Raw genomic sequence first — 102,357 nt, forward strand, 5'->3', positions numbered from 1 at the left:
CTGCAGGACGAGCCGGCTGGGGCAGCTCATCTCACTTGGGATCCCAGGAGAGTACCCATGTGAGGAGGGGGACATGGCAGAAGCTTTCCACCTCCTTCACCATAGCGCCTGCCCTGTGCTTCTTACTTCAGAGGGACCCTGCTGAAGCCCACGGATTTCTAGGAAATAAACATATGGAAAACGTAGGCACATCGCCAGCTTAGCTTATGGGCAGAAATGAAAGAAATGGAAAGGATGACTCCCTTGCTTTCCTCCAGGAGAGGGAAGCTGGCTGCAGCACGCGGGCTGGCTGTGCTTCCCTTTCCTTGCCACTTTATGTAAAGCAGAAGCAAAGGAGAAACAACTTGGCCAGTTGCATGGATTCATAGGACAAAACCAAGCACAGTGATGATTTTAGCTGTCTGCCTTGTACTTAGTCTGTGTAAGACAGAAAAAAGGACAAATGTCTGAATTCTCCTCTCTTCTCTAGAATATCTCCTTTCATTCCAGGCTAGAGCAGAAATGGCCAGTTTGGAAAGACTTATTTTTTTTAGAAGGAACTTTTTTACCATAACCTCTTCATACCAGTTTTTGTTTAAGAACAGCATGGAGACCTTGAACATTTTGTGTTTTTTCATGTAAAATGAGACCTTATATTTTCATGTCTCTGCTTGCATGTGACATGCCTGTTTCATGCAGCATGTGTGTATACAAATAATATCCTTTTTTTGGTGACTTAATGTCCTTGAACAGGTTTTAATTATGATCAACTTTGTTGAATTAGGTTTTGAGTGGAATGCTAATAAACTAGTTAAAATGCAGAAGCCTTGCTTCTGGAAAATATTCCATGTTCATGAAATGGATCAGAATTCATAGTCTGCTGCAAGAGAATTTCTGTTAATCTTCTTAAAGGCAGCAGATAAGATTTCAGAATCAGATTAAATATTTGTGTGCCACATTAGGAGACCTCCTCTGTTCTGTCTGACAATCAATAAATCCTCTTCCATCTTGCAGCTCCTCCAGTCTGCGTTTACCTCTTTCATGTTGTGCGTGAAGGACCTTTTATAGACTGTTAATGCACATTTATTTGGAAGTTGAAAATTACATCAGAGGTTTGACCTTCCCTTATGTTTGTCTTTGTTTTGTTTCTTTTAGCTGAGAGTAGGAAGAAACAGGCACTTCCAGCTCCCTTGGGTTCAGGAGGAGCAGCGAGGGCAGCATGTGGACCTTGCCCCACTGAGCTGTTGGGCCATCAGGAGTGTCTTGTGATTAAATCTCACACTGAGGGTGCTGTGTGCTCCCCCTACCCAGCCGCCCAGCCCCTCGGCTCGGTCTCAGCGTGAATTTCCCATTATGTAGATGTGGGAGGCGAGCTGACAGCTTGCTCGCAGACAGAATGCAGGATGCTAGATGGGAAGAGAGAGTCTAAAAAACATCTGCTCTAAGCTGGTACTGAAGATGTGTGCATAATTTATTAGTATTTTTAGAAAACAAGAGTAATTAAGGAAATAAATATTTGTCATACATACAACATATCGTGTTGTTTAATATCAAATGATGTCATTGTTCAGTGATGCTTTGCCTATTACCTCTGTACGCAGCAGAGGGCACTATGTGGTGCTTAGCTTTTAAAGCACAGCAAAATTCTGCATTTTTTAAAATTCATTACTCATAGAGGTGCTTGAGAGTAGTTCTTGTCTGTCTCAGTTGCTGTCTAGTACTTTTTTGTGTGCCTTTGTAAGGTACTTTCTGTTGTGTCTTCATAAAATGCAAAGAGATGGCCTATCCAAGGGCAGTCTGAGAGTTGTTTTACATGTTTTGAAAAAAACCTCAAATGTTAGACTAATTTTCTTATTTCATCTGCTGTCACTATGACTTCTCATAATTTTCCAGACACAATAGTGGTGAAACTGAGGAAAACCAAGACAGATCCTTCATCCTGCAATGATAATGCAGGTGAACTCCTAGAAAAACAGGGTTAGAGCTTGAAGAACTCACCAACCTAGAGCAACCACTGCAAGATTGGAGACTGAAGTATTTTGGTGATTCCTACAGGCAGGATATTGTGCACAATGCCATAACCACTTTTCAACAGAAAAATAAACTAAAATAATTTTTCTGGAAGCTGTCTGATATAAAAAGTGTGTGGGATGGTTCATTACAAATTTCATAAACCTTCACTAAAAAGTAGATTATATCACTGCCATATCTTGAGTACATTCAACCTGTCTGGTTCAAAAATAAAATAAGGCAAGAGTTCATTATATTTAAATGCAACACATCAGGGATGAAAACATTCTTCATGGTAAGAGAAGTGAACTGTTTCTTCTCTGAAGAGTGAGCACATTGTGGTCAGCCCTTGTCATGCATGATTGTGTGTGCAACCTTGGTTATTAATGCCGGTATTCAATAATGCCAATGCTGAATTCTTTCTATGTCGAGAGCCATGCTATCCTCAAAAAATAAAACTGTTTGAGAGCATAAGACCTATGGGGAGAGGCTGAGGGAGCTGGGGTTGTTTAGTCTAGAGAAGAGGAGGCTTAGAGGTGACCTCATCACTCTCTATAACTACCTGAAGGGAAGTTATAGCCAGGTGGGGATTGGTCTCTTCTCCCAGGCAGTCAGCAATAGGACAAGGGGGCATGGGCTTAAACTCTGCCAGGGGAAATTTAGGCTGGATATTAGAAAGAAATTCTTTACAGAGAGAGTGGTCAGGCATTGGAATGGCCTGCCCAGGGAGGTGGTGGACTCGCCGTCCCTGGAGGTTTTTAAACTGAGATTGGACATGGCACTTAGTGCCATGATCTAATAAACGGACTAGAGTTGGACCAAGGGTTGGACTCGATGATCTCTGAGGTCTTTTCCAACCCAGTTGATTCTGTGATTCTGTGATTCTGTGTGCTCAGTAGCCACTATTCCATCAAAACAGGCAAGGTCATTAGTGTCTTATAAATCTTTGCAAGTATATAAAGATTACAAAATCATAAGATGCAATGACGTGATGCTTCAGCTTCTAGCCATAATCCATCATATGATGCACTTTAAAGTTGTTGTTTATCCAGGTACTGCTTGTCATGGCCAAAATAATTTTGGGGGGGAAATAAAAGCGAAGTGAGCTGGGGTTCAAAAGAAAGAGGAGGAGATTCTTCATGCCAGAGGAAGTAATCTGCAGGACTTCTGGCTGGACAGTGCTGTAGGTGCCAGAAGTTTCTTTAGGCTGAGGGGAGACTGAGCAAGCCTTTGGCAGAGAGGTCTCACAGAGAGTACATGATAGAAGAATCACAGCAAATCCCTTGAGCTGAAAGTGGGGGAAGACAGAGAGAGTATTAGGGGGAGGTACGAATGCTGCCTTCATTCTTCCCTGGCTGTGCACTGCTGGCCTTTTTAGGAGGCTGAATATTGGGCTAGATGTGTATTTGAGACTGCTGGAGCCTTTCTTCTATTTTAATGGTCTTATAATTCAGATTTAAAAGAAAGAAGCTGTTGAAAGCAGTTCTTGTGCGAATAAATCATAAATGTAAAGCAGTTCAGGTGTCTAACAAACTGCATTCATTGCTTGGCTATCAGAATATAAATCATAGTTATAAACCCACACCCATGGAAGATTTCTGCTGTATTTATTCAGATGGTTTTCAAGCCTGACTTAAAAATGTGTTTCTCTAAGTGTTTTCAAATGCTACCTTCTCATTTTTTTTGTTGAATAGCTTACTAAAATGGCATGAACTGAATAACTGTGATACCAATATTTCCACCCCCCCCACCTCCTGTATTCTGTTGGTTCCACTAATAAATGTGCAATTTGCAGGATGTTAGAATGGTAAGTTGAATAATTGCTTTCTTTAACGTCTTGTCCCAAGAGTCAAAGTATTTGGGCAGGTTACAAATGCCATCTGCTATTAAAATAACCAAAATATAGAATTTTGGACTAAATTAATGTGTGTTTGTTGTAGGAGTCCTATGGCCACAGCAGTCACTCCACTCTTGCCTTCTAGCAGAAAGGCAGCCAGTCCTGGCAGGGAATCATGGCTGCATGTCCCACACTCCCTGCATCTCCATCCAGCAGAGTACTGCTGGCGTCAAGGGCACGGCTTGGCGTCTTTAAAGCGAGTCTTTCACTTAGTCGAGTATAATCTTCCTATCCCAGCACTGGCAGGTTTCACTGAGCAGGTGAAGCCCACCTCACCGTGGCTGCGGCTCTTGCAGCACTTTGCGCAGGAAGAGGAGATGCACCAGGCTGCTGCTGTGACCTTCTCCAGCCTGAGCAGGGCTTGTCTTCCCCCCTTGGCTGGGGAAAGCCAGGAGCAGAGCAGGGTGTGGAAGTGCCAGGGGCTACCAAGGTGCTGTGGATGTCCGGAGCATGTGGGTGCTGGGTTCTGGCAGAGGGTGCGTGCTGTGGTTTTGGCAGCCTCTGGAGGAACAGCTTTTCCCTTGGCGGGGTTTTGCTGTGGCTGGCTGGGCTGCCCGGGCTTGGAAGAGTGCTCAGAAGTGCACACTCCAAGGTTTGATCTACATTGCTTTAATCATCCCAAACATGCCAGTCCTGTCCACATGCAAATACTCAGTAAGAGTCAAACTGTGTCATCCTTTTGCATTTCATTTAACAGTTTCATATTTTGATTCATTTGGCAACTGCTGCATCTTAGGAGCATCAGAAACAACTTCCTCACGTGGAGTTGGCCCTTTTGCTTTTTTTGTGTATATGGTTTCAGATAAGCATCAGTATTTCAAATCCTTCTGCTTTCCCCTTCTTTCTAGCTCTGAGCAGCAAGTGGCGGTGGTGGGACTGGCGGAATGGTCTGGAGGCACACAGGATGCCCGCTGGGAATGGGGCTGAGGTGGGGCAGAGTTTTCAGATGTAAGCTGATCGCAGCATAAGCCTGGGGCTTGCGGGGTTTCCTCTTACAGGTGAAAGGTTTTGGTGTGGTAATGAGCCCCGTGCGCATTCTCTGTTCCTCTTCCTGCCTTAAATCACTGCTACGTGAAAAGCATGTTCCTTTTTTTCTGTGCCTTTCTTCCCCACGTCGAACAAAATTGTTTTATTGTAAGAACGGGGAAAAAAAAAATCTTTAAAGTCATTTGTTAAGGGGACATTGTACAGATAGTTTAATATTAGAAAACAAATGGAAGATTTGCATCTTTGTGTCTCAAAAGCTACCCTGTCCTTCTGTCTGTGCCTGTCACTTTAGAGAAAGCTGACACATAGCCCACAGATAATCTGTGCATGATGAGCATCTTTTGATCTCTTGTTAGGATGCAGGGTTGGCACTAGAAGATGCAAGTGGTGTTTCTAACTCTGCTTTCTGTGTGGTGCTTGGGACGCTCTGGAGAGCAAGTGGCGCACAAGGGTGTTCGCCGTCAGGACTCTCGGTTGGAGCCAGCTGGGAACTGATTTTCTCCTGTTTTTGTTATTTTTTTCTGGGATGCTGAAGCCCATTGAGAGCCAAGAGCATTTCCAATTGTGGGACTTCGGACTTCTGTGAAAAATAAATTTTAAAACACCATACTTTTCACTATGAAAGATGAGAAAAGTGAAATCGCTGGACAGCTTTTAAAAACAGACAGTACTATATTGTGTGCCTCTGTCTAACTAGTTGTCATATCTCCCAGAGTGCTGGGAGGCTATTTCAGTTACTTGTATTCCAAGCTACAAAAATGCTGTAAGTAATATATTCTCTAATTAACAGTTCACACCGTCATGTGGTTAATAAACCCCACTGACATGACAATCCAACTACTTGGAATTATTCATTTTTTTTTCTTTTCATTTTAAAATGTGTATGTGAATAGGGAAAAGATGGCAAGTGACTTCACATATTTAGAAATAAGGGGTTTTTTCCTGGTCTGGATTGAAGTTTTCATTGTATTTGCGTTACTGTATGAAATTTAGTGTGCTTTCCTCATAGTAGAATGAATAAAGATGCCATGAAAAATAAAAAAGTTGTTTGTAGAGTTTATGTTGCTGTACAGATGTCAGTATCGTGCATATTTATGCCTGTTAATTTTTTTTTGAAATTAGAGTTTCTTCTAGTTAAACTTCATGCTCACACATTTTTTTTTTTTTTTTAACAAGCAGTGCAAGCAAATTTAGTTAGAAAACTAAGAGCAACATTGTGGGAGATCAAAAGTACATTTTGACTTTGTTTTTTCTTCACCACATATATAAACGGAAAATGTAGGATTGTATTAGTGCTCTTAGACCACCTCAGACTATTGTATGCTGGAGGGAGGGAGTCAAATGCTGCAGTTAAGCAGATGGTGTTCATGAGTCTGTCTGTGTAACACTTCCTACGCCACCGAGTGGGTGGGAGGATGGGGTAAGCTCCTCTACACCAGCACAAAGGCTCAGATGCTGCACCAGATACAGCACCGGGCTGTCTTGCACCAGATGTTGATGGGCCAGATGTGAGCGTTCCTGCTCAGAGCCCCGCTTTCCCACTCTGTACCCGCTTCCTTCTTTCGGGCTTCAGTCTCTGGATTGCTGCTGTGGGATCTGCTGCATTCACGGTCCCGCTGAAGCCCTCGGGACTGCTGGGGTACTTGTTGCAAGAGGAGTTATCTGGGAGCTCAGTAGTTTATTAAGAGACGCTCCCCTGTCCATCTCCTTGGTAATACACCTTTGAATGTGAAGAGGATCTGATCTGTGCTGCCATCCTGCGTGGATCTTTTCACACAGCAGTCTGTGAGGGCACAGATAATAGTGTCCCGCATCACATTCACATCCTGGTAATTCAAAGAATCTACCAAAAAATGTCTTGCTCTACTTTCAGAACTCTTGCCAGTACATAAAATTACACTGACTGCTTTTAATCCTTTACTCACTTTAGTTGCAGTACAAGAATACAGTGAAACTTTTGCTAGTGGGAAATAATGTAACAGCGCTTTATTCAGAAAACATGGGCTAGGAGGTGGTTGGCAGTCACCTTTGCAATTGTAAGGCTGGTTGTTATTATAACTGTAGCTGCGGGCAGCAGCATTACAGTGGCTGCAGACAGAAAACACGTTCCGGTGATTTTCAGAGGGTTAGATGGTCACACAGTGACCTTTCTTTCCTGATTTTCAGCAGCTAATTTGTCAGCTAAAATATTTTAATTATTTTCCCAACACTGTATTTGTACATAATTGGATTTTATGTTGCTCACAAAGGCTGCATTCTTTTTCTATGCCCATAATGAGAACAATTAAAGAGAAGATAATGAGAACAATCCTAAAGAGGGGGTGAGATGATCTAAGAAGAATCTGTATTTTCAAGGACAGTTCATATGACAGGGCTCGCTGACACATAAACAGTGCATTTTTCTTCACAACCATATGACGGTGGTTTTATCACACAGGGTTAGCGCGGGGGTTGCATCAACAGCGGGTAGCGAACAGGCAGAGGTAGGGGTTCTTAGATAAAATCAAGTGTATCGCCAGTAATTATGAGCTTCTGTCCCTGCTCTGGAGGACCTGAGCTGCTTCTGCCTGTCCCCAAGCCAGTATGCAGGGCAGCCATGACTCTCTGATCCCCTTTTAACCCCTTTTGAGCTGTGGTGTTAGAAATACAAGTCACTAAACTTGTGTCCCTAGGAAGGGTCAGCTGTGACTTTTGTCATGGTAGGAGAACACACGGTAACTTGAGGGTATACACTTGATCCCTTGATGCTGTGTGTAGGTAGCAGTATGTACTGTGTATATAATATATACATCATATATAATATATCTGCCACTAACATAAGGAAAGTTTCTTTTTTTTTTGCAAATATATGAGTAAATAAACAAGTTCAGCCCACATAAGTCATCAGACCGACAGTGATAACTCACTGGCCATCTGCTTCTCTCTGCGACATTGTTTTCTTTGCCTGCTTTTCGGATATAAAAATGTACCAGAGAGAGCTTCAGCTTGCCATCTTCAGATAACTCAGTTGTCACAGTCATCCTTGGGAGTGATGGGTGATTGTGTTTAGTTTCTGACCATGAAAATCATGATATCCAAGAAAAAGTTGACTTCCAAAAAGGCCAGGCGAAGAGTGAACTCATACATGAATTACGAACATGATTTATCCAGTTTGTCAGAATAATTATTTTGTTATCGGAGTTATTTATTTTTCATCTAAAACAAATAATTATCCTTTTTGGTAAACGTGGAACCCTAGCTTGTTCAGGGATAGGTTCAAACATGGGGAAACATAATTAAGCTTCTTTAGGAGTATTCAGTACCTGATAACCTGCCTCTATCACCTGGGAGATGTTCTTGCTTGTAGTACCTGTAGTAATTTGTATTTACATTGTGCATATGTCTCTATAACTGACTCAAAACCTACATATGCTGTTTTGGAAAGCACTTGTGCAGTTCTTTCCATTAAAGGTGTGTAGTGTCAACTTTTTTTTTCTTTGAGAGCTGCAAAGATAGTCCAAACATTTTCTGAATTTGTTCTTGGTTTTGACCATTGAATTTTCTCAGAATTGGTAAGCTCAGATCTCTTTTCTTAAACATATGAGTTAGAAGGTTTGAATTTCTTACCTTATTGTTCCAGGGGTGGTGGAATATTGTTATTAGAAGATGGTTATGGTAAAATTTGTGTTTCCAGTCATGTTTTCTCTTGGTCTTTTTGTTCTGAAATCACCAAGCCTTGCACTGATTTTTAAGGTATAGGGAGAATGCAGTTTTCTGAAGTGGCACAGCTAAATAGAAATCTGTTCAGACACCCTCCAAATCAAGATCTTTCCACTTTTGAAGTAGCCTGCTCAACATCTCAGTTTGCTAAATGAGGAATCTGTGTTATTGTAGCTGTGTGCTCAGAGATCGGTGTTCTTGTTCTTTTTCTTTTTTTTCTTTAAATAGGGAAAATATAAATGTGTTGGAAACTTCTCTAACTGGTTACACTGAAACAAGAAGTAGAACCACATATTTAAATGAGTTGTTGATAGCATACAGTTATGAAAAAAATCATACTTTTATAATATTAGCGGTATATGTCTGATTAAAATTGACAAGAAGTCTTTCTCACCAGAGATATGTGATTTAAAAAAACCCATATTCCTATTGAATCATAAACATTCTTTTGCAACTAATGCGTGGTTGGTTACTTTAGTTGAGGACAGAGAGTACTAGTAGTTTTGTTTCATACTGAAGTTTTTTTCTTTTTCTTTTAGACAAACCAGGCTGCCTGCTTGCAGATGATATCACTAACAGTGTGAGTCAGGGCAAGCCTGAGCCGCATCTGTGAATCATTGCTTCTGACTCCTAGGAAGTTCTGTGGACCTGATCCCCTCTAACAATAAACTGTCTTCGTACCAGGTTCCTCTAGGGACACTTTTTTAGCTGCACTCTTAGCTGAAGCCTCGCTGCAGGTTACAGCTACCTGTAGTTTGTTCTTACTTACAGGGGTAAGGAGTCCAACAGACAGGCAGAGATCACTGTGTATCTGGTGTTGATCCCTGACACAAAGAGTGAGGATTGAATCAAGCAGCATTTTTGCGTGCCAGGCCCATGCCTAGCAGTGCCTGTTCTCCAGCGCATTTCAAAGCCTTTGTACCACTTCACCTGCCCAAATCAGGGCAGAGCCTCTGTTTCAGGAGCCCCCTGTCTTCTTTCAGGCTGGGGAGAGCCTGTACTGCCCGTGCAACTGAATTACTAAGGCATGTTCTTCTGTGTGCTAGTTTGGCATGTTATAAAAGGTATCTGTGATCTGTAATCATAGTTTCTGTGCTTGTTTAATCATTGCAGAACAATAATTCTGCTTACCCTCCTTTGCCTTTCATCCTCCCCCATCCCACCTTGCCAAAAGCATGTGATGTTCCTGAGCTTGCTATAACCTTTCAGTCCTTTTCTGTAGCTGGAACATTTCTGTGAACAGGCTTTCCCTCCTGTCAAGCTATGCAGGTAATGTATCTGGAAGAAGAGAATAGCAACTTGTCAAACATGCATGTAGTCACAGTAATGGCAGTTTCTGTGGGCTGGGCTACACTAATTTGTAAATAACACAACATTAAACAGTTTAAACAACTTCAAACTGCACAGCCTGGTTCTTCAGGATCACCACTGATTTAACCATGTATTTGCTGCTGGCTGAAGCGCTTGCTTCCATTAAATTGCTTCATCTAATTAAAGAGGTTTTTAACTCTTGGTACTCTTCATGAGACTAAAGTCTGAAGGCTCCTCAGACAACGGACATCACTGTGGCAACTGGTTATGTTCCTCCTCAACTACACAATCTGTAAATCTGGAGATGTTTTTGTGGATACCTGGTGGAGCATCTAGCCAGAAACTAGTATGGACTGGGCTTATGGGACAAGCAAACCGAACACAAGTTTTTCAAAATGAACATAAAACTCATTTTCTGTTGAGCTTCAGATACTCAAATAAGGAAGGAGAAGCATCGAGTGTTCAGGGTGGGGCAGAGGCCAATAATAAAACTCCTGCCACCCTGTTTACCTTCAGGGGAATGTGAGTGGACAGGAAAACTTGACCACCTACCAGCAGTTCTGAACCACAGAGCTCATTGCTTCCAGCTGAGGCCTGTGTCAGTAGCAGAGCACCCTTGTGTTTGTGGGCTCCCCGACCCTGCCAGCAGCTCACTCAAAGTTCAAGCTGACAGTACTTCTTGGCAAAGCTGGTATGCTAAAATGACTGGTTTTCTTTTTTACCTACCCTGAAAATCCCATCCTCCCACATAATTACCTGTATTTGTTGAGAAAAATTGCAGTGGAGAAAAGGCTTGTTAGTCTATGGGATAAGAGGGGATAAAACAGGTCTCACAATCCTCGTTCCTTTTGTATGCGCTGGAAGGCTCTTGGCAGAAAGATAGCTGGATTTCCAGTGCAGCAGGGAGCCACACTGGCTTCTGTTGAAATAACTGGGCAGATGATACAGGAGGTTATGCAATAAAACCTGTATGTTACTTTAAAGTGGCTGGTTTTTTCATCATTGCTGTAGGACCATTTATTAGGTAAATAATTAGTCTTTGCAGATAAGAAGTAAGATACGCTATACATTGGAGAGATTTATGAGAGCTAAAAGGTAACAGATGCATATATTGGCAGCTGTTTACAGTCTAATTTGTGTGTTTCTTTTAATTCCTGAATTTTATTTCAAAAGCTTCAGACAATGCAGAATTAGAATATGGTGGCTGAAAGCAAAGCAACTTGGAAATGTATTTGAAAAGCCTGCATACGATATCCATTCTTTTCATAAGGAATATTTCCTTTATGACCTCCTCCTGCTTTGTATTTAACATTTCAAAGAACTTTGGGGGACTGTCTGTAGGCTGTGTCTTCATGAAGCCAGTAGCCAAGGATTTAAAGTATTGTGATTGCTGGCCTGAAGCTGAAAACTGCAGGCAGTTTTAATCTCAGGGTGTAGGGGGGTGGCTGTTTAAACCCAACCTTTTGTGTTCAGATTAGGAGTGCAGAAGGATAGACTTAAGGGGTGTTAGTGAGAGTTTTTTCATTGGCAGCTCAGTAATAGCATCAGGCTTTGGAAATACTTTTTTCCAATTCTTTGTTATTTCAGTAATTACTATGTGGTGGGTAGAAATCCATAGGGTTTGTGGGTTTTTTAAGCACCATGGTAATGACACAGGGATGTGGGCAATAAAAAGAAGTAGTTGTTTTTATAACTTTTTACTCCTCGGATGACTGAGGGCACTTAAATGCCTTCTTGGATAGCCTATCATTGTTTCAGTCCTCGATGTCTGTGTTTATTTTGTCTTGGTTCCATCAGCTGGGATAAGAGTGAGATCCATCTTTGGAGAGGAAGGAAGAAATAATCGATTCGATACTAGCATTATGCTCTGACAAATCTGAAATCTGCCAGGTCTGAAGGCAGATTGCCTGATCTACCCTACACCGGTTGGGAGACGGAAGGGTTACCAAACATCTCCCCCATCAAGGAAAACATCAAAGGCAAGTTGCTGAGCACTTGCCTATGGAGTTAGAACCTAAGAAATGTTAGTCCTGAATATTTGTTGATTCCTGGAATAGCAAGGGGTAAAGAGCACTATAAATTTTTATCTATGGAAACACAGTGACTCCTTGCAAGAGTTTCTGAGATGAGCACCATACCTAATATGATTTACCACAGTTGGCTTGTGAAGGTATTGAGTTCAGCTCAATAGTGATCAGTATTAATGAAGACTTTCTAGCTCTTCATTTTGTACATGATTCTTTCAAATAGAATTCTAATTCTAGGAACTTTCACTTTCATGTAAATTGTCTCACTTAAGATGTTTGCTTCTTTTGAAAAAGATCTTTTTAGATTTCCAGAAATATTAAGTATAAGTGGTTCTCTATGCCTTAGAAAAAAAATCACTATAATGTGAAAAGCATTTTGAAAAAAAACTTATCCTATGCCAGTGCCATTCACTTGCTTTAAAGGATGTAAGTGAGGAGCATGATTTTTCAGATCTAGAGAGGAGATTGTTTTATTTTTCTAATTTGATTTTAGTTTTCTTAATTTCACTATTTCAATGGGGCTATTGCAGTTATATTCCTTTGTAATAAGGGATGTTTTTCCTTCATTACATCTACATGTTTCACTTGTTCTCAGCTTTGACTCTGGTAGGAAAGTTGTGGGTTGAAAAATTCACACCAGAGACTGCTCTTATATCCAGTGTGACACTCAAGTGCTATGTTAGAAGTATTTTGCTAAGGTGAGGCTTTGGGTGCTGCTCCCTTCTGCTTAGCTCAACAGAGGAGTTAAAGATCTCACAGTGACCTTCAGAAAATCTGGGAGGTAACAGCCCTCTGCTGGATTTAAGGCCCTCTTTGTATTTAAAAACAAATTAAATAATAGCAAAGCAACTGACAGTCACCCAGTAATATAGAAGGATATATAGAAAAAAGTAGTAGAGCTCCCTGTGGTTGATACATTTACTTTATCAGATTGCACCAGATGTCACTTAGTAAGACAAAATTATTTTGGACTAGTCCCCAGCTGAAGAATTTAACTTTCTTACGAAGTGATAGGAAAAGTTTGAGACCCAGTGCTATACAATGTTTTTTCTTGTTCTTCTACTAGAATGCAAAAATCTCTGCACTCAGGAGAAATGCTCAGAACTGCTTCTACAGAGACGCAAGTGCAAGTGGTGTCTGCATAAACCTTAATCTGACCAGGGCAATGGGAAATTGTCTCTGGGTGCACACAGGTGGGTAATGTCAGAGCTTCCAAAGACAAGCGGAGGGTGGCAACAAGCTGCATTAACCAGGAGGAGGCAGGGTAGCTGTTCTAGGAGTGGTGGAGTCTTTGTTCTGACGGGTGCTGCTGCGGCATCAGAAGAGAGCAGAGAAGCTGTGGGGTCGCGCTGGAAACCAATGGCTAAAGAGCACTCCCTTCATGGGAACAGACTGACCCTGCGACACTGCAGGCTGGCCCAGAGAACAGGGACTCTGATGGTTTTGCATTGATTTTCCAGGAGCCTTTCGGTCAGGCGTGTCAGTCACTTAATTTCTGTCCACGTTTATGACTCGTTTTTTCCTGCCCAAATACTAGTATATGCCAAGGAGACAGCCTCTGAATCTGAGACTATAATAAAATATCCAAGAAGTTATTGGATTACTTTTCTGTGAGGTGATGAATTGGCACTTTTTCAGTCTTGGGTTTGTCTCTCTCTTGCATTCTCTTCAAACTTATGGGTGGGAACCATGCATTTTCACTATTTTGAAAGCCTGTTTAATATAGGGCAGAGCTGAATGCACATATGGAAGTAAATTCATGACGAGAGATTGTTTACAAAGGGTGGAGTAGCCTATTTTCAGGCCTCCCAACTTTTCTAAGGTTTTTAAGATCCCTGCCTGTTATACATGCTATATATATATACATCTATAAAATATACTCACTATATTGCACAGCTGTATAAGCAAGAATTTGGAGAGGGAGCTTAGTATTGGGTTGTTCAGCAAATGCTCCGTGGAGTTCTAGCAGCTGCTGGGATTTAGTTCCCTTGGTATGCTGCTTTGGTTGTTAGGACTGCCCATCAAATATGTTCATTGTCCCATTTGCAAACATGCCTGCTGTGCTTTGTTCAGTTTTGTGTATGGTGAGTAATTCTCCTAGACAAGGATTTAGAATTTAAAACTAATATACTGATAAATAGCAGCCATGCAACATGCAAAACAGTACCCACCTGCCATAGCCAAGGGCTTTCTTTTCTTTCTCAAGGGATTTTCACTCTGAAGGTACCTACCTGACATGCAGAATCTGCTGCATGGTTGTGTTGCTGTACCCAAGAGCTTCACCAGAGCCTGCTCATGTTTGGTGCCGTCTTTCCAATGTCCTGAGGTGTTACATGAGTATAAAGCAGAAATAGAGGCTCTATGGAAGAGTGAGAAGAGACTGAGGTGTGTGAATTAGTTTTTAAAAACACAGTCTGTAATGGATTTTACTGCTGGTGGGATCTGCACTGGCTACTTACTTCCGCTCTCTATTTTTTCAACTCTCAAAGCAGAAGGATAGGGTGTCTTTCTAACTTACAGTACAGCTGCCCCCCATATATCAGTACGTTACTTAAATACCAGGGTACTAATGATATGTGACACCAGCGGAAAACAAGAAGGTTGAGGCCAACATTTTTGGCACATCTTTAACTACTATATCCATTGGAAGAACAGCCAGTGAATGAACTAAGCTACTGTAACTCCACTTCTCCAAGTTTTTGAATTCTATTATATGTGAGAGGTTTAATAAATGCTTGACTGTGTGAAAATTTGTGTAGGAGTCATAGCTTGCCTTCCTCTCCAGTTTGTTTTGTATAGTGAGGAGTTACAAGCCCAGCTTCCATCCGTTTTAACTAATCACTTTGAGTCAGGGTTAACAGGAGAGGAAAACCATCAAGGTGAAGGCTGTGTCCTACGGCCTGTGTGTGCGCCCTTTGGTACGCTGGTACGTTTTCAGGCAGTCTTGGGTACCCAGATTTAAAACCCTTCTGCATCAATTGTCTTCTGTGCAGAGGAAGCACAAGTGCAATCAGAAGGTCTGGCATGGAAGAAAAAAAACAACAGGGGAGTCTTTCTTCTCATAACGGAGGCAGGTTTTTCTTAAAAGTCATGCAAGTTAAAATAAATACCACAGCGCATAATCCAGCACATAGAAAAATGAATCGGTGAGCTACAGCATGTGTGCAGCAGCAGTACTGCATTCCTGTCATCACACATTCCCAAAGCATAACAGTGAGAGAAATATGATCTGAAACTGGTTTAAGAGGTGCAGTAATTAAGCCAGGATTACTACCATGGCATAACACAACCTGATAGCGTTCTGGAGTTAGACTGAAGACTTGCTTGTGATAAGCTCTGAAATGTATTCCTTTTTTACACTGGGAAGTTTTTTCACTTACACCTTTGCCCTTGGGATTTTTTCTTTCAATTTTTGGTGGATTTTCTCAAATGCTCCCTCCGAGGAAAGAGGGCTGTCTGAGCAAGCCCAGTTTTTCCCTTGCCAATAAATCCATCAAGAGAGGCTGCCTTATTTTGTGATCTGGACCACAAGCATAGATCACAAGTCCTTGGCTCCTCTTGCATATTTGAGTAACAACAAGTACTAGTGAGAGGTGACAAATTAATAGTGTTAGTGTCAGAAGACTCAGGGCTGCTGTGAAAAAGGATGTGCTGCATCATGAGTTTTCTGGTTTGTTCTTGCTAGTGTACCTGATTATAAAGACCTGGAAGGTAAACTAGTGCTTCCTACAGCCAAGGACCATTGCAGCCTGTTGCCAGACCTCCTTAACCAGTAAGGGATTGCAAAAAAACATATATTTTAGAGTCTGAGTCCTGCACATTTGTTAATACAAAGGCATAGGAATTCGCTCATGAAAATGGTGAGTTTATGCAGTGGACAATTTTCTCCCTTCACAGATCTATTAATATTAGAAACGCAGGTAATGTATTTTCTTAGGAAGGCCCTGCATCTAATAAAACCATATATTGCCAAGGCCTGTGATGTTATACGTGAGTTTGGTGTTTTTCCCAAGTTCTTAATTAAATTTTTTCCACCTCTTCTTGCACTCAGTTTTCCTTCTGCAGCCTCTGCTTTATTGCTTTTCAACTGCTTGTACTACAGGCTTTTTTTACTTCTTTATTTTCCATTTATTCCTTTCTGCTCTCTCACTTTCATAGGCCCTGCATTTCCTTCCCAGCATCTTGCAGCATCCTATCTCCATCTTTCAAAAAGTTGCAGACTTTGATGTTTTTTTTTCATAGGCTACAAGAATGGCCCTCTGCTCCCCACTTTACCCACCTGCTGGTGACTATGGCCTTTGTTCGGGCAAAACCTCCCATGTGTCCCAGTAATACCAACGCTATTTGTCGTCTTCGATTCTAAAGCTGGGGACCAGGAAAGGACCCTTACCATAGAGTGAAGCCACAAGGCTTTGTGCCAAGCACTCGGCATCTTGACAGTGTTGGCTGGTTCTTCTTGTGGTGTTGGATGCCTGTTAGACACCAACTCGGCTCACAGTAATAAACAAAAGCTGTTTGAATTTCCTCCTGCGAGGCAGCGAGGTGACTGTGTGCAACAGGCAAGGTAGTGACAGGGTAAGGAAGAAGCCAGGCATTGAACACAGATCTTGAGAGACGATGGTTTTAGAGGTGTAGCTTGTCTTGGTGAAGAGGGGGATTGCTTTTCTCCTTGCGTGTCCTATTATTTTGCCATTTTTATTTCGGTGTTTGGCTTACATGCTTATTTCATTTGAAAACCTCACGCAGTCCGTCCCCAAGCCAGGCAAGCTGAGGCGGTAACACCAGCCCACCCTGCTACTGAAGCCTGCTGCTCTCCTCCAGAGACACTTGTTTGTCATGGGGAGGGAAAACGTAGCCCTGGCTGAAACTTGAAATACCACATTACATGAGAGCAATTACTGTATATGCACAGGGGCACAAGTACGCATGCACACACACATGCAGGGAAAAAAATAGACAGATCACATACATATATATAAAAATATATATATTTAAAACCAGACACCATATTGTATCTTGCTATGTAATTATTCTTTTTCAACTGAGGAAAAATAAACCTATGAAATGGAAGCCAGGACCCTTGAGTTTTAACAGTGTATTTGCAACTGATTTCCCATGCTCTTCTGGGACAGTTATGTCCTTTTCTTTTTGTCATTTTCCATCAAGAAAATGGTGATGGACCTGCTTAACAACTAATAAGTGAGCATTTATGGAGATCAAATGCAACAAATATCCACAGTAATATTTGTTTTTTTCACTTTTTAAAATATAACACAGAGGTTTTCAGAAGCTAACATTTTGAAATGCTTCTCCAAAAGCCTTCAGGCTGCCTATGAACTTGGACTGAAGTAAGGTTGTGATTAAAAGCTTGAACACATAAGAATCCTTTGCAATGTCTTAAAATGTACCTAAGCCTCTTTTTATAAAACTCATAATTAAATCAGTGCCTTTGAAATGTCTACAGATATGTTGCCAATTCCTGATAAAGACCTGTTGGGCCAAGAGGGAGGCAGAATGGCTATTTTTGGTTTAGTTCAGACTTTTTTTCCAAGTTTTGTACAGTCTCTTCATCCAAATCTCACCTCTCCCTCTAGTAATTCAAGAAAGAGATGGTGTCTGTCGGACTTTAAATACCAAGTGATAAAAAAAAATGCTTATATGATCCTGAACAAAAAGCTTCTGAATCAATGCTTTCTCTTAGCTTAAAAAAAACAGCTGGAGATTAATTAAAAAAAAAAAAAAGGCAAAAGAACTTTGAAACCTTTTTCTTCTTCATCACTGATAACAAGTGATCAGATTCTAATCAGTTCAGTTCCTGCTTGGAAGAAGTATTTTCCCTTATTCCTAGCAAGCTCCATCGGACTATTTTCACACTTCTGTTTAGAATTAGGCAAAACTTTACTAGTGTGTCACAGGCAGGCAAAAAATATTTGTAAGTTAAAGCAGAATTCCCCAGTGGTTTTAGGTAAAGAAAAATGGTCCTCCCCACCCCTGTTGGAACTGTCAGATTAAATAGCCTATTTTAGTTTATTTCAAACCATGCCTCTAAGTGTGCTGTACTATTGTTCACCAATCAGGACAGCCATTTGTACCTGAGAATTCTTCTTTCTCTACCCTGTTCTAACATTGCTATATGAATCCAGACATTTATTTTCCTTTATTTGAAAAAAAAAAAAAAAAAAAGCTAAGAATAAAATAGTGTTCTGTGTTTGTTTGTTTGGGGTTTTTTGTTTGTTTTGTTTTTTTAATAGCCCTCAATTTTAGCTTTCAGTTCATATGAAGAAAATTATTTTATTTCAGTTTGGCTACCAAAGCAAAAAATCAATTACACTCACAGTTCTAGCTCGTTTTCCAAAGAAAACAGCCAAAACTTAAACTTGGTCTTTAATTATGTATTTGATTCATCCCAGTAACAATACTTGACTTCAAACAATGCAAGAGCAGGAGGAAACTTGCTCTGAATTCCTCTCTTCAAAGGGAAAAACTCTTTCAGATACCATGTCAGACAACTTTCAGCTTAAACAAAAAGAGATAACTGTGAGAAGACTAAATGCAAGGAGTTTTAGCTGACCACAGGAATAACATCTCATTACTGAGAGGAGGTCCCCAAAATTGCTTTTAAACAAATATTCCCACATTTGGGAAGGGAAAACTGACTTTTCTAGATGGATTGCTTATTTGTCTTCCGCTTCCTGCCCATTTTAACATGAAAAAAACTTCTCATAGTTATAGGAGTGAATTATTATTCACTCAAAATTATCACATAATGAAATTCAACTTATTACTTGTGCTCAAAACTATAAACCAGTGTGACTCCTACAATCAGTAAGTAGAAGATACCATGTATTAATCATATGTACTGTATTACTCTCATGACAATTCCTGCAAGTGTACAATTAAGTCGATTAAAACTACTTGAAAGCCTTCTGCGCGCTGTCACCGCTTCATTAGTGCACAGCAAATTGCTCGAAAAGAATTAGGATATTTGCGCTTTATCTGACAGTTGCAGAGCTATCCCCTGGTTTTTGGTTTGATATCTATTAGACTAGCTCTGAAACTAGACTCAAATATTTTTAGTTTGGAATAATTATGCAGAAAGCCAGTGTAAGGATCACCGTGGTCTTGTTTGTTCCCCCCTTCACCCCCCGTTCCACTTTGTTGTGTCTTTCTACTTCTTGACCTCATTTTTCCTCCTCATTGCTTATTCCTATTTGTCTCTTGTCTCAGATTATGCCTCTTGTTCTCATGTCTTTTTTAATGGAACAGATTGATATCTAGGGCTGTGTCTAGACTAGGAGAAAGGCTGAGTTTAGTTCAGCCGTAGGTTGAAGTTAGCTGGCCAGCTATATTCAGCCACTTCTTGACAACTGGAAATGCTCGGCCATGGTTCATTTATCTTTCAGATGATGGAATGAGAGTTTGTGCTCTTGGCTAGAATTTAATTTTCTTTTATATCTGGTAAAACAGCTACGTTTTTTAGGTACGACTTAGGTAGTGCTAACCAATCTATCCCAACCTCAGCCTTTGATGAGAAAAGCTGAACGATTCTAGAAGTTCTTCTTACAGTTTTTCTGGTCTGAGGGTGAAAACATGCTCTATTATAAGCTTTGCGTAGGTTGATGAGTAAATTGCTATATGAGTAAGTTGCACGATGGAAAACATCTTACATTTTTATTAGTGGAGCTCTAGGCCATTGCTTTTGCTCATGTAACTTTTTCCCTTTGCTACTGGAACACAAAGTATCAATAGAAACGAGTTCTTCCTGATAGCTGTTCAGACTGTTGGAAGGAGATGAGGCTGAATGAGAAAAGACCCCATAGTATTTAATTTTCAACATTCTTGCTGGGTTTCATTCACGTAATTTCTAACTGTGTGAAAGGGATGGCTGCAAATGAAACCCTGAATGATTCTTTGGTGTATGTTGTGCCCGCAGTAGCAGAGGTAGGTGAGATGAGGTGTGCACCGAAGTGATTTACCCAAAGCTGCACAGCAAGGCAGCAAAGGGAAAATGTTGCAAGGTCCATTGGCTTTTGGTGTTCAATACATTCACCGATGGTCAAAAACTCTCACTGACAAAATTACAGTTTTCTGATTTTCCAGGCTATTAGAAATATGGCACAACCCACTGTAAGAAAGGTTAAATAATTAGAAAAAGTGTAAATATAAGTAATTTATCAGCAACATTTTCAAATCCCTGCATTGCAGTGGCAGCTTGGCCCCGTTCACGATGGCGCCCTGGGCACAGACACCACTGGGGTGAGAGGGTGGGCGACCTCCTTCCTGCTGGCACAGCGAGTGGGCCGAGTGTCCTGGAGACCCTCACTGGGCGCGTTGGCGTGACAGGCTGGGCCCTCCTGGGGAGAGCCCGAAGCGGCAGCTCTTCAGGAGTCAAGGGGCAAAGAAGGCACCACTGAGAGACAGCGTGTGGGTGAACCCCGCCGGCTCCGTGCAGGAGCGCCCCGGGGTACAAATCTCCTCCGGCCCTTTCCTTCGCTGTACCCATTGCCCCGGGGCAGGAGCGGGTCCCGAGGCGGCCGGCAGCGCAGGCCCGGCGGGCGCTGCCGCTATGGCGGCCTTGCCCCTCTCCTCCTTCCCGCCGCTCGGGGCGGTGCGCGCCGCTGCCCCCTCCCATTGGCTGCCGCGGGCGGCGCCCGGAGCCGGGCGGTGCGGGGTGTCTGTGTCTGTGTGTCCGGCGCTCCGCTCCGTCCCCCCGGCACGGCCCCGGCGCTCCCCCGCGAGAGCCGCCGGCGGAAGGAAGGACGGAAAGGAGGCGGAGTGGGTGCGGACGGGAGGGGGCCGGGCCCCCGCGGTGCGCGGGGCTTTGTACGCGGGTGCCTGCGAGCTGGTCCGAGCCCCGGCCGGCGCCGCACAGGGCAGCGCGGAGCCCGGCGGGATCCGCAGGCCGCGCCGGGACTAGCATGAGCCCAGGCGGCGCCCGGCGCTCCAGCAGCAGCTGGGCAGAGGGGCGGTGCGGCCAGCGGCCTCCCGGCGGCCTCATTCCCCGCGCCGGCCGCCCCTAGCTCCGAGCCGGCAGCGGTCGAGCCCCGGGGACAGGCGGGCGGGAGTCGGGGTCCGCCATGGCGAGGGCTGCCGGGAGCCGCAGGCCGCTGCCGGCCGCCCGGGCGCCGCGGGCCTGAGGGGGGCGGCGGGAGGGCCGCAGCTGCTTCGGCCGGTCCCGCGGCCGGGAGAGGCGCCTGCGGGCCCTCCCTCCTTCTCCTCCCCTCCTCATCTGCCTCCTCCCCCTCCCGCTGCTCCTCCCGCCGCGTCGGGAGCTGCCGCTGCCTCCCCAGCGCCGGGCGCGCCGCGGTCGGGGTCGCAGCCGGCGGCCGCGGGGTTTTCCTCGTTTGTTTGGGCCTTTTGTGTGGCGGCTCACAGTTGGCTAAGCACGGCCGGGCTCAATCGGGCCATTGTTCGGAACCCCCGAGCTCCCACGCTGCACATCTCTCGTCCCCATTCCCCTCCTCCGCCACCCCCCCTTTCCCTTTTTTTGCCTGAGAAGCCACATAAGGTGCCTTTCCTCCACGCGAATCTGGGAGCCGTAAGCCGGACCGATTGCAAATGAAGTGTAATGCATTGTGGGACGTGTGTAAAATTGGATCATTCGAGGGGAAAAAAAAAAAAAAAGGAAGGGACCTGCGGCTGGCGCCCTAGAAGAGGTAGCGGCGAGATGCGCGCAGGTTGAGCCCCGGCGGTACCTGCGCTAGGCTGATGCCAGGCAGCGCGCATCCAGCGAGCCGCAAGGCCTGACCCATGCTGCGGCGGGAGGATTAGGCTCGGGCATCCTCAGGATGAAGAAGACGCGGAGTACGACCTTGCGGCGGGCCTGGCCTAGCTCCGACTTCTCCGACCGGGCCTCAGACCGCATGAGGTCCCGCAGCGAGAAGGACTACCGGCTGCACAAACACTTCCCACCGGCTTTTATTTCCCAGGCGTCACGGGGATACATGACATCAGGTTTGTAACATAATTTGTGGGTGCGAGAGAGCTTTATTGCAAGGCTGTTACGGGATGGCTGTGTGGCTCTGGGAAGGCTGTGCCGGTGGGTACGGAGGGGAGCCTGTGACCAGGAGCGCAAGTTGTTATGAATAATGCAAAAAAAAAAAAAAAAATAGCATACATCCACCATTTTGTACCTCTGCAAGATTCACAGCAGGGCCCTCACAATATGGTGTTTAAAATCTATTAGTCGAGTGAAATAAAAGCACGAGAGGAACGTTTGCATCTCTGTGTCGTGGAAGGGCAGATAAAATGACTGGCTGCACGGAGCATGGAGCCCTTTGCTCCTTTTGTGCGTAAAAGCATGTGCCGAATATTTACTGCCACCCCAGACATGCCCCTTTTAATGCAGTTCATTCTAGTTAACACATTGGGTTTTCATGTTTTTCCATTTTTGTAAGGAAAAGGATCACCTGTGATTACAAATGCTCTCGCTTTGTTACAGGCTCTCCGTGTTTCAGCTGCATGTTTCTGCAATGGCAAAGCATGCTTTGGTGAAAATGAGTGTAAACACATTTGCATTCCTGATTTGAGGTGTAGAAAGAAACTAGACCTGGGAGGGGGGGGGAACACACACATGCATGTATATTTGTCTGTCACTTGCTTTTAAGGGAGGCCATAGGGAAATAATGGACACTGCACCAACATGTTTGTGCACGGGAAAGAGCGCAAACAAAACAAAAAACAGCGCAGGGAAAGGCAGGCATTGGGGAGAGGCTTGGCCTATGACGGAGTGCTGGTGTGATTTCGGAAAGCCTCGGTACTGTTAATGGAAGCTGCTCAATCCTGAAATGCATCTTCATGGCCTTGGAATTCAGACATTTCATAAACACCCGAAAGAAGACTTGCGAAAATGCTGATGGGGAGGGGGCCGGGGGGCAGAAAATCCTGGAAACCTCCTTTGTTGTTCTGCTGCCTGCTTATTGTGATGATTTGACATAACGTTTCATTACTAGGATGGCAAATTCCAATTTATCATGAAGGCATGTTTTCCCTCTGAGGCTTAATTTAGGTTGAGTAGGTAGACTCCTTTAAAAGAGAAAAAGAGGGAGAAAATGAAGGTATTTATTATACATTACTGAAAACGTTTCCAGCCCTGTGTCGTCCCCCCCCCCTCCCCATTTCTACTGCAAAGGTTGAGCCAAAGATTGTGGTTTTCAGTTGTGTGCTTACTTTCCTATCTCTGGCCTTAATAAACATATCCCTTCAGTCAGGATTGGTTTCTCATGTTTTAAAAATGTCTTGTGACTGTTCTTTCTCTAACGCTTGAGTGCGAGGGAAATGACATGCATTTTATTGAAAAATCTGCCTGTATAAGAATATTGTGCTGTTTTGGCAATAGCTGCTCTGATTTTTCCCTTTTCTGGGAAGCCACATATTGAGAGGAAATGACAAGGATAATTTATGCTCGAACAGCTGAAGAAGAGGAGAATGGTGGTGGTGGTGGAGGAGTTGTTTGGTTTTGTTGGTGCTGCAGGACCTGAAAGCAGCTGGAAAGCCAAATCTGTCTGTACTGAGAAGATTTTTGTTGTTCTGCATGAACATCCTGATATTCCCACTGTAAAATAAGCTCTGTCAGTTCTGTTGAAGTTGGTACTTTATGGCCTTTCTTTCAGTGTGGAAGCCCGTATTTAAAAGAGTAGGAGCTCACGTGAATGTTTTGTGCCAACTGGTGTGGGTTTTTTTGCTTGTTTTTAATTCTTCAGGGAAGCAGTCTGGCTCTGTAAAAGCTTTGTCTTGGCAAGACTGGTACAATCCAACCAGGCACCCAAACACCAGTGGTCTGTAGAATCAGATGTATCACCCTGCATTTTGGGCAGATACCTGTGTCATCCATGGATGGGTGGGGGGCAATAGATTTGTAATCTGCCATAGATTTTTTAAAAATAATCTCCAGACCTCCAGAATACTGTGGTTATGAATACACAGTGCATTGATTTCAACTGCAATAAGTGAGGATGAAGGGCAAATGTCACATTTAGTTTGAGTAATTTGCTTAAGTTGTTGGAGGGAGAATACACTGAAAATTAAAATCAGCAAGTGTTTTTGTTTTGTTAGCAGGCTTTTAGCTGGAAACGCAATTGTTCTCTCTTGATGGATAGTTTCCACATTCATTTATTTTTAAAGGATCCTTGTCCACTGCCTTTCCAAATATTAGTTTTGGGAGAAATAGCTACTGTATTAAACACTTCTCACTATTTGAAGGAAACTCTCTTCCTCCCAGGAAATCTATAGGAAGTCTTCTGGCATGAAAGTTGTGGGGATCAGGAGTACAAATACATTCTTTGTCACGCAGAATGCTGTAGAGAAGAAAGTGTCCTGAAACACATGGGCTTTTCAGAGGGCTGCATTCTGTTTATCCAACCATTTAACCTCATCACCATTAGCATTGTTGTGGTTCTCTTTTAATTAAATGCTGCTTTGTTTGGGGTGAGGGTGGAGGGTGGGAAAGAAACCTTGGGGTTTTGCCTCAATTACTCTCCTTAGGGAAATATGAAAAAGCAGACAGTCAAACACCCTTCAGTAAGATGCTAAAAGGCTTGAAACTTTAATATTTGAGCATAGCTGAATGGGATCTGGAGAATCGTATATACGTACGTTTCTTTCAGCAAACAGAAATACTGAGGAATGGTGTTGCAGTGAATGCCGTGATGGGAAAATACAGTCTCTAAGCAGAACCCTGTTTATAATGGAAACCTCTAGCAAACCTTATGCTAGAGTGGTGAAGCACACACGATTTTTAAGCAGCCTTTTCAGTAAAACTGTGTAAGGAGTAGTTTGAAATTTGCTTGATTAGAAGCAGCATCGGTGGCTGGAAGTCGCATTTTCAATACTTGGGAACAAACTGCCCATAATTGTAGAAAATTGATGCAGATGTAATTCACCCGAAATTTAAAGGTTTTTTGACAGATGATGGGAGATGGGAGTAAGGAAAAAAATAAAGCAGGGAATTTAGAAAATCACACATTTTTACTGCTGAATAATCTCTTGATACATGCTATTAAATCGGCTGTACTCCAGGGTTTCTTTAGGCCTCCTAGCAACCACTAGGTTCAAAGGCCATGCAAGGAGTTCATTGTTCATGCGGAATATTAATTTCCCAGTGGAGGACTGACTTGGAGAAAAAACACTGAAAAAGAAAACTACAACAATGTAGAGCTTTGACCTTGCATGAAAAGAGATGTTGAAAAGTTCGAATCCAATAAAATTCATACATGTTACTGAAAAAGGGGAAATAAACTTGAAGTTTTTGATAGATTGCTGCTTAATTGAAGGCAAAATAAAGCAATAGTATGAAACGGTCAAGCAGAATAAAACTTACTGAAACTTAGGAGAGCTCCAAAATGTCACACTAAATAATATGTATAGCTTTTGAAATGTTGGAAGCTTCTTGCTTTTTTCCTTTTTTCCCTCCTAAATAACAAAGGCATATCCTGGATTTTGTTTTAGTGGAGAGAGGAACTGCACCCTGTGGTTGACCCAGGTGTTAAATGTTACCAGAACTAAGTAGTGTTCTGGAAAGAAATATTTTTTTTTTGCAGGCTTTCTTGAGCTATTTTAGTTGAAGATCTTGGTGTTGGAGGTAATGTGCCAATTTGAAATGGGGGTAGGGTAGGGTAACAGTCTAGCACACACAGCATAAAGGAATGTCTGAAGAGCTTTCTACAATGGTAAAAAACTAATTCCAGAGCATGCTTATTTGAAGGTTACTTTCTGAAAAGTTTGCAATTACTTTATTGCTCTTTGCTATAAAATTTCCTTGTAGAGGTTTCAGTGCTCCAAAGTTGAATGGTAAAGTTCACTCTCGGTGTTGCCCTACTGTTACTGGAGTTCAATTACCAAGTTGAAGGATAAGAGAGAGAAGTATCTAGCACTGCTATCCAACTGATGGTATCTGTGTGCAAATTCAAATTTTTAGGAAGGAAAGATATCCTTCTTCTCTCTTTCAAGGATGTTTGATGGAAGGTCTAGGACTGCCTCTTCAGCCTCCTTGAATGGTAAGAAGGATCTTGGGAGTCATTTGAGCAAATTTGAGAGTCCTGAATATTTTACTATTTTTTTAAAATTATTTTTTAAGCTTGAACCTCTAAGTCTAATAAAGATTAATATTTGGAGATAACCATGCATGATCTGAAGAACGCAGTTTAACGTAATTGAGAAATGTCAGATACATGGAAAGCCTTGAAGGTGGTTCAGTTCTCTTGTCCCTTAGTTCAGTAATCTAAAGGAATGTGTTCTAGCTTGAAAGTAGCTGTTTTGTAATTAATATTTAATGGAATAATCAGTATTGCATCACCTCCTTTTTCTCTCGGTGTGGTATTAAGAAACACCTTCCAGTTCATCTGTTTATCAGTAACGTGATCTCTTTGCCTTCCTGAATTGTGAGTAGTTTCAGATTGTCTTAGACCAGAGCCATTAATGGGACAGTAAAAACTGAGAGTGTAGGTGTTGGTGCAGGGCTGGCTTGGCCCCTGCTCGGTCTGATTTGCTTCAGCCTGTGCTGACCTGGTGCACCCCAAGCAGGTCACTCCATTCCATTCCTTCAGGGGCTCTGCTTGCTCTATGGCCTGGGAAGTTGCTCCTGGGCTTGCTGTGCCTTCCAGTCCCTTTTGGCCTCTGGGGCATCCACGCACCTTGGCAGAGAAATAGCATAGCAGCTTTCAATGCATCCTATTCTGGGGAGAGAGTCTAAATGTGCTCTGTCTTCAGACCACAAACTTGGTCCAACTTTGTGGAACAGTCATGTTTGCACCATTGATAGCTCATTTTGATTTCCCCGTGGTTTCTTGCCTAAAAGAATATCAAAGACAGTCTTCTCTCTTCTTCCTCTGTAGAACCCCGGTTTTCACTCCTGCAGTTACCTGTGCAGTATTAATTCCAATGCTGGCATACAGCTCTGCCCATACCTGTCTGTACACCACTGTCTGCACACCTGGTGCTTTCCTACCAAATACCATGATGTTTTCTGCACATCTGTAACTCTTCTAAACCAAGCTGTGGACAGTGTTGTGCATAGTAGTTATGCATTCAGCTGACCAAACTGGGTTTGAGCATCTGTTGTTCTTTGATCCAGAGCAGCTTTTTTTCTGAAGTAAAATCAAAGAGGGATGAATATAAGAACGAAGCAGAAGTTTGTGTGTCTCTTACCTGGACCTGTCTGAGTTTATGTCTCGCTTAAAAGCACTCATTCCTACAGGGCTAATCTTCAGGTTATTTTTCCTGCCCAGCCTCTGTCGCTGGTTGCGTTTAAAGTTCTCATGTTCTCTCTGCTGGTTCGCCGGGCTCCTTGACCGGGTCGGGGTACACAGGGGTGCTGCAGGATCAGAGCACCAAAGGGTGTCATCTCGTTGGCGTTTGCACGAGCTGTCAGTCTGAGTCTGAATACATTTCTAGGTGTGTTTTGCAGTAGTCCTGCTTGTGACTGAAGTAATTTGTTATATGCGTGCTAGACATCATAATAGCCTGCTGAAGATAGAAGCAGCTCCTCTTTCAAGAACAGACAAGGCTTCAGAACACAGTACTAATTCATCACAAATAGCTCCCAGTCTTTCACAGGTGTAGAAGTTACACTCTGTCTTTGTTGGCAACATTTGATAAACCTGAAGGGTGTTGAGTATCTTACTGTTTTGGAATTGAATAGCAGCCACATCTTTGCAAAATGCATTACTTGTTGGAGGAAGCTGAAATGTGAGGACTTTAGATCACCTTGGTTTAGCCCAGTGACCTGTTCAGTTGTAAGAAACAATAAGCCTTCATTTGTTTGTTGAGAGTTAATCCCAGAGTAAACCACCATCTTTGTAATGTTCTTTGCACATTTTAAAGAGGTATAAGTACAATTACGTATGAAGTCATATAAGTAGGTATGAAGACTTCCACACCGTGGAAGTCTTCCAAAAATTGGGGGTTTCTTCTCAGTGTTGTGGGGAGCTTCTTTAGTGTGATTCTGTGTCATAAGCAGTAGCACGTTGTAGAATGTCTATGTGAACAGCGTTAAAACCAAATCCACATCCTGTCACCTAAACTCTGGGCCCTGATTCAAATAAAGCAGTGTTGGAAAAAAATTCAGATACAACTCCTCTTGGCTCCTCCTGAAAGTGCTCTTATCTGGTTGGAAGAGGCCAGACAGTATTAAAGCCGTGATCAAAAATTGTCAGCTAATTCAGAACTTGTGTAAGAATTGCTAAGTCATACAATAATAATTGTAGGCTTTTTTTCCTAGAAAAGCATGATACATTACATTATTTTAAACAATAAAGCTACCATTAAATTGTCAAAACTGGCTATTGGATGTTTTTGGTGGAGTTGATGTAAACCTGAGCCTAGAAATAATGGTTTCCCTTCGTAAGAAGTATCTAATGAATACTTCATGCAATTCCATCTAACTATTGGGTTTAATTTGCACCAGAAAAAGGAAAAGAACCATTCAAACTGATACCTGAATGTCTGAACTTAACCAGAACACTCAGTTATAGATCTTTTTTTTCTAAGTAGATTAAATATGAGAGCAGGAAGCAGAAACGAGGGTTAAAACTTCTCTAAAAGTCTCAGGAAACTGTGTGCCTTCTGTACTTCTCCTTGTAATAAATTTTGGTACCAAGACCAATGGCAACCAGAGTAGTCCTAGGGAAAATGCTTGAATATCGAAGCTGCAAGACTCTCCCAAACCAGCATTCGTTGCTCCCAAGTAACTGCCTGTAGCTATGAGGGGGGGTATGAAAGTTGTTTATAGCTACTGGTTGTTTTTTTTCCAGCACATTTATCGAGTTGGCTGCTCTACTGATGCTGTTTTGTATCTCACTTTTGGATGAGATATAGATGCTAGAATTATCTTGCTCAAATAGATTTGGAGGGGGAGGGAGGTGGGCAAAAAAAAAGAGAAAAAGAAAAGAGCAAGACCTGGCTTTACAGGAAGTGTATTTTGGCGTGCAGCATGATGGAGTGGGTAGAGCAATCTAGTTTAAACAGAATCCTGGGCTCTATTGGCAGCTCCTACCCGGTCTGCAAAAGGTAACCAAAACAAGAAAGCTTTATTTTCAACAGGCTTGAATTCATTATAAAAAGGATAGCAAGTTTCCCTTTTCCTTCCTCCAAAGAGGAATCACTGGGTTTGAAAGTCAAGAGTTGAGGGTAGTGTTCCCAGTTGTGTCAGTGGTCGTCTTTGTTTTCCTGGGCACTTTAACTGTTTCCGCAGTTTTCCACACTTAGATTCTAATCTGTTCAGTAGGAGAACTGTCTCCTTTATTTTGTACTGTAATATTGCCAATCACAAAAAAAAGGTCCTTTCTCAACCCAGGCATTGAAGTGGTAATGGTGGGTAAGAATGAAGATGCACAAATAGGTATATTTTGTGTGAACAGAGCAGTCCTCGTTCTACAAGTGAAATCCTGTGTTCAGATGAACCTATGGATGCCACAGTGCTCCTAAGAATTTTCCATTTTGCCTTCCTCCAAGCTGAAAAAGAAAGCCTGTTTATAATAGCAGCAGTAAATGATGTGGAATGATTGTTATTCAGTACTGTTATCACTTCTACCTTGTCAACCAACTCCTCACAACCCAAAGATAGTTCTGTTTTTCATCGAGTTGTATGTGATGTGATTCCTGTAATTTTTGAAGTATGGGAGTGGCTCTTATTACTTCAGTGGGAAATGCTACCTGCAGGAGACAGCTACAAATGCACAATGTTTCAGAAATTTCAAGGTGTGGTGTTGAAAAACCAGATCTCAATGGGTTTATTTGATCTGATAGGGTGAGAAAGCAGAAGACAGAAGAGGAGAATGAACCATTTATTTGAGGAACTGCTTTTAATGTGTGGACCTGTATGTGGACCTGTGATTCTTGAGGGTAGGGTTGGCCTATGTATTGCACGTGGATTTCCAGTATTGTGAAAAAGAATGAATGAGAAGTTGTTCATATTTATACCAGGTCTTTTGATTTAATTAAAGTAATGAGAGTCAGAAGAGTCATCTTGCAAATCTTTCATTTTGTATCTGTCTTCCAGAGTTACTCCTGACTTTTGTTTCTCTGTGATGCATGAGAGGCATGGGCTAGGCAGTACATTGCATGCTTTAGCTTTCAGCTGAAATGATTAAGCAGTAGCTGTTTCTGTTTAGCAGTCTTTCTTTACAAAATTAGTCTAGATAACCTAGATGAATGGTAGCCCTCTCTCTTCCTTATGCCTTAGTGACCAGGGCTTTTCTTTTGAGAAGTGTATTTAACATTAGAGTAGGACAGGCTCCTGGACACTCATTGCCATCTTCCCACACATGATGGAGAGTGCAACTGCAGTTCGGCTGGGATGCTGGAACAGAAGCAATACGAGAATCTTTTATTGAGTTTGGGTACTGTCCTCAGTGTGGTGTGCATGTCCATGAAGCATCTCAAACACCTGTTCTCGAAGTGCCTATACTGAGTAGAAATTTGCATTTAGTGATCTCAAAACACCTTTTCCAGCTACTATTTTCTTTCCCAGCTCTACTGTTAAATCAAAAATGAATGGCCCTCTGTAGTGAATCTGACCTCAACATTTTGAGGCCTAAAGACTATAATAGACAATTCAGAAATTCTTACTTAATGTGGCCTGGAAAAGGCAAAGTTCAATAAGAAGGCTGAGTTCATCATAACACAGGAAGCTGTGCTGGGAGAACCTAGATTATATAAACTAGTTTTCTTGCCCATTCATGTTCTTTTAATTTCCTCCATAATTTCCGATGAATTTCCTGTTGGTGACCTGTAACCTAGTTTGAGAAGATAAACTTCTGACCATGTGTGATAACATTTTAAATGCCATAAATTGGACCGTTTATCTTACAAGCCAGTAAAGATGACGTACTAAATTTCACTGCCGTACTTAACTTTGCCTCTTAAATTTTCACAGCGTTTTAGAGCAAAGTACCAGTCTTCATTTTCATAGGGTGTTCTAAATTCTGCTCTCACGAGAATTTACATTCTTGGATCATACAGTGACCTTGTTTTACTACATGTAAGCCTTAAACTGAATATTTTTTTTTTAAAGTGGGTGAAATGTGAAGAGTTTTTACAAGGTTTTCTTAAGATTTGTGTGCTTTTAGGTGTAAGTACTGCATGGCTGGCTGGGTGAGAAGAGGGAACAAAAACTTCAGAGGAAAAGGCTTGTTGTTTTTAAAGTTGAAACAGCTGCAACCCTCACATGTGAACTGAGCATATCTGCAGCTCACCTCTCTTGAGAGATGGAGAGCAGGTACCACTGGCCGTGGAAGGTTCACCCACGGTCCAAGTGGTCCCTCAGCCCCTGGTGAGAACTGCAGGGCAGGTTTACTGATGCAGAAACAGGATCACAGGCGGGAGCAACACTGCTCTACACTGTTTTTCCATGCACTGACTCCCCTCCCTTTGCACTAGTCCAGTCCAAAATAATAAACCAAAGAAATACGTATTTGGAGAATATTTAGGGGTTTGTAAAACATTGCTACATTTTTAGTCTCTGCTTGCATGTGGATGGATGTAGTTACTTTCTTGCTCTTTAGATACCAGTGTTTTACAGTTGCATGTGTTAGGTTGGTTTGTGATGGAAATTACCAAAAATCTTAGGGAAATTATGGGGAGTGGTATATTTGTATACATTTAGTCAATAGAATCATTGTATGGAAATACTGTGAAATGAGGGCTTAGTGAAAAATAATTTGGAGTTCTGTACGGGGACATGTGTCCTTCTAAAGGCATTGAATTTCAGGAGTGAAATCTTGAACTAATATTTGCATGGAATTTCTGCATAAGAATGGATCTGCTTGGAGTATTTTCACAGAACACAGAAGTAAAAAATTATTTTCTGCATTTTTTTCCAGCCAGCTATAGCAAAGTCTGTTTCTGAACAACTTCTTAGACTTTCTCTTGAGAGAGATATAGCCATCACTAAATGAAACGCTTTGCAGGTGGTGTTTTTATTTTGTGTTTTTTTTTAATGTGTTTGTTTGGTGTTTTTTGTAGGTGGTTTTTTTTTTTTGCTTTGTCCTTTTTTTGTTTTGGTTTTGTTTTTGGTTTTTGTTTTTTTTCTCCCCCCAAAATCATGAGGCATTTTCCTTTGAGTCAATCTTAGGTTTAGTCTGTATAATTATTGTAACTGCAGAAATATTCTTCAGTAATCATGAGTGTAAAATTAAGGCAGCTTTTGGAAACGTCATTTCAAAACCCACATTCTTAACTACCTCTTTTTCACAAGAGGGTGAAATAGCTATGTAAGGTGTTATTTATTTTAGAGCCATGTGCAATAACTTTTCATCAGATATGTGGTGTGCTGTATTGCCCTGTGCAGTACAGTAAAGCATAGTTTATGTAAGTTTATTAAATTTTATATGTTGCAAACTTGTGCTCTGCGTGTGTGTGTGCTCGTGGTTATACATGAGAATGTGCGCTTAGTCCTCAAGGGTCTAATTCTGTCCTTTAGTGGGAAAAGTGAACAGATTTTTTGTTGACTGTTCAAGTGGGAAACCGTCAGGCCCAGCAACTGTGCTTCCTTGAATGATGCGCATACCTGTCTCTCTTGCACATATTCTTTGCCTACATTGGCAAATTGGAAAGGCTGAGGAAGGCATAGCTGTAGTAACTGCTGAGTAATGCTCCCTTTTAATTGAAGTCTGCCTTTGAATAAGGCCATAGGTTGGACAGCTAGAGAAACTGGGGCAGGCTTACCAGAAACAGGGGTGGGTGCGATGGCAGCAAACAAAAAGAGGATTTGTGGGCTGAGCTGCTGTTCTGCCAGAGCAGACTTGTGTTCTTGTATCTTGGCTACAAGAAGGACACTTCCCCTGCTCACCCTTAGGTTTCAATTCAAGTAATTTAACTCGCTGGATTTAAATCAGGGCTGTCACCCTTCTACTTGATAATCCTGAGCTCATTTCAAAGGCTAATAATTGATAAAACTTTTTTCTACCTACCAGATGATAATCTCATACAGTTTTCATCCCAGTGCTGGTTGTTCCAAATAGAGCAACAGGCACACAGCAATACAGTGCACTCAGCTTTTCATGGTTCACTTTTCCACATCTTCAATAAATGTACTAAAGTAAAATGAAGTTTTTCACTTCAGCTTGCATTTAGAGTTAAATAATAAAAACGGTAAGTTAAAGGAGTTTGGGGAAAATAGCTTTACCTGCTTATGTCATTGTAATTTATTCACTAGATAATGGGGTGGTTGAATAGGATGATATATTTCAGGCAATGCTAACATATACAAAGTAATATTGACTGTTGGATTTTACTCATGGGTTGGTGTCAAACCAAGCTCTGTCAGTACTAGGTGTGGTAAAATTGTCCGGCAGTGCAGCTGCCCTTGAGAATTGTCATTTATCTCTCGTAGCAAAGTAGCTTCAAACCCAACTTTTTCGATCAGAGTATTTGACCTGGGTTGCGCGCATTATCCGTAGTAAACTTGAATCTCATGGGTCTCAGGCTGTCCTCTTTTGCAGTATTTCTCAGTAATGAGGAATATACACACATGTGAAGAAGGTTTCGAGGTTTTTGGTATTTTTGGTGGTGGAAGAGCAGGGATCAGCTGCTGTTAGGTCAGGAGGCAACATCGATCCCTTCTCTCCAAATACAACACACACATTACAGATTCCTGTGACTGGGATATGAATGGTCTTCATGTCTTCACATGTTCTCTGTTTACCTAAGATAGGTTGTAAGGTCATGAAAGAGGCATTTGTTAATTATTTCTGTGATTCCACTTACTCTTTCTTAGAGTTAGTTTTATTCCTTTAGTTCCTCCCTTTTCTTTCCTTCTGAATCCTGGGCATCATGAGCCCTCTCATCTTGAAGGTGACGCATGCCTAGATGAAAGGCTTGCATTAAGCAGGAGTTTCTTGTTATGTCAACTCTTGACATTCCAAAAATGTCAATTCCTGATTCATGTTGCAAGCAGGATCTGGTGTCAAGACATTGTTTCTAAGTCTTCCACTTATTAATCAGCCAGAACTACTGTTTGAAGACAGAGTTGACCTGCAGAAGATACTGCAGAAGTGGATTCTGGTGTTTCATGTCTCCAAGGTATCCTCTTTCCTTATTCTGAAGGTGTTGCCTGGCTCACAAGAAGTATCTCGGGTGACATATCGGATGTCTCAGTGCAAGCACTGTTTTTTGCAGGAGCTAAATGTTCAGCATTTCTGAAGGCTGGTAAATTGGGCTGTGCACATTTCAAAATCCACATATCTGGATTTGCATCTGGGCCTGAACTGCCCCCACCCACGTGCTCAGCAAACTGGCTGCCTTTGGAAACGGTGACAGAGCGTGGAGCTGAATACCTGTCTAGTCGCCATCACCTCTCTGCAGAGCTGCTTCAAGCATCCATCAAGCTTATATCCCTAAACCATCAATTCATAGACCAACATCACAGAAATGTGTGTTCTGAAATAGATCTCGGGCGTGTTGTGTAAATGTGAATGGAGATGACTGCGTGTGGTGGTTCTCCCAGTGACGCTCTGCGTGTGCGCCGCATGTGGTCCAGCCCTCCCAAAGGACGCTGTAGGCACATTTGGTGACACTCATGGGAATAATCTCTTTGCTGTGTATGTGCAGAATAACTTTACTGTGCCTTCTGAGTGGTGTAATATATTTATATAGGTGTTATATATATTTACCTTATGTTCTTTTCAAAACTGCTCTCTTTGATTTCCACCCTTCTGCTGAAGATTTTTTATTCTATTTATTAATATAGCATCAGAGCACATCCATTTCATATATTCTGTTTGGGGAGACTATATTTTATATCAACATGAGCGTATTTTGTTTATGGTTTGTGTACATCCACGAGTGTTTAATTTAGATCTGCATGCTGTTAGTAATGGTAATTGATGTTGCAGATGTCTTTCCTAGTAAGACTAAAATATAAAAGTTGGAAAAAACAATGCAAATTGTATAAAACATAGGATACAAACCAGTAAGAACTGAGAGAAAAATGATGAAATTTTAGAAATAGACCAGTTTAAAAAAATTTAGGAATTCACTCTCAGCAGTCTCTGAATTTGTCACTTCATGTTTCATCTGCTGAAGTGTTGTTAACTACTGTTGTAGCTCTGAGATTCTCACAGGAGATGACTTATTTATTTATTTATTTATTTCCAATCCAGTCCATGGTCTAATCTAACCATCTAGTGGGTGCTTAATCAGAGTAACTCCAAAGTAGATTATTTTACCGTCTGAAGCTATTATTACATAGTAAAAAAAAATTTAACCTTTTAAATAGTAGTGCACAATAAGAACATATTGAATGTTACTTACAGGATCTAAAGCCTTTATTTTGTGAATGCTTGAAAAATGTGTGTACTTTTAAGCTGTATTACCTAATCTAGAAGCAACAACAAAGGTCAAATGTTAAATGTTTAATTTGGTTTCTCTAATTGCAGGATTATTGAAAATGACCTGATAGTCCATGGGGTCAGATTCTTCTTAGGATGTCAGTGCAATTCTATTGGCTTTTAAAATGAGTTGTTACTGGTTTATTGTAGCGTGAGAGCAAAACCAATGCTATAGCTGGCAGAAGTAGAATAACTTCTTGACAGAGGGCCAGGCAAAAAAATTGGACTTCCCTTGATGACAGTCAGGGAAGACCAAGGATCATTTGCAGTATGAAATTCAGCAGTCTTTAGTCTTCTGTTCATTTGTGGTGTTGCTTTATTCCTAATTGTTTGATATAAAAGGGTGTATTCGCACTCACATTGAGTAACACTGTGCCTTTGCAGTAGCGTCATTGAAAGAACAGCGTTACTGCTGCGACAGTGGTGAGCTCACTCTGGTCTTGCATGTAGATGTAGGCTCGTGGTCCCCTGCTTGCACAAGGGGCAAAAGGTGTCCTAGAGCTCTTGGTGCTCGGGTGGGAGCAAAGAGAGAAGACCCCGAGGCACTTACATCAAAAGCATGTAGTTGAGGGACAGGGAAGAACTGGAATGTAAAGAGGTTGTTGCCAAGTATTGCTTGCAGGTAATCCTAAAATCAGGACAAGGTGCCAGATTTTGTGGTAAGATGTCATGCCTTGCTGAAATGCGCTGCAGTGTGACAACACAGACTTTATCTTTCTGTCCTGTGATCCTGAGCTGCACCTTGGTGTCACTACAACATGACAGTCCCTCCCCTTGATTTTACCGGTACTTTGGAGGGCAGAGGGTTGGACCAGAACCTGACATTTAAGTGAAGCAGGAGGTAAACTCACGTGTTCAAGGGGAGATTTCTCTGAGTGGAGGCTGTGGGGCTGCCCTCAGTAGTTATTCACAAATAGCTGTCAAAGGGAAGAAAGGCAGGAAGTTTTTGTGAGCTGTGCTTGCCCATCGCTTTATTTCATAGAGCTTCTCTCCTTTTTGGGTGCTCTGATGTCTACTTGTATGGCTGAGCTTCGGCTTCAGTCTTTCCTCAGTAGACCTTGTGCTGGGTCATCAAAACTTGTGGGGACATAAGACCTTTGAGCCTGCTCCACTTCTGTCAAATTTGCTCGATGCAGTCCAAGAGTTACGATGTAGGGGATCTGGTAGTGCTGGGCTGAGAGAGACATGAAACCAGACAAAAAAAAAAGTCTATAAAGCAGGTCTCCAGGAAATATATGGGGGCCCTTACCTCAGAATATTTAATTCACTTAATGGTTAGTTTATGGAAAAAATGCTGTTCAGTAAACCTTAAGCATTTTCTTAAAAGCAAAAGGTTTGTGTTGTTAATCCCAGTTTCAGAGCTCTTCACAAACTTTTTCTTTTAGCATTTCTGCCCTGGTTCTTCAGCAGTGAAAAGGAATAAGCCAGGTGACTGCTGGAAACCTGTAGGCTATGCTTTCTGTTTCAAAGCATAACAACTGCCCCTTTGGTACTATGAGGTAAGATAATTTATTTAATTCAGCATCAAGGGGAACTCTGGATGTGTAAATATGAAAAGAATGGGCCACAAATAAAGCCGAAACATTCAGCAGCGTTTCACAATTCTGAAACAAAATATATGAAGTGCAGGGTTAGCAAATGTTTATGTAAAACATGCTACGGTATTACTTTGAACAATTACACCTCTGTTATCTCAGGCACTTATCTCTAGCTAAAGCCAAGTGGCTTGCAGGTTTAAATTGCTCAGTATTTTTGAAGTCAGTGTGGTAATGAAATATGGTAAGCAGCTGGGTTTTATGTGTGAGCACTTAAGGTATTTTTTTTGGCCTGACTACTTTTATCTTTGAAGACACAAAAATAATGTAGTCAGAAGGAAAGGGCCAAAGTCTAATGAGTTTAATTGCAAAGAGCCGATCTTTGTAGCTGCATTTAAACCTTCTTTTTAGCGTTTTTATCTCAACTTCACCATTTTTGGAAGTCTTTTGTATAGAAATATTTTTAGTATACGAGCATAAATCCTACAACCCCCTCTTGTCACATTTTTCAGAGCTGCAAAGGGCTCTGATGACAGTGGGGTTGCTGTTCCTGTGGTCAGGGGCAGGGTGGAGGGACACTCGGAGCCCTTGCACAAGGAGATGGTGGCCTACCACCAAGCCTGTCTGACCAAGCGTTTGTGAATGGATGGGAATAGCATAAGCTGATTTGTTGGATGTCTCATGGCTCCTGCTGTGTTGTATACTTGTAAAAGTTGCCTGAAACCAGCTCAGAGCAGCAGTGGGAATATATCAAGGCATGGCTTGTCTTTAGAGATCTAGAAATAGTAGTTATGCTCAGATCTTTCTTGGTGCATGTGGGTTCATTGTATTAGTTTTGTTCTGTGAAGAGCAAAAGGCATAACTTGTGTTCAGATAAGAAGTTAATGTTTGCTGTATAGTTTAAAATGGCAGCTATTTTAATCTTTTGGTGTGTGAACCACAGAAATTGGGATCTTATGTTGCTTGTCCTCAGTTTTGTGATTATAGAAGACAATATCATCTCTTGTTTGCTGTGATGTCTCCATTGTGATTTCAGCTGTAGTCTACATGGAGGAATAGCATTAGGGAAAAAAATTCATATTGGATTTATAGCTTTTCTTAGGATAGTTCAGTAGACAATACCAGCCAGCTCTTTGTGCAACCTTAGCAAATGCAGGAGAGCAAACCTCAGAAATACTGTGGTCTGGCTTTGGAAGTCAAAGGTGGGATGTGCTTTCTGGTGGTTCTCAAAGCACTGGCAGTACAGAACATGTGGAGGTGTGTTTTTCATGGTTTTAATGGTAAGCACACATGGCTTTAAGTGGTTTCTTCTTCATTTCAAATCTAGCTCACCTGAAGTTCCTATGCTTCTCATCTTGACTACGCGAAAGTTGACTTCTTTTCCCTTCCCTTACTTGTCACTTTCTTCACTCTTTGCTTTCACTCCCCACATTATACAGTTGGGAATAAGCAGAAAGTTCAGAGTCAGAGTTCCTAAATTTTACTCCGTATTGGGACCAGTGAGGCCAAAGAAGCAGGTACTGCTTTGTATCCAAGCAGACAGGGAACTGGGCAGCTTGGTAGTATTTAAGTGCTGGTTTGTAGCTTCTTAATACCGCCTTCCACGTGTAGCAGTACTTTGCCAGCTTCCATGTTGTCATTTTTTTTACTACCCTTCTAGCCTTACCTCTCCAGGAATTTGTCAAGTCAAACTCAGATCCAGAATGACATTTTAGAGATGTTGATCATGCCCCTGGCTCTTGAGAAACAGCTTAGCCTCAGTGTTAAAGGGGTGTTGTGTCTGTCTGGAAGAAGCTGAGTTGTGGTGCTTATAGGAGCAACCAGACAAGTGAGAGTGGAGAAATAGCTCAGGAACCCTGAAGCTGAAAGTACTGATGTGTCAAGGAACTTATAAACTGTTTTTTTTCAGGATTTATCCCCCCCCCCCTTTTTTTTTTTCCTCAAAATGTCACTGACAAACCTTCCTCACACCGAGGAAATAAGTTATATTTCAAAGATTGTGTTACCAAGAGACTGCATTTTTATTTGTTTCCTCTGTTGATATATTCACGTATCCTCTAAAGCACCTTCAAACATCTCAGGACTGCTGGTGTCCTGACAGTGAATGGCTGTATTCTGTTTCCAAAATAAAGCTTTTACTTCTTTCTGTGCACTTTGCCAGCAACTTTCAGATAGTTTTCTGTGACGTTTGTAGGAAGTTTGACCTGCAAAATGTCAGCAAGTGTGAGGAGAGTTGCAGAAAACCAGATTAAGCCACTCACTGAGCTATCAGCACATGTGCTTTACTTCTAGTTCTCTCAGATGAGATCTCGTCCGTGCAGCAGAGAGACATTTTTGCTCCTTGGTTTTACCCTGAGACCCTACCCTTTCACCCTCACCTTTTCTGGGCCCTCTGTCCCCAGCCAATCACCCTACTTTCAGTAAATGTCCCTTCCCACAACTTTGCTTTCTGCTCTACCATGTAGGCAGAGCTTGAAGTACGAGCCTTTGAAGGTTTTAAGAAGCAAGACCAGTTTTGTTTTTACAAGGGAACCAAAACAGAGCTCTGACTAATCAATGTAAGCAAGGTATCAGGATGTATTGGATTTTGGGATACAAGCAATTGCTCTTCAAGTTACTACAAATATTAAAATATTGTAATTGGAGAGAGAATATCTATGACTTTTTATTACTAAGTGACATATGTATATATGTGCTGTCTCTATATGGATATATTTACCTGTGCCCAAAAGGAGTGGTACTCCACTCACTCCTAGTCAGGATGTTTTACTGGGATCTGCAGTCAGGCCAAGCTTAATGCAAATCAGAGTATCTTATCAGTAAGGATGCAACAAGAAGTTGTAGCAAATTGGATATATTTTGAGTTTCTCTTGCTACTTTTTTATTAAAAAACAGCTTAATTTCAAGATAAAAACCAAATGTTGTGCACTTATCATTGGCATGGCTTGTTTTGTTATTTGTGGGTGAGTTGTTCTGGTGGTTTGGGATTTTTTGTTTCTTTTTTCTGATCTAAAATGTTAAGGTTTGGGGGAGAGACAAGGTAATCGTGTTTATTTTTTGTATGAGATATATGATATTCTGGCTTCCAAGATGACAATGTTATGCTGAAGTAACAGTTTAAAACCATTTAGAGGCAAATGCATGTTTGTTGTGTAAAAGTCACTAGCTTACTACTTTAGTAAAATGATCTTGAATTTGTTGACTAACTTTACATAGCAGGTAGCAAAGAAACTTCATCCCAGAAACATAAATTCAGGTGCTAAATGATCTTGGATGCCACCTCCCCTCCGTTCTTAAGCCATTCATTAAAAATAAAAAGGAAAAGAAAAAAGAAACTAAGAGTTGAGGCTGGAATACTTTGACCTTCAATCTAGTTATTCTTCTGTGCAAATAATTTTTTTCTTAAATATCACGTGGCTCACTTATGTTGCACTTATGTTCCAGTGGTAAGAGTACTTGTCCCAGTTCAGAGCATTCAGGGTTTTAAAGCAGTTTAGTCAGACTTTTCTATTTGAACTAAAATAAATAGGTATATGACAAGTGGAAGAACATATCATCACTCCGCTGCCTCAAAATTCTTTTGAGGTCAAGAATTTGAAAACAAGAACCTATAGTGTGGCTTGTGAACACAATAGGAACAGCTGGTGCTCAGCACTTTTGAAAATGAGGTCACTTTATTCTTGGTTGAAATGTGCAAAATGGGTCATCTGAGCATAGGCTTAAGACAAAGGCTAAGCATGTGGCCATTTATAACCAGGTTGTCCACATTACCAGAACTAGTTGGTTAAAAGGATTCAGTTAAACAAGGAAACATTGGGATAAGTCTGCCTTTTTCCCAACTTTTGGAAGCATAGCTCCCACTAGGAAAAGAAATTGCTGACATATGTTTTCAAAGATCTGCTCATCCTAAAGATGACATCATCCATATATTCCACAGTCACCCCTCCCTCCTGTGCCTTTCTGCTCGTCCTTCACATAACCTACTTTAGGAAACACTGCTCTATTGTACAGTCCTTGGGAACGCTGCCTCTCCACCAGTCTCAGCCCCGGGACTTCCCTGGTCCTGTTGACAAAACAAAAGAGAAAATCCCAACCATGCACAAACCCCATAGCATTGTCAGCAAAATCTATAGATGCATTAGGAAACATAACAAGAACTCTACTTAGATTTGACCGTTGAGTTTTCATTATACATATTCTGTTCAAAATATACATAAGTTGATAGCATTAAGGCCCAGATTCTGCACTTTTGCTTAATTTGACTGCTCTTGCTAACACATCCAAGGTGATGGTATGAGTCACAGGATACTGCTGTATAAGATTTTGCAAATTTGTGACCTGATACTGATCACTGTTGACCCTTGCATGACATGCATCAGAAGTTTAGCATGAGAACTTTTCAATAGGAGTGTGCAGGTATTGGATTCCAGACTGCTTCCAGTGATCCCAATAGCCTGTACAAATTGGCATCTGACTGAACACCTGGAGGGTCAAGATCAGAGGAAAATTCAGATTGGAAGGGATCTCAGGTGATTATATTCCAGCCTCTTCCTCGTGAATACAAGCCATTCCTCTCAAGTGGAATTGAATATTTGTACACAAACAATACTTTTAAAATAAAAGTAAATTCTGTTAATTTAGTTGGGGAATAGTACATGCAGATTACACTGCCCATAAGCAAATGATTGAAGCCCATGCTAAAATAAACTGCACCCCTAATTCAAGAACTACCCATTTTTGTCGTTAATGGTCTTATTTAGAAGCATGTTTTGTTAATCTAAGCCTGTTTCATGCCATTTCTTGGTTTCTTTGCAAAAATACTAGTTTTGTTGATGACACAATACTTCTGTTCTCATTTTTTGTGCAATTTTGTGCCCAGTTGATGGAATAACCCAAGAAAGTATGTAGTGACATTATCAAGAATAAACAAAGCAGAAGGAAAGAAACCTGTTCATTTTGCCTCTTGATGTGAACCTGTGCCAGAGTTAGCCAGGGCTCTATCTCATAATTAGGACCAGATTTCAGGTGGGCCCACAAGAAAGAGTCTCATTATTTTATTATTTTTGTAAATGTAATTTACTGAGGCAGGCTTGGTGATTGCCTTCATACAAGTGAGGTAATTTGCCTGTCTAAACCAAATGTACATTTTGGGTAGTTTTTAACAGGGGCTGTCAAAAAGAGCACCAAGGAAGAAGACTAAGTGGTGACAGCAGCACTGCAATGAATTCCAGATTGGGACAGCAGAATTTAAGGAGGCAGCTCCGTGATTGGCAAAGCGCAGCTCGGCTGAGCTGGGATATTGGCACATAGTTGCAGAACAGAGTGTTGCTCATACAATGTCTTTGTTGTAAGGTTGGTTTTGAAAAGAGTTTCACTTCTGTCGAAGAAAGTTTCATTGAACTACATATATGATGTAATAAGTATTCAGTGGCAACTAAGTAGTTAATATGAAGATGCATAATGGGCTTTTTTGGTTTTCTTTTTCTGTTTACCACAAGGTCTTGGACATCTTTCAACAGTCAGAAATACTATCTTATGATACCATGTGGCTTTGCTACTTTCATTTTCACTGGTAGAGGAAAACACTTAAATATTGAAGCAAAAGGTTCCCACAGTGTCTTTCTGTTTCCAAGGTTTGCCTTGGGTGAATTGCTGCACTGAAGAGTGATTAATCACTAGCTGGGAGATGGAACAAGGGTGGCTGGCATCACACACAGAAGCAAAATTGTCTGTGGATGCCCAGATGAATGGGCTGTGTCTGAAGGAGCTGTGGTGGTGTCTGTCTTGTTTTCATGTCATGAATTTTGTCTCCCTTTTGACTTCATCCCAAGTTCTAGTAGATAGTTTTCAGGTCACAGGGGAGACTGCTCCAACTTCTGCAATCACTGTAATTGATTCTTGCTTTGCAGAAAAGGTATTTAAAGGTTAACAGCAATATTTACTAGTCATTCAGCAGTGCATTTTGTATTTAATTTCATCCTCAGTTGAAACTGTTGCTGCACTAATAAATACAACAGTTTGTAAGTTATTTCTCTAGGATTTCACATGTAGTTATTTCCATCCTTGCAGGAGTTGCATACTAAATAAGCTGTGTATGGTGTGGGTTCCATTTAGAAATGAACCATCCCTGCAGTCTCTTTTACATGACCATGTTTTTCTTTCTTTCCCAGAGCTGAAAGGTTTGTGCATGTGCTGTATGGATAAAACTATTCCTGTGCCATATAATAATGCAGCAGTGATTTTGAAACTCTGTATTGCATTATACATTTTCCCTTGAAGTGGGTAGTTTTCTTTTCAACTTTCTGCACAGCCAAGACTTGAAAGCAACCCTCCATCAAAGGGTAAATATCAGTGCAGGTAGGCTACAAGCCAGTTCTAGGTGTGTTTTAAATATAGTCATTGAGAACATTCAGACTGCACGTGTCCCCTTAATGTGGAGCAAGAGGGACAGAGGGGCAGCTCTTTAAGCCCCTGATCTGCCTGGAGGAAAACTGTCCTCAGTGTGGAGACTGGAAAGCAATCTTCAGGGATACCTTCGGAGGACAGTGCACAAGCCCAAAGTAGGGTGACTATTGGGGAAAAAAATGAGGTATATTTCTGGATAAGACTCCTGCATGCTGTGGAGCTTGAGGGAAAAGGTTGGAATCAAACCCTACTGAGCCCGCAGGGCAGGGCAAGGGGGAGAAGCCCAAAGGATATTCAAAGTTGTCTTCACCAGGTTTGACATTCTCCTGTAGGCAGCAACGAGAGGAGACCAGAGCATAACCTTGTGTGCTACCTGTCTGTGCTGCAACAAGAAAAGCACCCTGGATTGTATATTTTAAACATAAATCAAACAGCTCCCTGCCCACCAGCTCTGCCCAAGTCAAAATGAAGGCACTTTGTTTCCTTACGTACCTACGGCAGTTGCTGCGTAACAGCTCCCGTGTCTTCCCCTCTGAAATGCAATATTGCAGCTTGCCATACTTGGCGTTGGATGATGTGCCTAACCCCTTGATTTAAACAACGATCAGGGTGTAATTAGCTTTGTCAGCAATATTCTGGTGTGAGCTGTTACAAGAAATGGTACTGAACATCTTACCTGTGCTAAAGTCTTTCTCAGCTGCTCTGACCCTCCCGCCCAACACTTCTGTTGTCTGTAGAAGAAAAGTTTATTCAACAAGTAATGTATGCTTTTATGTGTGTGTATATATAACTAATACATAGACATACTTGATTCTGCACTTTTTAAAAACTTTTCTGTGCTTTTTTTGTTCTGTACCATTTAGCTTATTTCAGCGTGGCATTCTGTGGTACTGAATAGTGTCTGCATCTGTTTTAGATTTTTGTAGTGTTTTTACATTTTTAGGTGAAAGCTGCTGAGGGCCTATATAGATTATTTGTCATGCATATGAGCATGTTATGCAGGCTTACTTTATTCTGTCTCCATGAGTCTTGCTTTGAGTGTTTTCTGTCTTTCATCTGCTTTTTGTGCTATGGGTTAAATCACCTACTTGATGCTTTTGTTTTGGTTCTGCGGACAGATGACTCCCAAACTCTGAGACCTTCTGTGATTTCCCTGTGAACATTGTCATTATTAATACCATGACATGTTTTTACAAGCACTTACTGTGCTTCATCTCTCTGAGCAAAATTCAGTTTAAATACTCTTGGAGATCAAGTACAATGTTTTGTTGATATTGCTACAATGGATTTTCATTCTTATTTCACTGAATCGATACGTTTTTGCCCAATGATAATACTGAGGTCTTCAAATATTGTGTCAGATACTTTTGTTTCAGTAATTTTTGAGAGTGTTTTGGCCAACAAACGGGAGCCCTTGCTGTTTTGAATATTAATAACTTTGCACATAACTCATAGTTATCTGTCACATTGTGAAAATGCTTGTTGGTAGATTCTGAGGAGAAATGGTGTGAAGGACCTAAGGAGACAATTTCTTAGAACCCGTAATGATGGTGAAATTTTGGTTTAGCCTGACCTCTACTGGGTGAGTCTTGGACTTGACCCTTCTTCTCTGTGCCCGTCCAACCCAGCACTGCTCTCCCTTTCTGTTGACAATGACTTGCCCATGACCTGAAATTCAGGTCTTGGCTCTGCAAGCACAGAGACTTCACCAAAGTTCACATGCCTGGTGTGCAGCTGAAGAGAAGATGCTGGTTTATTCTTATTGTACTTATTTATTTGTATTGCAGTTGCGCTTAAGGTGTACCCATTGTGCTGGGCACAGAAAAGAAAGGATTGCAAATACCTTGAAGCCTTAAGATCTAAACAATGTACTCAGAGAAGATGCAAAATATATGCAGTGTAAAATATTACTCTACATTTTATACTTGCAGTAAATTTTGTCATTGAAATAATAATGCAGCAAAGAAGAATCCAGATTATTAAGTATAGTTTGCATGAGAGACCTCACTTTGGAATTTGGGGAGTGTAGAATAAATCATCTTGTGGGAGCTTTTATTCTCTTTTTTTTTTTGCAGCAGCAGCAGCAGAGCCATCCTTGTAGTTATGGGCAAAACAGCTGAGTTTAAAACCACCTCCATAAATGACACATAAACTGAATTGACTTTTGTTTAAAAAATTATCAACAAGGAAAAAGAGAAGGTGTGATTCCTAACTATATGTCATTCAACCATTATCTGATGATGAGAACCTGTGTGTGTGAGAGGGTGTATATATATAAATGGAGAAAACTGGGAACATAAACAGAGCCCCTCTATTCTGAAATGCATAGTCCTGTCAGCAGTAAGGATGTAGTATATTTTTTTAGCATTTAGGTCACCTCTCTCTGGTGGTTTGGTGCTAAAGTCTGTTCTCCCAAGTTAATGGGAAAGCAAAAGGCAAAAATTGGGAATTGCCTTGCCTGCCTCCAAATCACTGTGGCTACCAGAATACCCAGAATTTTCTTAACCACAATGGCTGATGAAGTTCTCCGTGACGCCTGCAAGGCTAGACTCAGTAATGTTTGCCTGGAGGACGCTCAAGACGTGGCTGGGTTACAGACCTGCTACCTGTCATCACCGAGTCTGGGAAAAGGGAAAAAATGGAAATGTGGGGTACCATATTCTCACATGTCAGCTCGACTGTGAGCAGCGCTGTAAGGGAAATGGTGTGCATATGCTGTTGTGGCACATGTTCAATATGGATCACTGTGCTAGGTGATGGGGACGTAAGTGATACTTGGTTTATGGGCTTTTAAGGAACTTTGAGAACTCATTAAAAGCCGTGACTGTAACTTGCTGATCTTTTTTTCTTTTCTGAGCGCTGACACCCATAGACTGTGAAACCAGCCCAGTTTGTTAACAAGCAAAAGAACTGGAAAAAAACCCAAACCTTAATAAAACTTTAAAGGTCATTCTAGCTGCTTGTACTCAGCTGTATTGTGCTTTAAATATGTAAAATAAAGGATGTCCTAGTGCATGGCAAAACAGGGCTTCTCATTTCTAACTAAGCTTATTCTCCTTATGTGGGGGGTACGGGCCTTGGTATGAGAAGGATACAGTTCATGGTAGTAAAGTGTAATACCTAGTTATGTATTCACAGGAGATGTTATTTGTTGCCTGTGTAACTGAATGTATAGCAAGAAATGGAAGAGATTGGTAACCCATGGAGGCAACCACTGGAAAATTACTACTACCTAGGGTCTCGTAAACTGTCTTGAGCTGCTGCTTAATGAAGAGTTCTCAGGTGATACATGCCTAGATTGGGAGAGATTATGGGTGGATATTAACAGGATGTTGAGCTAATCACTGACACAGAGCTGGTTCGCCTTCTTTCTTTACTTTGAACCTTAATTATATCCTGAGAATGGAGAGTGAACCAAGAAAGAAAAAAAAGAATCTCAAAACAACAACAACAAAACCTAACTCAGGAGTTCTTGGGAATCAATTTTGGACTAGCAGGTCATGGGGATGAAGTGGGGGAGCTGCTGCCTGGAAGGTATTCCAATTTCTGCTGTCACCTGGATAGAAATCCTTCGGAGGCTGTGTGTTCTACCCTACTTCCAGTCCTGCTGTCCCCCAGGCCTGCAGTCCAGCCCTGCAGTCAAACAGATGTTTGAAAAATTTGTTCGGGATGTTCAGCCAGTTTAGTGGTGTGGGCCAGCCATGGGCTTCTACCATGGTTTTCATGCGTCACCCCCAAAGAGCCATCCTTTCATTTCCCATGGTCAAGTCAAGAGCTTGTTAGTTTTGTCTGTTTGTTCTGGGTAGCTGATGTCACCATCATGCTGATGTTTGCTTATAAGTTCCCCTGATCATAATTTGTCCAGTTTTTCTTTGGATGAAAAGCATTTTCCAGACACCTTCCCCTTCAAATGCCAGGGCTTCATAAAAGACGGTGTCAGAATCTGGTGGGAACCTCCTCAGTATAGGTATCTCTCACTTTCTTTTTTTTAATCTTCTGGCTTAAATTTTTAAAAATTACATCAATTTCCCTAATGCTGTAGGTGTTTTTTCTCTCAGGAATTTAAAAACTGCCAGTTTATCTTTTTTTCTTCATAAATCTTTAGATCTCTGCCCCCCTCTTTCTTCATCTTCCGTCTGGAAGAGTATTTCCCCTTTCTTATTATCTCCTGTGTGCTCTTTTGCTCCCCCCAGTTTGCCATCAGCCCTCCCCCCATCCTTTCAGGCAGGATCTAGTACACTTCTAATCACACACACTTTTTATCCTCTTGTGGAATTGTAAGCAAAGCCTTTCTGATCTCTGTGTGTGTTCTGGAGCAGAACATGCCAGGATCAGGATGGTGAGGCTGAGAGCAAAATCACTGAAGCAATGAATGAGAGTTGTCTTGAAAGCAAAAAGTTAACTTTGCAATTCACTATCTTCTTATGAAAGCTATGAAGTTCTTTGTATGTTTAAAGTAGAAGTTAATTTGAAGAGAGAAGGTACTAGGATGAGAGTTTTAAGTGCATTGTTCGAGCATATTTAAGTCTTTTGGAGTCTGGCATTTGTCATATCAAAACCTTTAACATGTCTTTTGGGGGTTTATTTTGGTTGGTGGTTTCTTTGCTTTTTCAAAGGGATGCTGGAGGAGTAGTCAGAGAATCGGGATAATGGCTTTAACAAACGGAAATCGTTTGTGTGAATAACTCCACAAGCAGCTCCTCATTCAAGCATAATTAGAAACACATTTTAAATCACTTTCACCCATACAGTTTTGTGTGCACTCTTGGATTTGTAATAGAAGGTACAAAAATAACACCAAAGAAGAAGGATTATCTTCTGAAGAGTCTGTATGGCTTCATCCATGGTATTTCTGAAAGATCATAATTTATTTCCCACCCTCCAGCATGGTCAGAATCTACTTGCATCTTTGTGGCAGCTCCCTACAAGGTATGAGATCCAGTTAGATAAAGTAGAAGTTCAGGATGAATTTTCTACTTAAAATCCTTTCTGCCTCTTAAAGTTTGGCTGTGTCTTAGTTTCCTGCACTTTCAAAAAGTTGGTACAACTTTTTAATGGACATTTTATTTTTTTCAACTAATAGCTGGTTAATGGATTGCCGTGACTGTTACAAGAATGATGCATCCAGTACAACAGAGGCATGGGGACATTCCCAGTGGTATGTCTACCTCATTTTGTGAGACACTATCCATCATTAAATTTCCATTTAAAACAGTTGGTGTTAGGTGCTGATCTTTGTGGGAGGCAATAGGAATGTCATAGGACTTTCTCATTTACATCTTGGTAATAGATAGTTAATATTAAATGATGCTATTAAGGATCTGGGCTCCAATAAGAGATAGTAGCAAGACTTACAAATAGTCTATATTTCTGACCACAGAGCTCAGCTAGAAGATCATAGAGATGACAGACAAATCCCTGAATGTTGTGTCCAGGTTTCAAGAACCTGTCCACCAGTTAGAACCTCTTTTCACAATGCTTTTTTTATTATTGCTGTTTCGTATGTTCACCAGCAGTAAGAAAATGCCAACTTTTCATGGGCTTTGAGTGTTGAGCTTTAAGGGAAAACCGAAGTAGATCTTTAAAGTAGTCTTGGAGTTTTTGCTATGCAGCAGCCATAACTTGTTTTTCTGGAGTATTTTTTAATGCGTTAGAAATTGGTGACACAGAATGTTTTCTTAGTATGATTCGTTCACTTGTAGAAAGGTTACACTTTCTCATCCCTTGAACATCAAAGTAGGAACAAACTGAGGGGTAGCAGTCCTTTCCTACAGAAATGCTTGGTTAGGCACTCCAGATCTTATTCCCAGGAGCAAATTGTCTGCTCCCAAGACTCCTGCCTCACTCACTCAAGTTGCTTCATCTGCAGCCTTTTACCAGGTCCCAGCCTGACCAGAAAAACCCTGCTAGCTCCATATTCTTCCAGTGGGATCATGCTCTTCCAGCAGCAAGCCCAGGCTGCTAAGCTTGACAGTGTCCTGAGCTGATAAGCAACTCACAAGGTGGGGAGGATGAAATCATGCTCTAGACAACATCGCTGTTCTGGTTCCTTTGCTTGGGGCCTCTCTCTATCATTTGAGAATCAAGATTTGAAATTAAAAATAAACATTTCCAAAGCAGTCCTGCTGCCCTGCAGGGTTTTGTCTTAATGCTTACTCCTTTGTAGCCTGTCTTCTAGGTATTCTGCTTTTCCAGCTAGCACTGTTCCCACAGCTGCCTTCTGGTAGGGGCCTGAATCTGAAAACACATGCACTTGGGGCTTTAGAGTCCCATCTCTCGCTACTGCTGCAGATGGCTGCTAAACCTTTTCACAAATGGCTCTAGATCCATTTTAAAACTAGATGGTGTCCCTACTGTAAGAAGGCTGTGCTGATACCACACTGCTGTCATGGATGGCAATCTTGGTCTCCTGTCTGAATTTTCTATTTTCTGAAACAATGCTGTTTTCTGGGTGACGCATGGTGAGCATCTCCCCTAGTGCTGGCTGTCTTGGTTCCTTACTGTCTGTTCTGCCCAAAAACATAGCTTGGCATAAAGAGTGGTAAACTTCTGTCGTGCAAAATGAGGTGTTTTTTAAGGTTTACATTTTAGATTAGAAGAAGAATTATTGTGACAGTCATTACATTAGATGCTGACTAAGTCTTTGGAAATAAGCTGTTATGTAGTTTATCAGCTGTTTCCTTTTGGTTTCTTTTCAGTTTGTTTTCTCTGTCTCAGACTTAAAATATACCTGCTTTCTTTTTGAAACACTTCTTCAAGCCCTTTTTATTTTTTTTTAATGCATTAAGTGCTTAATGCCCTCAATCTGCATGAAAATGTTTTGTATATAACTCTAAAAGCTCCCTTAGGACTGTAGTTTTTTTTAAAATGGAACAATTTAAACATTTTCCACACAAATGGGCACTTGGGGCAAATGTCATTATGAAGACTGTAAGAATATTTGTTAGATATTTTAACCTTTTTTTTTTTTTTAAGACCTGCCTCCCCAGTCACAGTGGAAATTACAAGTCAAATAGAGTCAGCATGATTTCTGTTACTGGCAGAGAAGGAAAGAGTTTGTAAGGCTGGGAAGTTAATAAGAAACAATAGACGGTCTTCTCTGCTTCAGTCAACATGGTGCAGGTGTTGAGGCTGATGTAATGGTGTTGCTGCTTTCCTACTCTGAGTTGTACATACATATTTATAAACACATGCAAATCAATCAAGTATTGCATTTGCAAGATAAATTAACAAAACAGGGACTGAGATGCAGAACAAGGCAAAAATGCTTCAAGTTCAAATCCTGCTCAGACTGAATGAAACTTTTCATTTGAAACTAATGTGTTAAGATTCTCCAGTTTCACATGAGGAAATATATTATACTGGATATTCTTGTAAGGACATGTATTGAAACTCACGTTTTAAGACTTGAGGCTTACATATGGCTGACTAGTAGACAGAAGCTCAATTTTTGTGGAGGTTTTGAATTCTGAGGAAATTGTTTTCTGATTCGAAACAGAGCTCCAAAGTAGTCAGATTTCATGTGGGAGAAAATCCTGAACCCGGTATTTTTAGATCAGGTGAAATACTTAATTCCAGCAAGATCAGACTGTTTTGTTTCAAATTTGATTCATTAAATGTTTTAAATATTATTCTACCTAATGCAGCCTTTCAGAATAAACTGATTTGAAGAGAAAGAAACATTTCATGCAGGAATGCAGTAACAGGAAGTTCTGATATTTGTCAAAATATTTCTCCCTCTCTCTAAAATTAATATTTTATATTAACTATATGGTTTTCTGATACAGTTTAATCAATGGAATTATATTCTACAATTGGTAGGATGTCATTCATGTGAAGCCATTCTTTCTGAGTGAGTGTCATCTGTGTTTTGAGGAGATACTCCAGCAGTGGGTGGAGAAATGCAGGGCTCTGCCCGTCTCCTGCATGTCGTTTTCCACTGGAATGGTTGGTATCTCATGTCTGATAGACCATATTCCTTGGGAAACTCAGTTATCGCTGGTGATAGTTTATTAACAGATCCTTGGTACTACTGATGAAAATGGGTACGTGCTGTCTCTGTTAGAACAGCACTATTTTTAAACACATTCTTGGAATGTGCGCTTGCCACTTATATCCTTGTTTATTGCAGCAATGTGTCCTTACTTTGTTCAAGTCTTGATGGTGTATTGGATATGACAAACTCTGCTTGCTTTTGCAAAACTTGCCCTTTGTTGGTAAAACCAGTGCTGGTAGACCTGAACCCAGATGCCACTAAAACACACACAATTTAGTAAGCCTTTTTAAAGCCCTTTGAAAATTCCATCTGTCACGTGGACTTGGTGTCAGGGTGCTGACTGTGCCAGTCATTTTTGTGGTGAGTGGCCATATTACAATGCAGTTTAATGATAACTGAGCAGTTCTTACATACAACGAGTGGCCCCCAGAGCAGGAGGACCTGCTTCTCCATACCTGCATTGCCTGTGGGCTACTGCCTCCTACTTTGCTCTGAGATGTGGCCTCCTCTGTCCTAACAGTGCACCCAGTCAGGATTTGACATAAAATATTCATGTTGGGTTTGTTTGTTTGTTTGTTTTTGCAGGACTAGCCTTCTGCTGAGTTATCTCCCTAAACTAATTTATGGTCAACCGTCAGTGCTGCCTGTCCTGGGATGCACGAGGAGAGTGATGGTTAGCCTTCAGATTGGTTAGCTCTGTTGTGCAATTAGGCATCAATGAATGCTTTGGCAAATGACTTCCAGTTCCCTGTGAACAAAAGGGAAATACCACAAAATATCACCAGCATGGTGATGGATTCTTCATGGCATCTGAAGTAGCAGTGGTGACATGCAGTCAACAGCATTTTCAGTATTAGTCCAGAGGGATCTAGCTGAAAGGAGTTGATAGCAATGGCTAACAACAGTTTTCTGCTGTAGGTCAGGCTGGGATGGTCTTCTTGGGGCTTACCCAAATGCATCCTTTGGCAGTGTGGCTGAAGAAGGGCTGGGTGCAGTGAGCTGATTTTGAGCACACAGTTCAGCTTTGTTTTCTCCAGAGCTGTTGAAGAGCGTTAGGTTCTGGTTTCCCTACCAGCTTAGATGTTTTGCCTGTTAAAAGCACCTGATTTTCTTGCAAGGTTTTAAGCACAAACAAGACAATATAATTTCTAATGTATGTGTCTGACATGAGTGTTTTAAGGGCAATATAGGTATGCATGGTTCTTTTTAGTTGCCTGTTAAACCCTATCTCTCTGTTACAAATGGAAGATTTCTGGCATGGGGGAGACCATTTTGCATAAACTGTTCAGTAAGGTTTTCCAGATGCTTGGATTAAAAAAGAAAGTCTAAAATGGCCAAACATATGTCTAGGATATGCTGAGTACTAGGGACTGTATGCATGACTTCATTTTGTATAGACAGGCCAGAGCTAACTCTAACCTAGTCAGCTCTGTTAACATAAACGGTGTAATTGCTGCACCACAGTGTTCAACACAGACTGCAAAAACTATTTGAATGGTCAGGGAGTTACCCCACATGGGATGCATAAAGCTGGCCCAGGCACATTTTCATCAGTTACAGTCACAGCACTGAAAGCACCACAAATATGTCATCCTGACTGCCCCTTACTTTTGAATGAAAGCTGTTTCCCTGGTGCTTTTGAGGGAATCCTGATGATTAGCCCACAGGAATTAGGTGTGCTGAACCTGTCCTGGAGCTTCTCCTGGTGGCTAGAAGAATCCAGGTGCACTATTACCAGAGTTATTACTGGTCAGTGCAGGCCTCAAATTTGGTTCTTCCTGTAACTAATTTGCTTGATGAACATCTGTCAGTTCAGTTCTGGTCCACATTTTTGAGCCTGCATCTGAGAGAGGTGGGAAGTTGGAACAAAAGGAGTGCCTAGCCTAGTTTTATCTTTGCCATAATTCTTCTTTGTTAGCAGTGAAGGAGAAAAGAGCAAAAACATCCTGCAAGCTTCCAGCAAAAATCCAGAATTTTAGTATTTTGTCAAATCCTTTATGTGGAGGTAACAGATCATTCCAAGCTTCCAGTTAACAGAAACTACATGGAGAAAGTTAAGGAATCCATTGGTTTCAGATACTGCAGAAATATACGAGCAGCAGATTTTTCCTTATTTTCTTTAAATACAAACAAGAGATGCCAATAGAAATTATGGCTTTTGATTGTAGTCTTATCATCCTTAAGCTAGTAATCATGGCACATCTTCTATGGATTGTGCAATGTGGTTGAGCAGTTGCTAGTTTAGCTGTAAGCTATTGTCAGTCATCTTGTCCTCCCTGGTTGTTTGCCAGGTTCCTCCTCCTGTACTTGAGGAAAAAGGGAATCATTAATGTTAATAACTGAAGGTATATGGTTGGTCCCAAAGCCAAATACTAAAACTGATAAAATCATTATAAGCCTGTTTTGTTGTTTTTTTTTCCTCCAAAGGAACCTTTTAAATAGAAGTAATTGATACATATGTAAAACTGAAGATCACAAGGAGGAAGTGATCTCATGCTTCCATGGCCTCATAGATTGTATCTGAAGCATGTTGGCTCTGTCTGAACTAGGCTGTGGACTCCTTGGGGCAGGGCTGGTGTTCTTCCAGATCTTGTGAAATGCCAGACACTGCTGATGTTGCCTGGTAAAGAGCCACTTCCTTATACCCCACTTGCATAGGAAGTGATGGGTTTCAGTGACATTAGTGAAAGAAACACAATTGCCAGCATTTAAAGGTCTCAAAGGTTAATGGCAAATGGGGGAGACAAACCAATACTATGAGAAGTCAATGTATTGGCAAGAAAATGCTTTGGACACAATATGGTGGTATGCCTCTTTAAAAACCTTTGCATGGTCCTGTCTTGTAGCTTCTATGCTGAGCTTTGGCCTGTTTTTTCCTGTATGCCAGAGGTTGCATAACCATAGGAATTGCCTCCTGTTGCTTTTTTATACTGCCTGGCATAGGGAAGTAGGATTTATAGAGGGGCTTGGGGTTTTTTTGTCACTCTTTTGGCTATTTATTTAGCATGAAAGGGCTATGCCAGTGCTCTTGTGGATTTCTTGTGGATTTCCAGTGTGTAGTTGCAGAGCGGGGGAGATCTAGCACTTGTGCTGCCATGCAGCAGTTCTCAGTCTTGCTCAGAGTGGTGGCAGTCACCTTTCAAAATTGCTGTTACTCTGCCACGTTACCTTATCTTTTTTTCCATTGCTCAAGCACAAAGTTTCTAGCTCCAGTAATGGATTGCGTGTCAAAGTCTGGAATAAAAGCATTTGTGCAGCTTCTTTAAGTAATTCAAACGATGAGTGAGCTCATAAAGGGAAGAACATTGAAATTCAGGCTGAATCAGTGGTTAATTGGCTGCTAGTCTGATCTCGGCTTCCCTTGTGCCTGAGCACAGGAGGAGGATGAGGTCATGGTGCTGAATTCTTGACCGCAGCATGCTGCAGACCTCCCGTGTCTTACCGGGGCTTGCATCAGCTGCATCTCAAACACCCAGTTACTGTGACACAAATACTGCTTTAGCTTTCTCCTAAACATCTATAAGCTTGGTGTGGTTAGGCTGTATGTGTCTCTGATGCCTGTGAATCTTGAGACACACCAGCCCTAAAAGCCAAGATGCTCACTAACACTTGCGAAAAACACTTTCGGCCCAAGTTCAGAGCAAAATTCGTCCTCAGGATCCACAGCAAGGCACCTTCGTTACCCCCTGATTTGCCTTGGCAAACTAATTCTCCTGCTTGCTTTTGATGCTGCCTTTTTAAGCTCTGTGATTTGATGTACAGCTTTTGTTTTCAGCATGTATTCTGGCCACTGTTTTTACAAAGCTTGTTTGCATCTTAGAAACTCCAGCATCTATTCAAGGTAGAGGTAGCAGGTCTTTTTACCCTTCTTGTGCAAAAACATTTCCTTTATGTTTGTCTTTTCAGATGATAAGTTCTTTTTAAAAAGATGGAAAATTGGCCTAAGTGTCTGTACAAGTGTAGATTCTACCTCAGTAGCAGCCAGAGAGGAGTATTTTGCTATGGTCATTCGTTTTACATTCGTAAACTTTAAAAACAAAACAACAAAAACCCTGGATCAATTATGAAGCCAGGTTGAGTTAAAAAGTTGCATGCAATACTTGAAGCATGTAGCCTTTTGAAGAAGGGGGTGGATTTCCTTGCGGTGACAGCTCAGATTTACTTCTGGCATCAGCAGCACACATCCTGTGGTGCCACCACCCTCGGGGAGGCAGGGGGGGTTTTGTGCCTCTACCGCTTTTGGAGTACCAGGGCCCTGCTGCACCCTCGCTTGAGGTGGGAAGGATTCTTGTGAGGACAGTGCTGACACAGGAGTTGGAAATCTGCTTTACCACCATGTAAAATCCCCAGCCTCACACAAAAGCACAAAGAAACCCCACAACCCCAAACCCAAAGAAACCAATCAACAAAATCTTATTTTTGTTTCTGAGCTCCCCTGGGCTGGGACCCGGGCAGCTCTGAGGCTGCAGCAGCACAAAGAGGTGCGTGTCCTGTGCGACAAATGGCGCCCAAATGGCGGCGGTTTGGGCAGCCTTCGCTGGAAGGAAAATGCTGCCCCTGTTTGTGGTTGAAAAGGTGACAATGCATAGTGCAAAGCTGTGGGTAAGGGTAACGTCGCATCTCCGAACTAGGCGGATATCGCCTTTCTCCGCTGCTCTGGGCGCCCTGAGCCGCCGCCGGCTTCCCTGGCGCTGCGGGCGGGGGATGTGGTGCTGGGCCCCGCACGTTGCCGCCACGCGCTGCCATGGCGACGGGCGGCCGTGCCCCCGCGCGGGGCATGCCGGGACGGGGCGGGGCGGCCGCGCCTCAGCGCCGCCGGGAGGGGCCGCTGCTGAGGTACGGCCGGTGAGGGGCCGCGCCGCCGGGCCGGGGGCAGCGCTTCTTCCCCGCTTGAGTCGGTCACCCGCTTTGCTGCACAATGAAACCTCCGCCAGCAGCGCGGGGCGGTGGCGGCCGCGCTGCGCGCTCCGCCGGCCGGCGCACAGGGGTCGGTCGGTGCGGCGGGCGGGCCGGTGGTGCCGCTCCTCACCCGGGTGTAAGGGCGGACGGGGCCTTGCCTTTGTATTCGGGGTTAGCGCGGGGGTGTCGGCGGCTGAAGGCGCGTTGTGCTGTAGCAGGCTGCCGGGAAATCGCCGTTCTAGTGCAGGCCGTGTGCTTTCCGTGCAGGTGCAGACACGGGCGGGCAGACCCGGCCGTGGCGGGAATGACTATTAGCTGAATTCAGCCCCTGTTTACGGGCCTAGAAAGCTGTGGAGTTTAGTGGAAAAACTAGTAAATCTGGTGTCTCTGAGCACTCCTTTCGGGATTCTTTATTGCTGTGCTGGAGGGCAAAGAAACAAATATGTTTTTAAATAGATTATGAAATTTCAAAGCATATGTAAAACACTGTGAAACATCAGGATGTCTGTGTTATTTTTTCTTAAAGCTTTTAACAGTCATCCAGCTGCAAAACAGAGATCTAAATTTTCCAGACCCGTGGCAGAGACTACTTGGTCAGCTTCTGCAAGGTTGTCCAATGTTTTCTTCCAGTCCTAGAATGGACACTGGTATTAGTGCCTTTGCTCATAATGCTGGAAGCCTTTTTCCAGCTGCGGAAAGCTGCAAGTATGCCCTTACTCAAAATTTTCGTGAAGTGGCAGGATGGCTCTCACACTGTACAAATGCTTTATGGTTGCATCACAGCTCAGGTTGCAAATTACAAAGCAGGATGGTTTAGGATTTTTTAGGTCTTAATCTTAAAATCTGGGCCAGTCCCTGACAGATAAATTATGCATGCATAATACACCTGATGTGTTGGACCTGCTGCACACGCAGGATGAGTCTATATGCATGCAGAAGCTAGTTTCCAGACATCAGGCAGCCTAAGGTGCCAGGCATCTGGAAAAGTGGGCAATTACTTCAAAAATATGGGAAAAGTGTTTTCATGTGCAAGCATGCATGTGGCCTAGGATTTCTGTGAGTACTGCAGTAAGTCTGTTCTTGTCTGCTATCATTCTTCTTTTCATTCCCCCTTCCTCTGTTGGGCTTATAACTCCCTTTAAAAGCTGAAACCAAATTCAGTTTGTGCTCTGGATAGTTGCATGGAAGCCTTGGTGGTTCCATGAGGAGTGAGAAAGTGTTCATCAGGTGATTGGATTTGTGCTACTTTTTATTTGCTCCGTGGTGAGGAAGTGGGGAAATAAAGATTTTGGAATGGTTTCAAACAGGTTCTGGAGTTCTGTATTTTACAAAACTTTTAAACACTGGGGAGTAAACGAGATAGTGTTGAAAAAAACAAACCACTAGAAGTGGAATGAAATTATTTGTACAAGCATTTTGTTCTAACAGTAATGTTTGCAGTACAGCTTCCTATGACTGCAAGTATATTTTGCAGGGAAGGTTCTTCTAAATAATCACCGTTTCTTGCATTTTGAACAAGTATTTAAAGCACCGTAACTTACGAGTATGTTTTTCACTATTTCTAAGGAACACAGCCTCCTAGTTCGGAATCATTTTTGTAAATCCTTGTCTGAGCAATAAGGTGGGCTAAGGCAAGATGTTTTCAGACTTCCTTTTCTGTTTTTTTTTTTGTCAATTTCTGGAACTTATTGCCAGCTTTGCACATCTGTGAATAAACTAAGGAGCAGACAATTTGAAGAGAGTGCTCTCACTGCTGCCTGCACTTGCAAAATCAAATGACTGAGGAGTCAAAAGATATGGAAGTTGTTTCAGGCTTCATCTCCCATGTAATAGCTCAGGAGGCAGCCTGCAGTTCACCCTGTTACTTGGGAGCTGTCAAAGAAAGCAATATCTTATTTTACAGTGTTATTGAAAAAGGGGTGCATGCCAGACAAAGACAATTTCCAACCCATTTATTTTCAGCTTTCTTCTGATTCCCATTTTTTAAAGTAAAACCCATCTTCCTGACAGACCAGCTTCTTAGTTCCCTTAATCCTGCAGCAAAGTGATAATCCTTTATTTGTGACCTCATAGGCTGTTGCTATGGAGAGCACTGTGAGATCACAAAGCCAGCACTGTGACTTCACTGTTGGTGGAGGCCGTGGCTGAAGGAGATCTTGCTTTTGGGAGGCCTGGGGGAGAGTTGATGTACTTCTGATGTTCTGCAAGTGCTTCCTAAGCAGCAGGATCTGGCAAGCAGGCTTGCATAATGTCTGTCTGCGTAGGTGATGAATGATACAGTCAGAGGCTGTGTGTGAGGGGAAAATTTGTGGTGATTATGTTTGGCAAGGTTACTCCTGCCCTTGAAAGAAGTTATGTTATCAGGAGGAAAATGTCAGTGGGAAGTTACATGAGGCTTTCACATCCTCAGTCTCCAAAGATACGAGCAAATTACTCTCAATATCAGAATTATTTTCTCTAAAACCTCACTCTGTATCTCTCTTTTCTTTTTCTTCATCTTAATATAATTTTGTCAGACCCAAAACTTTTCTTGGAAACACTAATTACATAAAAACTTCATCAAATAAAGTTTGTCAAAAGCAAGACAAAAGTCACATAAATCACATTCAAACCTTTATGCCCTAAATAAGATGTTTAGGCTCTCATTTATAAATGTAAATATGAAGGAGATGCATGACTTTAGGCATTGTGTACAAGACACTCAGATATTCCCAAGTAGCTTACATGCCTGAATTCTTTTAGTGTTCAAGTCTGAGCTTTTACTCCAGTTTCCAGAAATGAGTACCTAAAATTAGGCTCCTGAGTAACTGTCCTGATTTTTAGAAGTACTGAGTGTACAGCAGCACTCAATAGAGATGACATGAAGAAGGGAAGTGCAAATCTACATCAGTTTTGAAACTCAAGCTGTGACTATTAGAAACAACATATGGCAAATAGGAACCATATTTGGCTCATTTAATATCTCTGCCTTTGACCATAACAGGAAGTTTTTAGAGAAGTAGTACTTGCAACTTTAAATGTCAATTTTTATCTATTCTTCAAGTGTAAAGCTACTGGAATCCAGGAAAAATATTAGTAAAAGAAAAGAGTAATTCCTTTGTTTTAACATTCACTTTTTGAATATGTTAGGGAGCATGTGATTGAATAACAGGAAGACACATTCTCGCCTCTAAGAAAATTAGTGTTTTCTTTTTAGTATTGATCATTCTGTTTTTCATTTTCACTATCACATCACACATTAAAAAGTTCCTGCAGAGGAATTTAGCAGGATTATTCATGTAAAACTGCCCCCATTGATAAAATTTTTGGAAGCTGTATAAGGCAAATCAGGTTAAAAAATAGGTTCTTATTCCAAAATAAATGAGGATTTGCATAGATATCATTACACCAAGATAACTCTGGCAGTAAATTAATCTTTTAGACCAAAACTGTGAGGCCAGTTTCCATCTTGTGACTGTTACACAGGTGGTCCCCAAATTGTATTTAGAGGGTATATCAAACTAGATGCTGTCAAACAAATCTAGGGTGCATTAACTCAATTAAATGTAGTGCCAGAATTAAAATAAAATACCACAATTAAATGAGAAAAATCACAAGCCTCAAGTGTGGAGGCCTTGCAGACCTCACATGGTATGCAGGATGCACTTTGTGAAGTCCCACATTTTCCAGTTCTTGTGGATTACACCTTCTTTCTATGAAACTACGTGTGTTTGTGTTTTGAAGAGCTTCTCATAAAGCAGCAGAACACTTCTAAAGACAGCGTTGGTGATGACATGCTTAACTGCGTTCACATGTTGTGTTTCAAACTGCCCAAACCATTAGTGTGCTCCCTCAGTGGAGTGGTGTTGCATGTGTGCTTTATTAGCATGCACACTACTAATTCATTCTCAACTCTATTTACTGTCCTGTAAGCTCCCATCTTTCCTGTAGTTTTGATGTGTCATCATAAAAACTGAGGAGCAGCCCTTTGGAGAGGGGCTTTCTTTTTATTTGTTCTGCCTGTTGCAAGCCCTGGGAGGTCTCGTTCAAAGCCACTGGAGGATGCAGGTGCGCTTGGCCAGAGCTGGGTGTTGTGGCTCATGCCTGAGCTGCTGGGGATGCTCCCTTTGCTGCGTTGTTGGTCCTTGGGCTTAGGGTTTGGGCTACAAAGCAAGATATATTTCTTCTTTCAGGCTTTTAATTTAGAATTTGAACGGAGGCTTTTCATTGAATCCTTTGTGTGGCATGGGGTGAAGGTCAGCCTAGAAAATAAAACAAAGGCAAGCACCAAGTAGGTGCAGAGCACATGCGGGTCGGCCTTCACAAAGCAACTGTCCTTTTGTTGACATCTTTCTTCACTCATACACGCAGCCGTACCCACTTTGCTTATTCCAGCAATCCTGTAGTCTACAGCTGGAAGTGCTAATTTTATTTCATACCATTTGGTTATTATTTCTGCTTCCGTTTAGCCCTGCTAAGCATTTGGGTTCTTTTAACAAGTGTTCTTTCATCGTTAACATCACATATGCTGCATTGCCTGCTTTAGGAATCAAACAAAAATCATCTCTTTCCTCACATTTCCTTTTAACCTTTCCTGTGTTTTTTCTTACTTATATTGTTTCTTGTATTCCTCTCCAGTCTCCTGCTGCTGCTAATTCCATCTTTATAGCCTAGGTTTTTCTTTGGTAGGTTTTACATCAGCTCTTTAAGACTTAACATTTGTAGCTACCAAACAGGCAGGATGAACAGCAGAGGTGTCAAAAATGCTTTTAGGACTACTTAATCTGCTGTAGGTGTTTCCAAGGGCTGGTCTGCACAGCAGTTCCAGCCTCCCAAAGGGGGTGGCCAGGTGAGGAGAGAGGCATGCCCCATCCCTTTCACCATGTGCAATGCAGTGTGTACTGATCATCAGAAATGCTATTGAAGCAGAGAGCTTTCTCAAGCTCTGGCTCTGAGAGAGACACTTTTTACCCTTCTAAATAGGAGTTGTGTGCCCTTGGGCCCTTCAGGTCTGGGTGAGTGGAAGTACTGCCTATGGGGGGCAGCTCATTGAAAGAATATAGCAGCAACTGTAAGCCCATTTTTTTAATGGTACAGAATAAGCAATGGCAACTTAATGACAATATAAAGAATGAGTTGTTGTTTTGGTTTGGTTTTTTTTTTTCCTGTTCTAATATGCACTAAGAAAATATTATCTTGCTGTGGCGTAAAATGTGGTTGTTCAGAGGTTGGATTTATATATCCCTTATGCTTTGATCTCAGAATTTTGTTATATGTGATTTTCTTTCTGTGTCCAGTGGTTACTTGCCAGATATATTCAAGAAATTTTCCCACATCTCTTCTTCTGCCAGCCCTTTGGTTTAGCTCAGTGTAAGTTGAGATCATCATCAGCTCCTGAGATCATCTCAGGAATCTAGTCTTGATATCCCAGTTTAGGTCTCTCTGTACTAAATAAGAGGGGAAAGACACAACTATTTTTATGTGCTCTCATCTTTCAGAAAACTGGGTCATAGCGGCACTTGGGGAGCACAAGAACGTTTACGTGCTCTAGTGCTTTTTAAATGCTTGGTGAAAGTCCAAGAGAGAAGTCTTGTTGAGCTCAGTTTAGAATCCAGGGAGAAAAAAGTTTAGAATCCAGGGAGAAAAAAGAGCAGCCAGTTCTGGTCCTTGGAAAGGGTTAACAATGTTCTGCATAGCAGGGATCAATACCAAATGTTTGGGTTTTAATAGCCCTATTAGAAGTCTGAAGGATGGAATGGATAATGAAGTGGTAACCCTATCTGTCAGATCACAGTTGTTCAGGTCCATTAAGACTGCTGAGGAGGACTTCAAAAGTCGCTAGCACAGCTGAGCAATTCCGCAAAATAGTGACATCAGCAACATAGTGTAATGCATTGCAGTGAACACTGAAAAAATCATGCTCAAATATGTTAGATTTCATACTTTTTTAGGAGTGTGGTCTGTATATTGCTGGAGTCAGTGGCAAACATATTAGATGGGGGGAGTTGACAATTAAAAGTCTAAACATAAGACTGTGTAAATAAGGAGATATGTACAAGTCACGCAAGAGAGCTCTTGCTGTGGAACTGATAGTTTCATCCTTGTTTTGGATACCACATTTGTTTTTACAATTTATGCACAAGGAGATTTTCACATTTCTGAAATTTCACTTGAAAAGAGCACAAGGTAGGGAGGTGTTACTGTTGTAATAGTAGTAAAATGCCTGGTGTAGGTTTTTGTTTACTGCTTCCTGTAATAAAACAAGTGCTCAATAAAATAAAGAAGCAAAAACCAGGTGAAATGGACAGGAGGAAACATTTAATCCAGTGAGTAGTTTAGTTGCAGGAACACCTTGTTCCAGGTACTGTCATTTATTTGGGAAAGTAGTTTTTGATTGCTGATAGTCGTACTAATTGGGAGAAAAAAATGAAAATCTGCTAGTCCTTGAGGATCTCAAATGAACTGTTTCTGTCTGGAATAAGGGCATTTCCCTTTAAGATGCAGTACACACTAGTGGCAACACGTGCAGTTGGTTTTCTAATGCTGCTTCTGAAATGCTTGGCTATCATGAGAGAGGCAGCAGATTTGGTGACTGAACTGTTGTGCTGTAGCATTTCCCATGCAGCCATATTCACAGCTGATCCTCACACAGAGTAGACCAAAGGACAGAATTTGAAAGTATTTTGACCCGCTGTGGGAAAAGGACCACTTCATCCACCCCACATGGGTAAAGCATAGAGGCAGAATAACCCAGCATAGCTATTTCATGTATTAGAGTGTAAAATGTTTTAATTTTGTAAGCATTAAGTACATCTTAAGTGTATTCAAGCTATAGTGAAAACTCTGCTTTCCACCACAGGGAAAAAAATGACCCAGTAAACTCTCAACTGCTAAGTCTTTGGAGAGTCTAACCTTTTCTTTCTAAAACCACTTTGGCACTATTTTAATTGATTCCATGCCTGGCCTTTTCATCAGTTCTCTCCTAGCCAGGAAAAACTGGGCTGTTAAAGGCTGCTGCAGTACCCTGGGACCTGTGTTCAGTGTTGCGGGTTCTTATTTTAACCTGAAGTTATCTGGCAGTCATCACTATCTGTTTGAAAAGCTTTAACCACCACAGTATCATCTTTGGGATGAAAATCCTTCCACGGTTGCAGCAGTCAATTTAAATGAGAGAGGATGCACTATGTCTTTAGGTTGGATTGCTAATCATCCCTTTACCTTTCAAGAATTTTAGCTGCTGACTAGACTCTTGCTGACTATTTGCTGTAGCATCCCTGGCCATGCTGAAAATGTGTTCTAGCTAAACTGAAGAGGATAGTGAAGAACATGTGGCTAAGGGGCTGATTGTTGTGTTTCAACAGCCATGTCCTGCATTTTCAGGAGCATTTGTAAAGGAATATTTTTCTCTGCCTTTATAAAGTTTCCACCCTGAAAGAAAAACATCTGTGTTTATCATCGTTTGTTGTTGTTTGTTTGTTTGTTTGTTTTCCTTTGTTTCTCATGTGCTCACTCTCTCTTGCCAAATCTCCTCTAGTGTCAGATTTTTTTAATGCTTCTATCTTTCCTTGCATTTACTGTTTGCTGCCAGAAAACTGACAGGCTTTGTTTTTGAGGGGGTGGGGTGGTAGTGTGGTCGGCAATAATATAGCTTTAGCATTGATTGAATTAATTTAATAGTAACAGATTTCTATGCAAAAAAAAAAACCCAAACCATCAAACACTCCTCACATCCCATGGTCCTAGCTACAAAAGCTGTTAGGGAATTCTGTGGTTTAAAATATCACATAGTTCCAGTAAGCTATAATTTAAAGAAGCCTCTTGTAGTAGGCAAAATCTAAAAAGACAGTTGTTTTTACCTACTAGGCTTTTGATGGAGGGAGTTTTGTGGGTTGCCTTGTTTTTCCTGCTGGAACTTGATGGGTTCAGTCAAATGCTGTTTACTGGGTTGTAGTATTAGCAAGTGTGGCATGGGGGGGTTATGATTCTGTCCTGCATTAGCTAACACTTAAAGTATTGTTTGTTTTTCATTTTAGTTTTTGTGACTCTCATTAACATGTGACAAAGTGGAGATGCTTAAAAAATTGATAACAAATAAGGAGAATTGGATGTTCAAAGATCATTAATCATATCCACAGAACAAGCTGTTGAAGTATAGTGGGCAAGATCATGGTCTTGGGAGTCAAATCCACGAATATTTGCTTCAAACTTGTTAGTTACAGCAGCATAAAAAGGATATCTGGAACTGGTTGGTCAGTTGTGGGGTGACAGTGAACCACCGATGTTGTAGAGCTATGGAAAAAGCAAGTTTTGTTCTTGTTATCTATAGGGCAGAGTATTTTCACTGAAAGTATGAAATTGCCGATTTCCTTGTACTTGACACAGGTGAGAGGTTGGCTGGAGCACCAGAGTATGGTGCAGAGTTCTGGTTATTGCTCTTTAAAGAAAAGTTATGTAAGTTAGAGTAAATGTAGAAGAGTCCTAGGAAGATTAAAGGAGCAGGAGGGGCAGACATATGAAAGAACACTAGAAGAGTGTGCTTTTTTTCAAGCCAGTGGAAGGAGATCTGAAGGAGGGGAAGAATGTTCCCTGAAAATACATTGGGGTCTAAGCAGCAGGAGGGGAAAAAGAAAGTATTTAAGCTCCTAGACAACATTAGCAGAAAAACAGATGGGCATTACCTGTTGGGATATTGCTGAATTTAATACCCTGACCATGTTTCCTCTTGTGTTTCCTTAAGTGATTTCTTAAAGAACCAGGAGATTTGTTCAGGTGCGCCAAGTGGAACTTATTAGCATACTGCAAGTAAGTTGTTATTAGCGGAGCACTAATATGTCAAAGTTTTCTGTATGAAGAGATTTTCTGAAGAAATACAAGTGTAAATTTTTATCTTTCTGATGTTCCTTAGCCTGGTCTCTTCTGGGGCCACAGGGTTCAGGGGTTGTGTTCCCAGTCCAGTGTTCGAGTGCTTCCTGCTTTGAGAAGTTGGTTCTTGTAGAAGTAATGGTGGATAATAATGGTACAGACTATGCAGCTACAGACTATGAATGCTGAGTGCTCGTGGCTGATTTTAGCTTCTGAAATTCAGGATCCACTGAAACTGGCACAGGCTAGTGTGAGTTTTCTCATGCTCTTGATAACACCATTGCAGTGTTCTTTTTTTAACTTTTTTTTTTCTCTCCTGCCCCATTTGAGCACATTCCTTTTCTCTTTGTGAGTTTCCCTCTGTTGATGGCGAAAGGACTGTGGCAAAGGAAGGGAGTCCCAGGCCCTGGTTCGGGAGGGCCCCAGGACGCGTGTAAGCTGATGTAGAGTTTCAGAAAGGAGTCTGTCTTCAACTCCAACACAATGCATGTGCAAAGGAAGAAAATAGGATCTTCACCTCATCTGCTTTCTCATTGTGTGATCTGGAGATTGATCTCAGGCTATGCTGTATTCTGTACTGTCTATTTGGATGCATGGCGTTATGCGGTGAGAAGTACATTGTCTGTGCCATGCACTGTCGGTAAGGCAGCTTTTGTTTCAGTACCACTTTCTATCATGTGCTGGGGTGGAGATGTAGGATGGAGGATCAGAGTAGCTGCCTTGATTGGGAAGTGCATGTGGCATTTTGGCTAGGCCTTCCTCCTGAGAGGCCACACTGCAGTAACGCACTGGTGATGGCAGCACTGGTTTATCCATCCACTTCAGCTCTTTAAACATTCTCATTTACATTTTCCCTGCTGCTGGTCTCTCACTTTTGCTCTCTGCCATGCTTGAGGTATCAGGCACTTCCTGCAGTTCCTAATACTGATTAAATGGCTGTGTAATAGTGCTGTGAGCTGACGAATTTGTGTAAAGGCAGGCCTAGGTGCATGTGCACACAAGATGTATTTGCCCTCTCGGTACATGCACATGCTCAATGCATTCTAGGTGTCTAGGATGTCACACATGCAAGAGGAATTATCTCACTCAAAGAGCTTGCAGTTTTATTAGTCTGTTCAGAGTGGTCCAGCTGCTCCTGAATATGTAATTGGCATTCAAGTGCTAGAGAAATTTGTTAGGGAGAAAGGATATTTGGGTCGTGGTATTACCTGTATCTTTCTTCTGCTGGTATTTTAACCTTGGTGACAGTAGCATGATGACTGCTGCAAGACTTGTGCATGCTATTTAGCTTTCATGAATGTTGTCTGATACAGAGGAAAAGCAGATCGGAGCTCTCGTTTTCTCTTTCAGGAGGTGCCTCTTGTAGTTCACTTCTAAGCCTGCAGAAATTTTTTTCTTGCAAAGAATTTCATTCCTGTGTGAGCTTAGCAGACAAACAACCAGAGTTTCTGCAGGATGATCCTGCGGGACTCAAAACATTGCAAAAGCCAAGCTGGATTCATTAGAGGCTTTGCAGCTTATCCTGCAGCCCCAGGGAAGGCAAAACTCTTGTAAAGTTGAAGTTTTCCTGGAATTAGGTCTTTCAGGGAACACAGAAAGTGATAACTGTGTGCATAGCAAAAGCCCAGCTTTTAATGTTGAGATCTTGGCTACCATGTAACTACAGGTGTAGCAAAGTAACCAGTTTACCCTACACTTGTAAATTAGCCGTTTATAATACGGCTTTGCTGCATAACAGTTGCCATAGACCTGTAAACAAAAGTGATATTTGCTAGTTGTGTTACCCAGCTATTTACTTAGCCTCTTGAAACACATAGACCTATTTTAGGCTGGGTTCGACTCTTCACTGCCAGGGTAGTAGTAAGGCTAAGGCTTGCAGCATAGGAAGGTAGTGACCTTCGTATTTAATTCAGTCCTAAACACCTGGTGTGTTTGTTTAGGGTAGAACCTAAGAGAATTGCCTGTTCTAGCACAGCACAAGTGAGTCCTGAAGTACTGTGTTTCAGGATTTTATGGATTATGTGCTTACTGTGCTTCAAACTATTTCAGAGTGCTCAGGATACAGGAACCTTTAAATAAGTGTTCTGTGACAGCTTTCATTTTTTTGTTTGTCCCTCCCTTTCTGCATGTTGGTCTTCTCATTTTGATGATTAGATCACGACTAGAAATAGTTCTTTTGCAGTAAAGGCAATTTTAAATGTTTTGTTCTCTTAAAAGAAAATCCCCAAAGAACTAAAAATATTTCTCCGAAACAGCAGCAACTGTCTCTCATCACACAGTATTCCTACCTCCTCTTCTGTGTTTTCCTGATGCTTTAAGCGTAGCATACCTTCACCAAGCAGAGAAAAACCTAGCACTGGGAGTGAGATCCTGACACAGTGACCTCGTTCTGAGCATTACCTTCTTTGTCAGTAGCAGCAGAAGCTGAAGCAGCTCCGCTGGCTCTCAGCACTTGGAGCAGTTTGACATTTTCTGTCTGGCATGGTTTCAGGGCTCACTGTGTTTTGGAACCCAAATGGTGAATGGGGTGATGAAAAATGAGAGCTTGGAAGAACTTGTCCACTGCTTCTGATTTTTTGATAAACGGTTTGCAGCAGCACAACTTTGATCCATTGTACAGCAGAGCTGTTTATTACATGCAGGTCTGCAGCATTCTTCAGGACTGACAAAGGAGAGTAAATCTTTTTAATCAATAGAGTAAAAACTGGTAAGTGCCATGCTAAATAGTGAATAATTTAAGAAAATATTGCTCTGTGTAAGTGTGTGTGCACGCAGGTATGTCTGTGCATTTGTGGTTGTGTGTATTGGGGAACTGTGTATTACATCAGGCAGGTGTGTTAGGGGTAAATTTTTGGTCTTGAGTAGAGGGTTAAAGCTTTAACTTGTCTTTGCTAATGCATGTAAATAGCTTTCTTGTCCACTTAATGAGGAGGCTGGCTTGTTATCCTGTACAATGCAGCTAGGCACTGTTCCAGAAGCAGAGGCACTTCATTTCAAAGACAAAGAAGCCAGCGCAGACATAGGGAGAAACCTGGAACGTTGCGCTGTGGATTTTTTCAGAGCGATGACTCATTTCAGTTCACAAAGGATTCTGGGCAGGGTAGTGAGAAGTCAGGTTGGCTGATCCATTCCTATGACTTCACTTTGCAGAGAGCCAGGGAGAAGAGGAGTGACACTGCAGAATCCTGAGGCACTGCAGTGGAGAGGTGCTTTGCAAAGACTGTGAGTGCCTTCAGAACAGGGGGTGATGTCAGAATGTGATTCCAGCCGTTCCGTGGAAATAGGGCTAAAGGAGAAAGATATTTTCAAAACACTGTGTGGGAGTTATATTTGTAGTGCCCTTTAGATTCTCTACCTCCATCTCCCCTGTAATTTCTTAACCATTTATTTATTGTCCTTATGTGAGAATTGTGTAAAATCGCATTCTTTTCAGTGGACCTGCATAGATACTGCATTCTTTTTTATCTTCTGGAAGCCCGTATTTCCTGCTTTAAGAGGTGGGTGTTTAGCATATTATTGCCTAAAAGCATGCTGTTTTTCTTCTTTCAGGTCCTGTGGTGCTGACCTAATGCTGCAGCCAGCCAGCTTCCACAGTGATATAAAGCCCCAATATGCACATTGTTGTTACATCACAGCTACTTTGGATACCATACTGGAGCATGGAACCAGACCATAGGGGTTCAGGTAAGTCCCCCTTTTTAACATATTGTGTGCCAGGAATATAGATGTGGTCATTTATTAAAAGATGCATTTGAAAAATATTGTTTGAGGAAACACATTCTAAAGCACACAATATATTAAAAAAAAAAAAAAGCCCCACCCTCCTCCTTCCCAGGATAAGCAACACCACCAAAATCTCCTCAACTGAATCCTCTGGGAAAGTTCCGTGCTCCAGCAGAAACTTTTTATGATCATAGTTGTAACATGTGCTGGGATATCACTTTGGATCAGGAGGCAGCTGGCCACAGGACATGAATGAAGAAAAGGAAATTTAAATCACAGGAAATATGGAGGATGAATGCATGTAAGACAAGTCTGCTGACTGTGGACAATTTAGCACCCGTTTCTGAAAGTTAGTGCTGTGTGGTGAACCTGGAGATCATGCTTTTAGCTGGGCCCGAATGATTAAAAAGATCAATTTACATGGCTGAAGTTAATAACTGCCAAGGGACTAGAACTTTGTTCAGAGGCCAGTGTTTGATATATGACTGGTCATCATGAAGATTGCTGTTGTTTTCCTCAGGCTGGTTAGAATTGGAGTGTTCACGTTGCCAGGTCACGTTCATGATGTGTATCTGCAAGGGAAGGTATGTTTTGGTGTGCATGCGTTTCAGGGGTGCAGGAGCTTGCTGGTTAGTGATTGTGTTACTGCTTTTGTTGAGCCTTTGTTTAACCTGCTCTTAAACAGGAATAAAGGCACAAATCTTTAATGTATTTTTTTTTCTTATTTTTATCAGTCCTCTGCTATGTGTAACTGTCTAGTAAACACAACCTGCAGTATGCTTCATAAAATACTCCAGGAAATGTGTTTTAAAAGGATGATTTATCTATGGCTGAGAACAGCACAAGCAACACACCTTCTAATTGTCTTTATTTAAGATTTTGCCAGTAAAATGTGTCCTTTTCTGTGTAAGTGTGCTAGTGCAGATCCAAGGTATTTCAGAGTAATCTGGGTAATACCACAGAAATCTGCATGTTCTTCCTGTTCCCTCCTGTTGTTTAATCAGATGGAAACATCATATGGCTTAAAATGGCAATTACGTATCATTCTTGTGAGTTCACATAAGAAAGGTTTTGTTTGTGACATCTGTATAAGTATTCTATAATTAGAGTGCTTCAGTCACGTTGGGGCTTGGAGGGGGGAAAGGTGTAATGTGCAACCCAGGCCAGACATGTAACTTCTTCAGCATCTGTCCCTTCTTTAAGTAAATCTGAAAATTTGCTTTCTCTAGAAGAGGCTTTTCACTTATGGTATTCTTGAAAAAAGGTGATAATATTCCAGGCTGAAGAGCCCTCTTTTTGCCCATTGCCAGTAGTTTGGGGGTTTTTTGAGCTACCTTTTGTTTGAAAAGGACCTTTCTGTTGTTTGTCCCAGAGTGAAATCATAGGTGAGTGTTGACCAGAACAGGCTGTTGGCAAGAATCTTTTTGTAAGGGGTTTCTGTTGCAACCACCATTGTACTCATGAGGTGCTATGAAATTACTGTACTCTCTTATGATGTTTTCTGATGAATAACATAGTACTGTAAGCAGCAAAAGTAATGAAGTTAAATTTCCCTTGACAAGTGTTTTTTTGACTGGATTCTCTCCTGTCTAGTGAGAGATGGGTATGCCTGAAGCTCTGTGCAGATGGAACATGCATAGCAAACACTTGCTTTGGAATCTCTGTTGTCTAGTGAGGCTTGACCTCTCTGGCATATGCACGTACACAGACTGTGATTGTGCAAGCCTCATTTCCTGTGGAAACCATGCTAAAAATCGTGTTTAAAATCTGTCTTGATCCTTAGGAAACAAAAGGTTAAAAAGGCATTGAGAGGCTGGATGGAGAAGAGCAACTGGGCTTTGACTTCCTATATTTTAAAGGGTGCAGAGTGTAATCAGATGATCACTTCCCCAGTTCACAGAAATAGTGTGTATAAATTCTAATATAGTGTGGCTTTGCACTGTAATTTCCTTAGTTTTCCTTCACAATGGCTTTACTGAATTGGTTCCATTTATAAGTCAAGAGGTGATTTTTCAAGCAGTCTTCATGCAAACTTCATGAGATGGGGAGTTTGACTTCCAGGTCACTTCTTTACAGCAACAGAATTGCTAATAAAAATTCTGTCATCAGTATGTAGTTGATAGTTTAATTGCTGATACATGGTGCAGAATATAGTCTATCTCATTTTCTCCTAAGATGATGGTACCCAGACTTTCAGAGGAAAGAGACAGTAGATAAACTGGAACAGGAAAGGTTCTGACTGGTGTGGGTTCAGGATGTATGAATTTTCATTCCAGGTTCTGTTACAGGCCATCACTTTCTCATCTGTATGCTAAGGATAGTTATAGTTACCCCGTTTTTTAAAATTTTTTGAAAACCACTGTATAAGAGTTAAATGTTTATTTTATGTGCTACATAATGTTTTGTTCTAAGTAACAAAAATTATTTTTTTTCCCACAGGGTAGTGCTACAAATCCCCAAGGTATAAATGAGGACAAATCCTATTAATTGTTTGTTATGTGCTTGGACATTTTTGAAAATTAAGTGCCACTTTAAACGAGAAGTCTAGAATTTTTTTTTTTAATTCTTCAGAGAAAAGTTTGAGAAGACACTGGAGAAGCAGAGCTAAAACTATATATATATGTATATATATATATATGTATATATGTATATCTTATTTAAACAAAACATGCAGTCAGCTGGTGAAAACTGCTTTCTGAGTTCCAGTTTTCATTTAATTTGGAACATAAACATATGAAAGTCAAGGATAGTAATTTGATTTCAAAAGAAAGCTGCTTGAGACAAACATCAGTCAGAGCTAACAGGAGCCATATGCTAAATGTTTTATGTTAAGTGATGTGGTCTTAAAAAAAAAATTAGGAAAAGCATATTTAATTATTTTTTTTTTTAAAGCACGTCTTCCCCAAAGAAGTTGTAGTAAACCTTCTGTTGAACAGGCTAAACAGTATTTATGCACATAATTGTTGTTAATATATTAAGTTGTAGATGCAAGATATTTTCTGTTGTGCATCAAAGAAGTTTGTTCACTTAACTATAACCACAGACTGCTTGTCATTTCCCAGAGCCACAGGATTGTTAAGATAAAACTTGGCAAATTAGAGCCTCTCTGAGCGAGAGGGTTTTGGTTTTCTATCACAAGGTCTGCTGAAAGTTTTACAGATATGTGTTAGCCTTTTTAAACCAAGAGCCAGTAATTATCTCCAGCAGACAGCTACACACAACAAGCTACGGAGGTAATTCTGGCACAACAGAGGTGAAACAAGAGTTCCCTTGTCATCATGAAGAAGGTTGAAAAGCACTCAGTGGAGAAGAATAAGGCTTAACTGGCAGTCGTCCCTTACAAAACAGAAAAAAAGGGTCTCACATAAACCAGTATTTGTTGGCCAATTCCATTGCATTTAAAGCTATTTAAGTTATGTTTTTATAGATAATTACAGTTTTCTTTATAGTTAATTAAATGGTTAATAGAGTCATAGAAGCATAGAATGTCCTGAGTTGGAAGTGACACGCAAGGATCGTCGAGTCCAACTCCTGTCCCTGCATATGACAACCCCACAGTTCACACCATGCTTCTGAGGGCCTTGTCCAAATGCTTCATAATTGTTAAGCTCCCAAATATTTGCAGGCAGGATGTATGTTACCCTGGCACACAAACTATAGCATACTTTGCTAGAGATTGTGTCAACGTTAAGGAACTGATGCTGAATTATTTATATTGGTGAGTTATGTGAAGTATAGTTAGTATTTTGGCGGAAACTCTTGGCTTGTTCCTGTTGACAAGATCCCAGCTGGCAGGGGTCAAATGTGCAGACTGGATGTTTCCTGCACGCTGACCTAGTAAAGCATTTCCATGCTGGAGGCCTGCTTTGAAAGGAAAGGTTGTGCAAAGTGCAAGGTTACTAAAATCCAGGTAGACTTCCTTAACTTGTACTTAGCCAGTTTTAAGGTAACAAGTCCTGGCTGGGCATGATCCCAGAGATGGATTTCTGCACACTCTTGGCAGTCAGGGGAGAGGGATGGGCTGCTCACAGGGGTGACCAGAGTAACTGGTTTGGGTCCTCGTCCCTCAGGGGGCAGCTGGGAGGCTGCAGAGCAAACCTACATAAATTAGCAGCACTTGCTAGGCTTCATATATAATCCTCCTCGAGGCCCTTTCCCACTTTAGGAAGCTGATTTATGGTATCAAGGCCCATTCTGTATATCCTAAAGATCATTCTGGTTGGCGGTGAGTAGATTGTTCTGGTGCAAGGGAAAAACAGAGGTTGTCCTCCTGCTCAGGCAGCAGTGTGAGTGCCTGGCTGGGAGCAGGCACCGGAATACTCGTACCACGGTGCTTTGGTTTGAGAAATTGGTGATCTAGATAAAATAATTCAGGAAGTTACTGCCCTTCACCTGGATGCCCTTAAAGCTACCCAGGGAGCCCATTTCAGTGCCCAGTGAACCTGTTGAGGGTAAACCTCAACCAAGGGTAATATTTGCCAATCTGACATTGCATTGAACTGAACTTAGTAGTGCTCACAAGGATACTCGTGACACGGATAATCTTTGTGTGAAAGACAGTAATTTCTTAAATTGCTTAGCTAAATCTGCATAATTCTAATCATAATTTTGATGCTTTTTAGACATGAAACTAATCTTAAATACTGATCCCCCTACACAAAATGCATGGTGACTGTTGATCAAAGTTGGTAAACTTAAGTGTCTGACTGATTGCAAGGATTCATCTATGAACAATTTTAAGCTGACAACAGGTATAAGCATTAGTAAACAGTAATATAATGTGTGATGTTCTTTATCCATTCTGAAATGATGAGGGGACAAATGGTGTTTACTCCCAAGTCATGTGAAAGCATATATCTCACATTTCCCTGTAAGCTGCTTATGATCATATTGATTGCCATTGTCTGTAAAGAACATGGCAGGAATTTTTCAGGTGTATATGAATAAAAAACATCGAGAAAAGGTTATATTTTAAGTTCATCATTCTGTGGTCAGATAAGAAAGAGGAGGATCTTGGGCTGCACTGTGCTGGAGCTGGAGGAATGCTGCTCTGTTGAGATTGCAGCATTGATCTGGTCAGGCCTGATTAAGCAGAAGCAATCAGGAGACAGCATAGCACAAATGTGTATTTTAAATCATTGTTGTGTCTTGGATAATGTGTACAACAGATTGTACAGCTGGTGTATTGAAAAACAGTGCTCGTAAGTCTCGCTGAAGCAGTTCATGCAATTTGCTACTCCCACCACTTTTTTTTTTTTTTTTTTTCAAAGTGCTGAGTATAATGCAAGATGAAGTGCATTTTGACAATCAGTTTTTAGAAATTGCTATTCCTGTTTACTGGATGTTATAAGAATATAGAATTAATAGGTCAAGTATTAGATCCTTTAAATTGTGGAGAAAAGTTTGAATTTCAATTAATTTCCAGTAATTTGAGTCTTGATATGATCTTAAGACATTGTTCCGTGACAGCAGAAATAGGATGATTTTCCTGAGATTTCAAAGCCATTTAGGTAAAACTTAATCACTAGCTCTTGACTGATCTGTGGCCAGAAAAGGGTTTGTAGTCAAGCACCCGTTGTTCTGTTACTCTCTATTAATGTTACTCAGTTTCCACTGGCAAAGGAGATCCTTTAACCTGCTGCTCCTTCTGTTAGAGATCATTGGGGAACTCTTACCAGTTCAAGAAGGAGGTACAGAGCAAAATCTGAAAGCATTTCTGTATTTATATAAAGTATGGTAAAAGGCACATCTATATGTGTGTTTTTGTAGTCATGCTAAAATTATCACTTGTAATTTATCCTGTAACTTTCATTTTGAAGATCTTTCAATAATTTTTTAAAGTATAGGTTAATGAATTATTTTTAAAGACAATATGAGAAAAGTTATAACAAAGTTAATCTTCAGGCCATCCTGGAACCAATTAAACTTCTCTTCTAAAAAATATGTAGTCTGTGCAAAGGCATTTGACATGTAGATCCGGGAGAGGCCTTAAGGCTAAGGCCTTAAGGTGTGTGATGATGCTTTTGTGCCTCTAAACAGTGTTCTGTGCTTTATCAGCTGAGTGAAATGTTATTAATTAACTTAGCAACATTTTTTCTGATCTTTATTACTATTAAGAAAAAATATTCCATCAAGCAGAAATGGTGGGTGAACCATGCATCTGGCCTTTGAAAGGGGAATGGAATCTCTCCTTTTATGTCCAGAGAAATACATACAACTATTTTGTTTGTGCAGTTATCTAGTAGGATATTTAAGCATGAGGTTTTGCAACCATAAGTACTAATTTGTTGACATTTTTCTGAATGTCTATTCCACCCTTTGAAAAACTATGTCTGCATACAGTATATGTCTCCCATTTTCCGAAGTTCACCAGTCCTAAGTTTTGAAATAAGCTGTTGGATGGTTCTCCATTGTGAGAGTTTTAGCCGCAGCTTAGTGCAAAGGCTACAGAGCTGTGCGCATCTTCTCCATTTGTATCTCTACATCCTTGTTCTATGAGCAGATTTTTAAACAAAACGCTTCATTGCACATCTGTTATCTTTTTACAGGTGATGTATCACCCATCAGCATGTCTCCCATCAGTCAGTCACAGTTTATTCCACTTGGGGAAATCCTTTGCTTGGCCATCTCAGCAATGAACTCTGCCCGAAAACAAGTCACACATGAAGCACTAATGGAGCACCTAACAACCTGCTTCCCAGGTAACCAGACGTTAATAAATAATTGGTCAGTTGGGCGCATGTCTGTAACAGGGCAGTTAAAGAATCCCTAATCCGTACCCAAAAGGTTGCTTGTCTTTTTGGCTTCCTTAAAAGAGGGAATTTCAGTGTTAGACAGTCTTTCTTCACTCTTCTCCATGAGAATATTGATTAATCCTGAGATGCTACCCACAAGTAAAAGGAGGCTTTAGGATTCTAATCTTATAACCTTTTATTTATTCTTAAGCATACAAGAGAATTCAGTTCTCTTCAACAGGGCCATTCATGGTGAGATGCATTTTGCAGAGTTAATTCCTAACTTTATATAAATATTAAAAATTACTTGACATACTAAACGGAAAACTGTATTGTCTTTTTTCTTTTTTCAGACTGATATTGGAATAAGCTTGTTTGTGATTTTTCTCACAAAATACCATCATAGTCAAAAGTGTTTAGGATTTCTTTAGGAGTTACAGAGAACAAAGCACACATCCTAACCGCAGCAGACTTATTCCACCTTGTGGCTTTCAAGCCAATTGTAAGCTAGCTCGTAAGAGCTCAGTGGACATTATTCAACCAGTTCAAGTGTCATTGCCCAGTCTCCACAGAGATAACCTCATGAAGGTCTCTGTGTAGAGCGTTCTCTTGAAGATGCATGTCTTCCTCCACCTAGGACAGGCTCTCTAAACTGATGTGGCCTGATGCAAGTAATAGAGTCCAATGACAATGACGTGCCTGCTTCAGGGAGAGGTTACGTTTAAAGTGACAGAAGGCTGTCAGCCTGGTTTCCAGGGGTTTTCAGAGCTTTTTTGGACACAGTTCTGGCTTTTGCTTCTGTATTGCCCCTGCTTGAAAAATCTTTTTAGGTTTGTTGGTTTTTTTTTTTCAACTTGACAACTCTCTCCCTGACTGAAAGGTTTGGAGAGCCATATACCTGTTATGTTCATAAATGCTGGTGTGTTGTTCAGAAGATATCCTTGTCAGCATTTGATAATGTTTATCAAATGGTAAAATGAAAATGTCTTTGATTAAAGATACTGTAACATCAAAAAAAGGAAACCTATATTAAGAATGTACTCTTGAATATGCTGCTTCCCTGCTGGCAGTCTGTATCTGGAGTTGGTGAATCATGCAAAATGCATCTTGTAGAGACGCCTAGAAGTGCGGTGTAAAAACATGGGGCAGAGGTTTACTGCTCTAGAAAGCGCAGCTTTTTCACTGTGCTTTGTATGATCCTGGGTAAGATGCTTAATTATTCTGTGCCTGAATTTACAGTTCTCTAAACTAGTTCAGAAACTTCTCTCTTTTACCTCTTTTACAGCTGTAAAAAGCAACTAATTAAAAATGTTTTAGTAGGAAAACTACTGATGCATCTGCCTCATCTAGGCAGCCTAACCATAGCCATGTCTCGATGTCTTCAATTTTTTTGCTTACATTTCAGAGCAAGAGTTACTTAATAAAGCCTTGATGGTTACATGGTTTTTGCTATAAGTGATGCTAAGTTCTGAGATTTTAAAATATAATTCTGGATTGAGAGCTGTGTTTGGAATAAACTGTTCTCTCTGACATTTCATAATTGCACTTCGGGGAAAAAAAACACTGCAAGTATATTTTTCAAATACTGGCTTTCTGTCCCAGTTTGTGGTTTAGTTTAGCAGGGTTTTTTTTTTTTTCAGTATTCTTGGCTGATTTTGAAAATAGTGGTAAAAGTTATAAGGGATGGAATGCAAAGAAGGCAAAGTTCACAATTATAATTCCAGTTTAATTAGTTTTGATGATTTTTTTTTCAAGTCATGTTTTCTATATAGCTATGTACTAGAGGAGGTCCATAGTTTGCAAGTATTTTTGCAATTATTGTATCAATATTTTTATATATAAACATTATTGCATGGTGGAAATTATAATTTACTAGTGGCATCCCTTGGGTTTCCTGGGAGCATGATTATCAGTTGATTTGGTGTGTCGTGATATTCTTGCTAGACAGAACCATACATCAAAAGTAATTCACCAGGCTGGATTATTTTGTAGACTCTGCTCAGAAGAAGCCTGAGGCAAATTAGCACACAGTCTCTTGCTGCCTCTTTTTTTTTTTTCCACTAGCCATGTGCATCTGCACTTCTCAAGTCTGAGATTAAAAAAAAGGAGAGCCTTGTTTTTCCCACCTCACTTCCCAAAACTTAAAGAAAATTATTTAGCCAAAAAAAAAAAATCCACCCTTTGTTGTCCATTTTTTTCCCCTCTCTAGTGAAATGCCTTTCTCTCCTGGGTATGACATATTTAACATAGCAAGCATACACGTTCTACCAGTGCATGAGGATTATCCAAAATTTTTGACCTTTACAATAAACAGAACCTTTTCTTGTGCTCTGTGATATTTTTCACTCATCTGGCCAAACTCTCTCATAAATCAGTCGTGTCTCTTTGAGTCCTCGTATTCACTGTGCCTATTTTAAAATATCTGATGTCCTCCCATATTCTGATAGTTTATTTTTCCTGTTTAGGTGTTGATGCTCTGAGAGAGAGGAGAGTGTTGCCAGTGTAGATGTATCTGTCCTTGTCACATAACCTCTCTGTATCTCACCCTGTAGCAGCACTTGTCTGCCTGTGTTGTTTGTGTTTTAATGAACAGATGCTTCTTTGCATTCCGTGGTGTGTATAAATTTCCTAAGACCCCAGATGCTATTCTCAAACTACCCAAGAATAATAAACCTCTTTCCTCAGTGCAGGATCTTAACACTTGCAGTCTAGACCTCTGGTTTGCTGAGCCATTGTGCAGGCATAAATCTGGGCCATGGCTCTATCTGAAATAAGGTATGCTAATTATTTATAACATCACATAGCAACCACTCCACATCCTTAACTAGTATTTCATGAGCCAATCAGAGTATTTCTTTTATCCCTTGTTAAGCCTTAGCATCAGCTCAGGAGAAAATCATTTTAGCAGATTTAACACCATTTAAATACTACTTCAGATGTATTTTTCAGTAATTTATTTTATTGCAAAAGTTTGATAATGCACATCTTATTTGTGACTTTTGTTATTTGTCAGGTTTTTAAAAAGTAGGAGGGCTTCTGCTGCACATGCTCCCATTATTCTAACTTAGTATTAAACAATGAGATGTTTGTACAGCCCTACTTTATAATTTATTGACCATGGTCTAAATCCTGTACATTAAATGTAAATCTTTGAAATCCTATATAAGGAGCTAAGAATGTAACCTCTGTTGCTGTGTTTGGCAGCCAGACCCTCTTATCTGTATGAACCTGGCTGAAGAAAACATCAAGCCTTTGTCTATGCTGCCTTTAGTAAGGATTTTTTTTCTTTTTTTTTCTTTCTTTCTTTTAAATTTGTCCACAAACTTGCTAAAATCACTTTAAAATGTTCAAAATTTCAGTGTAGAAAATACTTGTGTATTGGACTAGATTGCTTTTGAAGTGAACAGTTCTTTGAGAGCTGGCAAATTCCTCTGACATTCGCCTTCGTAACTGTTCACTCTTTAAATATGTGAAATGTATATGTAGCACTTAAAATGAGTGTCTTACATTAACTGAGTTCACTCTAGGTCAGTGTTCTTTGTGAGCAGCAAACAAGACATAATCTTCTGTCTGGAACCTCAGTGGATGGCATAGTAGACTCTCTTGAGATGCAGAAAATGTACATGTCTGATGATTCAGTGTCCAGACAGTTTCTGCTTTTGAATTATTAAACTACTACATAATCTTAAATAACACCACTGCTGTCATGCAGTATTTTATATGCTAGAGTCTCTAAACTACTGTTTTTTTTCCTCTCGTTCCTATTTAATGGAGGGAGACCATAAGGAGACTTCTGAATGCAGTGGGGTAGGTTGTGGGCAGGTTGCTGTAAAGAGAAAAGTCTTGAGAAAGCCAGGAAATGTGTATTTAAAATAGCAACAATGGGAGCTAGAGTAGTGTCATTTCTCCTGTTCATTGTACAGGAAATTTAATTCCAGTCCGGGTCTGTTTCTGCTTTTGTGAGTACCTGAAAGAGATGTGAACAGAACCCGTGGCTGGCATTAGCCGGCACTGCTGAGCAGCAGGAGCAGCAAAGGTGCATCTGCTGTCCTCACTGCTGGCTTAGTGAACCACAGGGACGTACGGTGTGCTGGGAGTGATAAAAGTGGCAGTCTCCAACTCCAGGGAGAGAGCTGACACGATTAAGTCTACAGCATCATTGACTGCCCAGGCATGCTATTTTCTTTTTTTCCTTGGTTTTTATCTGCACATTCTCTATTCGCAGGGCTTAGTCAATTAGTGTTAACTACTGTGCATCCAGTGTTTAGAGACTCGTTTACCCCACAAGTTGTAGTCATTATGGTTTACTGGGTGAAAAATTCATGTTATTATTTTTACCATGTATTTGCAGTGCATTTTTGCTTAAGTTAGTATAAAACAGCAGAAGATCCATATCAATCACTTTCCATAACTTTTCTGTAAACTCCCAGGAGAATACTTTCCTGTCTTTTATTTTTGTTCCGATATTTTTGAAACAGTGCTTTGAAAGAAGTCTTTAAGTAAAATAAGGACAAAGAACCAGGTTCTTACAGGCAAAGGTGGGTACGTGTTGAGACATTTACATGTGAGCTCCTGGAAAATCCAGTGGATCAGTCAGGTGGTTTATGTAGAGACAGGCAGAGAGACTGGCTGCTGCACAGGAAGTGCGTCTCAGTTGGACCAGGACTGGACCCTGCAGCTCATTTTCAACACAAGATGGAGAAGCATGTGAGCTTGGGTTCGGGGTCATCCACTTCTGGTGGTGATGCAAGGGCACAACCTGAAAGGGGTGGTGTTACCCAAACAGACATAGCAGCTCCACTGCAGGAAAGAAGAGGTTAGATGATGACTGGTGGTTGTTACGGGAATTGGAATCACTTTTCGTGTTCCTGTGCTTCACTGGAAGCTTGTGCAGAGGGCAGCCTGCTCTCCAGCTGCCGCTGCCTCACAATCCAGAGGAGGCTCAGCATATTGTTTGCTTCAGTCCAGAGAGATTCAGGACTGTGGGCTAGGGAGGGGTAGTCCTTTTTCCCCTGGCTCTCTAGATTTCAGCTTTACCCATCTGTTGCTATTTCTGACACGTTTGCTCATCCAGCAATTCTGGGGGTCTTTGTTACACTCTCTAGGATTATCACATGAAATTGTGGCCACTCACGTGAAAAGGGGAGAAAATACATGCTCCTGATACTCCATTTTGTTTGTGTATTCTTTCCAATTTTCAGTGTCATTTTCTCTCTCAAATTATATCCTTTCTTTACCTCTTTTACTTTCTGTGTCTTTATCGGCCCCAATAACTCAGCTCTGTGGAATGTGCATGAAATATATTTACTGCTGCCATGTACTTCTCCCTGGCACCTTCTCTGTTTTAACTGCTTTCACTCATGTGTCCATGTTGTTCCTAACATTTTGCTGTTTCCATTGTAAGATTTTTAGTTACAGATATTACTGGATGTGAGCAGTATGGTCATGTCTCTAAATTCAAACAACATTCAAAGCCAGACATAAGAATACTTACTATGTTGCCTGCAACCCTGTAGCAAGGAAGAGGGTGAGTTAAGGAATTAGTACAACTTCTCTATTTCTTGTCACTAATCTTTTGACGGGGTGCCAGAGCCCTTGCTGTCATCCTCATGTTTGGAGATCAGTGAGCTTGCAGGCTCCAGCCTTTGCGATGTGGGAGAAGAGTTGGTGACCAGACACTACTGAAGATATTGTGTTTGTGGCAGGTACACCTGGCTGAGATTTTTCTGTGAAGTATTTTTGTAAAAAGCATATACTTTGCTGAAATGTTTTTGCATGCATGTTTTCGTGGAATTTCTGTTCTTGAAGACAGTCAGAGTTTGACTTGACAAGGTGCTGACCGACCTGGTTTAAGTTGGCCTGGCAGGAGTAGAGATGTTGACCAGATGTCTTCATGAGGTCCTTTCCAGCCTAATTTACTCTCTGATTCTGTGGGGTTTGCTTGTGTGTTTGTTTTTCTAAATCAGTTTTGTTGAAAAGAAGACCAAGATCCCAAGTACAAATACAATATTAACATTTTATTTTAATATAGACCATCTAAAATTTTGAAAAAAAAAAATCTCTAGTTCTAAAAATGTAAACCAAATCATTACCCAGCATTAAATTAAAATGCATTTTAGTTCAACAAAATTTATTGATTGAAGATAGTTTTTTCCAGTAAAAATTTTGAAGGATTTTTATTTCTTATTCAGCATAAACAGATTTTTTTTAAACTAGCTTGTGAACTGAATCACTTGTTTCCTTAGCTCTAGATGGAACTTATTGCTATGCACAGCTTGACAACTTGTTATTTTATCTGAGAAAGTATTGAAGACTTGGTCCTGCACCACTGAACCCAGCAGGAGTACTGGTCGCAGTAAGGACCAGGCTCAGTGCCTTGTCTACCACATGGCTAATGTGGCATTGATGCAGGGCTGTCATACTTGTCCCTATTTCAGTATGTGATATGTGCACTTAGGTAGTGTCCCTCACATGTCACGTGAAATGCAGGGAACTGAGAACTGGCTTTTTAGGGGCTACATTTGTAACTTCCAGCACAGTGGAAAGGTCTGTTTGGGTAAGATGAACTGTTGCATTCAAGGCGTGTGTTTGTTTTTTTTTTTTTAAAGCTGATGTAGTTGAAACATGTTTTAGTGGGAGAACAAGTCAGTTCAATCGAGTTTGTGATTAAGGGGCAGTTTGGGGGAATGCTTTTTTTTCCTGTGTAGTATTCTTCTGTGGAAAAACAGCTTAGACATCCAAAGTAACAAGTAATCACCATTTTATACATGCCTGGGCATTATAATAAATAGTTCTGGTGAACTGGGATATAAATATTTAGTTGTAAGAAAAATAAAAGGGAAATGTTTCCCCTGACACCCTTTGATTTCCAGTGATTCCATCTTGTAGCTTAAGGTAACCTGCTCAATGGAAGTGACTAGAAGTTCTCCCCTTCTTTTTGTTTTTTACACTCCATTAATGGCCTCCTTTCTATTTAATTAATAATTGATATGTCTGAAGTGTAGGAGATAAGTGGAAAAACAAACAGACAAGGGAATGCTTAACAAAGTGCTTTACTGGAATTGTTTGTTCAGCAGATTCCAGCTTTCACATTGGAAAAAACAGCTTTTTGTTGGGGAGGGAGGAGCCAGAGGGTCCTGCATGGTTTTATGCACTCCCTGATACATATTTACTGTCATTTCTAGGAGTTCCAACACCCAGCCCAGAAATCCTTCGACATACCTTGAATATGCTTGTACGGGAGAGGAAAATATACCCAACTCCGGATGGTTATTTCATTGTAACCCCACAGACTTACTTTATAACACCATCTCTCATAAGAACTAACAGTAAATGGTACCATTTGGATGAGAGGATACCTGACAGGTCTCAATGTACCTCTCCGCAGCAAGGAACTATAACTCCCTCCACCTCGGGATGCGTCAGGGACCGAACACTACCCAAAAACCACTGCGACTCCTGCCACTGTTGCAGAGAAGACATGCACAGCATGCATGCATCTACCCTACAGAGGAAATCAGCAAAAGACTGCAAAGACTCATACTGTCCTCCTTCATTAGGTCAGGTCCCACCTACTGAGAAAAGTAAAAGTACTGTCAATTTTTCTTATAAAGCAGAGACACTCACAAAGCCTAAGGATGTAGAAAAGCAGTCTAAGAAATTTGGACTCAAATTATTCCGACTAAGTTTTAAGAAGGACAAGACAAAACAGTTGGCAAATTTCTCTGCCCAGTTTCCTCCAGAGGAGTGGCCACTAAGGGACGAGGACACCCCTACCACTATTCCTAGAGAGGTAGAAATGGAGATTATCAGGCGCATTAACCCAGACTTGACTGTGGAAAATGTCATGAGGCACACTGCACTAATGAAGAAACTTGAAGAAGAAAAAGCTCAACGAAACAAAGCAGGATCTTCCGCTCACCACAGCGGACGAAGTAAAAAGAGCAGGAATCACAGAAAGTCTCATGGGAAATCAAGGTCACACAGCAAGACTCGAGTGTCCAAAGGAGACCCATCAGATGGCTCTCATTTGGATATACCTGCTGAAAGGGAGTATGAGTTCTATGACCCCTTGACTAGATCCCCACGGGAAGGCTGTTTTATAATAGAGCACAAGGGAGATAATTTTATAATGCACAGCAATCCTAACATGATTGAATCTCACTTTCCCATGACACCAGAGTGGGACGTGTCTGGTGAACTGGCCAAAAGAAGAACTGAAATGCCTTTCCCTGAACCTTCCAGGGGAAGCTCCCACTCCAAGGTCCATCGGAGCCACAGCCATACACAGGATAGAAGATCGAGGAATGAGCGGTCCAGTAAGGCTAAAGAAAGGTCTAGATCCATGGATAACTCCAAGGGACCTCTGGGCTCAGCGACTTTAGGCACACCTGAAGATCTAGGTGAAGGCTGTAGCCCAGATGACCAAACAACAAGCCAAACTTACATTGACGATAGTACCTTAAGGCCGTCTCAGTCGCTCAGTCATCAAAGGGCTCTGATTTCATCTGCAAGCTACAAAGAGACTTGCATCCCTGAAATAGCTAGCGGCAGTGTAGAAACCCCCAGTTCTTGTACCCTGTTGGAACAAAGCAAGCCTACAGAGAATTTGCCATCGTATAGTGAGCTCAACTCCTGCACAACAAAATCTGCAGTTGATGACTATTTTCAGTGCAACACGTCCAGTGAGACTGTGCTTACTGCTCCATCACCACTGGGAAAGAATAAAGAGGATCATGATACACTGACAGGGACAGATGGGCTCAAAAAAATGACTCCTGCAGAAAGACAGTCTCAACATATTGCTAGGGAGCCTGGGGTGCACAAAGAGGAGTCCCCAAAGGGCCCAAGCAGTGGTTCAGTGGTTGCTGGCCAAACTCCAGAGGTGATCGCAAACGGGCGGCTGGTTCAACACCACAACACTGAATCAAGCAGTCTTGATAAAAGGAAAGAAATATTTAGCAAGGATACACTCTTTAAACCTCTGCATAACACTCTTTCTGTGAATAGTTATCATAAGTCTAGCACACCCCTGCTCAAGCCCCATCAAAAGACCCCCTCTGACACATTGCCAGTCAGATGTGAGAAACTTGAACAAGCGATAGTAACCTCAGTCACACAAGTCATGCCCGTTTCACAGAGACAACAAGAGACAACTGGGAACCAGGAAGCCTCCTTCGACTACTACAACGTATCTGATGACGACGACTCAGAGGAAGGGAACAACAAAAATGCTGAGGAAGAAAAGAACAGGGATGATGTTGGCACCATGCAGTGGCTCCTGGAGAGAGAAAAGGAGAGGGATCTACAGCGAAAGTTTGAGAAGAATCTTACCCTTCTCACCCCAAAGGAAACAGAAAATAGCAACAACCAGCGAGCCACCCACTCAGCCCGCCTGGACAGCATGGACAGCAGCAGCATTACTGTGGACAGCGGGTTCAACTCTCCACGGTAGGACTGTCACATTCATTGCAGCTTTACAGACTAGAAAGTTCTGGTTTTAGTTATATGTGTATGTGATATTGGTGACAGAACATAGGGCCATATTAAAAAATTTTCAGTGTTCTCTACAGCTCTGGAATCTACTGTTCATATGTGTGGGTTTCCCAGCATATCGTAAGCCACCAATGACCATTTGCGGCTTTGCCTCTGTATTAGTTTATTTTATGTTTGCTGAAAACCTCCCTGTATCTTTTTTTTTTTCTGTATTAAACTTGTGTTTGAATTTAGAATAGAAGGGATGAGCTCCTGCATACTCCCTCCATTCTCTTTCCCTCTAAGGTAACATCAGCAAGACAAATTGGAAGACTAGACCTGACTAGGTGGCATAATCTTTGGCTCAGACAGAAATAAACAAACAAAACAACAACAACAACAAGAAAATACAGTCATGATGATTGGTCCAGGTTTTGGCTTTTTTGTTTGTTTTCTTCAAAAATTTTGGAAGTGTGTCTATTACCTTTCCAAACTGGTGAGACTGGAACAGCTGCTCCTCACCCACAGCTGAAAGTGCTCAGGCTGTTTGAACTTCAGAGGTGATGCAGTGCTGCGACAGCAGAGACAGAGGAGTCTTGCCTAAGATACACGGGAACAGAGTCCAGACATGTGTGTGTGGTGTTGCTGGTTAGTCATTTCCATTCCAGGGATCTCAGACACCCTGGAAGTCTCAGTGTGCCCCGAGTCTCACAGACGCAGAGAGGAGAGAGTTGCTGGTGTGTTCACAAGCTTGTTTCCAGGTTAAGAATCCTTCTCTCAAGCCACCTTCTTTCTCTTTCTGGCCTCTGACAGTGCTAGGTCCCTGCTGGAATGGAGATGTCTTGGTTTTGTTCGCCCTGGATAGCAACCCATCAGAGTTCAGAGCAATGACTCTAAGAACACAGAAATAATTTACAATGGTAGTTCTCTTACAGCATCTTACTTAAGCTTAAATTATTTATTGCTTGTGTTTAAAAATAAAGCCTCCAAGAATGGATTTGTATTAGGTGAAAGCAAATGGCTTTTTAGTCTTTTTTTTTTTTTTTTTTTTCCTGTAAAAGGTGTTCTTATCATTCAGAATTATTATTTTATTTTTTTAAAAATCTGTAGCAAAGGCTGTCAGAATGGCATGTGAAGGATTTCCTGCTTCTACACAGGACGAAATTTCATTTTCAGTTAAAGTCATGTCACTCTGGAACAAATTCCTTTGGGTTCCTTGGCTACTCTCGCTTGATGTTAATGGCAAGGCAGCAATTATTTGGCCTGCTGCACCATGCAGTAATCATCAAACTAGAGCAGGCTTTTAACATATGGATAATTTTTCTGAGTAAAATATTTGAAAAATAATTTGAGTAAAATTGTACCATTTGCACCGAGTCCAGCTTAAAAAAAGAAACTTAAGAAGGTTTTTAATTTGTTCTTGTTATGGATTGTTCTGCAGATGCTTGGTGTCTTTCTCACATACAACTGTTGTATGAGGCTATGTATGCACTGCTCATTTTTAAATGTAATATCTTCTTTTAGTTGAAATGCTATACTTCAGTCAGTTTTTGTGGTGGAGCGTATGGTGGTTTGCTTCTTACCTAGCCTGTCTCACTCTGTAGAGTGCATCTCACCTCCAGGACAGGATGTCAACTGCATAAAAATCAGTTCTTAGACTGCTGTTTTGCCACCTGTATGCTAGCTGAGTATCAAGCTTGAATGTCTGGTTAATGCAAAGGCAGACATTTCCTTCCCTAATTATTTACACAAAAGCTAAAATTTCTGTCGATGTTAATCTTAAACTTAGCTAGCAAGAGAACAGCACATGGCAAGCATACTGGATTTAGTGCTGCTATACCACTTTGTTTAGATCAAAACGGTAGCGGATAAGCAGCTTTTAATAATGATTGTGTTTCACACATCCCTTTTTTTACATTTTACTGTTTATTTATTAACAAATGGCTTTTTTTTGGCAAGACCACACAAAGTAAGTGCTGTTTTTGTTTTAAAGCAACATTCTGTAGGGTTTTTTAAGACCAGCATATATTCTAGATTTCAAAGGCTTTTTTATGAGCTTTGCAGCAAGGTGATTAAATTAGATTATTTTGCTGGGTTTTGGTCACTCCTCAGTACAAGTCTATAAAAATAAATTGAGCTGAGAGTGAATTCAGCTCTATGTTTATAATTACTATGTTGTTATTACTTTCCTACCTTATAACAAAAAATGCACTCCACAGCCCTTTTACAGGAAAACACAAAAAGCCCATCCAGCATCCGTCTGGTAAGATTCGCGTCGATCTGACAGTGTCCATTAGCAAATGACAAGGGAAGAGTGTAAGAACAGGATGTGCATGTAGCGATGTTCCTCAGGTGTCCTCTTCAGCCTCCACTGATGTTCTAACTCTTGACTTCTTGAGGTGTGGCGGTATCTTTTCATTTAAACTGAAGTGTGCAGTGTTGCTTGGGGAATCAAAATTACCAGTTCTGCACTGTGAAAGAACAAGTATATTTTTTAAGTGTGACAAATTAAAAAAAAAAAAAAAAAAGGCAAAAAAACAAAACAAAACCAAACCGAAGTCAAACAGGATGTAGTTAAAAGAGATTTGCAATGGTCGCTTGGCTTCAAAAGTATTTTGTGTGCAAAATTAATGAATGCATCACCATTGGGAAAACAGCCTCACAGTGTTCAGTGCTTTTATGCAAGTTCTATATTGTAAATATTAGCTGTCAATATTATTTGTTTCCTTTACTTTTAGGGCTTATATAACACTCCTGCTCTTTTGTCACCTAAAGAGAGAGCTAATCTTGACATTACTCTGCATGCAAAATTCTCACTGCAGTCTTTGTGTATATGTGTTGTAATGGTCAGTTTGTATAATAACATTGGAATTGAAAATGCTCGAAGATCTGGAATTGGTAGTCCCATAAAGAATGATAGAATGCTGAATGATCTCTGAAAAACAAAGGTTTCATCTATTTTCATTCGAAAGTAGAGGAACAAGAATCAAAAAATGAGCAACAGAGGTACACCATACGTCATTGTAGCTCACAGAGGTCACTTAACTATGTGAGTCACCGATCATAGCTGTTTGGGACTACTGACAATAAGGCAACAATAGGCAGAAGATGATCAGTACGATTTTAATCAATTTGAAAGATCTACAGGAGTTTTCCTAAAAGCATCATTGATTTTCCAGTTTAGTCAGTTCAAGATGATTTAAACCTGCTCTACAACTGAACAAGGTGTTCCTTCCTTCCCCTATGCCATGCACTGACACATTTCTCCCCTGCCACATCCAAAGCTGTCCGTTCCTACTCTTCCCCTGATGATAGTGCTTTTTGTTTGTTTGTTTTATGGCTGGTATTTAACTGAACATGGTCCCTGATCCAGCTGGCCGCAAGGCTCAGCATCAGGGAAGCGGCAGGAACATGTGACAGGACCAGGTCCACACAAGGCAGGCAAGAGCTGCCCCTTTCAGTAGCAGTAAATTTAGGTTGACTTTAAACCAGAGCATGAGACTCTGTCTTTACTATCATTGTTCCATTCGGTCCTCTAAATGTATTCTATAAACATCTCCACAGTGAGCGATGATGTCATTTTGCAAAGCAGGGATGTGGGTGAAGGATGCATAACCAAAGAGCACATGGCTATTTGAAAACCAAATCTCTCTGCACAGGAACACAAAAATTATTAAGAGCAGAAAGAAAACAAAAAGAGCAGTAGTGGTAAAACTAGGCATAGCATACCTTGGCTGAGTTTTTTAAAAGCTGTAGACTAAAATACAGGCTCCTCTGTGTTCATAATTAGATAAATCATTAAAAGGCATAGTGTTTAAAAGTGCTAAGTGTCCTGTCACTCCCATGGATAAATGATGTGTTAGAACTAAAGGAACATTGTTCATTTGATGAATGAAGGAGCAGCACTAGTTTGTGTTTTGGGCACGATGACAGACCAGGCAGGTAAGATTCCTCAGTGTCTTATAAGTTGCAATTGTCTCAGCTGCAAAGCAGAAATGAAATGTTGTGTTTAGAAGCATTGTGGATTTGATGTAAGGTAGCATTTCCAGTTAGTGTTTTGTGTACAAAAAGATAGGTAGGAGAGGAGACAGCAGAGGAGGCTGTGTTACATGATTACTCTCCTAGCTCTGCCTTGTCACAGAGCTGATTTGATGGAGTTACTTTGTGCAAAAAAGCACCAGTCAGGAAAGAAAATAACGTGTTCCACGTGCGAGATGGAAGCTGTTTCCTTGGGTGAAAAATCCAGATGCTTGATACTGGTTCAGCTTACAGTTTGCGTGAAGTTTCAGCTCTGCTTAGGGCCGTACCTGCTTTACAGTGCAATGACTGCTCAGTGCCTCTGGAACCCGCTTTGGAGCAGCATATGCGTACTGTCAGAATGAGGTGGTTCATTGATGTGACATTACATACAAACACAGGAAGCCTATTATAAAACACTCTATTCTCCTTTCCTGTCTGGTCAGTAGATATATAGGCATGTCATATATGAGTGCGTATATATATTTCTTTTCCGTTCTAGTACTCGTGAGAGCCTGGCATCCAACACTTCAAGTATTGTTGAAAGCAACAGACGTCAGAACCCTGCTCTGAGCCCCGCGCACGGCGGCGCAGGCCCAACGTTCAACTTCCGAGCCACTGCAGACCCGCCGACAAGCGAAGCTGAGAAACTGCAGAAACCTGCTAACTGCCTGCAAGCTTCTGTCACTAGCGTCTGAGAGTCGTCCTGCCTCAGATCTCCTGTCTCATCATATACAGTAAAGTTTACGACACTGGGACTGATGTTTACATCTTTGGGGAAAAATAAAAGCATCTCAACCACAGTTTTAGTGTTTACTTAAACTGTGCTGCTATGTAGACTAGGGCCAACAAAGAAATCTTTATTTCAAGGTATTGCTTTTCACATTTGCGGCTCTGTAGCAACAGAATAGCAGTAGGGATAATATGTACACTTTTTGCTTCACTTAATTGTAACTGAGCACATATATGGAAGTCTAGACACTGTAAGTGTAATCTGCATTTTCAATGTCCATGCAGTTGCCAACTTCATTTAAAAAAATGCCACAGATGTGTGATGCCCCCGGTCAGAGGCTAAACTCTGCTGTAGAGTTGATCGTTTTTTACTTTAAAAACTGAGCCACTGCTGAAAGTAACCAGCCAGGATGACCATGAGGAAAAACGATGCCAAACATGACAAGTGATGACCTCAGCTCTATCTGTGAATTATTAATACTAATCAGTCATTTTCACTGTGCATTTTTGTGACACAATTTTGCAAATACCTGTTTGAAGCGAGTAAAAAGAGGTTTGGGGTTTGTTTTGTTTTAAGCATGGAGGGTTGGAATGGAGGTGGCTTCTCCTTTTGTGTTTCAGAAGTATTGAGAGATGCTTACTTACTGAGACTTGCTGCTTGACCTTCCATAGTCACAAATGAGGAGGTGGGCCTTTGTGTAGAGGGGGGAATGGGAAGGGAAGGGAAAGTAATAATTGTCATGGAGCCACAACGTGGAGTGACACAAAATGTAACAAATGTCTTCAGTATAAATCAAGTATTTAAAAAAGATATTCTAATTCTTGTGTCACTTCTGGTATTGCAACTTGCCATTAGTGTAGGAATCAGAGTAACTAATTTCTTGGAACAAAAATATTCTTTATGATATAAATGACAAGTATGGCCTGAAGAATTGATTTCTTTCTAGTGGAAGGACGAAAATCTATTTTATGTAGCTTATTAAATAGAGTGCCTAAATTAGGCTATTAAAAATAGCGTACATTGTAGTGATTATCAGAGAACAAAATTTAGAGAATTATAAACTTCTGGCCTTTTTATTCAGTGGATGTTATTTGCAATTTAGCATTTTATGGACATGTCTGGTTTCTAGAAATTAAATGTGTCCACATGGTTGGCAGTAGAAATCTGAATTCTCTAGGTATGGTATATCCTAATTTCTCTCCCCTAAACTGTTACTCCAAATTAGTACCCTGCTACTTACTGCAGAGTAACTTCTAGGGATAGTTAAACTCCAAGAGTAATTTTTAGGTATAGGGTCACATTCTGCTCTGTTACTCATGCAACCTAGTAGTGCAACAAACTGATTTCAAATTTAACTCTGTTTTTTATCAGAGCAGACAATTTGGTGAAATAATGACAAAGTTACTAACATGTTCAACTGCCCAAATTGTTGCATAGGAAAGGGACGTTTACATTGTCTAGCTCTTGTGGTACACAGGTATGAAAGCCAACTGTACCTATTAAAAAACAGTGTTTTCATCCGGTGCCGGTGACGTGTATTACTCTGTACACAAAGTCATTTGAGCTTCTCTCGTGTTCTCTGTTGTCATCAGAAGTCTTTACTGAAGATGCAGCCTTATGTTGCACAGTTGGATATAGTTCATTTACTTCTAAAACAGCTTTCTAACTCTGGACACAGTCGGTTTCTAGTTCTGTCGAGAACACCCAGTCAATGCACAGGTCTGTTTTCCTTGGTTTTGGTGTATAATTTCCATTTCATAGGAGCAATAAGACCTTTCAGTGCACGTAAAGGAAATTATTGTGCTTTTGGTTGGTTATCAAAGTCACTTGGCCTTTAGCCTTCTGCCTTATCATACCTTCCAAGATGTGCTCTAATTACCATATAATGCTTTGCATGATGATGCATCTTATTATTTAGTATGTAACTCCAGCCATATTTATTCCATGCGAACTGTAGAGTCAGAGTTTTTGTGGGGAATTGTCATATACTATGCAGTGGCTGACTGTGATGTTGTTTCTGAGATGAGCTCTGACATCAGTAGTGTGTATCAATTCAGTAAATAAAAATGTCGGAACGATAAAAAAAAATTACAGTAATGATCTGAAGTACTAACAGGAGTATTAAAATGTGAATAGCAAGAACAACTTTCACCTTTGGGGGAAATATTTGTTTGTCATAAACTAATCAGAATTTATGCAGGCAGCTGGTTGTACAGAAGACATAATTCCAACAAAATAAGATAGTACATACCTATAAACTGTATAGTATGTTACTTCCTGAAGTTCCCAGAGACCAGCAGACAACGTAAATGTCATATTAATGTTGACATGGCATTGTACCAATATTAATGTGACTCTTGGAATATGGAATGTAAACAGAAGTTTCAAATAGAAACGTTCTAATCTTGAATATTTTTTTCCTTTTAAAATCAAAAATGGAATATGAGGAAATTCCATCTTGAGGTTCTGGTAACAAAACCACGAGAGTGGAGCTTGAGTGCTTTATGTCACCCTAATCCTTTGATGAAATCATAGCCTTGTATTACATGGTTGCTTATCTGTCATTCTTCTAATGTATCAATTTAAAGGTTTACAGAGTTAGATTAGGTTGAATCTGTGTTGTGTTCAACTGTAAAGGGTCAACACAAATCTGTCGGCATTTTGCACACTTAATATGTATTATTATAATACAACATGTTACTTTTATGGTAATTTTTTTTACACATATAACTACCTCCATGAATTTGATGAAATGCAGCAACATGAAAAGTGTATTGTACAAAGCAAGGTTAAAAACTTTGAAGCATTAGGTCATGGCGTTCTCTTGTGTGTCAATGCTTGCGTATGAAGTCATCATGTTTCCATTGCCACAATGTCCTTCTACAATATTGAAAATCTGGCTTTCAGATGAGTCACTTAAAGACCTTGACAAGGCTGCATAATTGGGATGAAAGTGAAAGGGAGACTGAAACCTTCCATCCTCTCCCCAGTTACTGCTAAAATTTCTGCCTGGTAGAACTTGAAAATGTATTTGTAGTTTAGCAAATTAGGAACCTGTACAGTCTGTGAAACGTGATTGACAGTTTGGAGTTTAGCAGAAGACACTCTGGGTATTTTCTTGGCAGCCTTTTTATATACTTTGGGCCCTGTTCTGCCTTTGTCAACGTACCAGGTCATAGTTTTTCTGAACTGGCAAGGGTGTTAAATCAGCTCTTCCTATAACGATACACACTCTGTTCTCTAGACCGTGTGCATCTGAAACGCTTGCTCCTATAGAAATTACCAACAGCCTTTAATTGACTTCGCTGGGAGCGGTATGAGGGTCCCTACTCCAGGTATGTGCCTATTGTTCAAAGAACGTGGGCGAGTTTCCAAGAAAAATGAAGCTGGCTTTTGAAAAGTCGCCAGCTGCAACAAGCCACCTTTCAAGAGAGAAGAAAGAAAGAAAGATTTTTCCAAAAACCAAAGGAAGAAAGTGGCAGTTGAACCTAAGCAGATCACATTTATATACAAATCCTGATGTATGAACACCTCTTTCAGCAAACCTAGTAGCATTATCCTGATGCAAATTAATATACAATCATCAGTTGAGCTAATTTTGCCGTTCTAAGTTTTTCAGTTAAAAATTAGAAGAAATCATTAGCCATTTTACTCCTTGCACCACTCTAAAACGTCCGTAATACGCAAAACGATGTTCACTCAACTTTAAAAAGTAAAATGTATTGGAAAACAAATATTTTAATGAAAACCATGGCCTAAGTGCTTGCCAGCAGTAATGGTTTTTAGAAGAGAGAACAAGCAAACCCGGCATTCAGAGGCCATCATAAACACAGATAACACTTTGCACTTAAATCACGCCTTTTGGCCCGAGGGCCTTGAAGCGCTTGGTACCAGCGGGGCCTGGGGAACCTCTCGGGTGGGCAGAGTCCACGGACCCGCTTTGTGTCCAGGCACATCAGAAAAAACAAAGGCTGAGACTCTGCAGGCTAATTTATTAACCAGTTTTTTTTCATAAAGTCATTGGAATAAGTGTAATAGTTAACCAAAGTGTTTCATGTTTATACTCTGATGTTATTCTTTTGATGCATTCGGTTTAAGTAAAAGAGAAACTGCTTTGCGGTCCTGCAGAGACTCTAGAATCAGCAGTGCCAAAACCAACCAAGTTTTCAGTCATATGAGTACTGCCAGCAGTGGTTTTAAGAACAGTTATTTTAACTCAAAATTTGTTTTTCAAATACATTTTGCAGAGCTTTACCCAACACGATTGTTCAAATCGTTGTGCTGAGGAAGCAAATAGCACTCCGAATCTGGTGTCACACCCACAGTTTACAATTCTCTTTGCTCTTCTGAAGAAAACTGTACAGTATTAGAGAGAAAAGTTCTATTTTTTACTAAATCCTTTTTAAAAGAAAAATATATCTGAAATGTTCCCCCCAGCATAAGTAAAGTGCATCGTTACTGCATGTGAAGCATGCAGTGGCCCCACCGAAAGCCAAGCTGGTGCTAGAAGAAAACGGGACCATCACGCTTCTTTTATCGCGGCGTGCTAAACGTCGGTGTCGGGTATAAACCCGCAGAACTCCCCGGATCTCCCGCGGATCTGACGGAGATGGGAACGGGTCGTTAACTCCATTGAAGCTCAGTTCTGAGCTGAGGGTTTCCGTGTTCCTCCCCCCGGCCCCCAGACCCTAAATCCGGAGCAGGAGGCCAGCGGCACGCAGCCGGCTCGGCACGGGCAGCCCGGCAATGCTGCGGCAGCTGCCACGTGTTCCCCACCTCGCAAGGGCGGTTTGCAGGGCCCTCCTGTCACACAGCCCTTAGAGCCACCCAAAGGATACCCACCCAAAAGTCTGAAAGGGCCCTTGGAGTAATTGGCACAAATGTTACTTTTGTATGTGGAGGAGACTTAAGTTTAAAGGGATCATAATACTGCAGGTAATTTTCTGTGAGTGACTGAATGTGGCTGTTGCATTAGGTTTAAATGAGTTACTAAATGCAAGTGGGACTTACTGTATGTTAGAAGGGAGTTTTGCAGCCAAGACTGCCTTGTATAAATGTGTTTGCACTGAAAAAAAAAAAAAATTAAAAAATTACTTGGTCTCTGGTTGCTGTAAAGGTCATCCAAGATGGATGTTCTGTTTATATTGTATAGTATTTCATATGAAATAATTACAGTTCATGAAATGTCTTCCCTAACGTTACTGATTTATAACAGCACATTTGTAACATGGTTTTTATTGTGTCAGTGTACCATATTGTAAATGATGATTACTTGTCATGCTTAGTATAATAATTTAAAGGAAAAAAAAAAAAGGACAGGGATTTTTGTAAGTCTATATTTGAAAGTCCCTCCATATGGTAATATTGTGTTCATGTTGTTTATGTAGTGTTGTGTGAAATATCCATTTTGGATTGTGTTACTTTTTAAGATATTAAATAACATTTGGTTATATGTTTTAAGTGGATTCTTTGCCCCCATCGGTGCTTTTTAGAGAAAGTGCTTGACATTTGCATTTAACATGCCGTTTCCCTCCCTCGCTTAGGAAACCTTGCACAACAAACCAGGGAGCTCGGAAAGCCAAGGGTTGTCACAGCTCGCTGAGCTCATGTGTGCTTCGTGAGAGGTCTGTGAGCTGCTCCGGTGAGAGAGCACACGGGAGGAAATTGGCTGATTTTGAAACACCCCAGGTTGGGTTGGCCATAGAGGCGATGGGTGCAGAGGGAGCGTGATCCCCACCGAGTGTGTGGGTGCCCTGCCGAGATGCACCCCAGCTCCAGGGAGCGCCAAGTCCCTTAGTGCTCCCTGATGCCAAGGGCGATAGGTGGCAGGTCCCTCTTTTCCTCTCCTCTCCATCCTCATGAGGCGAAGGAGGACCTGGAGCACACAGCCAAGAGAAATGGCTCTAGCAGGGACAGGGTTTTTTTTTTCACATCAAAAAATTATTCAGTCTCTTTTCCACACTGTGACAGCTGCTGATTAGAAAGGCCCAAGTGGACAATGTAACATGCAGGTACAATTTTCCTGCCTTCTACCACCACCTGGAAGAAGGTTTTGAGGAGGTTTAGTCTCCAAGCACTTTTCCAGAGTTTTGCCTTGAGAACTGCTGATGCCAAGGCCGGCTATGAGTATTTACAAGATAAAAAGCAAAGCAGCACCTCTTGGCAGCAGGTGTTGTCATGAGCACCTTGGCTTGTCATCTGCTAGTGGCACTAATATGTTATTTGTAGTCTTCGCTGGTTCCCCATCCATCCCTCTCCTCCCTTTGTACTTCATCTACTTGAAACTGTGGATTTTGAATTACAGGGAGGAAAAAAAGCCCAAGTTTGGTTAGGGCGTTACGCTAGCACTGACCTTGCACAGGCAGAGCCAACTTTGGGTGGTGGTCAGAATCGGACTTTCAAGGCGTTTTCAGCATTGCTGGGATTTACAAGCACTGTCTCTCCCTCACACGGAGCTTTGTTTCTGTTTCAGTCCTGATGGTGGGCTCATATTTTAGGTGATAGGTGGGGCTGGTCGTTACCTAGAAAGAAATTGCTCATGTCCAAGCCCATCACACCTTGCATGTTAAAACTTGGTTAGGATCTTGGTTTGAACTCTCTTTATACTTACTCTGCTGCCAGGTACATTGAAGGTCTTAAGCAAGTGACATCTTTTTGGTAAAACATGGCCTATAACGTACTTAAGATGTCTAGGGCCACTGCTTGGCTGACGAACTGCTTATTCTCTTGGTCTTGGATCACGCCTTTCTGCTGAGAGCACCGAGTCAAAACAGCAAATTTCCATCCCTCTGTATCTACAGATATCTTACATCTGTAAGATAACATTTTTGAAAGTTGTCCTCTCCAGACTTTCCCTTTTTCCATCAGCCCCTCAGCTGTTTCTTTCGAGGTCTATTTTTTTCCCTCCAACTTATTTTATGTAACAAATTTTTCCGTTTTATCTTATTTACCATTGCTCAGAACTCCTCTTCTGCTCCTTTTTGACATTTATTCTCCTTCAGGTTGGGCTTTTTTTCCACACATTACTTGACATGAGATGTCCTCTGCCCCTTTTCTCACCCTCTCCTCTCCAAATGTCATCCCAATCCTAGAGTGTCTGAGTACAGAGAACCTAACCCTATGCTGCCAGCTGTTTGAAAGTAAGCAAACACAGTAAATAAATCTACCAGCATGTACATGTCTGTGCATACACTAAAATAGTTATGTACCATCTTTCTGTCTTTCTTAGGAAAACTGGGAGCCTTTTGGTTTGAGTTCTTTGCATCTCTCCTTTTGTCCCTCTGCTTGTCGCTGGTAAAATTGGACTGGTTGTCTAGTAAGTGCTAAAGGGGGTCGGTCTGTCAGGAAGCTGCAAATTAGCGTGAGGACTGCTGCTCCTCTGGGTCTGCCCGCACCCACGGGTGCAAGGGCCATGGATGTGCTCGCCCTGCACCGCCAGGGGTGGCTTTTGAGCCAGCTCTGGCGTGGAAACTGTAGAGATAGCAAGCCTTGGCGAGTGACAGCTTTTAAATTAATTACAGTTTGTTTGTATGCTACTACCTACCCAGGGGTATTCTCAAAGTCCAACTTCAGCCTATGAAGCTCTTTGGGTACCTCTGTGGTTAAGAAGGAGAGCAAACCTTCCGGAGAGGACAATTCAGAGCAGCCTGTAGATGGAAGCTGGGGCCATTGGTCTCCTTAGACCAAGCTTAGCTTTGGGGATGTCCCCTCTCATGCCTGCCTGCTGTGTCACTGCACCCACCAAAACATGAACAGGCAGTACCTCCCTCCTCCCAGACCCAGCTTGGCCCCATCCCTGAGCATCCTTCTGGGTCCTGTTAGCCAGGTTTTTGGGAAATGAGCATGTAGGCAGTTAATTTTGCAGGGCAGCTTGCACATTGAAGGAGTTCGAATGCAAACTATCCCCGTCCCATGTACCCGGAACCCACGTAGCTGTGGTCTGCACCATGTGCACACCACTACACATCTGCCGCTGGGCAGCGACTGGCAGGAGTAGCCATCAAGTTTGCAAACTTGAGGACTCAGAAGTGCAAACTTTTGGGCTGGGTGTGCCTCAGTGCCATGGGCAGGGACGGGGACAGCAGGGAAGGACATTTGCTGTAATGGCTACAGCGGGTGAATGCTGGAGCTGGTGCCCCAGCCCACTCCAGTCACCCTGACCCAAACCCCTGGTGTTTGCTTCCCCACTGATGAGCTGTGGGGCCCCAGCCCCTTGCTGCTGCTCACCCCAGCATGGGGAGGCCGTGGAGGAGAGGCTTGTCTCCGTCCAGTTTAGTGCTTGCCTCTGGCTCGGGCCCAAAGTGAACCTGCCAAAAAGTCCCATTTAGCATCCAGCTGCTGCAGTTTAGCATACTTCTGCTGGACACAAACTGCTGATGATTTTCAGATGCTTGTAACAGAGCCAGCTGTAACCCTCATTGAAGGCATGGCCCTGGCAGCACTTCTCAGTAAAATAGTAGCCACTTTTTTTTTTTTCTTCCCCTCTTTTTGAACCTAGACAATGCAGTATATATTTTTTCTTTCCTTTTAAAGTCATGCTGAGGCACCTTTTCTGAATCTTCCCAGCAAAATCTGGGTTGAGGCAGAGGTCTTGCCCTCAGCTGAGGTCTGGGCAGAAGCATCAGTCAGATCAGAGTTCAGGCCACCTGCCTTGTCCCATGGAGGTGAAGGACATGGACAGCCCACACAGCAGGAGAGGAATCCCAGAAAGCTCCTCGGGACCATTCTTGCTCTGCCATCCTTCAGCTCCGTTTTTCTCTTCCAACCTCAGTGTTTTATTTGTAAGTAGTCGCCAGCAGACCCCAGAGATATATTTTTTCATTCACGATGAAGAAACTCAAGAGTCGTCAGACCTAAGGCAGCCAATATATTTATTGTTCCTCCTTAAAGGTAGATCCTTTGCCTGTTACGGTTTTTTTATTACCTATAACCCAGTATGGAGAGACAGTGTTTCTCATGCTCCACTCTTACACAGCAGGTAACTGTTTCACCAAATCACAGCTTGTACAGAAGAGAGAAAAAAAAAAGAGAAACCCTATTATTTTTTATGATAGAAGTAAAAAAACAAACAAACAAACAACAAAACAAACCCAGAAAACTGAAGCCTTACAGAGGGACCAGCGGGTTTGAAAGGCTCTTTTGCTGCATTTAAAACATTTGCCTGGAGACAAATGGATTTTCCTTGAACCAGAAACTAATAAAAGACTATTGCCTTAAAATATTTAGACCATTGCAGATTTCAGAACTGTTTGTCTTTCTAAAAATGAACCACTTGGGATGTTGCTGAGGAGGAAGCTGCCTTTTTGACACTGGATTAGTAGGAGGGCAAACTAGTCACCAGGTCCAGCCAGTCGAGACCACCAGCTTCAGTCTCATGGGAGAGCAAGGTGACTGAATTAGTCCCACCTGTCAAGCTAAAGAGGAAGACTGTTGGCATTTATTTTTTGGTAAAAAAAAAAAAAAAAGAAAATAATATTTGGACTATACTGACATGTAGTGTGTGAATTCTGTGTCTCACAACTGCTGCCTTGTGCCATGGATTACATAGACAGTGGTGCAACCCTGGCATGGGTCTCCGTGACCAGACAGGTCAGCAGCTTCTGGCCAGATTTCTTCCAAATTGCGGCCTCTGCAATTTGAGAGGAGGAGAAAGAGGGTGTATGCATTTCCCCAGAAGGAGAACAAGGGAACTGGAGTATCAGGGCTTAAAAACTCAAGAGATTTCACTAAGACAAAGAGGAAAGCTCAAAGAGGGCAGAGGAATATGAGGGTGTACTTCAGTAGCAGGGGAGTCCCTGGTGGGACCTGGAGCTGGAGAAGAAAAATATCAGCTAAAGACAGAAGAAAAAAGAAATCTTCATGTTACATGGGTGTCAAAAGATCCTGATGTCCCAAAAGCCAGCCGAGGCAGGGAACTACACGTGCCTGCCTTCATGGTTTGTACAGACCTAAAATGAAGAGCCATTTTCTGGAATATTCTGGCATGTATCTGTGGCTGTGCCATAACAACGTGGTGTCCCTGAGCGATGCCCAGCCAGGAACTGGGACCCGGCACAGCTGCTGAGAGCTGGGGCTGGTTCCCCAAGGTGCCCCGTTTGCAGGCAGAGTGGGATCCTGGAAAAAGCCCTGCAGGAAGGGATGGAGAGGAATCCCAGCAGGGCCCACCTGGCAGCACTGCCTTGAGTGTCCTCCTCTCTGCTGCCCAGTTTCAATGGTCCTCCTTACTCCTGGTTAGCTCCTAGCCTAAAGAACAACTTGCCATCCTTCACCTTTGAGGTGGGAACTGGGCACAGCTTGCAAAACCAGCAGGGTGCTTGGCCCTCCTGGCAGTATTCCCCTCCGCTCAGGCAGCCCCCTAAGACACAAGCCATAATTGCTTATCTCAGCCCATCAGCCTTCCCCTCCCGTGTGCGTGGGAGGATTCTGCTCGTGAAGGTTTTAGTCACCCTCAAGGCTTCCACACAGATCTTGGAATAAAACCTCTGTTCTGTCCCTCCGTTCATATTGTACGTGCAAAAACTTGCTGTTTGTTCCCTTGCAAAGGCTGCAGAGTGTCTCCGAGCTTAGTTTGTGTCCAAAACCCCATCTCCTCTCTCCAGCAGGAGAAGGTCCGTGATGCATCCCAGATGTTTGCACGTGGCAGCAGTCTCTAGACTCAACAGGGAGGGAGATGGAAAAGCAATGAGCAATTGCTTCTCCTTGTGCCCCTTTTTGGAGGCAGGAAAGTGTTGTCTCTGGCTCTATTTACCACCCTGGTACATGAAACCTTTTAAATGTCCCTCGGTGCCATCTCTCTTTCTAGCCATGGTGGTCACAAGGAACTGGAGGGATGCAGAACTGTTTCAGATGATTATATCAGATTCATCTTGTATCTCCTCTTTGGTTACCTACTGCCAGCTCCAGATTAGCCCATTTCTGTCCCTTCAAACAGGAGAAAAGCATTGGCTGAGTCTGTCTCTGCCTCACAGCTGCTGTTCTGTGCTCAGTCCAGCCTTGGGCTGCATTCATGTCTTGCTCTGGTTGCCTTCTTCTTCCCACCCTCACAGGAATTTTGGCAAGACCTGCTTTTTGGGGCTGGGTTTGTTACCGGCTGGCTGGGGCCCTCCTTGCTGGCTGAGGCCCTGGATGCCGAGCTCATTATAAGGTAAATTATTCAGTCTTAGCTTGTGAGCTTTTTTATGTGAAAGTTGTCAGGCCAAACAGGGTCTCTGTGCTGCAAAGACTACCTGTGCCCAAGTGTAAAGGCGCTCTGATCTGAAAGGCTATTTCCCATGGTGAAGCCACCCACCTGCTTTATTATTTGACATGCGGGCTGGGACGGCACTGTTAGGGCTGTCACTACTCACGCTGGTGACAAACAGCGAGGCCAGTGGGGGGGTGAACGCAGAAAGAAAACTCCTCTTGCATAGAAAATTTCCCATACTTCATCAACACCGTGCTGGAAATAGGACCAACAAAAATAAGATTATTTTTTCAAGAAAGAAGTGGCTTAAACACTCAGCTTCACAGAGACAGGCGAGAGGCTGAGCGACTCGTCACTACAGTTTTTTTAATTCTTGTTTAGAGGTTGAAACTGGTAAAGACCTTGTCCACTATTCCGTGCTATCAGCAGCTTCAAATGCAATGTTGTCATGCTCAGCTTCCTGGAAGGATTATTGTATACCAAAGCTTAACATTAGTGGAAGCAAACCTTTCCTATGGACAAGGGGAGAGAGAAGACGAACAAGTCATCTATAGCAATCTGTGTTGGCAGCTTTTTCTGATAAAAAATCCTTACATCAACAAATTACTTCAGAAGAACAGAGTTTGATGAGGAAAATGTGACAAGTCCCTCAGCTTGCACTTTGTTGGAAGGTAATTTCTACAAAATGCTGCTGTGCCAGTGACACCTCACACCTGCTGGATGTGTGCGGAGAGGCAGGGTAGGGGTAAATGTGGGAGGAACAGCACGGAGAAATTGCGGCATCCTTTTCCAAATGGGATGACAAGCTCCAGCTGATAGGGATTCATGTTTTGTTTTCGTGGCACTATTTATAAATCTGCTAACACTTCCTTAATAGTAACCCTAACAGCAAATTATGAATCCTTCATAATTTGACTTGTATCTGAATTATTTTATGTGTTTTCAATAGGAAAAAAGTAACCACTTTTTTCACTGACTCAGAACAGTGAATGCTGGAGACCGTGACCTGATTGGGAATGATGAAGCAGTGCATGTGAAACCTGGCTAGGGATTGCCTGTTGGATTGGAGCAGACCTGGCTCTCATTGGAGCTGATGCGGGAAAATCCACCCTCAATCTCAGCCCCTTGACTTCCCCATCACGGGGTACGGTGACCATTCTCGGAGGTGCTCGTGCCGTCGGCTTCAGAGCTGAGGCAGCAGCTCCTCCAGGTGATGGGTCCTTCAGTGGGGGCTTCCTTGGGAGTCCGTCTAGGCAGGTCTCCAGGGCAGCGAGGACATGTGGCTGTCACAGCTTTGCCCACCCCACATGATGAGGCACTTCACCGGCCACAGAGCGACCCCCTTCAGAGAGCAGGTCCTCAGCTCCTACACCATTAATTCCTCCATCCTCCTCCTCCGTATTAATTTCTCAAGCTGCTCTAGCTGTCACATCTGCACCCTTACCATCTGGTTTCCCATTTTTAATTGCCCTCAGAGGGTTTCCTCGAGAGGCGCACCTGCTTTTGTGTGGGCCTTAATTTGTCACTGTCCAAACTGGAGCAGTGAGCATTTAAAATTCAGCCTCTGTGACTGCTGTATTTCTT

General features: G+C 41.6%; 1 protein-coding gene across 2 annotated transcripts; it reads left to right on the forward strand.

Annotated features, from left to right (window-relative positions):
• The first annotated feature begins 20,637 nt into the window (after window positions 1-20,637).
• On the forward strand, window positions 20,638-95,041 carry STOX2 (storkhead box 2). 2 transcript variants are annotated; one of them, XM_082050271.1, is made up of 4 exons: window positions 20,638-21,864; window positions 75,182-75,334; window positions 82,552-84,817; window positions 89,361-95,041. In XM_082050271.1, the coding sequence occupies exons 1-4, from the start codon at window positions 21,699-21,701 to the stop codon at window positions 89,554-89,556; spliced, it is 2,781 nt and encodes a 926-aa protein (XP_081906397.1). In that variant the 5' UTR covers window positions 20,638-21,698; the 3' UTR covers window positions 89,557-95,041. The 2 variants fall into 2 exon arrangements, with proteins under 2 accessions (XP_081906397.1, XP_081906398.1); XM_082050272.1 differs by lacking the exon at window positions 20,638-21,864 and adding an exon at window positions 68,917-68,934.
• The last annotated feature ends 7,316 nt before the right edge of the window (window positions 95,042-102,357 follow it).

The sequence above is a fragment of the Streptopelia decaocto genome (assembly GCF_964273445.1).
Source record: "Streptopelia decaocto genome assembly, chromosome: 4".
In the NCBI taxonomy this organism is placed as follows: Eukaryota; Metazoa; Chordata; class Aves; order Columbiformes; family Columbidae; genus Streptopelia; species Streptopelia decaocto.

Coding starts and splice junctions, on each gene's coding strand:
- STOX2 (XM_082050271.1), top strand. CDS start 21,699: ATGAAGAAGACGCGGAGTACGACCTTGCGGCGGGCCTGGCCTAGCTCC. Junction 75,335..82,551: donor CCTAACAACCTGCTTCCCAG/GTAACCAGACGT, acceptor TGTCATTTCTAG/GAGTTCCAACACCCAGCCCA. Junction 84,818..89,360: donor AGCGGGTTCAACTCTCCACG/GTAGGACTGTCA, acceptor TTTCCGTTCTAG/TACTCGTGAGAGCCTGGCAT.